The following is a 144,179-nucleotide window of genomic DNA, read 5'->3' on the forward strand; positions in this document are numbered from 1 at the left end:
GTAGGACTCAGAAAATGCTATTGTACTTACAGAATGGTTTCTATGCTAAAGGATATAGATTAAAATCATTACATGGAAAAGGTGCATGAAATGAATAGCAGGTACAAGTTTCCATGTGTCCTCTCCCAATGGAGTCATATACACACATTCCTAGCAATGATGTGACAACATGCATGAGATGTTGCTGATCTGGGAAGCTTAGCTGAACCTTGATGCCCAGGGGGGTCAATCACTTAGGTATGAATTGCCAACATGATGGACTTCAGTTACTCAGACTTTGGTCTCTCAGAACAATAGAAATCACATTATTAGTATTAACTATTTGATCAATTTGGCATCCTGTAGTCTATGGCTTAGTGGTTGTCAACCAGGAGTGGGTCAAAAGTCAGTCCTTAAGACAGGCTTTGCTCAGGATGTGCTTAATTCTTTCAGCAACGATATGGCACAACCTATGAGAAGTGTTGCCAAGTAGGATGCTCAACTGGATCTTGATGTCCATTTTTTTTTTAATTGGAGCTAATCATACAGGCATAAATCACTTGCATAACTGATTTCAGCTACTCAGTGTCCACTTTCCCACTTCACAGATAGGTACTTATCATAAATTAGTTGTCAGATAAACCATCTCATGAAATTAGTATCAGATGGCTCAAGGCCTTATACATACAAAAACATTCTTACCAAGCAGAACAAAGGCTAGTCTGAAAGGTAGGCAAATCTTGGGAATGTGAAGACTAAGTAAGCCTGCTGGGTTAACCCTTTCATATATGCCAGTATTCTCCAGTGTCCTACAGAGGAAACCACAAAGGACCACTGTTGGATACCTGCATCTGTTGTATTGCAGTGTAGAAGAGGAATACCAAGCTTGACTGATTTTTGTCCTAGGGAATTGTTACTCATCCCTCAAGATTGGTCAGTACAAATGCAACCCTGAAAAATAACCCAGAAGAAGAGCAAACGGCTTTGCATTCTTGGCATATTTAGGAAGGACACAGGGATGTTCAAGGCTATGGCAGATTGCCTTTTCCAATAAAGGTAGGCTCTCTTAAGAAGACATAAAGCCCAGATGGCAACACTGAAATGAATTAATTTGATTACATAAAACACTACTAGAACATAAAGGATAATATAAAGATGAAAGTGGGACAAGGAATATAGGAAGCTGGAAAGGTCATTACTCTCACTCTAAAAATTTTAACTGGATAAATTTCAAAATCATAACTTGTCTTGAACCCAGAGAAATGAGGTAGTAAAAAACCAGTCAGAGATCTAATGAAGTACAGATACTTCCAATAAGTGATAAGGTAATAACTGGCTCACTTGTGAAAGAGCACAGAAGGAAGATGAAATTGCCCTACAGTTATAAACTTTTTGATGAATTGCTACAGTTCAGTGTGAGTTAATTTGAGATTATGAAGTCCTGGTAGTTTAAGAATAAGGGAATTTCACATTCACTCTAAAGTAATGGAGATAAACCTATAGCAGACACTCAGGAGAAAGCATACAGAACAGAGATAAGGGAAAATGTACCCATTGGATAGTTTGCCTCTTAGATATTTTCTGTTGAAGAATCTGTCCCTGGCTATTTCTACTAAAACATACTAAAACCAAAAATCAAACATCATGTTAATTAAGAGGAAATTGTTCTGGTACATTCAGTAAAAGAGAATTGAAAACATTAACTCCAAATTGATCATACCACATAAATTCAGCCAAATATGAGCCCAATGTATCACAATGAACTTCTCTCCTGGTCCTGCACTTTATTTGTTCAATATGACTTGATGTTTTGGGTATGTGTGTCAGTCAGCTTTTCATTTCTGTAATCAAAATACTTGAATAAGAACTACTTATGAAGAAAATGTTACTTTGGGCTCATGGTTTCAGAGATTCAGTGCATGGTTGGCTGCCTCCATTGCTGTGGACCCAAGGTGAGACAGAACATCATAGTGGAAGTGGGTGGAGAAGGAAAGCTGCTCAATTCAAGGCAGCTAGGAAGCAGAGGGAGCAAGGTGCTACTGACTGCAAACCCCACAGGCATATTTCCAATAATCTACTTCCTCCAGCTATACCCTACTTGCCCACAATTATCACCTAGTACAGTTGTCCTTTCAAATTCTTAGTTCATCAAATAGATTAACCCACTGAATAGGTTACAGCTCTCATAATCTAATCATGATCTTTCTGGTGACACTGCATATCTCACCCATAACAGTATGCATGACAAGTTGGGATAATTAGAATTAACCTGAACAAACTGAAAACCAAGGAGAGGCTGAATGTTATACAACAGTCTATGGATTGGAAGACACTGTAAATCAGAATGAAACATGAATTGTAAAACAGACAGCAAAAATTTGGGCAATGGTGCTAACAATGATTTCCAAATAACCAATAGCTTATTGATGGGTAGTGTGTAATACAAAAACCCCTAGAATTTGACCTGCAGGGACAAATAGTTTAACCAATAAAATAATAGTTTTATCCAAGAAAACTTCCCTTGATGATGCAGGCCTGAAAGAGGAGCGGGATGCTGTAGGAAATGTACAAATTCCCCTGGGCATTCTACCCTTCTTACTCACTGAAGTTACCTTATGTCACAGGAAGGAAATCAAGGGGCTGTAGCTCAGTGGCAGAGCGCTTGCCTGGCAAGCGTGAGGCCCTGGGTTCGATCTCCAGCACCACATAAAAAAAAAAAAAAAAAAAAAAAAAGGAAGGAAATCAAACACTGTCACCCAGGAGACAGGTGAAGATGCATGGTGCCTTGAGGAAGAGTAAATGAAAAACTAACACAAACAAACTTGGTCTCCCAGGAAGAGGCAGAAACCAGCCTGTGCCAAGAGTATTAGGTAGGTCTCCTATATCTGGGAGAGGAGTAAGAAACTCCTGAGATTCACAGGAGGTTCAGCTGCCACAAGGAAAAGGGGCAGAATCACTGAGAAAGCTATGATCCCAAGATCTAGTCACAATTCTATATGTTTCAAAACCACTGAAAATGTTTTAAGCATCAAGAGCTCAAAAAATTCTTTCCATGAGTTCTTTTTTGAGAAATCTGCTAGAAAATGAACTTCATCCAAACAAAACACCAGGGAAACTTTTCAGAAATTTAGTATTCAACACTCTTAATCGCAAATCTAAGATTAAAACTAAGGTGGTGCCACCGTAGAAGAATAATACATGATAATGTTATGTCATGTTCAATAATTCTAAATGAAAATAATGCAACTAAAATTTGGAGAAGGGAGGTGTTAAAAGGAAAGCAGAGTAAATACATTAACTAATATTTAGGCAACTAATAAAAAAAGAATGTCATTAAATGTGGATAATTCAGATTCTGAATTTAAAAAACAGGGGAATAAGGTCATTAAAAAAGGTATAAGTACAAAAATAACCAGGAGAACAGAAATATGAACCTACCAAATATCAAATTAAAGATGAATTTTCAAAAAGGGAGCACAACACTTAGCCAGGAAGGTGACAACTCCCCTTAGCCTTCACATGCTGCTTGTGAAGCATCTTAAAGTCAGTCAGCTGTAAGTTCAGCATCTTCTCAGCTCTTTGCTGAGTCTGTGTACAGTCCTATGAATCTGCAGTTATAACTGATTCCAAGGAATATGTCAGAAATTGTTAAAGTCCCAATGGGTATTAAGTTAATTTCCCCAGATATCCTTTATGCTTTTTGATTAACTTAGGTTTTAACTCAATTATCCACTGAGATGATGTTACACAATTGCCTCTAACTGTTTCTGAAAAGCTATCTTAAGGAGAAGAGTTATCACTCTGAGAAAGCTCTGACTACATCAAACAGACAGCCTTGTAAGAGGTGGTCGTCCAGGACACAACTAAGCAGATCAAAATAAGGATAATTCTTAGAGAATGTCTTTGGAGAAACTCCAGCTTTGTTTCTTCCCCTCTGTTGTTTGCTGTTTTTTACTGATTTCGGGCTTTTGGTTTTCAAGGCCATAATGGAAGAAAGTAGGGAATAGGAATGTGACAGGTAAGATAGGAGAACAATCATTGTTTTTATAGAGACTCAGACATTTTTCTTTAATAAATACTCCTTGGATTGATGTAAGTCTTGGATTAACTTCTGAGTTCTGATCTAATAGTTTGGACAATTTTCTTAGTGCTTTTAAGGAGAGAAGAATTTTTAGATGGTCTTATTCTGCTATTCTGGATGTTAATACTCCAGGTAACTGTCAGAGTTTTAAGATCAAGTTGGATGTGGCAGTACACACCTGTAATACCAGCTACTTGGGAGGTTGAAGGAGGAAGATTGCAAATTTGAAGCAAGTCTGGGTAATTTAGTGAGATCTTGTCTTGAAGTAAATAAAATGGCTGGGGATGTAGCTCAGTGGTATAATGACTGCCTAGTATGTGCGATGCCCTGGGTTCAATTTCCCAAGACCACAAAACAAAACAAAATATAACATCAATATACCTTCAGATTAAAGAAAGAAAAAAGAACTCTAAAAAAATACTGAACTTTGGCTAGTTGGCTTCTCTTTTATAGAGGAATCTGTTAGCAATTCTGAGATGGACTTTTGTGTATTCTAGGGTTGGACAAATATGTAAATATATTGTAGAAAATGAGAGCCAGCTTCCTCACTGTTAAGAGAAAGAACTTACATGTCAAAAGGACACAGGTGATAGTTGACAAAACTCCCATTAGCCAAATTAAGCAAAATTTGAGTATCAAATAATAAGGAAGGAATTCTATTTCTTATTAACTTTGGAATAAGAGATTGAATTTGCCCTTCTATGTTAAACTAGTAAACTACAAAATATATACAATAATGTTTAGACAATGAACAATAAGCAGCACAAGATAGCAAGTTCTGAGAGAAGGAAAACAAATGAATTCAGTGCCACAAGTATACCAGCTTACTGTTTGAAGAGTTTCCAAACTGCAGAGAAAAAGGAAAGAACCCCCAAAGAGCTTGGTGGCCTCACTAACTGAAAAGGAGAGTTCAGAGTTCAGGTAGTACAATGTAATTAAAATTTATGAAGGCAAAGTATATTGTAGAGGAAGAAGCTGTAAAAAGAGAATGTGCTCCTGATATATCTAGAAGGGTTCCCTCAAGTCTGTGGTAGAAAACTGATTTGTGCAATGTATGTGAAGAATCCACCAAAGTCAAAGGAAAACAAAAACAAACAAACAAACAAACAAAAAACATTAGAAATGAGCAAGAACAATCTCAAGAGCTTACAAAAGGCTAGGAATAGTTTTGTGTATACTAGGCACAACAGAAAGATTTCTTTTTTTTTTTTTGGGTGCTGGGGATCGAACCCAGGGCCTTGTGCTTACAAGGCAAGCACTCTACCGACTGAGCTATCTCCCCAGCCCTGAAAGATTTCTTAATAGACAAATTACCAGGTAGAATTATTAGAAAGGTAATGACCCAAAATAAGTGGGGCCAAATGTATCCCAGATCAGGGCTTCTCAACCTTAGCACTGCTAACATTTTGAGCTGGAAAATTCTATCTTCTATGTACTGTAGAAAGTGTAGCAGCATACCTGGCCTATATCTATTAGATGTAGCACCTTCCCTTGCATCCCCATTCTATGACAACACAATTTCCAGATGTTGCCAAATGTCCCCTAATGGCTGTTCTAGACCTATTCTTAAAGGACAAATATGATTTGAAGTAACTTCACCACATTCCAGAAGAAAGTTCAATAGTATTTTCCACATAACAAAACCTAGCAGCCAACAAATGTAAAACTTTTCCCTCCAACTTTAGTTGGACCCTAATTCTTAGCTCCTTCCAGTGGGGTAAGAAGTTTGGGGCAGATCTGGCAGACCTGATAGTCTGGAGAATAAACTCTCAAACTCACAGTTTGGAAAAGCTGAAGTAGGTAGTAGGCACAGAGACGTTTTTCTTTCACTTTTTTTTTTTTGTCATTCTAAAATTAAAATAAAAATTCAAAAGAAGTGAAATAATTTTTGCACTCAATAAAGTAAAACAAATTTTTTCTTACATGATGTCTTAAATTCCATTGTTCTAGTTACCTAAATTCTTAAGCTCTTAAAATTGGAAGAAATTACTCTTGAGACAACTAATTCCGGCTAACCAGATGACTTTTCCTGTCATTAACAGCATTAACATGCAGGAAACATGGAATTTAGTTAGCACTGTTTAGTTAACAAATAACCTTTCATTTCTTCCAAAATAGCAAAAAGTGAAGCAACTGAAGCAATTTTTAAAATGCTGTTTTCCCTTGAAATAACAGTACTGTAATGTATAAAGAAGTCATTCCTTGGTGAGTCTTCTTTGCTCAGTCATAAGAAATGCTCTTCCTTCTAGAATTTGTTCCTATAAATTACAGTCCATGGTTCTTCAAATAGTATACATTCTTGATTTAAGAAATATTTATATGAAGTAAAATATAAAAATAAGTTTTGATTTTGTTGCTACATTTAAACAATTTGCCCAAGTAACTAAAATATAAAAATCCCAAATCATTCTGAAAAAACTATTTTAGAACAGTAAAGCAGTACATGACCACAATTAGAACTGTAATAAAATTAATATTTATTTATATAATTTATCTCTGTACACCCATAATAAAGTAACTACTTTTGTTTTGTTCCAAAGACTAACTTCTAACAAAGGTATTATATTTTAAATAACTAAGAGTTCCCCAAATTTTTCTATTATTATTTTAAATATACCTTGGCATTTATTTTCATGACAAAAGTTAAACCAGTGAAATATACTTCATGCTACAAGCAAATGAGAAATCCTAAGATTACTGTAATTCCCAAATTCTTTTATGGAAGAAATAATTAAGGAATACTATTATAAATGAATTTGAGTATATACTTGATTTCTGAAAGACATATGTAAACAAACCTTGAACTTTCACTTAGCATTCTATAAACCCTCCAATAAGACTGACTCAGATATAAGGTAAAATAAGTCTAATTAAAAAAAAACCCCCCCCACTAAGGGGGGGGGACAGGAAAATAACTTTTAGATGAAAAATCCACAAATAGCAAAAAGAAGCAGTAATCAATCATCAAATGTAATTTTTTTCCCCTGAAACACAGCAATTTTAGATTGCTGTTCTTTACGCCTCCGGCTTGCTTCCCAAGAAGGATGAAGAGGCAGGTGTAACTGCTGCTTTGTATTTTCAGGTCCTTTTTGTACATTCTTTTTAAATTGATTCTCAATCTGAGGTTTGTTTTCCAGAAAATCTGGGAAAAGAAAGCAAAAATAATAAAACCAAATTATATTTAAATAGCATACAGAAGAAACAGATTTTACCTTTGTCAAACCAATTATTAAAGGAGCAATTTTGTTCTTAAAGATAATATTTAAAAATTAAAAACTGTAGTCTAATTTGAATTGAAAATTTTCATATGAACAATTAATTTTAGAACATATGCTTTCTAACCCTTGTAGACTGATCTTTATTGAGTGCCTCCTCATATATGCTGTGCTGTCTTATTTAAGTAGAAACACAGTCTTGCTAACATGGAAGGCCAAAACAACAACAACAAAAACCCAATAAAATAACAAATTATATTGATAATTATAATATGTTCAGTTTTAATTTCTGTGGGGGCCATAAATTCATTGAAGCCAGTAAGCATTTATAATTTTTCATTCTTCAACTTTGGCACAGCACTGCTCATTTACATTTGGAGGTAAAGCAGACATTGATACATACCTGGGGTTTTGCTCTTTGGAGCTTGTTCTCTATAATCCCTAAAAAAAGAAATGAATCATCATGACTCTTTAAAAGATTTATTTAAAGGATTTATTTAAATCCTCTCATCTTAAAACAACATAATAACATGGATGATAAAACTCCTGCATGGGACTATCATACTCCCTCATCCTACCAACAATCAATAAAACAACCCAGGTTTTAGCTACATCAAAGGTTTGTAAGAGTCCAAAATTAACACAGATACATAAGGGACTTTTCTGCTCCTTATCCTTATAGGTCCTTCAGTTCGTAACTGAAAAATATTCTAGTCTGCTTATCTTGCCTCTGCTTTTGGGGCTATCTAAAGACTTTCGAAAGTCTTATTACAGGGAGAAATAAAACACATATAATAAAAATTAAGATTTACATTTTGTGGGAAGAGATGGTGATATGTTAGTTTCAAACAAGAAATAAATGTACATTTTTGAGGCAGGACTGAGGTGTAAGTAAATATTTTAATTATTTTCAAGGGTCCAAAGATGGTAGTGTGTCTTTTCAATGTTCTTACTTCTTTGTAAAATTTTTACATCACATTTTCCTAATCTATTAAAGAATAATCTCTAACCCACAAATATACAAAAATAGTTTACTGAAGATAATAGCTGTTACTGAAGCTAACCTATCTTTACTCTAAAATGTGAAGATATACTCTATTAGGTTATAAATGAACTTACTGATTTTTAACAGAAAGCTGTGAAAAGCGTGGAATACAGCAGGGATGAAGATGACAACATCACCAAACAAAAAGCAGCCCGGAGCAACTGGTAGGGCAAGCAGCTTTATGTACTCCAAGAGCATTACATAGTACAAAGATTGATATTTACAACAATGGTTCCAGGCCTTCAAGAAAAACCACCAAGATGGGTCATGTGGCACATGCCTCTAATCCTGGTGACTGGGGAGGCTGAAATAGGAGAATTGTAAGTTTGAGTATAGCCTCAGCAACTTAATGAGGCCCTTAGCAACTGAGACCCTGCCTCTAAATAAAAAATAAAAGGGCTAGAGATATGGCTCAGTGGCAAAGTTTCCAGGTTAAATCCCCAATACCAAAAACCAAACAAAACAGCAAAAAACAAACAATCCCCCCCAAAAAAAACCTCTCACCATATTCCTTTCAGAAAGTTCTGCTTAAATAGAGAGAAATGTACAACATTTTCAAATGTTTTCATGAAAGACTAACTCCAAGTTTCAAAATTTTGATAAATGAAGGAAGTTAGGTAGGAATATTATTTGGCTATAACATCTCATTTAAGTTTCATGATGAAGCTGGACAAATGTGGCATTTCCATGAGTGTATCTGTCTGTTACCCCACTACAAAATTTGAGAGGATCAAGTCTGAAAATAGGATGGAATGAACAAACTAAAATTATGCATAGGAGATAGTCTCTTCCCTCATTGTTATTTCATATTAATATTACTTTTTAAAGGAAGAATTAAGAGTCCAGAAGATGGTGAAATAAAGGAAAGATGTGTACCAAGCTGTGCTATGATAGCAGGTGTACAGTTTCTTAGAAGGTGGGTGGAAGTGGGATTTCACTAAAATTTAATATTGGACACCCAAAGCCACTTAGGGACTCAGAAATTCGGGTGCAATAAACAAAGAAAGATGACCCAACAGCCTCCAGGGTGATATCACAAGACAAGTGGGAGGGAGATCATTAGTCTTGGTACCCAGAAACTTGAGATAAAAAATGCCGCCTACTTTTAGCTGATCTAGAGGTAGCACTGTACACTGGTCCTTGAAAAAGGCACTCTGTATTTCAACTGGTCGTGGGGAGCTGAGGCAGAAGCCATCTTGGGTGAGAGTGTGGCTGCGGTGACAACTGGACCAGGGAGATCAGGGCAAAAAAAAAAAAACAAAAAACAAAGACCCACAATATCCTGGCAGGTGCCTAGGGAGGGGCCTAGGCTGGGTCTAATGGAACACGAGAGAAACAGGCTCAGAGTAGACCATACCTAGAAGGACTCTATACAGAAGGGCAAAGGGGAACAAGCCCTTTGTGTCTGGTGGCTCTTGTGGCCAGATGAAGCAGGCTGGTTGAGCAAGCAGCTCAGGGAATAAGTCCAGGAACACTAGGTTTCTGGGCAGCAGTGAGTGAAGCACTGGTCCCGTGCCCCATGAGTGGATTCTTGGGAGACTACTAAGAACCAGACCCACAGAAGAGATTAGCTACTCTTTAGCCCTAGGAGTGGGATGATCTAGTCTTTCTAAAGCAGGCACCACCCAACAGAAACCCTGAGGCCTGATGAGACCTCAGCGCCACCTGCTGGAACTCACTTCAGACAATGCAGAAGCAGTACCCTGGGAGTGCACTGAACTGGTCCAAATGGACAAAACTCCAAGTTTTAATACTTCCTAATCCATCCTAACTAAAACTGGTAAGAAGGGAAACTGAGTCTTGTATCAAACAGCTTCAATCTTAGGCCACTAGCAGCCCAGAGAGCAACACAAAAACAGGAAGGATCTAAAACCCCTACTCCTTGCTCTATCAATTCGTAACTCAAGAAGAATTAGAAAGACTATTGGATATAGGCTGTGACCACCCAAGTTCTGGTCTACTATTTGACCATCTAGGTTAAGAAAGTTCCTTCATTCTTTACTAAGATTTTATATTTAAAAAATAAATAAAAAATTTTAAAATTTATTTTACTATTTTAAAATTCTTTCTGTGTGTAAGTATGTGTGTGTGGAATTCTGGCTGCAAGGATCAGTTAAGGAACATATAAGCCTACACTTGTTTCTTTTTCTCTCATTTTTAATGTAACTATTGTTTCCTAGCATTATATTTTGAGGGTTTGGGTTTACTGGATTGTATATTTTGGTTTGATTTTGTATTATTTCTATTTGTTTATTTCTCTTGTTTCTCTTTCTTCTCCTGCTAACAGCCAAATTCTATTGCTCTCTCTCTCTCTCTTTCCCAATACCTTGCTACTTCCGTTTTCCCCCTCCTTCAGTATAAACATTACTTCCCACATTTCTTCTAAATGTAGTCTTTTCTAACTTCCTGATGCATTTCCTTTTCCCCTCAATAAACATGATTTTACCATCTTTCAGAACTAATTGGTATATATAATTCCTGCCCCCACCATTAATGCTCATATAATCATTACTGCTGTGGATAATATAGTCTATACCCCTGCTATTTGCTGTAAAGTCAGTTTTAGTTCATGGTTGTTCTTACTGTTGACAAATGCTGAACCACCATTACTCCTTACTGATGGCAAATTTAACACTGTATTGTTTGTTATTTGCAATGGTAGTTACTATTGTTTATTTTGCATCACACTGAGGTGCTGGGAACCTATTGGAACATTTAAAGTTCACAAGTTAGAGACTCTGCAGCTGAACTAAACACTCCCTCACATTACTTCAACTCAAGGGAGAAGACAAAAAGCCCCAAACCAACAACAAAAACCCAAGGAGTGATGGCAGCTGCAAATAAATTGTGGGTGTGTCTGCCCATAGAACAACTCCGGGTGTAATCTCCCCAATCTGAGACTGCTTCCTTGCCTTGGCAACATCCTCCCAAAGAGAATTCTGTGATACTTTGGAACTTATTGGTTCAGACAGCCCTAGGTTCAAATGCCAACTCCCTGGAGTTGTAAAGAGATACCAGTGTGCTCAACTAGCCTCGAGGCACCAGATGCCAAGGAGGAAGAATTACTACAGAAGTTACAAGTTTTGAATCAGACCAACTTCCCCACAGCCTCTCACTTCTTACCTTGAAGAACCCTTTCTTACAATAAATTCCTTTGACATGTTTTACTATAAATAAAGCATTTGCGGGCTTTCTCCCTTTGTTAGGATCAGACCCATCAAGTCTTTCCAACAGTCAAGCCCTCACTTGAAAGATATTTCTTGTGTCTTTTGTTTTTATTTCTTGATACTACTTTTCAGCCTTTTATTTCCAGCCGGCCCACACCTCCTACAGTTACTTATTCCCTCCCGGCACAAGACAAGGTGAGAAAGGAACAACCAGAGAAGAATCTCAGGTCCCACCACTTGGCATCTATGCATACATTAAAAACACAGAGAAGTCCCAGAACAAATAAGATAATTACACAGAAGGACATGTGCAAAGGAAGAGGAAAGGAAGTCACCTCAAGCAATGCACCAGTTCAAGACCTCCAAAAACATGGGAAAACAGGGAAACAAATCTCCCCACAAAATCCATAATCCCCCAACAAAGGATCCCACTGATAGGTGGATAAAAGCCTAGAGGAAGATTATAAACAGCTGCTTATTAAAATGTTCAATGAATAAAAGAAGATCTAAGAAAGGAATTAAGAGAAAAGTTACAAGAGATGAAAGACTATTTTAATAAAGAAACAGAAATAGTGAAAAGAAACCAAGCAGAACTTCTAGAAATGAAAGACACGATCCATCGAATAAAGCACTCAATTGAAGGCATCACCAACAGATTAGAAAACTGAACCTCAGTCCTTGAAGACAGAACTTCAAGCATTTAAGAAGACAGAGTGTGAGGTCTTGAGTACACAGGAGGCAATAAAAGGAAGAAAGTTAAAGAACGTGACCAGAAAACACAAGAACTTTGGGATAAAGATCAAACCTGAGAATCACTGGGATAGACGAGAACACAAACTAAAGGCATAAAGAACATTTGCAATGAGATAGTTACAGAAACTCTTCCCTTATCACAAATGAGATAAACGTCCACATGTAGGAGGATTACAGTACCCTAAGTAGACCTAGTCAAATGAATCATGATCAAAATGCCTAATACAGAAAATAAGAATATTAGGAGCCACAGGAGAGAAACACCAGGCCACAGTTAAAGGCAAATCAATAAGGTTCACTTCCGATTTCATTGCTCAGATGTTAAAATCAAGGAGGGCCTGGAATGAGATATTCCAAATCCTAAAAGGAAACAACCACCAGCAAAGTTACTATACCAAACAAACATCAGTTTCAAAATAGAGGGGGAAATAAAAACTTTCCATGACAAGAATAAAAGACTTCATGAGCACCAATCCAGTACTACAAAGAATACTCAAAGACAAGCTGCACAAAGAGGAACTAAAAACAATTCCCAAAGCTTGCTCCCAAACAAAGGAAGTTCAATAAACAAATAATTCAGTAAATGAGAATTGACAGGATAAAATATATCAAAAAACCAAAAAGGGAGGAAACCACAAACACAAATCCGTAACTAATGCTGAATGTTAATGATCTCAACTCCCCAAATAAAAGACATAGGTTAGCAAAATGGATCAAAAAACAAGGTCCAAAAATATGCTGCTTATAAGAGACTGATCTTATAGGCAAAGACATCCACAGACTGAAGGTAATAGGATGGCAAAATATATTCAATGCATATGGACCAAGAAAACAAGCAGAAATAGCTAGTCTCAAAGGTGACAAAGCAGATTTCATGCAAATATTAATTAGAAGAGACAAAGAAGGCTACTATATCCTAGTAAAGGGAATAATCTAACAAGATAATAGTAAACATTTATGTCCCATATATCAACATACCCAATTACGTGACATTAAATCCACAAAGACCCCAATACAATAATACTAGGTGATTTCAACATACCCATCACCAATAGATGGGTTATTAAAACATAAAACCAAGATATCTCCAACCTAAACAACACTATAAATCAAATGGACCTAATGGACACCTACAGAATAAACAGCTGAATTCACCTTTTCAGCTGTATATAAAACTTTTTCCAAAATAGGTCATATCCTAGACCACACAGCAAATCTTAGGAAAAACAAAAACAAAAACATAATCCTATGTATCCTATCAGATCATAATGGAATGAAGCTAGAGATTAACAGCAAGAAAAAATAATGGAAACCACATAGGCACATGGTGATTGAACAATACTCATTTAAATGAACAGATCAAAGAAGAAACAAGAAATCAAGAAATTCTCAGAAATGAATGAGAACACAGATTCAACACACAAAAATCTCTGGGATGGAATGAAAGCAGTTCTAGGAGGAAAACTGGTAGCACTGAGTGCTTACATTAAAAAATTAGATACCAAATAAATAAGCTTATGTTCCATTTCAAAGCCTTAGAAAAGGAAGCACAAAGTAATCCCCAAACCAGGAGACGACAGGAAATAATTAAAACCACAGCCAAAATCAATAAAATAAAGAATGAGTTGATTCTTTGAAAAGATAAATAAGATTGAGAAACTTTAGTCAAACTAACCAAAAGAAAAGAGTGAGAAGAAGCAAATCAATAAGATCAGAGATAAAAAAGGAGAGATCACCTCATGATCAAATGACTTTCATTCCAGGGATGCAAGGTTGGTTCAATATATGCAAATTAATAAACGCAATTCATCACTTAAACATATTTAAGGACAAAAATCACATGATCATTTCAAAGATGCAGAAAAAGGCCTTTGTATGGTCAAAAAGGCCATATTACCCAAAGTAATATACAGATTCAATGTAATCCCCATCAAAACACCAATGACATCTTCATAGGATTAGAAAAAGCAATTTTTAATTTCATTTGGAAGAATAAGAGATCCAGAGTAGCCAAAGCAATAATAAGCAAGAAAAGCAAAGCAGGAAGTATCACCAGTACCTGAGGTGAAATTATATAGTGTAGTAACAAAACGAGTACTGTGTTGGCATTAAAATAGACATGAAGAGCAATGGAACAGAATAGAAGACAGAGAGACAAATCCATATATCTATATCTGCTGTCTTTTAAAGAATGGTGCTGGGAAAAGAGGTTAGCGGTATTAGAGAAATGAAATTAGACACCCCCCAAAAAACCTGAACAAAACTCAAATTGAAATGGATGAAAAACTTAGGAATTAGACCAGAAACTTCAAAACTTCTAGTAGGGTCATCAACACTCCATCATATGGGTGCTGGCGTTAACTTCCTTAAGATCCCCAAAGTACAAGAAATAAAACCAAGAATTAATAAGTGGGATGCCAGCAATCTACAAAAATTCTGTACAGCAAAGGAAATGATTAAAATAGTGTGAAAAGAGAGCCTACGGAATGGGAGAAAATCCTGGCCAGCTACTCCTCCAATAGGGGATTAATTACCAGAATATAAAGAACTCAAAAACCAAATAACTCGACCAATAAATGGGCAAAAGAACTAAACAGAAACTTCTGAAAGGAAGAAAAACAAATGGCAAACAAATGTGAAAAAAATTTTCAACATCTACAGCAATGAGGGAAATACAAACCAAAACTAATAAAATTTCAAGTTATTCTAGTCAGAATGGCAATGATCTTAATAATAAGTGCTGGTAAAATTACAGGTAAAAAGGTACGCTTATACACTGTTGGTGCAGATTAGTACAACCACTCTGGAAAGCAGATGGAGATTCCTCAAAAAACTAGGACTAGAACCACCATAAGACCCAACTATCCCATTTCTTGGTATTTTCCTGAAAGATCTAAAGTCAGCGTACTACAGCAATACAGTCACCTCAATGTTTATAGATGCACAATTCACAATAGCTAAATTAAGGAATCAAACCAAATGCCCATCAACAGATGAATGGATTAAGAAATTGGGATATACGTATACACACACGCGCGCGCACACACACGCACACAATGGAGTTCTACTTAGCCTTCAAAAAGAATGAAATTATGGCATTTACTGATAAATGGATAGAAGGATAGAAATGGAGACTATCATGCCAAGTGAAATAAGCCAAACTCAGAAATTGAATATTGAATGTTTTTCTCATATAAAAGCTAGAGTAAAACAAAGAAAAGGGGGAGGGAAGGATAGGCTAATATAAAGAACCAATAAAATACAAATTGATAGATGAGTGAAAGGAAGTCAAGTAGAGTAGTAGAAGGAGAATGGGAGAGGGGAGGAAGGACAGGAGGGAAAAGTGGGGGATCATGAACCGATATCAATTTCCATGCGTGTATGAGTTTGTCAGGATGATGAACCCAACTACTAAGTATAACTATAAAGTTCTAATTTAAAAATAAAAACTAAGAACTAATAATCATTTCATAATAAAAATATAATCTTACCTTCTAGAGCTTTTAGACCCAGATAAAGAGTAGAAAAACACTGATTCTAACTTCCTGGCTTCTGTACTTTGCTTGTTTTTGTCATTTCTTACATTCAAATGTGTTTCATGTGTATCTTCCTTGGATAACACTTGGAGGGGTTTTTGTTCTTTAGCTGAAGAATGGAAACTACTTTCCTTCCTTCGAGTCCGCCTGGCTTTCCCAATGAAGAAGTCATCACCACTGTCACTATCCTCAGACACAGAAGACTGTTTGTAGAACCTTTCTTCTGTGCTGTCATCAAAATACTCCTTTTCCTCTTCATATAATTCTTCTTCACTATCACTGTTACCACCAACTGAGCTATCAGACCCTTTCATTTTTTTGGTTTGACTTAATGTTTTCATTTTTGTTTCAGCAGGTGTCTGCTCAGGTTCACAAAGAACTACAGAATCCTTTCCCAAAGGCTTTGACAGAGATTCTGTCATGTTCACTGTTTTGGGTCCATGTTCCACCTTGGCTATTTTCTCCTTTGAATTATTTGTTGGTTTCTTTGCCAGTATTTTGGCTTCTTTCACTTTTTTGCTCACTGGTGATAGTTTCTTCATGCTGTAATTTCCTTGCATCATCATTTGAACACAAAGTATCTTTATAATGATTTTCTTCTGAAGTATTCTTTGACGAGTCAACTTTGGTAGCATTTTGTCTCGCATCTTTAAAGGCTTGGACCGCAGCTGCAAGAAAAATAGTGTATGGCTTATTTCAGCATTGAAACATATAAAATATCACTGTTTCAGTACAAGAGTTCTTAAATTATTCGGAAACATTTAAGAGGACAACTTGAATTTATAATGAAATATTTAAAATGGGTTTGAATTAACAAAGAAATCTTTTAATTTCTTAAAAATCTAACTCATATGACAGGCTCAGAGGCATCCATTCTAAGTTGCCAAATAAAAGAAAATCACCCTTTCTTCATGTCTTGGAGTTCTGAAGAACACTAAAATGTCACTGAATACAAATAAAGGAAAATGGCAACTCTAATTTCTGTGGTCATAATGCATTAAATATTATCAATTGTGCTTTCAAAAGTAACATCATTTAACCTGTGACAAAAGCATTTAATTCTCTATTTTATAATGCATATAAATAAATAAGTGAAATGGCTAATCAAAAGTAATACAAGTTTTATCAGTATTCAGAACAGCAATATATTCAACTTGATCATGTATATGTTATATATAGATGCATTTTATATAATATACATATACATATTATGTTAATATATTAAAATTTAAGAAAAAACAGATTCAGTTTTTCTTCAAAATCACTTTTTATATTTGTAAGCACCTTCCCACATTTTTAAATATTTCAAGACACTGATGCTTATGTTATAAAATATTCTCGAAAGTTAACTCATTTAATTCATACCTTTTAGCATGTCTATCTTTTTCTTCAGAAGAGGGTGTACTGCTAATCTGGCAACTGCTCTTTCAGTTGCAGTAGAATCTGGCTGCAAATTGAAAAAAAAATACATATATGGGAATAGAATCACTGGCACCACTGAATGTGAATAAGATCAAATCTTTTAAAATTAGAAAACAATTTACTAATGTTCTCAAAAGGTAAGTTATCTATACTAAAGGTACACATATTGACAAATATTATTTCTTTGGAACAATTAAAATGATCATGTAATCAATCAATAAGTACTCTTTACTTATTATAATTAATATTTTTGAAACATCTGGATTACTTCAGATAAATATCTGAAAATTTAGATACTCCAGATAAATATCTGACAATTGAGTGAATTTTGGAAACAATGTTTTCATGTGTGATATAAAAAAAAAAAAAGTTTCTGCTTTCACAAAGCTTAGACATATCTAATTAAGAAGATCTAATTAAATGAAAGAAGCAAATAATATATTAGTGCTAACTCAGATAATATGGATGATTTAGAACTACTTTAATATTTAAAGTCTCATGGAATACAGACCCAGGAAAAGAGATCTAGGAATTACCTAATACTATATATTCATATTTGAAAGTCATTATCACTGCTGTCTTCTTAGGATCTAACACAGTACCTACCTTAAAGTCAACCTTTATAAAAATCTGATGATGAGTGAATGGAAAAAGATCATATATACATTATTATTTATAAATTTAGAAAATTTATACTGTTGATTAATTGCTTTAAATACCTTATGTGAACCAACAACTTCCTAATTTCTACCTCCGACTCCAACTTGAGCTCAAATTCATATATTTAACTAACTACTTTAGTTGACATATCAAGATAAAACTCTTTGATTTTCTTCTCCAACTTTCTTCTCCTATAGTCTTTGTCATCTTATTTAACGTTCCATTTCTATAGTTTCTCAGCCTAAAACTAAGGATTCTTCCACCATATTTCCTTTTTCCTCACATCTCACAACCCTCAGTAAATCCTGTGACTCTATCTGCAAAATATATCCAGAAGCAGTCACTTCCCAATATTTCTACTCTTACTGACAAAATCATCAATATCTCTCATCTGAACCAAGGCAATAAGCCCATGGTGGGTTGGTCTCCTTTGGATTTTGCTCTCTCATAGACAATGCTTAAGTCATTTCATTGCAAACTCCTCTCCACCTGCAGTGTTTTACTCACAAATATATAAATGGCTGATCATTTCACTGTATTCAGGTTCATGTTCAAATACCATCTCAACTAGCAAAACACTTTCCACCATTATTTACTTCATAGCACTTAACACTGGTGTGAATATTTCATACCTTATTTGCTTATTATGCTGGTGTGAATATTTCATACCTTATTTGGTGATTTAAACAGTGACTATAAGAGCAGGCACTCAATAAACACTTTAAAAAGCCAGTGATTAAATTTCATCATTGTATGAAAGTAGAGCTACTAGCTTCAAGTGTCTTCGTTCTAAAGTCATCCTTCATTGTTTTAGCCAAATATATTGGCTTTTCTCACCCAGTGATATAAATGTATGAATACCTAAATAAACGCAGTATGATGGCAGTTTAAAGTTATGCTCTGTTTGGAGGACTTATCTGAATAATGTTAAATCAAAGAATAACTCATGTAAATCCTACGCAAGGACAACTTGCTGTTTGATTGTCTCCTTGAAGGAGGCTGAATAGTCCCTTCAAACTTCATGTCCACCTGGAAACTCACAATGGAAAAAATATTTGCAAAGAAAATTAAAATAAGATTATAGTATAAGAAAAATGATAGCTGGTCTAAGTCTATGCAAGCAGAATCTTGGGTTGAAGAAAAAAGAAAAACCACTTTAATAGACCCATTATACTTCAAAATTAAAAATAAAAGCTTTGCCATGATAGACCTTTGTTGCCAAACTCAATCAACAGGTTAGAGAAGTAAATGTGCATCCAGAATGTTAGCACTATTTGAGATTTTTACATAATACAAATAACTTGGTAATCAAAGCAGAAGCAGCAAATTTAATCTCAGGATTAATCCCAGAAGATTTAAATGTAAAAACAAGGACAACAAAAACAATGAGTGCTGATAAATGTTATACATTTCCCAGAAAATTACCCTTCAGATTGCAAGGGAAAAGAGGACAGTCCAGGAGAAGCTGTTTATCCTTAACTGATTATTTCAGTGTATTTCCCCTTGTAGCTACTGAAAATTCACTTCAAAGGTAATCTGTAATATTTGAATATCAGTATTTAAAAAACAAGTTAGAAAGTAACTGTTCTCATTACATAAATTAGTCTCATATGTTTTAGATAAGAGATTCCAAGAATCCTAAAGAAATCTTAACTATTGTTCAAAAACTATTGCTACTCTCAAATTCCTGTTTTGACAAAGTGCTAATATCTTTGCTGAACTGGATATTCTTCTTTCCAGAGCTAACCATATCTTTTCATTGTGGTTATAAAAGTTTTAGAACTGAATGTCCAGAGTTAGTTCAGGGCATTATTTTATTAATCACATTATCATTAAATTTATTCAGCAAATGTATTTCTCTGCCCTAGAAGATGTCCCAGATGGTAACTGTGATTTAGTAATATGATTTCAGTAAATTCTATTTTTAAAAGTCTCCATAGTAATATTTGCAATTATACAATTATGTAAATGAATGAAGATTTTCTTATAATTTGTTATAAATGTTTCCCTCTATAACTGTGTTTTTAGGCTGTAACATTGTGCTGTATAGTTCCAACACTGCTACTCATGTTGTAGTTGTCAAAGTGGAACTGCAGAGTCAAATGCAGCAGTGGTGACTTTGGATAACCAAAAACTTTGGGTCTACAACATATGTATGTATAAGAAACTGAGCAATTATGTGGAAGTCTGTATACCACAACCTTATGTTGTACAGTTACATGCAATTTTTGTTGTCAAAGAAAAAGAAGATTTAATGATATCTGCAAAGCACTTATTATTCTATTAATTAATAGCATACTAATTAATAGAATACTTAATAGAATAATAAGTGCTTTGTTGAGGATATGAAACATTCTGATGGTGTATGTATCTTAGCTTATTAGGTAATAATTGAGGAAAATGTGGCTTATTCAGGAAAAGGAAAAGGTGTTAGCATATGACTTCTTGTAATAATTCTATATTTGAGAAGACACAAAATGTCTCTGGTCTATAAATGCATAAGCCACTTTACACTATGAGGTAGTACCCATGTCCTCAATAATAGCTAAAATTTCACTGTTGCATAATGTTGCTAAAGAACAATGGGTTGAAAGTAAATGGCTTCTGAAGTTCTTTTAAGTTGTCAACCTAGAAGGAAAAGGCCAAATTATTTTCAAGTATTAATTGTAATACTATTATAATGCTATAATAAATTAATGATAATTGAAGTTTTCATTGAATTGAAAATTATTTAGTCAGGGTATTCATAAACATCAGAATTCATTTTAGAGGATCTATCTCCTCTGTATATATATGGTCCTTCAAAATTCTGTATATTTAACTGCTTTATTTGTATTTTTTTATGGTCTGTTATTGATTTACAAATCTGAGTTACTTACAATTTGAGGAGTAGGAAAATATTCTAGTGGGAAAAACAGTCAAGTGGAAAAAGTTCTTGACTTAAACATTAGTTATGTTTTATAAATACTAATAATTTTCCATTCTTGAAAGATTAAGAAAATATTGCATATATACTTCTTAAAATGTTTGTTTTATGTCTTAGAAATGTCAATATCATAAATTATATCAATTATTTATATAAAAATTATTCTAAGTAAAAAAGGTAAAATTTAAATTTGGGGGGGCACTGGGGATTGAACTTGTTTCTTTAATTTTATTCTTAAGAATTTATTTTTGGGGTTGGGGATATAGCTCAGTTGGTAGAATGCTTGCCTCGCAAGCACAAGGCCCTGGGTTCAAATCCCCAGTACCGCCAAAAAAAAAAAAAAAAGAATATCCTTCATTTAACTTTTTAAGCTCAATTTGTAACATGAACTAAAGGGGATATAGGTCAAACATTTTATCTATCAATAGCCTAACAATCAGGAACTCAAAATCTCAGATTCTGAATTCAGTCTAATATTCCTAACATTTTGTTTTCTAAAACATTTATGATAACTTTCATTTGTGACTCAACTCCAAATGCTTTTTAACACTATAGCTTGTGTGTCAAGCATACTTCAATCTTTTGGGGAAGAAATGAAATATAAATATATAAAGAATGCTAGTGAAGTGAGTGGATAAAAGTTCCTTCTTTTGGTAGTTTTGTGTCTGCTGCATTGAGATAACGTCTGTATCTTGCTTGCCACCAGGAACTCACAAGAATGAGGAGGGCAACCTATTCTTTCCTCACTCAGTCCCTCCCTCTTTAAATTTTACTGAGCTCTTATTATGTGAAGGCATCATGTTATACATGAAGGCATAAAATCCATCTTTTGAGGCCCATAATGTTGCTCTAATTTAAAAAGCTAAGAAAAATACCCAAATGACTTATCAAAGGTAGAATATGATAAATTTCATTTGAGAGAGAGAAAATGTTATGAATGTATATGAAAGGAACACAAATAACAGTGCTACATGTTAAATTTAAATTTAAAAAGTTTTGAAGCTTAACAGGCTACTAAGCAGCCTCTAAGGACAGTTTTTACACCTGCAAGAAGTCTTCATAATATTGGGAGGATGAAGGAAACCACTGCTTTCCTTATTTAAAATGGGCACAATGTTTGCTATGAAAAATTCTCAGGAAACTGTGGTTTTTACACACCTCCACTGTTTCTTCCATTTCAAATAAATTAAATTAAAAAGTGGAAAACACCTCATTTTTTTAATGGAAAAATTTTATTTTGGCAGATGAGTGTTAATTGTGAACACAAAAAGTATTTGGTGTTCAATTTTGAAAATACACCTCTGAATGTAAATAAGTCTAAAAAAATCTCCTATGTGTAAAATTAATCCTTGGGAATACTGCATACAACAAAGTGCAGATAAACTGGCAGAGGTAGAATGCTAGTGAGAGTATTTTTAATAATAAGGCTGTATTTAAATTCTTAAGTTTTATCTAAAGATACAAATCAACAAATTAAGGGTGAAAAGAGATAAATTAAGTATTTTCCATTGGAGAATAAAGAACTGTATTTTTCTGGTATTATATCTATTAAATGTTCTTATGATAGTTGAAATTTAAAAAATACTGAAAACTGGGCATATACGAATACACTTTTGTATAGAAATTTTAAAAGATAATGGCAAATTTAGTTTGATATACACCTGTAAAATGTTATATGTGCACATTACTATGCATGGCAAGGTAAAAAAGCATAAAGGTAAAACTAATGATTTAAATATTAATAGAAATTTTAATCATTCAAACTATGTCTCAACTGGAGAAAGTAACAGCTTTGGGGTATTGGTATTTTTAGCAATTGTTATTTCTTTTCTGCTTGACAGAGGGAGCACCCTGTTAATGTCCTACTTTCCCCTAAGTCATCAGGTCTGCTTTTAGGGGATGGTGTTGTTTATATTCAATTAAAACTTGTTCTAAATCCTAATTACACCTTCCTTGGGTCCTATTTCCCGGAATGGACTGATTTCTAAATTTAAAGATTTCATGTCAGAGAATGTGTATGTCCCATAGTCAACTAAAAAGGAATAATCACCTAAAAGCAAGTAGAACAACAATTAAAAAAAAAAACTTGAAAATGATGTTGAACTCCATATACTTGTAAAGAATGCTAGATAAGCAGAGGTCAAGATGAGCCTTCCTCTAATAAGAAAAGAGTTAAACAACAAAAAAAAGAGACCATTTTAATAACCGTAGGGAGACAATAATATGATAGGAAAAAAGAATGCATTTAAAATTTATTTTAGATGTGACATGACATAATTTAACTCAACAGCTTTTATAATATGTATCACTATTTTATGAGTATTTTAATATTATAATTTGGTACTGGTGGTGGTGGCAGTGTGAAGAGGAGCTAGAACAGAGCAAGGAGTTGAATTCCAGGAGATTATAGATCAGCAGAAGAGGGCAGGATGAGGTACCACACATCAAAACAGAAAAGGTGAAGAATGAGGAAACAAAAGTTCCAAAGACAAATTTGGCTAAATATATCCATCCTTGGGAAGTTACGAAAATTATCATTTCCATTATTGCAGACAAATTAGACTTTTCTGAAAGAACAGAAAATTAACAAGGAAGGAGTAAGGCAATCCCAAAGGAACCATGGTCAGCTATATCCAACAAAGGGAGGCACTTACATGAGCATGGTCATTTTAACCACTTGTGGTCACCAACACAAAAATTTTCCCAAGAACTAAGCATGTCTCTATCCATCCATCTATCCATTCACTTGAAGAAAGAATGGAATACTTCCTCTGAGTATTTTAAGACCACATCTCTACTGGTTTATTTTATACCTTCCAGTTTCAAAAACGACTTGAGATCATAAATATAAAGAATATACTAATTATGGAAAAGACTAATAATATGAATCATGTCTAAGGAGATAATGTTCCCTTTTAATTAAACATATGGTTGTATTTAAAACTAAGGCAATAAATGAACTGGCCTAAAATACTGATGAATGAGTGGAATTATAAGGAAAGTTTAAACTATTCAAATGCATCTAGATTTTACTTAGTTTTAAGTTAAATATTTAAATCTTGGAATTATTTATTGTATATGGTGTCTATCCAAATAATGTACTATAATTAATTTATAGTGTAAAATTGATAGGAGAATAGAAAGAATGTAGGTTAGAGCAAAAATCAGAGTAAAAAGAGAAGCATAGAGAAAAAAAAATACAAAATCTGTTCTCAAGGTGAACTGTCTATTGCAGTATTGCAGGCATTAGCAAAGTGTGTAGAAATAAAGGGGAAATAGTAAGGAAGAAGCAAGAGTGGCAAAGCCAAACACCAGAAGATATGGATAAAAGCAGTGACTGTGCCATGTAATAGAGGTATAGCCTAATCAGCTCATTTAATTCATTTTTGAGTTCCATTTTCCTCATTTGTAAAAAGAGGGTAAGAATAAACCTTGCACAAGGTGGATGCAGAAATTACATGAGATATTCATTAAAATTATGTAGAAATAAAAAAGCAGATTCTTAGTTCTAATTAATAAGGTTAACAGACTAATTCTAAGAAACATGGAATGTTGTATTAAGTTCAACATATCCTTAAGGACCATGAAAGTGTGATAGAACAGCAAAGTGAAACCAATTAAATTCCTTAAAAATCCTTTTCAGTGGTGATACTGAAACTCAGTGAGGAAAAGTCATCATACACTAATAGTTAATAGGTCTTCTATTTAATGAAAATGTGACATGAAAAAAAGTAAGCATAAAATAAGGAGTTTTTCATAAACAAATGTCATCCACTATAGATATACCTTTTTGCAGATTTTTTCAAAGTCAATATCATCACCAAGAGCAGATTTAGTTACTGTATCAGGTTTTAATTCCTGTAGAATAAAAAAAAAAAATTTCAGTTAGGAGCTTAACTTTAAACTATCATTATTATGATTTAAATTCATTCCCACATCTTGATTTAATAAAGCTGACATTAATTAAAATCTCAAGTTTTAGAAAAGAATGACTCCTACCACAATAAGAAATTATCATGCTACTAAGGAAGTCACAAGAAAACAATTTTAAGAGTTAAATTTTCTAAGAATATGCAAAGCAAATAGAATAGTATTTTCAAGAAACTCAGTACAATCAACTATAACCCAAAATTTTATACCTAGTCATGCAGTTCTTCACCAAGATTATAGAAAGAGTTTTAAACCTGCAAGAATCCAGGGAACATTATACATATGTACCTATCCAGAGGAATTTTCAAAAAAAAGGCGCTTCAGTCAACAAGAGAACTTCAATAAAAGGAGTAATGGTAAGTATGTATTTGTAGAGGTAGGACTAAAATAAATTTAGAAGTATGAAAAAAAGAATAGTAGATAAATTCTACATGTTTTAAGTGAAAAAAACTGCATCTGAAAAGAAGTACAGGAGTCAAAAGAAATTAGAATAAGATCACTGACTAGTGTCTATGTAAAATAAATAGATGAGTGTTAAAGGATAGCATCCAAAATAGACAGAGAAGAAGAAGATGGAAAAGTAAGGGTACTATAAGTGCTATAAATACAACAGTAACGTGGAATAAAAATACATATCTTTCTAACTGTCAGAAAAAGAATTTCGAGAAATTGCAACAAAGACATATTGTGGAGAAATAAACAGTAAATATAGCATAGAATACTCAGTAGTAAGAATATAAAATACGAAAGAGCTGAGAGCAAACATCAAGAATATAACTGAACGTGAATTAGTTTAATGTACCTATTACAAAAAAAAAAGATGTTTAACTTGAATCACAAAGCAAAACCTAACTAACTATTGGATAGGGTATAACAGAGATACACGAAGAACACAGTTATCAAAACAGTTATCAAATTTTTAGAGGAGGAAAAGTTTATTTGGTGCTTACAGTTTCAGAGGTCTCAGTTCATACATGGTTTATTTCATTGCTCTGCACTCAAGATTAAGCAGAACATCATGGCAGAGGGTGTGGGGGGAGGAAGGCAGCTAAGGGCAGAAAGAGTTATTTTGCTTACCACGGACAAAGTATATATCCAAAGGTATTCCCTCAGTGACCTACTTCTTCCAGCGATACCCCTGCTTACCAAGAGTTACTACCCATTTAAACCATTCAAATGAATTAATGAGCTGACTAGGTTAAGGCTTTTATTAACCCAGTCATTTTACCTCTAAAGTTTCTTACTTTGTCTCACACATGAGCTTTTGAGGAACACCTCATATTTAAATCATAAATATATCATGCAATTAGGAACAATTAGGAAACATAAAAATATCATGCAATTAGGAACAACTGAGAAGTTACATCAGACAAAGAATTTAGACAAAGAAAACAAGACAAAGAACACATGGTTTATGACTATATTATCTAACATCAGAAAAACACAGCAACAACTTATATAAAGGAGAAACTAGGCAATGGAGAAATAGAAACACTACTAATAGGAGACTTTGATACATCACTTGCAGTTTAAGAAAGATCAAAATATAAAAAATTATCAAGAACTTGAGTTATGTGTTACAAAATGATGTTTCCATCAATGAACAACTGTACACATAATAGCTATCCCCAAAGATTTTATTACTTAGCAGTGTCATAACTGTCTTTGTGTGTTTGTGTAAGTTACACTCTAAGATGCTCTCATGATGACAAAATTTCCTAATGACACACTTCTTGAAACATATCCTCATAGATAAGTGACACATGACTGTAATTAATAAGGCAGATCTGCATTATAAGGTAGATCTGACTTATGAATTTATTTAGGATATATTTTAATAACACAAATTAAATCTTCTCAAGTACATACGAAATATTCACAAAACTTTCAGTTAAAAAAAAAAACCTGGTTAAAAAATGGACAAATAATCTAAATAGACATTTTTAAAAAGAGATGATAAATGGCCAAAAAGTTTAAGAAAAATGTTAGTAATCATCAGGGATTTGCAAATGAAAACTACAATGAGATATCATAGTCTCCCCAGTTAGGTCTGTTATGACTTAGTTATGAAGTGTCCCCCAAAAGCTCATGTGTGAGACAATCCAAGAAAGTTTAAAGGTGAAATGATTGGGTTATGAGAACCTCAACATAAACAGTACATTAATCCACTGATATGGATTAACTGGGCAGCAAGTGGCTGGAAGAAGTGGATCACTGGGAGAATGCCTTTGGGGTTTATATTTTATTCCTCATGAGCAAAACTCTTGCTGCTTCCTCATTGTTATGTCCTGAGCAACTTTCCTCTCCACATAGTTCACCATGATGTTCTGCTTCACCTCAAGCACACAGCAATGAAATCAGCCATCTATGGACTGAGACCTCTGAAAATAATCATCAAATAACTTTTTTTCCTCTATAATTGTTCTGGTCAGATATTTTGGTCATAGTAATGAAAAAGTTGACTTATAGAATAAGGTCTATTATGAAGGAAAAACAAAATAAATGGTGGTGAAGATGTGGAGAAAGGGAAACTTATACAACCTTGGTGGGGATGTAAATTAGTACAGCTAATATGTAAAATGGTTTGGAGATTCCTCAAAAAACTACAAACAGAACTAACTATGATCCAGTAATCCAGTAATCGCACTACTTGTGTATAACCAAGGGAAATGCAATCAATACACTGAAGAGATGCCTGTACACCCATGTTTATTTCAACACTACGCACAATGGTCAAGACATGGAATCAACTAAGGTGTTCATCTATATTAGAACAAATAGAAAATATGGCATTTTCTTTATGGGCTAATATGTGGCAATAAAAATGAAATCTTATCATTTGTAGCAACAGAGATTTTTGTGAACAGTACAAAAAATCAAATGCTAAATATACTCACTCACTCCTGTAAGTCAAAATAGTTGAACTCATAGAGGTAGACAGTAGAATAGTGGTTACTAGAGACTGAGAAGGGCAGTAGTGGAAGGGCGAATACAGTGAGGTTGGATAACAGGTACCAAAATACATTTAAAGACAGGAGAAATTAATTCTAGTGTTTTATAGCACACCAGGCAGACTAAGCTCTGTAACAATTTATTCTATATTTCAAAATAATGAGAATAGCTCAAAGGGGCCCAACACAAAGAAATGATAAATCTTTAAGAAGGTAATGCTAACTATCCTGATTTTATCATTAACATTATATGCATGTATCACATTCATAATGTAATCCACAAATGTCCAATAAAACAAAATAATTATAAATTTGTTGGACTAATTATTAGTAATACACAATGGCACCAGACGTGTAAAGGGTCTGAGACCATGCCATATCTTCAATCTAATATGTTATCCTGGTAGTATCATGGATGCTGGTAGAAGACACAAGATTCCTGGGTTAGAAATGAAAAGGCAGTTTAGTATTCATAGCAACAGTAGGACCCAAAGTATCAGTGTATTTTAAAATCTCATTCTTTTTCCTTTTCACAAAAACCTAAGCCCGCAGACATATGGTAGACTTTAAATGCAACAAATTAAATTCATGCAATCAAAACTAAAGGAGCACTTTAGGAATATATAATTATTAGGAACAGATCAGAGACTGCCTTTCAGAAAAAGGTTCCTTTTGGTGTATTACCACAAAAGGATACATAGCACCTTATATGTTCGTATTCTCTTCAAAACATCAGAAAAAACTTCACCCAGTCTTTCTGAATCAACCCAAGTCTGCTGTGGAGTCTACTTGGGAAGTTCATGCAAAATTGCTAGGACTTATAAATTGTATTTTTTACCGAAATCTAGATGTATGTACATTTTGAAAATATCTAATATATTTATTAATGTTGTTATTAGTGCATTAGAGTTATACATAATAGTGGGATTGATGTTGACATACTCATAAATGGTTTGCTCTATTTCACTCCCCAATACCACCCTTCTTCCTCCCCTCCCCCATTCCTTTTCTTTTCTATATTGGTCTTGCTTCTATTAATTATTAAACATTGGTATGTACAATTATCTAAAGTGGAATTTATTGCAATATATTTAAATATGCACATAGCACAACTTGGTCTATTTCATTCCTCAGTTCCTCCCTTTCCAAAACCTCCTCTCCACTCCTTCCATACCCTGCTCTATTCCACTATTCTCCCTTTTATTTTCATGAGATATCTTCTTTAAATTCTTTATTTCTCTCTAGCTTCCTCAACTCAGAAAACATTTGACCTTTGATTCTTTCTCATTTCATTTAGCAAGATGTATTACAATTCTATCCATTAACCAGAAAATGATATAATTTCATTCCTCAGTATGACTAAAACTCCATATTTTCTTTAACTAATAGTCTGATGTTGGGCACCTTGACTGGTTCTACATCTTGACTATTGTGAATTGTGCTGCTACACTGATGTGCCTGTATCACTACTGTGTGCTGATTTTAGTTCTTTTGGATAAACACCAAGGAGTGGGATAGCTGAGTCATATGCTGACTCCATTCCTAGTCTTTTTTTTTCGGTACCAGGGATTGATTGAACCTAGGGTTGTCTAACCACAGAGTCACATCCCCAGCCATTTTTATTTTTTTACTTTAAGACAGGGTCTTTCTAAGTTGCTTAGAGCCTCACTAAATTGCTGAAGCTGGCCTTGAACTTGTGATCATCCTGCCTCAGCCTCCTGAGCTGCTGGGATTAAAAATATGCACCACAGGGCCAGGCTCCATTCCTAGTCTTCTGAGGAATTCCCACAAAGCTTTACAAAGTGGCTGTACTAATCGACAGTCCCATAAACAATGCAAAGGTATAACTTTTCCCCACCTCCTCACCAGTACTTATTAAAATATTTGTATTGTTCATGACTATCATTCTAACTGGAGTGAGATAAAATTTCAGTGTAGTTTTTTTAAAATATTTTTTGGTGTTAAGTTTTTTGAGTTCTGGATATTAATATGTCAGAAGAGTAGCTCATAAGAATTTTCTCCCATTTTGTAGGTTCCCCCTTCACAGTCTTATTTCCTTTGCTCTGAAGAAACTTGCTAATTTAAGGTCCTTCCACATATTGATACTTTGATTTCTTGAGTGTTAGGGGTCTTATTAAGAAGGATACTGCCTGAGCTAATATGTTGGAGTGTTGACCCTATTTCAGTTAAAGTGTGTTGGTCTAAATCCTAAATCTCTGTTCCACTCTGAGTTGACTTTAGGGCAGGGTGAGGCAGGAATCTATTTTCATTCTTCTATATATGGATATCCACTTTTCCCAGCACCGTTTGTTAGAAAGACTATTTTTTCATGAATGTAAGCCTTTGGCACCTTTGTAGAGTATCAGATGACTGTATATATGTGGATTTGTCTGTTTCTTTTATTTCATTGGTCTTCATGTCTGTTTTGGTGCCAATACCATGCTGTTTTTGTTACCATAGCTCTGTAGTATAATTGGAGACCAGGTATTGTTATGCCACCAGAATCACTATTTTTCTGCTCAATATTGCTTTGGCTATCCTGGGTCTTTTATTCTTCTGTATGAAGTTTAGAACTGCTTCTTCTAGTTTCATGAAGAATGCCTTTGGTATTTTGATGGGGATTACACTGAATATGTGGACTGCTTTTGATAATATGGCCACTTTGACAATATTAATTCTGCCTATTCAAGAACATGGTAGGTCTTCCCATCTTCTAAGGTCTTCTTCAATTTCTTTCTTCAGTGTTCTATAATTTTTATTGTAGTTATTTTGCCTCCTTGGCTAGATTTACTCCTAAGTATTTTGTTTTCTTATGAAATTAATGGAGATTAACATGAATGGAATAGATTTTGATTTCCTTCTCAACAGATTCATTATTGGAGCATCAGAAAGCTATTTACTGTTGTATGTAAACCTTTTGACTTGCTACTTGGCTAAATTTATGAACTCAAGAAGTTTGCTGATGAAGTATGTGTGTGTGTATATTCTAAGATCATGTCATAATCAAAGAGAAACAGTTTGAGAGCTTCTCTTCCTATTTGCATCCCTTTAATTTCTCTCTCTTTTTTTTTTAACCTGTCTAGAGTTTCAAGAGTTATACTGAATGTGAGTGGTCTTCCTTGTATCATTTCTAATTTTAGAGGAAATGCTTTCAGTTTTTCTTCATTCAGTATGCTGCTGGCTTTGGCAGGGTTGCTGTGTGTTGGCTTTTGATATTGAGGGAAGTTTCTTCTATCCCTACTTTCTTCAGTGTTTTTTACATGAATGGGCATAGGATTTTGTACAAGACTTTTGTGTGTCTATTGAGATGACTTTTGTCCTTAAATCTATTGATGCTGTGAAACATATTTATTGATGAACCATCCTGGCATCCCTGGGATAAAATCAGTTTGATCATGGCATGCAACCTTGATGTGTTTTTTAATGTAGGTTGCTAACATTTTGTTAAGGAAGCTTTGTGTCTATGTTTGTTGGGTATATTGGTCTGCAGTTATCTTTCCTTGGTGTATCTTTATCTGGTTATGGTATCAGGGTGATAATGGAATAAATTCAGGAATGTTCCCTCTTATTTCATGGAATAATTACAGGGGGGTTGACATTAGTTCTTTATAAAGGTCTGGTAGTACTCACATGAGAACCCATCTAGTTTTGGGCTTTTCTTTGTTGAAAGGCTTTTTACCACTGCTTCAATAAAACTGCTTGATATTGGTCTGTTCAGGTTTTCCATATCCTTTAGGTTCAATCTGGGTAAGTCATCTGTCTACAAATTTGTCAGTATCTTCTAGATTTTCCAATTTGCAGAATGTAAGTTTTCAAGAGTCCCTAGTGATCATCTGGATTTCATAAATATCTGTGGTGATTATCTCCCTCTAATTTTATTGATTTGAGTCTTCTTTCTTTTGATTAATTTGGTTAAAGATTTATCATTCTTTTCAAAGAATCAATGATCATTTGTATTGTTTTTAATTCTCTAGTTCATTAATTTTAGTTCTGATCTTAATTATTATATCCTGTTTTCCACTGTTTTGGAGTTAGTTTGTTCTTATTTCTCTAGGGCTTTGAGATGTAACATTAGATTAGTTATTTAGGATCTTTTATTTATTTTTGTTAAGCATTCAATGTTATGAACTTTCTTCTCAGAACTGTATTCATAGTGTCTTGTAGATTTTGATGTTGTATCTGTTATCATTTGTTTCTAGTAATTTTTTAAATTTCTGATTCCTTCCATGAATAATTCCTCATTTGAAAATATATTATTCAATCTCTGTTTTCTATCTTATTGATTTCTAATTTTATTCCATTATGATCTGAGAAAAAGCAAGGAATTTTAATGTTTCTTTGTATTTGCTAAGATTTGCTTTTGTTCTAAGTAATGGCCTGTTTTGGAGAAGGTTTCATATGTAGCTCAAATATGAATTTGATGACTGATGGATAAAACAGTTTATAGATTTCTATTAGGTCCATAGTATTTTTTTTAGGTCTGGAAAGTCTTTACTAGGTTTATGTCTGGATGACCCATCTGTTTGTGAGACAGGTGTGCTGAAATCACCTGGTTTTATTGTGTTGGGGTCTAACTCTTTACACTGAGCAGGGTTTGTTTTATATAAGTAGGTATACTTAAAATTCCTGTATCTTTTTGTTGGGTAGCTCCCTTCACCAGTATTAAATGACCTTGTGTCTTCTAATTAATTTTGGCTTGAAGTCCACTTTGTCAGACATGAGAGTACCTACTCCTTATTTTTGTTCTCCATGTGTATGGTAATATTTTTTTCCATCCTTTTACCTTCAGTCTGTCAACATCTTTGCTTGTAAATTAAGTATCTTATGAACAACATATGGCTGGATGTTGTTTTTCATTCCACTTTGTGAATCTATGTTTTTTAATTGAATAGTTGAGACCATTTACATACAGTGTTATTGTAGAGAAGATTTTTATCTCCAGACATTTTGATTTATTTCTTTATTTATGACTTGATTCTCCTTTGTTTGCCATACTTTTAGTGAGATTCATGCATTCACTGGTTCTAATATTTGTTTTTCATGTCTTGTACATGTAATATTAAGTATTTTCTGTAGTGCTGGATTAGTAGTCATGAATTCTGTATTTAGATTTTCATTTGATTTCCAAGGTTTGGAAAATTTTCTGGTATTTTACTGAAAAGACTATGCATTTCTTTTATTTGTACCTTGCTAACTTCCTCTAAGTTGATGATTCATAGATCTGTCCTCTTCATGTTATCCCATATTTCTTGAATATTTTGGTATTTTGGTAAAGGTCTCTTATCCTTTTTTAAAAATTGTTGACTTTGTTTACAAGATTATATATCTTGTCTACAAGCATGAAATTCTGTCTTTTATGTGGTCTAATATATTGGTGATGCTTTCAATTGAGTTGGTTTTTAGTTTGTTTTTTGTTGTTGTTTTCAATTCATTGAGTCTTTCATTTCCTGTATTTCTCTTTGGTTCTTTTTCAGAATCTCTATCACTTTCTCATTCTTTCACTTCCTGTGCTTTTCTCCAGTTCATTCCTATGATGATCTTTTAGTTCATTGATCATTTCAAATCTCAACTTTATTAAAGTCTTCATCCTGAATTTCCTCCACTGAGGTGTCAACAGGGTCAGTTGTTGAAGTGGTCTGAGCTATCTGGGGTGGTTTGTTCTCTTATTTTCCGTAGTGTTTGTGTTTATATCCATCTGCTGGGATGATCATCTCTCCTTTTGTACAAGGGACTTTTTAGTGAGCTTTTTTCTCTTTAAGTACCTCAGGCTAGGCAAATAGCTAAGTGTCAAAACTCCCACTCAACATGTACCTGCTGCTATACACAGCATCTAGCACCTACTTTGAGAGATGATATTAATTCCTATGAACTATATTTACATTATAACAAGGCCTAATATTAATAAACCTTTAAAAAGCTTAGAGATAATGTTCTCCACAATTTCTTTAATCCAAGTATAAAATGGAAGTAACTCTATTATATAGACTAAGAAATTATGTATTAAAGGTAATAAAATTACTACTTCACTATATATAGGTTGAGGAAAAGAGAAGGAAAAGACCAAAAAGGGGTAGGGGGAGGCAGGGGACAGAGGGAGAAAAGAAAAAAAAAACAATGCAAACTGAAATAATAAAAATAAGACAAAATGGGGCCTTTAGTTGAGAGAGGAGTAAGGAATGCAAATGGAAAAGAGAAACAAAAGGAGCAAGTATAAGCCTAGACTAGGAAAAGAAAGAATGATTTCAATTAATGTTTTAAAACATTAGAATATTCAGTCAGGTTGAGGATTACAATATCAAATAAGGAAATACACTGGTTCCATATGAAAGATAATATCTGTTAAGATCAAAACTGACATTAAGGTTATTTATGAGATTCCATGATGACCTATCTGAAGTGGAGTAATTTACTGGGTCTTCCTAGTCTGGATTTCATCAGGATTTGGAATCTTTAGAAGATGCCGACTGCTCCTCAGCTTTACACCAGCATTCCTCTGATACATGTTAAGGCACCCCATTCATTCTTTGGTATGTCCAGGCACCTACCAGATTTCTGGTGGTTCAGAGAAGACCATGCCTAATTCCTATAAATTAGGAGTCAGGTTTCACCTTGTTAGGGTTGCAGTCCTGTGTGCCTTTCTGAAGAAAAGCTCCATGAACCCAGAGTTGTCAAATTCAGTGTGAGCTCCCTGTGTATATTTCAGAGTGTGAGGGGTGTGGTAGTCAAAGGCAGAAATGTGTGGCCAAAGTGACAGTGGATGGTCAGTGGAAGATTAAGAGCTCCTTGCACCAATTTGGAGTGCACAGGTTGGTGGGTTTGTATCTGGGCACGTGGACTGGTGGCTGGTGTCTGTCATGGTCACTAAGGTTCCTGAGCAAGACACTGAAGTTGTTAGCCAGCCCAAATGCCCAAACCTGCATGCTCAGTGGCCACAATATCTGCTGATCATTTTCTGTTGGATGTGGGGGCACAGAGTTTATGTCTGTTGCTGGCTGCTGTGAAATACAGATTACCAGATTCCTTCTTCTGGGCCTAGTTGGCAGCAGCCCATGCCTAAATGGTTGGCAGCTATCTGCAACTGTGAGGACTATTTGTGCAGGCCCTCTGTGGGTGGTCTGGTCACTATTGCGGCACTGAAGCCTCATTCTGGCTATTTCAGATACTGGCATGTAAAATTGCAGGTTGTCAGTTGGCCTATTTTCCTCTCCTCAGGCGGCCAGCAGCTCTCCCTTGAAGTAACCTGCTCTCATATCAGCTCCATCCCACTCCTGTTGTCCATGGTATGGCAAGGGGGCTTCTTGAACTTCAGCTAGCAGATCCCTCTATAAAGACTACTGGGATAACCCATTTCACAGGCATTGCATATGGCTTTATTACTAATCTATAGATGGGGAGAAGCTGTACAGATTTAACTTCTTATAGGAAGGCTAGCAAAATGTGATCTCAAGTGGCTTCCCTGCCTGGCACAATTTCCTGCCAATAATTTGGGCTACACTGTGCGATCTTCTTCACTGTCTTTGCTGCTGCTGTCCTGTTCTTACTGAGTTTGCTTTTCTTTCTAGCTGTTGTTAAGGAAGTAAGCTTGTGGGCGCTGCCTCTCCCTCTTCTCCCTTTGTTACCCCTCAACTGCACCCTAACTCCAGACTGATCAGGGTTTTGGGGTCAAGAAATTCTTTTCCTTATTTTCTGTTCCAATAACTAAATCCCTAGCTCCTCAAAGTCTCAAGCTGTCCAATACAGGGTTTTAGGACATTCACTCTGTAACCCTCCTCTCTAGTGAGCTGTTCTTTCACTGTGTTGACTCCAGGATGTGGAAGAGTCAAGAGTTGCTGCTGAGATCACTCTGCCATCTTCCTAAAATAGTTTTAAAGTGAGAAGTTTTAAACAACTATCTTCATTATTTTAGGATTGAAGATATGCTTTAAATAGGTTATAATTTGGATGGAAAGTTTAACTAATTCACATTAGAAGAATATAAATTGTTCTGCAAATTATTAATGAAGGTCAGTCATTATAGGAAAATTTACCAGGATCTACCAGATTAGTAATATAAACTCTAGGGGATAAAATGGGAATTGATTTTCTAAGATCTGAAATAATTTTCAATTTTAAAAGAATGCCTGGGATGATGGACAATTTCCTTTGAATTAAGGTTGTAGCACCTTACCTGACAATTTATCAACTTTTTTCATTATAAATGAAGAGTTTCCTACAAAAGTATTGGAAAGCAGGTAAGATCTCAAGTTTTGTGGATAAAACTTAAAAAGTCCTAATTATTAAAAAAAAAAGTCTCTGAAAGACATGGTAGTTAGAGGCTTCTACTATCAGTCTAATTTATTTCTATTAGTTAGCTTTTAAATTAGGATTACCTAAAAGTTAAAATAAAAAATTATATTCTTTTAAGTTAATATGCTTAGTTACTACTCCTCTCACAAAACTATAACAGGCTTTAGCTATCACATAATTCCACACACTGTGTGGGAGACTTTACTCAGCAGTCCTGGGTTGCTCAAATTTTGCACATACATAAGAAAGGACTAGCCTTTGGCTAGCTTGTGGGTCTTGACCTCTGATTCAATGGGCCACAAGAGCCTATCGGATTGGCGTTTAATTAGTGATGCATTTTAGGGTGAATATGTTTCTGTTTTGGGAGGCTGGAGTCTGACTAGCTGAGATCAGTGTATGGGCAATTAATTCATGCTTATGGGATTGGCTCCCACTAAAAATCCTGGGCATGATGGCAACATATTACACACGTGACATTATCGCTGGGAGTATGTTCATAGAGTCCACTGGGAGAAACCTCTGGTTTTTCATGGACTTTGCTCATGTGCTTTCCCCTTTTGCTGATTTAAATTTGTATCCTTTGCAAAGTAATAAAACTGTACAAGAGTCTTAAGAGTTCTCTGAATACTACTACAGAATTACTGAACCTCAGAGTCATCTTGTGAACTCTCAAACCACACATTTTATAGAAAAGAATGACCCCAAAAAGTTGAAGACTCATTCAAGGTATTACAGCAAGGATAGGACAAGAATTCTGTTTCTGCCATATCCTGTTGTCAGTGATCATCAGAAATTGCTTTAACTTCTTCCTAATTAATCTAATGTGATTCAAGTTTCCATCACTAAAGATTGTCATCCACTAATATCAAGATCCATCAGAAGAATTTCAGTTCCCTATTCTATGTGCTAAAAAGATGCCATGGTTTTGCTAATGTACAAAACAATCAATATAATTAAAATTAGGTAGTTCAAATTTTGGTTATTTGGTTATAACCATGTCTTTCTTCTGTCCACAGACATTTGTTTGAACAATCTAAAATACTGACTCATAAATATATAACCAGTGTAGTGTTTTTTCTGGTTCAGTGGGAAGTATATGTTTCCAATTAAAACTATTTTTTTTTTTAGGCTGTGGGGGATATTGGACATTACAAAAAGTATAGAGGAGATAGTAATCATGTTGACATTTTTAATTTCAAGAGATCTTCAGGGTCTGGCTTTTAACTTAAAACACAAAAGATTTTTGTGTTTAACAGCTGAATGGGATGTTTAGATTATGAGAGGTTAATTTCCAACACACAAAAAAATGCTACGAAAAGTATATATTGTACGATATTGGTATATTTGGAAACAAGTTAAATAATGTATTTTTCTGAAACAAAGAACCTGAAATAACTTTTGAGATAGATATTGACATCCCAATCTTTATGCTTTTCAAAAGACAGGCATCTCATTAAGGTTACTCTTCATTGACAACAAAAACCTTAATTTACTTAATACTGTTCTCCTCTTTGTTAAATATAGCTCTATTAGATGAAACTTAAAATTTATACTATACTATCATACTGCCAAGGGATTTTTCCATGTAAGTATCTGTTTTCTTCTTACCCCCATTTCTATATGCTTTCATGTAGCAAATGGCATCTCCACCTGTAATGGTTTGGATATAAGGTGTCCCCTTATATCCAAAGAGAAAGTAGGTCAATGGGATCATGTCCAGGAAGGGTTCATCGTTCCTGTGGCCCCTTCCCCTGGCCTTCTTTGCTTCCTGGCAGCCTTGAGTAGAACAGTGCTCCTCCTCCACATACTTTTGTTCTAAAGTTCTACCTCACCTTGGGCCCAGTGCAATGGAGTTGATTGACCATAGAACGAACCCCTGAAACTGTAAGCTAATATAAATTTTTCCTTCTCAAAGCTGTTTTTATTAGGTGTTTTGGTCAATGATGAAAAGAAGAGTAACACACCACCCTCTGCAGCTCAGGTTAGACAACTCAATAATCTGATACTATAAGCCTCTTTGTTATGATTCTGTAATACTCCCATCTTCTTTCTGTTTTCTCTTCTGTTTTGCTGAATTTGTTTCTTCCTTCAAATTAAATTTATCCTACTTCTACCTCAGGACTTCATTATGAATTGCATGGATTATAATAGTTTAACTGGGTTTTCTTTCTCCAGAACCAGTAACTTGAAATAAGTCCAAGATCTTCAGACTGACATTCAAAATATTTCATTACTGGCCTAATGTATCTTTGTTTTTTAAATGTTATATTTCTTCTAGGAGACTTGTACTCCATCCATTCAGTTTTACAAAGAATCACCTGAATACATTTTCTATTCTCATATCTCAACATCTTGAGTAAACTCTCCTTTATAATTGTCTTCAGAATGACTTCTATTAACTGACCTTTCCACAGTCCCTTTCTCTTCAATCTTGATTTCCAGTTTTGGTTTTTATGTACCACTAAAATGAAGCAGGGCTTCTAAGAAAAATGGCTTTTTACAGATATGAAGCAGGAAAAGCATAAGCCTGCACAATTAATTTCTTACACCAGAAAAGGAGAGTCCAATAGGGTCCAAAATGAGGTTGCAAAAAAGTTATATAAGTTGGTTTAATGGTATCAAAAGCAATAACAACAAGGAGTCATAACCCTGTTGACCACATACATGGCTATTAAACAGGATTTATCAAAGAATGAAATGAGACATTAATAATAAATATGCCGAGACAAGTCATGAATACCCTGCCAGTCCCAGGGAATTTGGTTACTACACCTGACAATACCTGCTATCTCCAAATGCTCTTTATTTGCTCTTAAACCCACCCTACTGGCTTGAGCCTCAATTACCCCTCTAGTCTCATTCTCTTAATTGACCAATGACCCCCACACATTACTAAATCTAAGGAACAGGTCTCAATATTCCTCTTACTTGACACAACAGTAGCATGTGAATCTTTGCCTTCCTAGTCTATTGTCAACTTCTCAAAGTGATTTTCTACTTTTTCCTTGATATACTTTCTTTATTTGACTTTCAGGACCCATACACTCTGGCAGACAAAACCTAACACTTTTTTCTTGAGCCAAAACAAAGTGTTCTAGTTATGAGTTTGACTCTGAGATGACTAAAAGTGTACGAACATTTCTGGCAAAGTACAAGATTAAAAAAATATCAGGTAAAATTTGTGTTTTTTTAAGACTATAACACTAAAATAATAATTTCAGCTTCTGGTGTAAAGTCACCATGCAATCTGGACAATGAGGATGGATAATATGATATAGTGGATCTCCAAAATATCTCTGTTCTGGATCTATGTCATTGAACAGTTTTGGCATAACTTTTCATAATTGCATTAAGGACAACGGCCATCTTAATATTTTACCTATGCCATTTAAATGTAGTAAAAGACTATGGAAATTCAAATTCTGAAAAAATGTATTCAGAGTGCTAATGCTAGGAATACCGACATTCCATATTTTGTTTAATCACCACAGAAAGAAATCAAACAAGAGTTGGCACACACCTGTAATCCCGGTGGCTCAGGAGGCTGAGGCAAGAGGATCACAAGTTCAAAGTCAGCCTCAGCAACTTAGGGAGGCCCTAAACAACTTAGCAAGACACTGTCTCAAAATAAAAAATAAAAAAGGGCAGTGGTTAAGCACCACTGGGTTCAATTCTTAGTCTCTAAAACAAAACAAAACACACACACACACACACACACACACACACACAAACACACACAAGCGTGCACAAGTTAATAATAAACTTTAGTTCTATGTACAAAGTAATTAGGGTAATTTCTGTTTAGTGTGCTAATTTCTGTTTAGTTCTCAATGGTGAGAACAATTAAAAGAAGTCCAATTTATGAGTTTTCTTAAATTGTATGAACTTCCCATTATGATTATATACCCCTAAGTATGAATTTTATGCCTACATCCCCCATATTCCTCAACCAGAACTACTATTTAGAGATTGGTGAAAACTACGACAATCATTCATCCTAGTTTTGCAAGAATATGTGTGAGGGGGTGCTAAATGTTGCCTTTTTATCAGATAAAACTACAGAAATTTAAAAACAAGAAGGTACAAAGTATGTTGACTGTCATAGGTGGACAGAAATTGAGGATGAGACAAAAAGACAGAATGAAAGAAGTCAACTGATGAAAGAACTATTAACATTCATGAGGAACTAGACAGAGGATGGCAAACAAAAGGAAGTTAATTTAGGTTCTTGAACAGGAGAGTGATATAATGAAACGAAGTAAGTTTACTACTAGGAAATTTTACTGATGTCAGGTTTTTGCTGGCAGCCAGTTAAAGAATTACTAAATGTCTACAAACAGTACTGTCTCACTTTACTTCCAAGTTGAATCTCATGTCAGAAGTTGAATCTTTATACTGTAAAATCTTTATACTTTAACATTCATGGAATATTTTAAGTATAATTTATTTTCATCAATTTATGAAAATTATTATTTTGGTGAGCAAACCTAAAGGAATACTGGTATAAATTCAATAGTACAAAGATGTGCATGTCATTTAAAAATGTCTATTAATCAAGTATACACATAGCAAATAATTCTGTCAAATCAAGCTCCAAAACTTTTTTGCTATATAGTTCTATCTCTTAACAGCAGAAGATTTTAGAAAACATGGGAAAATAACTTGATTAATCCAAATGTTTAAACACATTCGCATTTTCTTATGTCAAATAAAAAAAAAATCTAAACCATTCTTGGCAAAAAAAATGCTCATTTCTATGGTGATTTTCAAAGAGAGAGAGAAAATGAGATCCAGGCCACTACATTAGTCTGAAGACTCTACAAAGAACACCTGTGTATTCTAAAGATTAAGTCATGACATACAGAGTCCCTCCAACCCCTGACTTTTGTTCTGGAAATACCATTCTAACAAAATGGCTGGTACTGGGGAGAATACATCATTATTTTTGAAGTGGAATCTAAACACTGGTTTTAAAGGGGTATAATTCTGTGGCAAACTTATAAAGAGTAAATAAAATACCTAAAACCCCTTTATTTTCATGTGTCTTCTCAGGATAACATGTTAAGAATAAAAACAATAGGGATCAAAAGAAAATATGTATTATTTAGTAGCATGTATTATATCAACTACAGAGGGTAAAATCATAGCATGATATACTCTTATTATAGCAGACATATTTCTCCTAAAAGTTTTTAACTACATATTTGCAAGTTTAGTTTTCCTTGTCCAACCCCAAAGAGTTAAATAAAAAAAGAGAAAACAACCCAATACCTCAAATTTAATAAATAATTACATAAGCTTATAGCACACTTTCCCTTCCTTACTGGATCATCTAGAAAACTCATCAAAGGGCTAAAGGGAAATTACTTTAGGTTACTGAGGTAGTATTTTTTTATAATTTTGAATTCAAGGCTAAGATGCACAAGTATACTAAAAGGGACATAAAAAGTTGTTAAAAGGAAGTGGTCTTTAAGTGAAAGAACAAGAGACAATCTTACAAAATCCACAGGAACTTAGTCTACTTGTTATTAATATTTTTAATTCCTTCAAAGTGGTTTTTTAGAATCTTTAAGTTTCTTTTTCTTTTTTTTAAGAGACACCGATAGATTTATTTTGGAAAGCAGATACACGTTTGAGAGAAAATGTGGACTATCTCAAGGGAGACAGAGATGTCTTGGGGAGTAAGGTAAGAAGTACACATTCAAGGGAGGATCCTAAGTTTCTAGAAACCCTTTCAAGAGCAAGAATAATTAATAAGATATATGACACTTTCTTAATTATATGACCTTAGGTTAACAGTTCAAGAAATCTATATTAATTAATACAGCATACAGCACCATGTTACATTCAAGATTTTTAAAATGAAGTGTCAATTTTGGAAATCTAATTTGTGCTATTAATTCTCCACACCAACAGGAACTGATTATTTTGATATTTAACTTTCAGATATTATTTCTAAATGTTAAATGCACACATAAGATCCTTTGTTAACCAGGTACTTTAGGAAGGTGTACCCTTATTATGTTATTTATGTGTGGTACTCTATCATAATCTTATCAAATTATAAATAACTTAATTTTATCAAGAGGCAATGATGATACATTATTATTTCATTACTACTTTCTCTTTTGAAATAAGTGATCCTTAAAAATACAATGTAAAAGCACATTAATATTTCTATAATAGTTAATTGTTACTGATAATGTTGTGTATTTAAGGGCTTAAAGTAAGGGAAGTTCATTAGTAGAAATATTGAGAACAGGGATTTTTGGAACTACATATATTAGGATTGAATCCTGGTTTTGCCATGCTTTAGTAGTGTACTTCACACAAAGCAATTAACACTTCAATACCCAGTTTCCAAACCATGAACATGAAGAGAGTGCCTACAGAATGGGAGAAAATCTTTGTCACCTGTACCTCAGATAAGAGTATTAATCTCCAGGACATACAAAGAACTCAGAAATCTTAACACCAGAAAAAAAAAAACCCAAAAAAGCAATAAAACAAATAACCCAGTCAATCAATGGGCAAAGGAATTGAACAGGCACTTCACAAAAGAAATAAAATCGGTCAACAAATATATAAAAAAATATTCAACACTTCTAGCAATTACAGAAATTCAAATTAAAACTACATTGAGATTTCATCTCACTTTAGTCAGAATGGCAATTATCAAGAATACAAGCAACAATAAATGTTGGCCACGATGTGGGGAAAAAAGGTACACTCATACATTGCTGGTAGGACCACAAATTGGTGCAACCACTCTGGAAAGCAGTATGTATACTCTTCAGAAAACATAGAATGGAACCACCATTTGACCCAATTATCTTACTCCTCAGCATATACCCAAAGGACTTAAAATCAGCATACTATAGTGATACAACCACATCAATGTTCATAGCAGCTCAATTCACAATGGCTAAGCTATGGAACCAACCTAGGTGCCCTTCACCAAATGAATGGATAAAGAAAATGTGGTACATATACACAATGGTGTATTACCCAGCCATAAAGAAGAATGAAATTATGGCATTTGCTTGTTAATGGATGGAACTGGAGACTATCATGCAAGTGAAGGTGAGCCAATCCCCCATCCCCCAAAATGAAAGGTTGAATGTTCTCTCTGATTTGTGGATGCTGATTCACAATAGGTGGTGGGGGCAAGGGAATAGTAGAGGTTCACCAATTTGGACAGTGGGGAGTGGGGGGAAGAGAGGGATTATGGGAATGGCAAAAACAGTAGAATGAATCAGACATAACTTTCCTATGTTCACATATGAATACATGACCACTGTAGTCCACATCATGTACAACCACAGGAATGGAAAATTATACTCCATGTATGTATAATATGTCAGAATACACTCCACTGTCATATATATCTTAAAAAAAATCCCCAGTTTCCATCTCAATACATTAAGGCTAATAAGAACCTTGAAAACCTACCATGAAAATTAATAGATAATAGGTGTGGGATATACCAAAGAGCTGGCATAGAGAAGAGGTTCAATAATTAATAATTAGAGCTCTAATTATGTCATTTATGGGTGGTGCTCTATATAAGACTGAGTTTCCTAGTACAATAAATAATAGCAAAGTCTGAGATGGAAAGTCCATTGCATAGAACAGTATCCTATCCTTGCTATCAAATTGGAATTCAATCAAAGATGAAGGAAGTTCTCCTGACTAGGTCAATCAGGAACATTAATATCTGTGGTTAAGCTGTCAACTTTTCCATAAAAGTTTCCTTGATTACTATTAGAAACAATCTCTTGGTCTTTTAAAAATTTCAAAGCGCTTATTACAACTTAAGCTAGTCTAAAATTATGCAAACCAGTTCCCTTCTGTGACACTGTGAGATTTTGCACAGTAGGTATAATGAATCACAGTATACACAGTTATACAAAAAGAAAGGTTTAAAAAATGTCTGCTCAACATATGAAAAACATTTAAGTCAGTAAGGTGGCTCTATAGGCTATGGCTTCTTCTACTTATCTCACCTCCAATCTGTTTTCCATTACAATAAAAATTAACCAGTCCTTCCACTCTGTTTTCAGCTTTGTTTTTCGAGGTAACACTAAATGATTACTTAAAATTCTTTCATGTGTCCACATTCTCTAAATGGCTTTTAAAAATGTAGCTCCATCTAGTATTTTGGTTACTGCTTCAGCCTTTTATTTCTTTCATTCCCTATTCCAGCTGTGCCGTTAACTTACTGAAGAAATACATGCTCAGTACTTGCTTCAGGCTACAATTTGTACAATAAGCATTGACATAAAAGACAACATACTATCCTGAAAGAAAGGGAGATATGTTTTAAAAACTTACAGTTAAGTGTGCTATATACTATAACAGAAATACAGGGTACCAAATGATTCTTCCATATCAGGCCATGTACTTACAGATCTGTATACTTTGTTTATGGAGTGTTTTATTTAATCAGAAAGCACATTCCTAAGAACTGCATGTTTATTCAAGTTCTGACTTGGTGCCCTCCAACTCTGTGAAGTCTTCCCAAACATGTGTAAGAAATCAAATTAAATCAACTGATCCCTTCTCTAGATTCCAACACAATATATATCACAGAAAGACTTGTATGCTTGTTTCTAATACACCAGTATATTCTTTGAAAGAAGAAACAGAAATCTGTTCATCAATACAGTAGGTTTTAAATTAAAATGTACTGAACCTGAGTATGTAATATGAAATTTATAATAAGTGCTCTGCAAATTCCTAATCTTTCATTTGTACTTTTCTATTTGCAAATTCTATTACTAAAAAGAAGACACATGATCATTAATAAACTGTGATGCTATCTTAGATTGTGATGAGCAGAACAACTATTTTTAAATACAACCCACACTTCCAAGTTCTATTTTAATATACTGAGTATCAACAGAAATCAGGAATTTAAAAAGTGAGGATTTCACTCCCCACTCCACCCACATATAAAATGGATACAATATGCAAAGAGTTTTAGAGGAAAAGGGAAGAATAAAAGAGATAAATACAATTTTATTGGAAATTGCTATGAAGCATTAATCATGGAAGCAATCATCTTCGTTCTAGTTATTTTTATTTTATAATTAGTGCCACACAGAGAAATAGAAAAAAATCCTTCATATTCAAGAAAAAGTGGAACATTGAGTTTCTCTTAACACAAATGTTAATTTTTTTGAGAAGGTAAAATGCTGATATTATTTCTCACATACAGAAGAAACAAAAATACATGGTTTCCATTACAATAAAAATGTAATAATGTAAGATGTGTTCAAGTTAATGAGTGTAAATGTTTGAAAATAATCTGTCTACAATTAACCCAGAGTTGAGGTGATAACCAGCTGGCAAACAACAACAAAACCCAGAACATTTTGTAAGACTTGATCTTATTCCTGCTTTTCTTTTCTCTAGAGTCCTGTCTCCCATTGTTTCCAACAAAATATGTTGTAATATTTACCTCTTTTTTCAAGCACCACATTATTTCATACTGGAATTATGATAGTACTATTGGTTGTCCAAAATTTTTGAATTAATAGTTGAGAACTGACTTGGATACTTTCACAGTTATTAGGAAATATCCTGCCAAGGTTGAAAGTTCAAATTTCCAGAATTACAAAATTTAGAAAATCAAATCAAAACAACAGAAAAATTTAAAACATTAAAAAATAAAACTTATGTGACACTCATTTCTTATTTCCTACACTTAAACCATGCTTACATATTCAGAAGTTTTTGAATTAGGCTTATATAGATGAAGCAATTCAAGATTCAGTTCTTTATTCAAAAATTAGGTGTGTTATGACTCAGTAAATGGTAACAGCATTCTCATCAGTTCTGCCAACAAATGCCTACAACTTGTCCTTTGTTTTCAAATACGAGTACGGAGGTTCCAGAACAGGATGGATAGGATTTATCTCTGCCACATCTGCTTTTATTAATAGACAAGTATTTTAAGGCTGTCACAGATTTATCTTTACGTAAACTTGACCTACAATGAAAATTCTGACTCTTACATATTAAAAATGCAACACAAGGGTTTAAGGAATATGACCTAATCAAAACACTGACTCAAAGCTGTAGAAAACACATGCTAGACAGCAAACCGGAATTTCAACGTGATGATCTGTTTTTGAATGTTGTTGCATGAGTGTGAGAACAGTATATACTGATCTTTTAAAATACCACTAAGATTTCCTGTTTATCCTTTCAAAGGTCACAAGTGGAGTACAGAGGGCTATTAAACCCGGGCATCTTGCTCTATGAGGGCTATTAAACCAGGGCATCCTGCTCTACTTTAAGAAGCAAGGAAAGGTCTGTCTTGTAAAAAATCAAATTAGAAATTACATGGCCTTAGGGCACTGGCTTAGGTGACTGTATAATGAAGAGACTTTTTAGTCTTCTGTTTCTGACACTTAACATTGAAAATATAAAAACAAAACCTTTTTTACATATCATTAGTTACAGTTCAATAGTATTCTACTTAAGTCTAGAGATGCAAAATAACATCACCATTATAAACATACCAACACAGGTAAAAAATTTTGCATTAAAAGTACCCAGCCAGCTAGACATGTAGCATCCACCAAGTATCAGACATATTACCAAATACTGGGACAATGAACTGAGTTAAAATAATCTGTTATCTTAGTAGGTTCTAAGTTGTAGGAATGGCACGAAAGCAGACTGCATACCAGAAATAAAATGAGCTATGTAGAGTAGGTGGTGAATAGATCTTCTGGGAAAAGAGTGGTAGTGCTAGGGAAAGTTTTCTAGAGCTAAATATGTGAAGAACTAGGTATTGAAGAAAGTAAGTCTTATTTCGGGTGAGAAAGATGTATTATGTTAATAAAATGTGATAACAGACAAGGAGGCATGAAATAGATTGCTATGTTTGAGATTGTATATAGCTGGTACAAAAAGTACAGGGTAGGCAGAAGGCAGAGAAGCGGTAGAGAGGTAGCCTGAGCAGAGATCACAAAGGGTCTTGTATGCAAGGTGGGGGAGAACCCCAATAAGATCTGCATTTTAAGTAGGATCACTGGGTTTAGTACAGAACATGATTTGAAGGAGTGAGATCAGGGGCGGAAGTTCTAATAAACCTGAATTAAGAAGTATTTTGTAGAATATATTTGTAAAAGTGGACAAAATAGACAGGTAGATCAACGGTACAGACAGAGGACACGGACACAAACCCAAATAAATACAGTTTTCTCATACTAGACAAAGGGGCCAAAAATATGCAATGGAGGAAAGATAGCCTCTTCAACAAATGGTGCTGGGAAAACTGGAAATCCACATGCAACAAAATGAAACCCCTATCTCTCACCCTGCCCAAAAATCAACTCAAAATGGATCAAGGACCTCGGAATCAGACCAGAGACCCTGCATCTTATAGAAGAAAAAGTAGGTCCATATCTTCAACTTGTTGGCTTAGGATCAGACTTCCTTAACAGGACTCCCACAGTACAAGAAATAAAAGCAAGAATCAATAACTGGGACAGATTCAAACTAAATAGCTTTCTCTCAGCAAAGGAAACTATCAGCAATGCGAAGAGAGCCTACAGAGTGGGAGAAAATCTTTGCCACTCATACTTCAGATAGAGCACTAATTTCCAGAATATATAAAGAACTCAAAAAACTCTACACCAAGAATGCAAATAACCCCATCAACAAATGGGCTAAGGATACGAACAGACGCTTCACAGAAGAAGATCTACAAGCAATCAACAAACATGAAAAAATGTTCAACATCTCTAGTAATAACAGAAATGCAAATCAAAACCACCCTAAGATTCCATCTCACCCCAATTAGAATGGCGATTATCAAGAATACAAGCAACAACAGGTGTTGGAGAGGATGTGGGGAAAAGGAACACTCATACATTGCTGGTAGGGCTGCAAATTAGTGCAGCCACTCTGGAAAGCAGTGTGGAGATTCCTCAGAAAGCTTGGAATGGACCCACCATTTGACCCAGCTATTCCACTCCTTGGCCTATACCCAAAGGATTTAAAATCAGCATACTACAGAGATACAGCCACATCAATGTTCATAGCTGCTCAATTCACAATAGCCAGATTGTGGAACCAATCTAGATGTCCTTCAATTGATGAATGGATAAAGAAACTGTGGTATATATATACAATGGAATATTAGTCAGCCATAAAGAATGATAAAATTATGGCATTTCAGGCAAATGGATGAAATTGGAGAATATCGTGCTAAGTGAGATAAGCCAATCTCAAAAATCCAAAAGGCGAATGATCCCACTGATAAGCGAATGATGACACATAATGTGGGGTGAGAGGGGGCAAGAATGGAGGAAGGAGGGACTGTATAGAGGGAAAAGAGGGGTGGGAGGGGTGGGGGGAAGGAAAAAATAATGGAATCAATCAAACATCATTACCCTATGTAAATGGATGATTACGCAAATGGTAGGCTGTAACTCCATGTACAAACAGAAACAACATGTATCCCATTTGTTTACAATAAAAATAAATTTTAAAAAAGTGGAAATGTTTAATCAATAATTTTAACATATGTTGACAAATTTCTGTCTGAAAAAGGTGCATCCCTTTTAAAGCCCAGCAACAGTGAATAAGACTGCCTGTCCATGAACCAATATTTGTTCCAATAATAAGTATTCTGATTCACGTGAACACAACGTCATTAAACTTCATGGTATTCATTGTTATAAATTATCCATAATCTAAGTTATCTACTTGGCAAGTGTCCCTCAAAAAGATTACCAGTAACTGTATCAAGACAATAGCAAAGGAAGAAATAGGAAGTTAGAGAAAATGTGATAAGGAGAAATAAATAAAATAAAAAAATTAAATAATCATGCAGACTGGAGACATTCTTACTGGAACTTGTACTGACTGACCTCATGGAGAAGTATGTTATTTGTCACCCTATCAGTGGAAACACTATCCTGAGTTGAAAGTATTTATTGGGATCTTTAAAGTGACCAACAGGTATCAAGAAATTATTTATTACTAGGTTTCTATAATGAATTAGAGGAAAATGATCTAAGTAAAAAGGGCAGAATTATGAAAGAGACTTAGGGGTTATACTAGTAATTATTTCAGATCCTGTGGCCAGAAAAGGCCATGATGTGGGTATGCTTGAAGAGTATGGGAAGTAAATGAAAAGTAGAGAAACACTACATCGCTTCTATACTTGGACCACTGTGTGTAGTTTTCAGGTTGCAGACCTGAAGGAAGAAAATATGACTCAGGAAACAATTTCAGACTTTAAAGGTTTAGTTAAATTGTTTTACAGATAAGAAACAGGATTTAGGGGCTAAAGGGAAGAAAAGAATGCCTGACCTACTTAGGACATATGAGCAAGAACAAAAGCACTTTGGTTATATAAGTACAGTTTTATAAAACAACCAAAACCATTAGAGAAGCTTCAACTTAACAAAGTTACAATCACCACAATCTAATAATAAGTTTATGCTTTGAATAAAATAATAGTGTTAATTTTGAAAACACACCTAATCATCACTCCCTTCCTAAATGTTTCTTCACTGGTTTTCTAAATACCATACTCTTAGATTCTTTCTCCTTTGCTGGCTACACTTTCTCAGTTTATTTTTACTTAAACAACTTCATTTCCCAAAATATAAAATTTTAAATTTATGTCAAACCAAGAGACCAACTGATAATATGGTTAACTCCCACCCTCATAATCCTGAAAACAACCATAAAACCTGGACTTACTAAAACAAAGTTCTGCGTGAAGGCACTAGAAAATAAATGAAAGTAGATAGACTGATGAGGAATCCAAACTTAGTATGAAGAGGGTACCAAGCTATATATAATAATCTCAATCACTCTTTGCTTCACTTGTACCTTTTAATTGTTTACATTCTTGAAACTCTTAGTAATGTTGACTTCCAAGTAAGATTTCTAACAAGTCTGATTTGATAACAGGATCCTTTATAATGGCTAATAAATAAAAGAAAACTGTCAAAATAATTATAGTTTAAGATTAATGATTCTGGGCTGGGGCTGTAGTTCAGTGGTAGAATGCTCACCTTGTATGTGTAAGGGACTGGGTTCAATCCTCAGCACATTAAAAAAAATAAGGAATAAATAAAGATATTGTGTCTATCTACAACTAAATATTTTAAAAAGAGATTACTGGTTCTTTTAATATGATCACTTCAGTAGCAAAAGTGAACTAAAGGGTAATTTGATACATAAAATTAACAAAAAATACATGGAAAGTAATAATGTCTTTTACCCCATGAAGAATTTCTTTTTAAGCACAGTGTAGGAAAAAACATCAAAAACAAGAGTATGTGAAATTATAGAAGGAAAAAAAAACAGCTTGCAAATTTTAAAAAATGCATAATTTGAAATATCAAAAAATTCTAAATAATATATGAATATATATGATAATAAACCCCCAATCCAAGGAGTCTATAGCCAGAAAACTTCTGGATATGTCCCTTGAAATAGGATTCTGTCTACTTCTCAGTATTGTAGTTGGGTTCAAATAATATGAGACAGTTATATTATTTATCATATTATTTTATTGATTTTACATAAAACTTTCTTATTTGTGATCCACTGATGGCAACCCCTCAAAAACAGGCTAAGAAGCATAAGGCAGGTTTATCTGAAAAGCTGATGGAAGTGTAAAGGGTGGTTTTAATAATCAAGTTGAGCACATAAAAAATAAGACAAGAATAAAACAAAAGGAAAAATAGCTTAAAAATAGAGAAGTTAGGTAGCAAGCAGAACCAGTCTCACAGGAGAATGAACAAATTCTCAATGCAGGAGAATTCTCAACACAGGGAAAAGTAACAGATTCAGAGAGAGGTTAAAAAGAAAAGGAACACAGATAAAGGTAACTGTGTAATCTTAGTTGTTAGGAATTAAAGGATATGAAACATGATGCATATCTTTGAGCCTTTTTTAAAGAAGGTATCATGTCATTAAATTATCTCATCCAAACTTCAGGAGAGTGGGTCCAGATATTTTTCAGGAAGTTCCCATCTTACTGAAGCAGTAAGGTGGCTAACTCCCATTTGACTTTGGGAGAGTTGCTTAATTTTTCTAAGCTTCAGATTCTTATTCTGTTCTGTAAGACTGGGATAATAATATCTACCTCATGAAACAGACCATGTAAAACACAGTGCAGTGTTAGATACATAGTAAAACCTCAGCAAATACTACTACTTATTACCCTTATTGTTAAGTGATTTCTTATACTGTTTGAAATACCACTTTATATTTTAATTTCATCATCTACTTTTTCAACTCAATAACTTAGGGATTTTTAAGTGTTGATAAGCTAACTTTAGCTCCCAAACAAAAAGAAACTGTTTCAGATGTCAGTTTTTATGCTTCTAACAAAGTTAAAAGTATGCATACTTGGAATTCATACATGACAGTCTATAAAATTAGAACCTATGATTTTATAGCATCATAAAGATCAGGTCATTTTTTCTCAGCTAGAAAAAACAAACTCCCATTTCTAAAAATATCTTGGGTTTTCTTCATGAGGATGTCATCTTGTAACAAAATACCCTGTTATCATAGAAAGCAAGTATAGGACAGTATGTCATGAATAAGACTATAAAAATCTAGTGGTGTATGAGCCAAGGAAAAAATTTCTCTGGAAAACTGACTAAGTAGAGGTTTTCCTCCAAATTTAATTGAGACTGAGAATTTAATGTTTTGTGACTATTTCTCTGATACTCACATATGTATGAATAATTTTCCTTAGAAAATTAAGAAGTGACTTTCAATTAAGAAAAATGCTAAATGTATTTGTTTCTTTTAGAAAAGAACAGTTTTGAAAATGAACCATACAGAATGAAATTCAGTAAGAAAAGCAAACCTATAGTCTTTCTGGTGTTCTTTTTATTCTGCTTTTTATATTTAAGTTTAATCCAGTGTTTAAAGAGCATTACAAAATAAGCTGAAGTCAGATTAGCAAACTCAGACCACCCAAATCCCTGCCATAAACTCAAGAAGTATACATACTATACATTTTATGTCTTTAAGAAATATACTGGCTATGAATTTTAGCTTACTACAAGACCACCAAGTCCACAGTGGTCTTATACCCAGGGAAAAACAGAAAAACAACCTATGATAGTGACATCGCAATCTTCTAAACAAATGAACTTTTATCACTGGGTCTGATTTCCCTTTGCTGATGAGACAGAAAACAAGCTTTATGTAAAGATCAAATAGGAAAACTTTCCGTTCTAATGAGCTAAATCAAATTACTGAGAGTTAAAAAAGGGAAGTATTCTAATGATTAATGAGAAATCTTTTGTTCTCAAACTCTTCACAACCTACATATAAACTTGTATTTATGGCTTTCTTTCCATCACAAAATAAAAACATCAATTATATAGTAGCTCAAAAACTGTAATTTAGGAGTACAAAAATGAAAGATATTACAGGGAAAATTTTAGGTAGGCAGTATAATTTAGTAGCACGTTGGTTAAAAGAAATGGAAGTGAGAACTAGTTCATCACGTCCTACCTTAGCACTATCCTCAAAGTAAAAATCTCCAGACTTTTTTGTTTTAAGAGAATTAAGAAAAAAAAGTGTACAAAGAAAGAAAAATGATTTGCAAGGTCCCCCCTGCCCCGAATGACTATATAAAAGGGGATTATTACTTTGAGAAAGAAAATACATATCAAATGAATTACATGAATTTCCTATGGGGAGGAAGGAATAAATAATAGAAATAAATATATTCATATTGAAGAGTACTTTCCAAAACTTTTTATTCAGATTAACTGGATAACTTCATCCTATGCAACACTTCGCCACCCTCTTAAAAGGAAGAAAGGGTGAGAAGCTTTGATAATCTACCTCAATTAAAATACTGTTAGAGAATGCTCTTGCTTTTATCTACCTCAAACTTGGAAGTTATACCAAATTATAACAGTCAAACATACATGCAAAATTACCCTGCAATTAAGATAATTGGTAGTACCAAATGTTGTTTTTAAGTTCTGCAATAAAACAGTCTCCCAGACATTTAATGGTATGTCATTTGGGAAATGAAAGTTTCTATAAAGTAAGAGCATGGAGAAGACCTAAAAATTAAGCTAGTGAAGAGTCCAGTTGAAAAAAAAAATGAATCATGTTGAACTAACAGTAATTTTATTTTAAGTTACTACAGAACTGAATAAAATGCTGACAGAACCACATAAAAATTTATTGAGTTGGCAAAAGGCAAAGTATGATGTCAGCCACCAACATCACCATCCACATTCCCAAAGAGCATGAACATTTTAATTCTAGAACTTAATTTAGACTACATGCCTTAAGTGATAGTAAAAATAAAGCCCTCACTCATGAGGCATAATTAAGCATACATTAGTTTGATAGTTTTGACTTAAATTAGTCTAGCACTTTAACAAATTCAGTTAAAAAACCATGGAAAATACAAGATTAAAAATATTATAATTTTCAAAATGTGTTACATGCTTCACAAACAGACCCATACAAATAAGCCCTGAGGAATATTCAAATAAATTAATACTATACATATAGAAAGTGTGAGTTGATAGGAGACACAGAAACACATACCCACACTCACACTCACAGTACTGACCTTCATGGCATGGATTTCTTCAAGTAATCGTTGTGCCCGTCTTTGGTTTTTTAATAGCGCATCTTCAGTACCCCTGCAAAAAATATAACACAAAACGAGGGAAAACATTAATTTTTGAGATATATCATCATGAAAAGTATTTTCATTTCTTTAAGAAAAGCCTATTAAATCTCTAAATGACAAACACTCCACCTTCTATTCTACTACCTCTTCTTTCTCCCAACATACATCCCAATATCATAAACAAATCCAAGTATCTGAACCTGGCAAAAGAAGCATTGCCCTGGTGTTATATTAATGATCCATAGTTTGCCCATAAAATACTTTTTCAATAACACTAGTGATATTGAAAATACAAAATATTCTTTTTTCAAAAAATTACATGGTACACAATAAGATAATAAACACTTCCACAAGGAACTGAAGATTTCAAATTACTTAACATTCAAGAAAAGTGATATAAAATCTTCATAACCACTTTAAGATATTTCTAGACTTTCAACTTTTTTCAACTTCTTAACATGATTTTAATAACATAAAACACATAAATAACCCTAAAAGAATTTTATTCTGAAAAGACTAAAAGAAGAATTTTTAACAAACATCAGAAGAATTCAATCTATGCCTTAAACAAACATGGTCCTAACCTCAGGAGGACATGCTGACACAGCACATTCTATCTAACTCATATCATCTCTACATATAAAACAGTAATAAATGAGTAAGATATTTAATTATTTCTCTAGGTTTCAGCCTCAAATTTTATAAATATCAAATAAAACAAATTTTGACATTTATGAGGCACAGGATCATCACTTCAAATGACTAACTTTTTTGACTTCAGTCTGCCAACACTTCTGACAAGTTTTCGAATCACCAAAACTCGGATTCTCTTCACTTCTTTTCTCATCTTCACAACCTTTGAGAAAGAAAGTCAAAATTAAAAAGGCAGAGTATTCTCAGAAATTACTATTTTAATGTTACACTTATATCTTCTTGGACTTGGAACATAACAGACCATGAGTTCTCTGCGATCAGAGACCGTCATATTAATCCTCTTTGTATTCTTGTGGTTTAAAGTAAAACTAGAGAAAATCACTATGTGAAATAAGCTAGACTCAGAAAGGGAAGGGTTGCATTTTTCTCTTATAAAGAAGAATAGAAATAAAAGTGGATCCCACAAAAAAGAGAAGATTAACAGAGTAGAGGAAAGGTATCAAGAGGGAAAGAGGAGGGGTACATGAGGGAAATACTGGGGAATGAAATCAATTAAATAATGAAATGTCCATGTATGAAAATATCACAATGAATCCAGCTTATATACACATATTTTTAATTCTTAAAAATTAAAATCATGATGATAAAAATAAGAAAATAGAAGGGAAATTAGTAAGTAGACTAAGAAGATGAGGGGGAGAGAATATGAGAAGGAAAGGGAAAGTACTGGGGAATAAGATTGATTCAATTATGTGCATGTACAAATATGGCATAATGAATCCTACTACTGTGTATAATTACAATGCACCAATAAAAATAAATTTTAAATATGCAATACATAAAAAACATAATGGTAGGAAACTGATTTAATAATTTTGAATTAACAAAAGTAAATATGTAAAAGCAATTTTATTATTTAGAAGGTACCTCTTGTTCTTTTTCTTTAGTAATAAATTATTTCAAGCATAATTCTAAAAGAAACCCGTAAACACAAAGACACATTTTGTGTAGGCACATGCATACACACAAAGATACATACTTTTAAGTCACCTCATTAGACAATGATAAGAGAATGATAGTTCAAGAACATAAAATATTCTAGTCATGAAGAACGTTTTATAATAGTACAGTGGCATGTTATTACGTTTAAGAGTCACATCTAGCTGGGGGTGGTGGCATACACCTATATCCCAGCAGCTTGGGAAGCTGAGGCAAGAGGACTGGGAGTTCAAAGGCAACTCAACATCTTAAGGAGGTCCTAGCAACTTAGCAAGACCCTGTCTAAAAATAAAAAAAACAAAAAGGGATGGGGATGTGGCTCAGAGGTTAAGTGCCCTTGGGTTCAATTCCTGATACCAAAACCAAAAAGAGTCACACATTTTATAATTTCTCCTGGGATGTTCTTCTCTTTTTTAAATTTTAGAACTACATAAAATTCAGTTCCAGTACAGTCTTTGTTATGACACCTTCAATGACTTCTTCAGTTAAGAGATAACCTCTCCATCTCTGGGGTCCTTACATACTACGTAAATTGTTACTGAAACTACTGTCAATAACTGCTCAGACAGATGTCTTTTTTTCTATAGACTGTGAGTTCCCAATATCAGAAACCTTGCAATACAATATTTAAATAGCATTTTCTACTCCTTGCAAGAGTGCCTAAGATATACAATTCCTCATATTCTTCTTACAAAAGTTTAACAATATCAACATCATCTTGTTTCTTCAATGCACTTGAATTTGGCTATGACACCTCTTACTTCCAATTAATAACATCCCCACCTTTGGCCCAACCCTTTTCTTTTATGATACTGGCAACCAACTTAGAACTTTTTTCCATTCTGGTTTGCCATTATTCTGGTTGATATACCTTTCTTCTTGAATAATCTATCAGTACTATATCCTCATCTTTTGACTTTTCTTTTTATAATGACCTAATCTATTCCATTTCATCCACCCACTTCTATGGCCACTTCTAAAATCACTAACTCAAATATTTCACAAAGTGATCACAACTTTTGCTATTACTTTGCTTGTTCAACTCCACCTACCACAACCATCTTTGAATTCATTAGGACCACTAGTCCACAGATCCTTAAACTTTCTTTTCAATGACTAATCCTTTTTAGATTTTCCTCATTTTATCCAGTTTAGGTACATGATCTACATTTGACAGTATTTCAAACTTCTGTTCCTCTGGCAAATAAAACTTACTCTTGAATGAAAATAACATTCTGAGTTCTTCATGACCTCACCCTAATAGGAGATACTTGCAACATTCTGTCTACTATACATTTATCATAACTAACCTCAAATTGACCTTTACATTTCCTATCAATCTCATCACATTTTTTTTTCCTGGTCAGTTCACTCTACAACTATTTTAAACTTTTTTTTTTTTTTTTTTAATTTTCAACCCCTCTCCTAAAACCTCTGGTCTCTTTGCTTTACTCTTCTTTAAAATTCACGGAGAAAATAAACATCATTTGGAAACCATCAACTTTCTATTACCATGAATAAGCATTAACTTATATCACCATCCTCCTTTATTAGTCAACTACGAAATAAGGTAAGACCTACACACACTTAAGGTTAATCTTTTAACTGCTTTTGGAGTCTATCCTCTTCTGCCTTCCTAGAACTTTTAACAGGGATTACTGATCTATTCTAGCACTGCCATTCTGCTGCTCTTCAGATTTGTTTTCCACAGTTTTTTAAAAACCCAAATGCATCATTTTCAAAAAAAAGAAATGCTGAAGGACTGCCCCTTTAATAAGACAAAACATTCACAATGCCAAGTTCACCAGGAGCACCCTGCTCTAATTGCCTGTAGAGTCGAGCTTTTAGGAAATGTCCAAATTCATCATCTCCATTTATGATTGCCACACAATTTCAGTTTGATATGTGTTCACATCAGTCCACTTAGGACACCAGTGACTTCCAAAAGTCCTAAAATCCAAGGGGGATTTTTTAGACTATGTCTCACTTGAAATCTCAGAAGCATTTGATATTGTTGGCCACTTCCTCCTCCTTTGGAATATTCTCTTGGTTTCTATGACAGAAATCTCTTCTGGTTTTCCTCCTTCCTCTCTAGCCACACCATCTTGGTGTTCTTTGAAGACTCACCCAGTTCTACCCAGCTATGAAATGTTAATGACTTCAAGGGACAGTTCTAGGCCAATTCTTTTTTTCATGACATACCATTTAATTTTAATGTATTAATCTTATGTATGAATACTGGTTTAATTTGCCACCTAAACAAAGATGATTCCAAAATTTTTACCTTCAGTTATAAACTCTCTTTTTAGCTCCAGACCTAAAGGTGCAACTGGCTGCCTTGACACTTCTTTTTGAGTAGTCCCCAAATCACTTGAAATGCACAATGAAACCCATGGTCTTTATCCTTAACTGGATCCTTTCATGGTGTTTCATATTTCAGAGAAATGACTTTTAATGATTAACCTAGAGTTCATTACAGGTATCCTTCCCAAATTCCTCACAATGAATCTACAACTAAGTCCTATTTATTTATCTCCTAATTATCTTCCAAATTGTACACCCCCTCCATATTTGGTCTCTTAGCAATCTTAGCTGAGTTACTGTTAATAGGATTATGTAAGCTGATTCTTGTCCTTCTCCAATCACTTAAACACAATGTAGTCAGAATAAAATTTATAACATAGATATGAAATCATACCTGAAACTCTCTTCAATGGTTTTCAATTGATCTTAGCATGGGTATTCTTTTAGTTCCTTGTCCTCACCATGCTCATATTACTACAAAGCCTCCACATCTACCCTTTAGAGGAGGAAAGATCTCTTTCCAGATTGGATTAACATCTGTTTATCATGATCTGTCTTAACATGCCATTTTTGAGGACATTTTTCTGGCTTCCCTGAGGGTGTCAAAAACATCCCATTATAGAACTTAGGAGTATCCAGACCTCTAGAACTTATCATAACTTTTAATATTTTATTTTTAATCTTATTATGTGTAGTGTGTCTTCCCCACTATAGGTTTCACATTCCATGAAAGTCAAGTATCTGGTTTAGTTGAACAATGCATCTTAATACCTCAAACAGTACATGACATGCAATGTATGTTCAATAAATATTTGTTAAATAAACAGCCAGAAATGTAGCAATACTCATTTGTCATTTATTGTTTCAAATACATAATAAAAGAACACAGCATTAATCAGGGTTGCTTTCCCACTAAACATATTAACATCTTTCATATTTCTTTCAAAGTTAGATCTATTTAGGCAAAAAAAAAAAATCGCACTTTACATAAATGAAGAGTCTTTTAGACAAGGTTTAAGTGAATCAAGGAAATGCTCCATGCATAAGTAGAACTATAAGAGGTTTATGATATTCTTTTTAAAAAATAAGTCATTTATAAAATAAATAAGTGACAATTATGTATTAAAACACTGTAGAAAATGTTTCTAATGGCTAAATTTTGGAGGAGGTTAAGATGATAATATGTCATTTACTAACTACTGTTAACCAAACTTAATAAACTGCAGTAGCAGAGTTGGTCCTTGGTTATATTCCAGTCATGGGAAAGCTAGTCTCCAATTTTAAAATTCCAATTTAAGAAGTACTATGTTTGCTATTTCTAGATAAGGAAATTCTAAATGCAATGAGAATGCTTCATATACTTAGTTTCATGCCAATACCCCCCAAAAATGCTTTCCAAGCTTCACTTTCTCAGTATTTGTGTACAAGCAGTAACAAATTTGCAAAGTTTAATATATGAAAAATAATATATTTACTTTACGTGAAAAATGGAATAAAATTTTTATTTTTCCCAGAAGTGCCCACTCCAAATGCAGTTTTACTTTTGCAAAACTGATACTAGCAGTCTTTGAGTTAGGCTTTTAAAGCTTGCCAATTTATTTATCACCCAGGAACTACGAAGTTGGTTGACAGAACCCAGAAGTCAACAGACCTAAAACACCCAACATTGCCGAAAGGCCAATACACTGCTTAAGGGAAGCACACTTGGCAAATTCTCTAACCAAAAGTAAGCAAACCCATCATTGTTAGAATTGTGAAAAAAATTATGTTGTTTGGAAGGGACAGAGGAATAAAATGAGCAAGAAAATAGAGGCATAGTGATGGAAATGAAATATGCTGCAAAGAAAAAACAAAATGAAAGAAAAGTGAAAAGGATGTGTTTAGAGACAATGAAGGAAAAATCTGCAGGTTATCAGCAAGAGTGATAAATTGCACTGAGGGATGTCAAACACCAAGAGCATGAATTTTAGATCATCTATACGATAGGAAGAAAATGACTTAAAACTTACATCAAAGAATGTACATGTGCTGAAGGTGAGATATCACCTGGAACTTAGGCATACAGATGCCCTCAGAGCTAATATGGTAAAACCTAAAAATAGGGCAGCATGGATAACTAAACAGTATAAAAATATGACGATAAATAAAGTGAAACTTAATAAACCTGTTGGGAAATGACCACATGGGCAGAATAAAAAGTCAATTCAAAGTCGAGCATGTGGCACTTGCCTGTGATCCCAGTGATTTGGGAGGCTAAAGCAGGAGAATTAGAATTCTAAGTTTGAAGCCTACCTCAGCAATTTAGGGAGATTCTGTCTCATAAAAAAGTAAAAAATAAATAAATAAATAAAAGGACTGAGGATGTAACTCAGAAGCCCTGCATTCAATCTCCAGTACTAAAAGTAAAACTAAAAATAAAAAGCCAACTGAAACACAAGAAACCAGGAAGAGTCAAAAGATGGCAATGCCCAACTCAAGGAAATTCCAAAGAAAGAATTCTCTAACTCTGAGACTTAAAAAATCCAATCTGTCATGTAGTAACTCAATTAGAAGAACAGTTGTATCTTGGCTCAACACTGAATTATGCATCAAAACCCACTTCTGTAGTTCTACACTTCAACCAGCTGATGATGTTCTGTAGACAGGAAAATCATGTTTTAAAATGTATAACTATCTGCATTAGATGTACTTTTTAAATAAATTATGATTCTCATTTATAGAGTTTCATAAGTTCATGTTCAATGTGAATTTGTTTTTGAGAGAATGAGTTATAATTTTGGGGTAACAATGATACTGAGTTTCTAATATACAAAGTTGACAGCAGACTGGTCCATAGGCAAAATTAAGTCTTTTGCACTGACTCTCGGCTTGTTATTTGCTAGCCAATCAACTAGTAAGCTTCTTTTGGTGATATACTGACTATATCATGTATTTGGTTAACCTGTAACAAAAACTCAAGTTTATTAGGAAAATCTAAGTATAGCTATACATATTAAAATACGTTAAAACTTCTGGTTACCCATTTCTCATGTATTAGACTGGCAAATTTTTTTTAAAAATGACAAGGCATACTGTTATGAGGCTGTGAGAAAACAGGCACTGTCATGCACTGCTGGTAGAAATGCAAACTGTTTTTCCTTCTAAAGGAAACTCTTGCAATATTTAGCAAAAATCCTACTTCTAGGAATCTATCTAGAAAACATACATCCACCAACAGAAAAAGGTTAGCACAATTTTTCATTGCAGCATTTTAAAAAATGTTGCCTAAAAGACAAAATATTATATAAAAGCATCCAACAACATAGTATTTTAAATAAATGCTAGAAATTTGCATGTATTATCATGTATAAACCATAAAAATGTTTGTTTTGTGAAAAAAGTAATATATAATGATGTATATGATACCACATTTATGTAATACAATATCACATAAAGTTTAAAAGTATACCATACTGTACACTAGGTACAGATACCTGTTATAAAATTATGAAATGTATAAATCAGAAAAACACATCAAGAGAGTAATATTATTTCTCAAGTAGAATAGAAAGTGAGTGGAATTAAACATTAAAATGGCTGAATACTGATAACTACACTAAATACAGCAAATGGATTACCAGGGTGTTTGTTATAATATTTTTCACATTTAAAGTATTTCATGATTAGTACAATTTATTGTAGTTTCATGAAGAGGAGTTTAATTTGGCCATTTGGATTGATAACTTATTGTTGAATTATAGTTTTTATTTCTGATGAGCAACAATATAAAAAAAGAAATCTAGACTCCTTAGTAATTCTAACGACCATTATTGAGCATGTACTGCCACCTAGCCAAATTTACCAGAATCATTTAACAACCAAGCACAAACTGGTTCTCTTCTTATGGACAGACCCTAATCTACTATTTCTGAATAAATTATTAAAAAATACTATGCATCGGATTAGAACATATGAGTTTTGTAACTTTATAAAAACATACAAACAGGGTTCTTGACATTCTTATCTTTCACAAAACATGAAAGAAAAAGAAAAATCATTTTGTTTTTTGGCATTTTAGTTCCTACCTTTATATTCCCCCACCCACATTAAAGGGATGTATGTTCCAAGACCTGCAGAGGATGTGTGAAACTGTGGACAGTATCAATTTTTCTTCTATATGTAGCAATCTATGATAAATGTGTATTCATTTTGATTTATAAATCAGACCCAGAATAGATTAACAAAATAACTATAATAAAGTAGAACAATTATAACATGTAAAAATGCTGGACTTTATGGTTATTACTAAGTAAAATAAGGGTTATTTGAACATAAGTACTGTGATACTGTAAGTCAATATAATAACCAAGAGGGCCCCATGAGTTAGAAGCATGTACAATGTGGAAACACTCAACAAAGGGATAATCTAACTTTCTAGGTAGTTCAGCACAAATTTTCATCACTCTACTCATAACAGTGTGCAACTTAATATTTAGGAATTGTTTATTTCAGGAACTTTACATTTAATATTTTCAGGTTTGCAGTTATCTCAGGCAACTGAAATCACAAAAAAAAAACCATGGATAGAGGTGGAATTAATATACTGTAAGAAATGGGTAGGAATTTTCTAATGAGTATATTGATAATTTTCTATCAAAGAATAAAATAATGACAATTTTCTATAAAGACTCATGGTCCTATGGAATTAAAGTACTACGCCAGATCATTTAATCTCCTAATTATGAGGTTGGCCAAAGAAACAGATGAATAGAAGTAATTCCATTCTAGCTTGCTTGTGCTAAGGCATATTTTAATTGTAGATTAGGCCTATATTAGATGTTTGGGAAGTTGCTCTAACAAAACAGTTAAATATTCTCCCTTTGAAATCCACAAAAAGTACTGAGGACAACAAAACATTCAATAAATAAGCATATGATACAGTAAAAAGTAATGCTACTTTTTTAAAAAAGTAAAAGTAAATTTTTATCCTTGGAAAATTTTTGTAAGAATAGAATTATTAAGAATAGAAGACACTGGAAATTAAAATATAATTAGTGCCTTTGCAAGGAGGCTTTACACAAAAGACAGCTTGGGAAATTTAATGTATTATAAAGTTAGTTTGCCAAATAACTTTTTAAAAGAAAAAAATAAATTAAAAATTATGAAACAAGGATTCCTAGAAAAAAATGACAACTATAATTACCAGTATCTCAAAGACAAGAGATTTATAAACCTTCCAACACATGAAGAAACCTATGGACTCTTTTTCCCATACAGACAACAAATTTGGACATATTTAAGGTAGTTATAGAACCTTGGAAATACAACATCAAATTTTCATGAGATATTAAGATATCAAGATATGAGATATTCAACGAAATAGGTAGTAGGGATATTATGATGACTATGAATTTAAAGTCAGGTAGAAGGGATATAAAATCTTACACGCACACACACACACAAAGTATTTCAAACACTGAAAAGAAATGGTGCTACAAATTATAAAAGGGATAAATGAAAGCCAAGAACAATTTCCCTGCAAAAGCAATAAATGAAATAGAATTAACGAGAGGAAAAACAGTTTCAGGTAAAAATAACAGCATTTGCAAAGAACCTGTAGAGAGCTATAATAGGTAGCACAGAAAAGTCTGTGCAGGTGAAGTACAGATATTCAAAGGGATAGGTATGTAAGAGAAAGTGAAGAGATTGCCCTCGTTTGGATTGGTCTTTATCAAAAGCAACCCAGTGAGTTTTAAGCAAATGAGTGATGTGATGATGTAGTTTGAAGACAGCACTCAAGCTGTAGTACTGAGATCAGATGAAATTTGAGAAAAGTCAATTTAGCTGTGGAGACATAATCTGAATAAAGGACAATAGTGGTGATGGAAGAAAATGAAAAGATTAGAATTAGTAAACGAGCTTTTTCAAATATAATTTTTGTTTGTTTGATGGGATACTGTTATAGAAGGAATTGCTTCGCCCCAGTGATGGATATCTCCCAACCAAATGGGGTATTCTGTTAGATCTTAAAAGGGAAGACTACTCCTGTCTCCAGGTCATAAACTAACAGTACTGGAACCTACTGTCACATCTTTTGCGGCCACCAGCCTCTATTCCCCATGGGCAAAAGGAGTTGGATAGCAGGGCAGAGGTCAGGTTCTCTTTGCACATTTTTCTACAGCCCTGACAGTTTTTCTGGGATATTTTCCCCCCATCTTTGGGCTAGTGTTCTTGATCAAACAATGAGATGATTTGCAGTCACAGATCTGCCTGGGGCCGGGCTGAAAAACAGAATTGACAGTGTCAGCACTGTGTTTAAAAGAGTTATATCTTTCTTAACTCTTTCTTCTGGTGTCCTGCTATCCTGCACACCTTTTGTCATCGTCAACTTAGTTTCTGATTGTTCAGACCCCCTTATCATGCAACTGCATACATGCTTGTACATACAGAATCTCTTCCATATACTTTACCCCAGACAGATCAGCTTCAGATCAGCAAGATTATATAATAATTCAGAAAAACCATTCAAAAGCCAGATTGTGTTACAGTAAAACATCTTTCCCTTAGACAGGCTTATACCCGTAGGTGGTCCATTCAGACAAGATCTCTCTTCTCATGAGTCTACTGGTAAGATCAAACCGGCAAGTCCCTTGTCTTAAAGGGCCAGTAGCAGATACAAAAAAAGAAACAGAAAACCAGCAAGGATCCCTGAAATCATAGCTGACAGATAAAATTTCTTCCATTTATTTTACCTCTGATAGACCAACTTCAACTGCAAGATTGTACAATAATTAAGAAATTATTCGAAAGCTAGATCATTATAGTAAAACATTATCTTAGACAGTCTTATGCCTATAGGTGGCCCTTTCTTCAACTTACTTTACCTCTGAGACACCAACTCCAAATGCAAGATTGCACAAAAAAGAAACAGAGACATTCAACCAAAGAGGCTTCCCCAAACCATGGACAACAGACTGGAACCTTTAAATTGACAGACGACAGTCAACCAGAAGAAATTCCCAAATCCAAGGCCAACAAACAGATGAGAATCTAGAAGAGACCGGAAAGGAATAAATATCCCTAGATTCTCAAGTCCTACTTAACCATGACTCCTACACAAGTAGTGCCACAGATGTCCCCACAAAGAGAAAACAGAGGTGTGGAATTAAGGGTCTCCCCATGCACACTGAGGGATTTACCAGGTAGCCAAGGATGTCACGACTTTACTGAATTCAGTTTCCTTTTTCCCAAAATGAACCAGGATGGAGCAACCTGTACAATTCAGGGAGAGAAGGTGGGAGTTCCCTAAAACTGCTTTTTTCTTCAAGAACTGCTGGGATGGTCCCTCAGTCCCTCCCTTTACTCACAGGAAGAGCTCCTCTGGTTCAACCCAAGGCAAACTCACCTGTCTCCTAACTCTCCACAGTTGACTCTCAACAAGTCTGCCAGGCAACTTGGGTCCTCGGCATGGAAGTGGGTTCCTTGGGAAGCCAGGCCTGCCCAAGAAAGCTAGAGGGGGGACTGCTCTTGGGTCCCACCTGGAGTGCCAAATTTGTTACTGAAAGATCAGTCCTTGTCTCCCATGATAATCCAGTAACGAAGACACAGTTTTGAGAAAAGGAAAAAGGTTTATTGCTTTGCTAGTGAAGGAGAATCACAGGGAACTCCTGTACTAGAGGCTGTGATTCAAATATAATTTTTTTTGGAGAAGTTTGCCCATTTTTCTATGACAGTTACTCTTAATTTCCATGAGTTGTTTTAGAAAAATAGCATTAATCTTTTATCTGCCATATTTGCTTTTTTTTTTTTTTTTCTAACTAGTTGACCTTGTTGTTTCCTTTGGTATGTTTTCCAATTTTTATGTAATAAATCTAGAGACATGTGCTGCATAACCGAAATTTAATGGGCTATACATATGATGGTAGTGCCATAAAATTATATTACCTACTGATAATGACAGCATAGCTAGCTGTCTTAGTTTGTGACTCTACGTTCACAAAAGGACAAAATCACCTAATGGCATTTTGTAGAACTGTTCCTATCATTAAGCAATGCTTGGTTGCATTTGCTTTTTCTTTTTTAGTTTTTCCTCATTAATTTTAAATAACATTACATCTCTACTTTTTTTCTGTCCTGATTAACCCCTTCATATTGGAACACATTAAATTTTAGTGTGGGACATGTAAACTTCCTGATTTGATAAATTCATTCAGTCATAAAACATACATGTTGTAGAGAATAGATAAACAAAGACAGAAACAGATGCTTCCAGAATAGAAAACGCTGACTGCACAAGGATTACACAAATCAATCTAGACTAAGGTGAGTTAGTGAAGGCTTCCTAATGATCAAATTTTAACTATTTTCAAGAGGCCTGGCAGTTAGCCAAATGGAAAAAGAAAGAGCCTTATAGAACTGATTTCCTATCATTACAACTGTCAGTTAAAACTGAACATGAAGGTAACTTCTATTTCCTGTGAATTCCCAAGGGCATCTTAATGATTTAAGATCTTCACATCTCAAAGGTAACCTAACAGAAAACAGCTCACCAAACCTAATAAAAAACAGCACAAATCACAAGTTTCAGTTTCCCTCTTCAATATGTTCTGTACTCTGCCTACTGAAATCCAGATTCAATCTGGCAATAAAGCAAAAATATAGTTTAGTTTTATCTTCTACTTTATCCCACAAGTTCCTCAGTGAAGCCTTCTCTATCCGAGTAGGGTTTCTTGGTACCATCCCTTCCCAGCTTGTACTGGTCCCTGTGCCTGGAATTCCTTCCCCCTTCACTACCTGCAATTCCTGTATAAGATCCTCAAACACCAAGTACAGATATCACTATATGACTTATTTGGAAACTTATCTGCACTATTAGTTTTTTTGGGGGGGACACTAATTATAAACTGTATCATAGGTGAGTGTTTCTTAAGCATTTCTGCCTGGTATAGGTTAACAGAAAATATAAAGTACATTTTACACAACTCTAATCTGAGCAATGAATTGCTCGTAACAGACACATATCCGCAGAATAAGGGGATAAATACTACTTCTGCTGTATTTAGCTGTGAGGTCCTCATTTGATCCTTTTTTTTTTTTTATTGTAAACAAATGGGATACATGTTGTTTGTACATGGCGTAAAGGCATACCATTTGTGTAATCATAAATTTACATAGGGTAATGTTGTTTGATTCATTCTGTTATTTTTTCCCTTCCCCCCCACCGCCTCTCCCACCCCTCTTTTCCCTCTATACAGTCCTTCCTTCCTCCATTCTTGCCCCCCTCCCTAACCCTAACTCTAACCCTAACACTAACCCCTCCTACCCCCCATTATGTGTCATCATCCACTTATTGGCGACATCATTCGTCCTTTGGTTTTTTGAGATTGGCTTATCTCACTTAGCATGATATTCTCCAGTTTCATCCATTTGCCTGCTGATCCTTGCTTTCTGAGCTTGCTCTAAGTGGCAGACTTGGTAACCAGATTAAAGAACGAACAAGAGAAGGTTAATGGAAATAGCCAAGTATAAATAACTCCTCCTTAAGGTTTGGCTGTAAATGGAATGGGACCGTAAACTGAGGAAGAAATGAGGCACTAAGCGTACATGGTCTCATTAAATATCAGCGATATCTTACGAGAAGCTACAATTCTTAATCTTTCCCCTTCATTTTCGACCGTCAATAAAAAGCAGGCAATGGGTCCTGAGAATTTATTACGGATCAGGCATTGTGCTGACACTTCTAGAAATCCCGAAGGGGAGTTACCGTTGGCCATTCTCCGAGTTCATGGAAACCCGCATGGGTCCATCAAAAGGCCGCATCCTTCACCTCCCACCAAGTCCCGACTACTCGCACGCCGAACATTCGCAGAATGGCTGGTTGTGAAAGAACCAGTACTGGCCCCACTGTTCTCAGACCTCGGCGCTCACCTCGTTGTTGAGGTTCAGAGATCCCGGCTGCGCCATGGTAAGTCCCGGGGTAGAGATCCACGGCTATCTGCACGTGAACCCCGACTGCCACACCGCGGGGCTTTACCACGCCCTCAACCTCAGCCTCTTCCGCCCTAAACCGTTCCGCGTCTCCGCGAGCTGACGCCTAGAGAAAGCGACGCGACGCAGGGCGGGGGAGGAGCGGAACTGAGGGAGAGCAACTTCCGGCTCGGAGGCTGATGAGGCGGAATTGCGTGTTCCTATGGAAACGGAGCTGTCTGTGAATTCTGCTAGGCCGTGTTCGCGGGGAGTGTTGATGTTTTCATGACCTGGTTTGATTATGTCCCCTTGTGGACGGAGCCTGGCGTTGGAAGGGCCTTGGTTTTTGTTTCCTGACGTATGTGGGGTGTGTGTGTGTGTGTGTGTGTGTGTGTGTGAAAGCGTTAGTGAAAGGGTCAAGTACTTGTGTTTCCGATGTTTTGCTCCGAAATTTTTATCCAGGGTATGTGAAGATTCCTGCGCGTTTAACAAACACGTATTATGAGAACTGAACAGCTTTTCTTTCCCATAAATCTGAGTCGTGGATATGTTATGAACAGCCTAGGAAGGTTTACATAAAAGCAAGTTGAAGTGAAGTGAACTTTTGAAGCAAAATCAGAATGCCAATTTGCTACAGCCTGTGAGAATGTCCGTTTTGAAGTATTGGTCTTCAGACAAAAGAGACATAATTCAGATTTAAGTCTGAATTAGATACTATATTAGTTATTGACAGGTAAAATGAATTAAGTCACTTTACTTGACTTAGCGTAACAGTGATCCCTTGCCCTTTTGAATATAGCGTTGAGGCTTATTTTTTAAAAAGGGACAAGTTTTCCTTTTTCTGTTCTCCCCCTCCCCCTCCCTAACCTGGGTCAGGGAACAGAATTACCCTGAGCTATCTGTGCTCTGTAGGAAGGAGATGCCTACTGAGGTTCTGTAGATGACTATTTCCCAAATTAACAAGTGCATGTTAACACATCTTTAGGGCCTCCTGGGACCCATTTTCACGGCACACCTGGAATGTAGCCTTTGAAGAGCTCCTTTAAAATCATCCTGTTCCTCCTGATGGGCAGAATCACAACCTTTGGGACAGGAGTCCCCTGTGTTTCTCCTTTGCTAGCAAAGCAATAAACCTTCTTTTTCCTTTTTCTCAAACACCGTGTCCTCATTATTGAATTGGCATTGGGGGCAAGGACTGAGCTTTCAGCAACATTAGCTTCAAAATCTTCACAGAAACCCAATGAAATAAGAACTGGTGTTCTTATTTTACAGATAGGGAAACACCATAGAGGAGCCAAGTGTGTTGCTCAGAATCCTCTATTGGAACTGTTTACTGCTACAAGACTTAAGTTATGACTACATAGTGTGTAGGGTCCGGTGCAAAATGAAAATACAGGACCCTAGTTCAGAAGCACAATCATTCACAATAGCTAGATTTGTCATGCTGTTTATTTATTATTTAATATGACTCTCGAGTGCAGGACTTGTGAAGTATCAGTGCAGCCCCTCAAAGATGCCTGGGATCCCTGCTCCAAGACCTGGACACTTGTGCTCAAGCAAGGTGGCAACTGTGGCTGTGTGGGGACTTGGGAGCAGGAAGGTTGGGACAGGACAGCACATAACACAAGACTGAGAGTCCTTGGCACATGTTCCTTTTTCCCACTGGATTTCACTTCCTACACTGAAATTCAAAGATGCAATAATTAATTTTGAAATGATGACCAAAACACATTTAACCATGGCCTACTTAACAATCATTGTCCATGTGACAGAGTACTGTCCAGAGTTAATTCTCCTAATTCCTCTTGAATTAGGAGAACAGTGAGTAAGAGAGGAATCAAGTTTGGTTCCAACAAGTGGATTTTATTTATGCAATGCAATGGATTTTATTCAACATTTCCAATAATAGCAAGTCACAAATACATTGAAGATTCACTCCCTTGCTCACTTAGAGTCCAATCCCCATGGACTTACTCAATGCAACATCTCTTAACCAAGAAGTCAGTCAGCAAGACTGAGGGAATTCTTCTCAGCTGTAGCCTCTCTCAGCTCCTCGGATGTCTTTTGATGTCTTTGGGTGTTCAATAAGCCGGAGGCTGGTTGGTAGTCGTCACCACGGGAGAGGTGGTCAGTCATCTGGCCTCAGTGACAACGGTCAATCAGCAATCAGTGAGGGAGTGGACAGCAACTGGGGCAGTCAAGAGAGCGATGTGGAGTCCTCTGGTCACAGTGCTGCTGACAGTTTGCTCCAAAAGTCCAGGGGTTTAAGCAGTGATTTTCAACCCAGTCATGTTCTGGTCTTTATTGATAAAGACCAGAACACGACTATACTAGGAATCACCACTCAAATCATAGATAAAGGTTAATGTTAGCATTGTTCAGGAGTGTCATCCTGTCACACAGCAAGTTTGTCACCAGGCACCTTTATTTTAGTTTTACAAGTCCAGGCAATTACCAAATACAACTTATTATTACTACATAATACACAGCTATATCAACTCCTATTATTTCCTTGTCTCATTGCAATAGCTCAGACTTGTATTTGGATTTTTTATTCTTATTGTTTTATGTGGGTTTGGGCACAAATGATTAACTGCTGAATTCCTGTTGCATGAAGGTAGTTTTACTTTATCATATTATGATATCATATATGATATTATATTTACTATATCATATTATGATTGTCTATTTTCTTCATTCAAGTTGAATTCCTGGTGCGTAGGAGCATGTTCAGCTTCATGTGGGTAGTAGAAACTCTGCTTTTAAATACATAGGAAAAATGTAAAGTAATGAAGAGAAATGTAGAGCTTTAAGAAAACTGTCTTCTATTTGGGGATGAAGATGTATTATGATCCTGTAATGCTTCAGAAGGTATATTTTAATATAAAATTCATCTGTAGATCTTAAAGTCTTTGCATCTGTTTCTCATGACCATCTCAATACCTCACTTCTCTAGTCGTCATAGCTTCCTGGGGCTTGGTATTTCTTTTTTGTCCACTGCTTAGCTCATGATCTCTCATTTGCCTATGATGCTCCCCACAATCTACTTTCTCAGACACCACTTTTGAGACCAGGCTAAATTCCTTCGGTCCCTTTAAGAATTCTTTCCATGGGCCCCAACAAAAGTTAATTTTTCTCAAAATCAATTCTTAAAGTATTTATAATTATCTACTTTAATTTGAAATTCCTTGTGAACCATCATTTTTTTAATATTAGAAGTAAGTGCTCAGCAGACTTAGAGCCTCAGTTTTTACAGAGACTTTTCTTTTACCATTTTCACAATATCAATGTGAAATTATTTGTTCCATATATACCACCTCAAAATCAATACATCTTGCTTTGATGGAACCATATAAAAATTAATTGATTTGTTTACAAAGGTGATTTTATTAACCTGCTCCCATAAAGCTATGCACATAATAATAATAATTACTTAATGAGACTACGAAGTTTTCTTGAAAGCAACACATCAAACCTCACCCTTTTATTCCTGAAAGGATGACCAGGGTCAATTAAATTATATCAGGCACATGCAATGACAAAATTCCTATCATTGAAAGAATCTAGTTTGAGACCTTTTATTATTTAGTACAAACACATTCACCAGAGACTTAAATTTTCCCATTTCAGGTTCTTCAAGAGCTTCTCAAATTCCTCTGTATTAGTCTGTTTGGGCTGGTATAACAAAATACCACCAATTTACCCAAAAGATTTATTTTCTTAAAGTTCTGGAGTCTAGAAGTCAAGATTAGCCACTCTAATAGGTATATAATGGTATGATATTGTGGTTTTAATTTACATTTTCCTGATGACTAATGGTTAATTTCTGGCAAAGAATCTCTTCTTGACTTACAGATGGCTGCACTCTTATGATGATTATATCTGCACATGATTCTTCCTTTTGTTCACATGTGGAGAGAGAAATCTCTAGTATGTCTTCCTCTTCTTATAAAGGCACCAATCCTGTTGGATTAGGCTCCCATAATTATCTGCTCATTTAAAATAATTACATCCTTAGAGACTATCTCCAAATCATATCACATTGGGAGATAGGACTTCAACATATGAATTGAAGTGGAGGCACAATTCGATCCAGTATATTTACTTTTTCTGAGAATCCTTCCAGATTTCCTCAAGAAAGCAATCTTTTTCTCATTTTAATGTTGTATTGCTGACATTTCTATCATTTTTGCTTTCCATGAACAGTGGTCATTCATTTCTGGATCACAAGTAAACATGGATGTTTATAAATCAGAATAGAATTGAAAAATAGACTCATTTTTGGACAAGTGATTTTTGTCATAATTGTGAAGACAAATCAATGGGGAGACTTGTTTTTTCAACAAATTGTGACTGAACAATTGAGTATCTATGTGAAAAACAAACAAAAATCACTTTGACTCATATATCACACCACATATAAAAACAACACAAAATGAATCATACTTGTAGGTTTAAAACCTAAAGTCCTAGAAGATAATGTAGGACAAAACTTTTGGCTTTGGGTTAGGCAAAGATTTCTTTAATATCAAACCAAAAGCAGAATACATATAAAAATATATTGACAAACATCATTGAATCAGTAATAAAACTTCTACCTCTCAATAGACATTATTAGGAGAGTAAAAAGAGAAACCATACATGGAGAGAAAATTTTACAAATTGCATATTTTATAAAAGATTTTTATCTAGAATATATTAAGAAACTCCAGAGTCCATAAGTAAATAATCCAATAAAAATTTAGCAAAAGATATGAGTATATACTACACTTAAAAAGATATTTGGAGAGCTGAGTGTGGTGGCACTTGCCTGTATTCTTAGCAACTTGGAAGGCTGAGACAGGAGGATAACAAGTTTGAGATCAGTCTCAACAACTTAGTGAAGCCCTAAACAACTCAGTGAAGAAAAAGTAAATAATAAAGGGCTGGAGATTTGGCTCAGGGGTTAAGAGCCCCTGGATTTAATCTCCAGTACCAATAAATAAATAAATAAAATAAATAACAAAATATATGTGGATAGTAAATAAGCACAAGAAAATATGTTCAAAACGATTAGTCATCAGGGAAATGCAAATTAAAACCACAGTGTCTTGCCATTATATATGTATTAGAGTGTAAAATTAAGTCAAGTGCTAGCTAGGATATGAAGTACCTAGAACCCTCTTCTGTCACTAGTGGTAATGTAAAATGGTACAACCATCTTAAAAGTAGCCTGGCAGTTTTTTTAAGAATGTATACATCCACCAGCCATACGATATAGCATTTCTTTTCCTCAATGGATAGAGAAATAGAATTATGTATCCTTTCAAAGAATTGTGTATTAATGCTCTGAGCAACTTTATTTGGAGTAATCAAAATATAAAAACAATCTAAAATTCCATTCAACAGGGGTATACTGTGGCACATATGCATGCGTACACACACATAAAGTATATAACACCACTTGACAATAAAAAAGTGTGGAGGTTTCTCAGTTATGTCCCGCATGGATGAGAAAAGGGTTAACTGCTAGAGAATGATGTTGGCTATAAATCAATCAATTACCCATAAACTTATTTAATCAATAAACACAAAAGAGTCAAATCTGTCTTTAAATGAGAGGAGACCTGATGGGTTGGGCCATACCAGATCTGGCTTCTAACAACAGGGAGAAGCCCAACTCTCTTTTATTCATAGTCACACAGGTAAAGGGGCCCAGAATGGGAGGGGCTTCTTCTGTGATGAACAGGATGGGGTGGAGATAGGGGAGTCATTTTCTCAGGGAAACTGTGATAGAACCAAACAGGGAACCACTCCCACAGTGCCACATACTCCCTGCAATCTGGGACAGACTGCTGTGTCTGCCAGTTCCAAGAAGTCTGGTCTCTGTGTCCTGTAGCTCAACCTTATCTGATTCTGCTAGATAAGGATGGCTTCCCACAAAAAAGAATGATGCATACTACAATATGATTTAATTTTAAAATAGTTATGCCAAGTGAAAGAATCCAGACAAAAAAATACATACTCTTTTATTTATGTAAAACTCAATTAAAAAATTCTAGGAAATGCAAACTACTGTGTAGTGGGGAAAACAATCAATGATTGCTTGAGGAAGTATTAGAGAAGGGATGAACACCTGGAAGGAAGAAATGACAAAGGATCCTGAAGAAATGTTTGGAGTGGATTAATATGTCCATCATCTTGTTTTTGCTAAAAAGTATATACATATGTGTATGTGTGAAAACATTAGTTTTGTGCAGCAACCTCATTAAAACTTAAAATATTCTTACTATTAAATTAGCAACATACTTTTAAAAAAAGCTATAGTTATACTGCTACAAATCAATGATGCATATATAAAACTGTTATCTAAGTGTTTATAATAAAAAATTAGAGGAGACCTATCCATCTGTACAGAATGATCAGTTTAAGGACCTATTGAAGAGAATAATTGACTATTTACTAGAATGGAGGCCTTAAGAGGGTATATTAGTTAATGAATAAGTCAGGTGGAACTATACTAGAGTATGCTGTTTGTGTTTGGATGAAGGATATGTGTACACACAGCTACCACACTTACTTGCTTGTGTAGCATATTTGTTGTTTAGAGGGGAAATCAGTGACTGTGCCATAGGTGTTAAGTGCTTCTACCATGTTTTATTGTCTACTTTTTAGTTTTATGCCATGTAGTACTACTAATTTTTTCATCAAAATTTAAAGCATATTATTGTGATTTTTGTTGCAACTGTGAATGAAACATGTTCTATTTTAGCTGACTATTACCAGTACAAACTATGATTTTTTGGCATATTTGTTAATTTTTTTCTAGTATTTTTCTTTGAAAGGAAGGGATTCTTTTTTAAATGTGCAGAAAGAAGTATTATCCAAAAGGTAACCTCTCTTTTTTAGTATTTATGACATTTTATTCTTTTGTATTATTATTTTTGCTAGAACTTCCAAAACAATGTTAATAACAGTGTTTGCATGTTTGTTGCTGATTTTGTTGTAAATAAATTCAAAATTATACCATTTGAAATGATATTTGGTATTTGTTATAAGGAAGAGTTTAGTCAAATTCAGGAAGTTTTATTTTCCTAGAGGTTTTCTTTGAGTAGAAATGATTACTAAATTTTCAAATTAAAAATATTTGAAATGGAGTAGCACCTGGGTAGGGAACTGTATGCCTGGGTAACAGGGATTTTATTTTATTATATATCCTTATTTATCTTTTGTAATTTGAACAATGAGAATGTCCTACTGACTCAACAAAAAAGTATATAACATCTCTGAAAAAATAAATACATAGATAAAATTCTCTCTCTGTATTTTCCCATTTTTAATTGCTAATTATAGTTGCACATAGTGGTGTGTTTCATTGATGTACATTATTTAAAATTTTTATTCTGTTTAGTTATACATGATAGTAGAATGCATTTTGACATACTATGCATACATGAAGTATACTTCCCATTTTTGTACATGATATGGAGTTACTTTGGTCATGTATTCATATATGAACATAGAAATGTTATGTATGATTCATTCTATTGTCTTTCCCATTCTCTATTTCCCCCAATCCCCTACTGTCCAATCCAGTGAACCTCCATTCCCCCACGCCCAACCTGTTGTGAGTCAGCATCCACATATCATATAGAACATTTGGCCTTTGGTATTTTGAAATTGACTTATTTCACTTAGCATGATAGTCTTCAGTTCTATCCGTGTACTGGCAAATGTCATAATTTCATTATTCTTTATGGCAGAGTAATATTCCTTTGTGCATATATATCACATTTTCTTTATCCATTTATCCATTGAGGGCATAAAGATTCCATAGCTTAGGTAATATGAATTGAGCTACTGTAAATATTGATGTGATCATTTTACAATAGTATGCTGATTTTAAATCCTTTGGGTATATGTGGAGAAGTTAAATAACTGGGTCAAATGGTGGATCCATTCTAAGTTTTCTGAAGAATCTCTATACTGCTTGCCAGAGTGGTTGCACCAATTTGAAGTACCACCAACTATGTATGAGTATACCTTTTTCCCTGCATCCTGGCCAACATTTATTGTTATTTGTATTCTTGATAATTGCCATTCTGACTGGAGTGAGATGAAATCTCAGTGAAGTTTGAATGTGCATTTCTTTATTTGCTAGTGATATTGAAAATTTTTTTCATATATTTGTTTATCAGTTGTATTTCTTCTGTGAAATGTGTGTTCAGTTCCTTTGCCCATTCATTGATTGGGTTATTTGTTTTTTTGGTGTTAAGTTTTTTGAGTTATTTATATATCCTAGAGATTAATGCTATATCTGAGGTGCAGGTGGCAAAGATTTTCTCCCATTCTGTATGCTATCTATGTTCTTGATTGTTTCTTTTGCTGTGAAGAAGCTTTCTATTTGATACCATTCCATTTATTGATTCTTGATTTTACTTCTTGCACTTCAGGAGTCTTGTTGAGGAAATAGGTTCCTAAGCTGGCATAATGGAGATTTGGGTCTGTTTTTTCTTCTGTGCAGAGTCTCTGGTCTAATGCCTAGGTCCTTGGTCCACTTTGAATTGAGTTTTGTGCAGGGTGAGAAACAGGGGTCTAATTTCATTTTGCTACATGTGGATTTCCAGTTTTCCCAGCATCATTTGTTGAAGAGGCTATCTTCCCTCCAATACATGTTTACATTGTATATTCTTATATGCACACACAAAACAATATAATTTGGCCACTATAATTCCCCAGTATTTCCTCTTTCTTCCTTCTCTCTCCCCTTTGTCCCCTCTGTACTCTACTTATTTCCATTAGATTTCCATGCAATTCTTCCCCCACCTTTCTTTTCCTTTTTCCTCCCCAGCTTCCAAATATGAGAGAAAACATAGAACCCTTGACTGAATTTGTTTTATTTCACTTAACATAATGTTCTCAAGTTCCATCCATGTTCCTGCAGATGACATAATTTCATTCTTCTTTGGGACTGAATAAAATTCCATTGTGTATATGTACCACATTTCTTTATCCTTTCATCTAATGACACCTAAGGTGGTTCCATAGTTTGGCTATTGTGAATTGTGCTATTATAACATGGGTATGCATGTATTGCTATAGTGTCCTGACTTTAATTCTTTAGGATAATTACCAAAGAATACTATAGCTGGTTCACATGGTGATTCTATGCCTAGTCTTTTGAGGAGCCTCCATACTGATTTCCATAGTGGTTGTACTAATTTATAGAATTTATAGCCCCACCAATGTAAAAGTGTTTCTTTTTTGCACATTCTTTCTAGCAAAATGCTCTCTATATGCTTATCAGAATAGAAATCAGTTTTAAATGGTGTTGATACAATATTTGCTATTTGGATGATATGAGAGACTTGATTTAATAGTGCATAATTTAAGCAATTATAATTTTCTTGTCAGAAATTCTCACTTGAAGGATAACATTTGCTTGATAACAGTATCCATTTCTCATGACACCAAGTTCCTTCTTTATCTCCAACATTATAATGTAGGAGAACTAGTACAGGGTGGCAAGTGAACTGTAAGTGAATGAAGCTGCTAGAATTCCATCTTAGAATTGCCTTGATTTTTAGTATCTTGTGTGTAGTTAGATATAATTATATGCATTTCAGCATATTCTGGCATTGCTATAAAAATACTAATGAATAAACTGAAACAAAAATATAATAAAATCCCTGAAAATTCTTTAGATGCCAAAGGAGCAAGTGAATGAATAAGCTTCATTTCAGTGAAAATAGCAGGGTTGAACAGGTGAAACAAAACTAAATAGAAGTCATGAAAAGTTTTATAAGAAATTGCATTGTTTGTGAAAATGCTATGTCTAGCACAGATAGTTTGTCAAAACCACATACTGATAGAAGTAGTTAAAATATTTTTTGATTATAAATTTCACAGTGTTCCACTAAACAATTTTTATGTCCACCCATTTTAGACTTCTGTATATAAATAGTAGTGGAAAAAATTGACTCATGAACTAGATAGAATAATGAATTAATATCCATAATAATTTTGTGTCAAACAAAAGGAACTCAAGGCTAGAGTTTTACATTTTAATTTTACTTCATTTATAATAGATATTTTTATAAGATACCTCCCCTAATAATGTGAAAAAACCTGGTCTTTCCCTTTGAAATAAATAGAACATTATTTTTCAATTTTTAGAATATGAACTTCTAATTTCCCGATTATCATATTTAACATGGGGCAACCTCCTTATTACTCTTTTCAAATGTAGGAGTTAATACAAATGTTTTGGTTAAATACACTTAGTGGAAAATGATCTATTCATAGATCCCCTAATCAGAGAAGTTCTATTACCTCAAGATATTAGAACATAATACCAAGTATAAAAATGTAATTATGAAATGATTCTTAATTTTAAAAAAGAAAAAAATTTCCTATGATCATGTATATTTTCTGTATTTACTAGGGTTTTGGTCCATTTTTCTTTTGCTTTGTATTGATATTTTCTTAATGATATAGTTAGTGCCAAAGAAACAAGTTTACCTCTGTAAGTAGAATGAAGGAACTGTGTGAGTCACTAGGTTCATGCGTGTAAAGGTATTGGAATCACCTCAAGCTTTGTTTGACTAAACTCTGTTGCCATGCTAAAAGCTAGGTTTCCATAATTTTGGATCCCATGAATTACTGGGCTGTGTACAATAGTAATCGGGTTCATAATTAGAGTGTTAGAGCTCTTAAAAGTATTACTAAGTGAAAAATACTGAATGATCAAAACTACACTTTCCTAGCTACTTTTACATTTCAGCTGGAATTGAGTACTACTTTTTTTCAAGTGAAAAAGTAGTATACTTATGATATTAATCTCTCTTGATTTCCATGCTTCTCTCCTGCTCTTTTTCATTATTTTAATGTAATGTTTGGGCTAACAGGAATGATCAGATTTTAGTTCAATATTTAAAACTGCTAAAATTTATTTAATACCTCAATAATATAATCTAGAGTTTTACTAGACAAGTTTACACTGATATTCCTTCTGATGTCATAAAGGCAATTTGCATTATCTCCCCTATTCTAAGTCTTCTCAATTTCTATTACTCCTGTAATGATTGACTTCAAGATTATCCACAAACCTGATAAAATCATGACTTTTCCCTTTCATCTAAGCTTTCACATTAATTACTGAAGACTTAGTCATATTTCCTAAACATATCTCATATCTCTTCAGGCCACTCCATACCTCCTGCTGTGTTTCTGACTGAGCCATTCAACCTTGTTTTCTTGCCCTTGTGATGATCTTGTTGGCTGGCCTTTCTGCTTATAAAATGATACCAGCAAATCCAAGACAAATGCTATTTCAAGAGTAATCTTTGTATCAAGAGCATGTGATCATATTACATTCTTTAAAGAATTCTTCAATAGGCTGGGGATATAGCTCAGTTGGTAGAGTGCTTGCCTAGCTGCCCAAGGTCCTGGATTCAATCCCCAGCACCACCAAAAATAAATTTTTTTCAATGGTTTCCCACTGCTTACAAGACAATTTTAAACCTCTTCATTGTAACACCTTGCCTCTCTATGTAGCATCATCTATTCCCACCCTTGTGTTTTGTATTATTTGAATTTTTTAAACTGATACACATAAACATAAAAGTTATACTTATTAATGGGATACCATGTAAGGTGACATACATGTATGCATTGCATAATGTTTAAATAAGTTTAAACATATTTATCTCCTTAAGCACTGATCATTTATGTATCATGAGAACCTTCAAAATCCTTGCTTCTAGTTTCTGAAATGTATAGTACATCATTGTTATCTATAGTTGCCTTAATGTGGAATAGTACACCAGAGCTGCTTGTTCCTGTTACTTAATATCCATCAATCATCCCTTCCTCATCCTTCCCCCATCCTTGCATTTTCTTTACTGGAAATGCTCAACTGCTTATAATCCTTAGAATTCCTTAATGTCCCAAACCTACTACTTGGAAAGCCCTTTCCCTGTCTGACAAATATTTACTCTTTGACCTGCTTCTGTCAAGATACAACTCCTCTTTCCTTTCATCATTCAGACCTTCATCACCCCATATGATCTATGAGACCCCTGAATTTCCATCAGAAATTTTATTTCTCTTTATTTTATTTCTCACAGGAAGTCCAGAACTCTTACACACATAAAGCATGTATATAACCTTATCTAACTCCATTTTGCACCTTTATGCCCAGTTTAATTCACTAAACTCTTCAAGTACACTCTCTGGAATTTGTGATTTGTACTTGATTTATACCTTCAATTTTTTTAATAAAAACATTCCCATTATCTTTGTGCTCTAACCAAATGTGAATGTACCCTTATGCACCATTTTTCATGTTGCTTTCTCAGAAAGTTATTATTTTTTCTTCCATGGCCCTTGTGTCCCTGAGACTGGAATTGAAATAAATGCCCATTTTGTTTCTCTGTTCCGTCAACAATCTTCCTCTCTACTTCCAAAAGTCTCCAACATTGAAGATTCTGACACCAGATTCTGTCACATCTTATTCTTGATTCTTATAATTGCACCATGGTCAGACTGTCAACCTGGAATATAAATGCCACTTATTGTTTCTATTTCTATGCAATAAGTATAACATTTGATGATTTTAATATTCATGTGGATTTAAGTAAAGGAACCTTACAGTTCCCTGGCCTGTTTTCTCAAATCCTTAACTTTCCTTCATATACTTGATTTTTCACTCTCCATCAGCTAACTAATCTTCATATTTTTTCTTGTCCATCATTTCATTTTACACTGTTTTCCAACATACAGAAAAATTTTAAAATATTAGCGTTAAGCATATGTATACCTACCCTATGGATTCTAAAAATATTTTGTTATATCTGCTTTACTACATTATCTATCTGCTAACAAACCACCTATATTTCTATCCACTGTCTATTTGTCTCTTTCAATCCATTTTATATTGGGTACATTTCACAGTACATTCGGGCATCAATAAGCTTTTCCCTTTATATCTCTGAATGAATATAATGAAGTACATGTTAATACTTGTTTATAATATAGTAATTTTCTCTGAGATATAAAACACTTGTATAATATACTTCATATTATAGCTTAATACGATTTTATTTATATGCATAATGTCTGTATAATTATATGATTAGCATAGATGCATTCTCTCTGAGGGATAAATACACACACATATATACACATATATATGTATATAACTATTTGCATGCCTACTTTACTACTGGAGTATGATCCCTATGAAGATGTGTACAATGCTCCATTTGTATTTGTATACCCAGTAGCTAGCCCAGGAGCTAGTAAGGGGTAAATAAATACTAATTGAATGAATGGGGGAATCTTTTCATAGTAGCAATAATCTAATTAATTCAGATTATAGAATTGTTCCCTCTGGATCACTCAAATCCAAAATTAAGTTACTTCCAAAAATCAGGCAGGGGATAGGGCCAGGATATCAGCCTACTTAGATTGAATTTATAGGAAGCAGTCTTTTCCTGAGCTCTTTTCTTATATTTCACTATATTCTAAAGAAGTGAAAAAATTTGAAATTTCCTACATCAGCAAAAGGCATAATGCTTAATTGCTTCTTTAGGAAAGCTAAGCCTATTTTGGTAGTCATATTTATTTTCTATTATGGAAAAATATATAATACTGTTATAATGTTGTATATTATTATTACTTTTTCATGCTGAGAATAATCTTGGTTATACTCTTTTAATAAAAAATTACTTTCAGATGGTGTTTTACCTTTGAGCTTAGATAAACAACTATATTGTATATTGTAAAAATATACCAACAAGGAATAAAATGTACATATTGAATCCTATTAGGTTACATGGATCAGATGTTTAATAAACTGTTGTGACCCAACATAGGTTTTAGACATCTGTGTTCATTTTCCCATGGCTGCCTACAGTATAAGTGGTACTTGGGTGGTTAACATGGGTGTCATCATGTTAACAAGAAAATGAGAACTGTGTAATATACCATTCTTCCAGTGATGTAATTGAATGTCTTATGCCTTCTGCTGAGATAATCAGTGTACTTTCTGAAGAGATGCAAAATAGAAAAATGTGTGAGATGTTTTGATGGAATGACACCATTCTACAGAAGAAGTATGTGTCACAAATAGGAAACATAATAGAATAACATCTTTTAAACAGAAATGTGATCATTAAGCCATCTGTTTCATAATTAGCTTGTGAAGTACATCTGGTATTGCTATATTGCCTCTCCAAATTGTTTATACATGCATTTTAGAAACATAAAATGAATATAATTAGTCTGTGGATTGAGAGACTAAATGTCCAGATGGTTTCCTTTAATACTTTTACTTTCCTTTAATACATTTTCATCATTATATTTCTTAAACTTTCTCAGTAAGCTTAAAACTGTTACCATTATAAAGCATGTTAATCAAATGAGGGTTTGAAGGACCCAGGTAAATGGTGTTCTTCAATTTGGTTTTGTAAGTTTACTATAATTGCATTGCTACTGAATCACTCCTCTCTGTTAAAGTGAAAGAAAATGGAACATGGCTAGAATGCTTACTTGAGTCTTGAAGGATACAATGTGACTGTTCTTTGAGGGAAAAGGGCAAAACTTAAACTGGTGAATTGAACTGGTCATTGGTTTCAGGTAGATAAAAATTTAGTCTGTCTTTAGAAGACATTCTTAATTTTTATTGTCATGGACATCTTTCAGCATTTTACTTCTTTTACAGTCATACTGTTTTTTGCTGTTCTAAGGAGAGACAGTGTTTCCATTGGACTCTTCTAACAATACTTAATACCGATATTTATATAGTATTTATTGTTTTATTGGTTGTTGTTGACAATATGGGCAGATGTCCAGGACTCTTGGTAAAGGTATAATACCCTAGTATTCTAATTTTTCTAGAGAGATTTAGTGATAGATACATATTAAAATATGCAATGTTGTACCTTTTGTTTCAGCACTTTTATTTCAAGAACAACTTTGTTTCTAGGTACACATTTTAAGTGTACATACACATATATAGTCACATATGTTGAGATAATCTCTTATACCTGATTTGCTTACAAATTGTGAAAAACTGTAAATAATTGTTGCCTAATAAAGGACACGTTAAAAAATTGTTTCTCTTATGATCATTTTTTTGTTAAAAGGGTCCCAAACTTCAAAATGCTTATAATTGTCTAAATAAAAAATTTGCATTCATAGCAGGGAATTTTAATAGTCAGACAGGATGGATTAGATTACTATTATACTATTATAGCCTCAAATACTAGATTTTAATAGAATTGTACGAACTTTCTATTCCCCAAATATAGAATACATAAAAGAACACAAAAGTATTTCTCAAAATTGTTTAGAACTTGGAGTAAATCTTAACAAATATCAAAAATTATTTATCTGGAGGAAAACACATTTCCTGATCACAATGTGATCATATGTCAATAGTCAAAAAAATTTTACAACTAGAAAAATGTCTTTTGTGTTCAAAAGAAAATAAAACTGGTAAATATAAAGTTTTCATAATTTGAATAATTGTGCTTTCATCATTTTTCAAAACTTCTAGTTGTGGTTAAAGCAGAATACTTACAATGTTTATGACAAATACATTATAAAACAAGAAGTATTGAAAACAAATGAAATAAACTTGGACTCAGTAGACCAAAAATGACAGCAAGCAAAATACACTTCTATCCAAATTAGGAGGAATTTATAACTGAAATTTATTTTAAAATAGCAGAAATTTAAAAATGCAAATAAAGAGCAGAGATGATTTCATCAGAAATTCTAATATTATTTCCCTGAAAATAATTAAAAGAGTCTTTGATAATTATTGAGAAGAAAGCAGAAAACACAAATAATTTCTTCAGGTAGTATTTGTATGTACGTTAAAGATTATTATATAAATTTAGCCAGTATAGATACAAAAATGATCCAAATTTATGGAAATATATTATTACATCTAGAGGAAATGGCAAATTTCTATGATCATAGAAGTGTCCAGAATTATGAAAGAAGTAAAATGTATAGATTAATGAACTGTTAATATATATTGGAGGCTGTGCAGAGCTGCCCGTCTACCAACGCAGCTGCCCATTATCACTGAGCCATGTGCTGCTGTTGCCTCATCTCACAATGGGGCCACCTCCATCTTGGGACACTGCAGCCACCACCATAGCCACCTTGACATGGTACACTCCACCTTGGGACACCAGACAGGGCCTGGAGGCAGCTGCCCACTGCAGCACTGGCCACCGTCACCACCCACCCTTGCTGCCCCTTTTCTGAAAGTGGTTGCCTCCATCTTGGGACACCTCCACCACTGTCTTGGGCTACCTCCACTACTGCCATTGCTATCTAGTGTTGTGGCAGCCTACATCTTGGGACACCGACCAGGGCCTGGAAGCCCAACATAAAGGTACCTACAGGTTTGCCACCACAACTGCCACCATCTAGGGACAAGACCACTTCCATCAAGGGACACTAGCCAGGGCCTAGAATATCATCATCAAGATGCATGCAGGCTTGGTTACACCTGAGGTCTTCCTGCTAGGTGTGCTAACAGTCACCATCTTGCCTCAGAGGCAGGAGAGAGGCTTGCACAGGGTTAGTAGATTGAAAGAGGGTGTGAGGGCATCTTGCTCTTGGCTTGGTCAGTCAATCAGTCTGGGCTTCCAGGGCCAACTCCGGCCAATGCTTGTTAGGACCCAACAGCAGCTCAGTCTCTGACTCCCTCCCCAACCAGGTATCCATTGATCCCCTGATCCCACCAGATTGGCAATCAACAGGGCTTTCCAGCTCCCCAATCCTTTCTCCCAACCCCTCCCTAGCCACCAACTTGACCCAGCGCTTGTAGCTACATGACTGACCAGCAGCTCTCAACACCTGATCCTAATCCACTGAATACAGAACAGGTCTCCATGACAAGTGCACAGGTACTAGCACTCAGTCCTCAGGACCTCTGGAGAGAAAGGTGCCTGACTAGGAAGTCAAAAGGGTGGGGGCAAGAGAGAGACAGTTTAGATACTAAATTAGATACCAGGAATTATGGGATCTGCAAATGACATAAGGGGCTAAGAGCATGCTCCTACATCACACAAGTGGACCTCAAGGGGAATCCTGGGTGCAGTCTTCCAACAGGGACTGGCAATTGCTATGCCCTCCCTCCAGGAGTTCCACCTACAGACCAACTCTCCCACCTTAGTAACCCCCTCGTCTTCCTGAGGGTGGAGATATCAGCAAACTCCAGACAACCCCATCTATTGGATGAGAAGGGAAGCAAGATTTTTTTTTTCTTTTCTTTTCCCACTCTCACAGTCCCACCATTTTTGAAAACAAGTACATTTCATGCATCAGGCTATCGAGGACTAGGATGTCTGAATAGTATATTACAGTTTTATTGTATAGTCTTTTATTTTTACATTTTTTCATTTCTTTTCAATTTTTTCTCTTCTTATTTTTTTCTTATTCTCTCTCTCTTTTCCTCTTATTTATCTGTTTCCCTGGATTCTCTTTCTGTCTTTTCTCCTGCTAACATCTATTGATTCCTCTTTCACTTTTTCTTTTATCTAATACTTCTCTCTTCCTTTGCCCTACCTCATAAACATTACATCCTATATCACCCCTGTTCTCTCTTTGTCTATCATTAAAAAATGTAGACTTTTGCAAACCTACTGTTTATATTGTAGAAAATAAACATTTCTGTTTATTGTGACAAAAATATGAACATCTTAACGAGAGCTATTTGATTTAAGGTTGCATATTGCTTGTATTGGGTGATGTTAAAATTGATGTCCCCCTTTAAAGTGATGCAAGGACGCTATAACTCTATAGAGTAGAAACTACAATAACTTGGATCTGCACTGCTAGATAGGAAGACACAAAAACAACATTAAAAAAAAGGGAAGAAAGCACCCCAAACAAACCAAGTTACTACAATCATAGAATCCATTGAAAACATAGTAGAAATGTCAGATAAGGAGTTCAGAATTTACATAGCTAAACTGATCTGCAAAGTAAAGGATGATGTAAGAGAGCAAATACAGGTAGCAAAATATCACTTCATTAATGAGAGAGATTCTGAAAAAAAAAAAACAGAAATCCTTTAAATTAAGGAAACAAGAAACCAAATTAAAAAATCAATAGAAAGCACCACCAACAGACTAGATCACTTGGAAGACAGAACCTCAGGCAACAATTACAAAATATATAATCTTGCAAAAAAAGTTGACCACATAGCTAAGATGGTAAGAAATCATGAACAGAACTTCCAAGAATTATGGAATAACATGAAAAGATCAAATTTAAGATTTATCAGAATAGAGGAAGGCATGGAGATACAAACTAAAGGAACACACAATCTTTACAATGAAATAATATAAGAAAATTTCCCAAACCTAAAGAATGAAATGGAAAATCAAATACAAGAGGCTTACAGGAACCTAAATGTACAAAACTACAATGGACTCAAGCAAGGCACATTATAATGAAAATGCCTAACATACAGAATTTTAAAGTCTGCAAGAGAAAATTATCAGATTACATTAGGTAGAAAATAATTAGGATCTCAGAAGATTTCTCAACACAGACCCTCAAAGCTAGGAGGTACTGGAACAACATATATCAAGTTCTGAAACAAAATGAATGTCAACCAAGAATCTTCTATCCAGCAAAATTAAACTTCAGATTTGATGATGAAATAAAAACCTTCCATGATTAACAAAAGTTAAGAGAATTTGCAACTAGAAATCCTGCACTACAGAACACTCTCAACAAAATATTCCATGGGGAGAAAATGAAAAAAATACAATGAAAATCAGCAAAGGGAAGAATGACACTAAAAGAAAAACACATCAAAGGAGAAATCAAGTCAAGTTCAAAATCAAAGATAAATCAAAATGACTGGGAATACAAATGATATGTCAATAATAGCCCTGAGTGTTAGTGGCCTAAAATCATCAATCAGAAGACATAGACTGGAAGATTGGATTAAAAACAAGACCCAGTAATATGCTGACTTCAAGAAACCCATCTCATAGGAAAAGACATCCACAGACTGAAGGTGAAAGAATAGGAAAAAGCATATCGCTCAAATGGACTGTGTAACAAGAAGTAGTTTCCATCCTATCAGATAAAGTGGACTTCAAGCAAAAGTTAGTCAGAAGGGGTACAGAAGGGCAATTCATACCGTTTAAGGGACTCATACATCGACAAGACATAACAATCATAAATATTTATGCCCCTCAAACTGGAGCATCTATGTAGATCCAAATAAACTCTTCTCAATTTAAAGTATCAGACCACAACACAATAATGTGGGATGACTTTAACACACCTCTCTCACCACTGGATAGATCTTCCAAACAAAAACTAAGCAAAGAAACTGCAGAACTCAATAATCCAATCCATAATTTGAACTTAACATATTAGAATATTTCATTTACCAATAAGCAAATACACTATCTTCTCAGCAGCACACGGATCCTTCTGTAAATAGACCATATGTTATGCCACAAAGCAACTCTTAGCAAATATGAGAAAATAGAGTTACAACCCTGCATTCTATCACATCATAATGAAATGAAATTAGAAATAAATGATAAAATAAGAAATAGAAGCTACTCCAACATGTGGAAACTAAATAATACACTATTGAATGATGAATGAACAGCAAAAGAAAGGAGGGAGGAAATTAAAAAATAATCATAGAGGTAAATGAGAACACTAGTACAAAATATCAAAATCCCTGGAACACTATGAGGGCAGTGCTAAGAGGAAAGTCACTGCATTGAACTCATTCATTAAAAGAATAGAAAGTCAACAAATAATGCTGGGGCTGTAGCTCAATGGTAGAGAGCTTGCCTAGCATGTGTAAGGCACTGGGTTCGATCCTCAGCACCACATAAAAATAAATGAATAAAATAAAGGGATTGTGCCCATCTACAACTAAAAAATATTTTTAAAAAATCAACAAATAAATGACCTAACATTACATCTCAAAGTTCTAAAAAAAAATAACAAATTAACACCTAAAGTAGTAGAAGAAAGGACATAATTAAAATCAGAGCTGAAATCAATGGAATTGAAACAAAAGAAACAATTTAAAAAATTGACAAAACAAAAAGTTGGCTCTTTGAAAAATAAATAAAATTGATAACTCCTTAGCCACACTAATGAAAAGAAAGAGAAAACTCAAATTACTAAAATTCAAGATGAAAAAGGAAATATCATGACAGATGCTACTGAAATAGGCAAGATAATTAGAAACTATTTTGAAAATTTAAACTCCAATAAAATAGAAAATCTCAAAGACATTGACAAATTTCTAGAACATATGATCTACCCAAACTGAATCAGGAGGACATACAAATTTAAACAGATCAATTTCAAATGATGAAATAGAGGATGCCATCAAAAGCCTACCTACCAAGAAAAGCCCAGAAGCAGACAGATTCTTAGCCGGGTTATATAAGACTTTTAAAGAAGAACCAACACCAATACTTATCAAAATATTCCATGAAATAGAAGAGGAGGGAACCCTTACAAACTCATTCTATGGGGCTAGTATCACCCTGATAACAAATCAGAGAAGACACATCAAAGAAAGAAAACTTCAGACCAATATTCCTAAAAAACATAGATACTAAAATTCTCAACAAAATTCTGACAAATCACATACAAAAATATTATAAAGATAGTGCACCACAATCAATTAGGGTTCATCCCAGAGATGCAAGTTTGCTTTAACATACAGAAATCAATGAACATAATTCATCACATCAATAGACTTAAAAATCATATGATCATCTCAATATATGTAGAAAAAGCATTTGACAAAACACAGCACCCTTCTGTGTTCAAAACACTAGAAAAACTAGGGATGGTAGGAACATACCTAAACATTGTAAAAGTTATCTATGGTAAGCCCAAGGCCAACACCATTCTAACTGGAGAAAAATTGAAAGCATTCCCTCTAAAAACCAGAACAACACAGGGATGCCCTCCTTCACCACTTATAATCAACATAGTCCTGGAAACTCTAGCCAGAGTCATTATACAGACAAAAGAAATTAAAGGGACAGGAATAGGAAAAGAAGAACTCAAACTATCACTATTTGCTGATGACATGATTCTATATTTAAAAGATCCAAAAAATTCCACCAGAAAACTTCTTGAACTAATAAATGAATTCAGCAAAGTAGCAGGATATAAAATTAACACCCATAAATCAATTCTGTTCCTATACATCAGTGATGACTACTCTGAAAGAGAAAGTAGGAAAATGACCCCATTTGCAGTAGCCTCAAAAAACCAAAATACTTGGAAATCAATCTACCAAAAGAAGTGAAAACTACAGAACACTAGAGAAAGAAATTGAAGAAGATCTTAGAAGATGAAAAGATCTCCCATGCTCTTATATAGGCAGAATCAATATTGTCCAAATGGCCATACTACCAAAAGTGCTATACAGATTTAATGCAATTCCTATTAAAATCCCAATGATATTCTTCATAGAAATAGAAAAGGCAGTCGCAAAATTCATTTGGAAAAATATCCAAATATCCAGAATATCCAAAGCAATCCTTAGCGAGAAAAATGAAGCAGGGGGCAACACAATACCAGACCTTAAATTGTATAACAGGGCTATAGAAACAAAAATGGCATGGTATTGGCTCCAAAACAGACAGACCAATGGTACAGAATAGAAGACACAGAGATAGACCAACATAAATACAGTTATCTCTTACTAGACCAAAGGCTCCAAAAACATTCATTGGAGAAAAGATAGCCTCTTCAGCAAATTGTGCTGGGAAAATTGGAAATCAATATGTAGTTAAATGAAATAAAACCCCTAATTCTCACTTTGTCCTATTCTTAAAGGCACATTCTCTATTTGTCCCTCCCAATTCCTTTTCCATATTCAGAAGAATAGTGAAGTGAGCAAGTGTTGGACTAGCAGTTCAGCTATGTCTTCTACCTAAGCTCTGATCACACCCTTGCATCTGTATTACCCTGCTCAATCAAAGCAATGTGTCTGCTGGCAAAGGAAACACAGAATGAGTATTCTCAGGCAGTATTCTCAGTGTAGGGCCACCACATGTGGTTCAGGAGCAACCTCTTGAAACTTATGGAATTCTGGAGAATAAAATAACAACACCATTGACAAATGGCATTTTCTGAACTCTGTGTCATTTGAAAGCAGATATGTTTAGTAGACATGCTATTTGGGGCATTGTTACCACCCATGAAAATTTCTCATAAATTTACAGTCATTTTCCCATTTGAACCTCTAAAGCAAAAGTAAACAACAATTATTAAAATTGGGTGTGTGGTAGATGTCACTGGGATTGGATATCTTGTATGTGATATTTTTAGGAAAGAATTCAGAATATTGGAACCTTAATCATACCAAAAATCTATTATGCAAAATCTGTTGGGCATTATTAATATTCACTAAATTTCCACATGTGTATGGTGCAAATAAAAGATATCAAGTATAAATTTCAAGAACTACTTATGTAGTACATTTATAAATATATACACAGATATATACATATACATATATAAATATGTATGTTCAGGGCCATCAGTCATGATTCAGATATTCATTTCTGCCCTGGAGCTGTCCTCTAGAAGCAGAAGTTATGCTAGGCTTTCAGTCTCCTCCCTTTTCTCTTGAGGTACTATGACCAGTTGGGAGTTCTCTTATAGACTCTAGAGGGGTTTACCTCTGTCAAAATCTTATGAGAAGACATTGTTTGTATTCTTGCCTCTTTTGGAGGGCCTTCTGTCCTCCTTACATATGCTATAAGACCGCCTGTTTCATTTGAACATGAATGTACTAAATTTTGATGACTCCTTTTTCATATGCCTTGAGGATGTAATGTGCTCCTTGGATAAATGCATTAGAAATTGGGTATGTGGAAATGGGGAGGAAGACTCTGGTTCCTCCAAGTTCTGTACTAGAGGCATCAAAGAACATCCATGATATCAAATATATTGGTGTAATTCATTAATTTCTAGGAAAGAAACTTTCAAATGTAAGGAGATGAGATGGCCATGAGAATGCCCCTGTGTGAGGGAATGTGGAATAGAAAAGCATGTACCTGTGATACCTCATCATTCTCTGTGTGGTATGTACTGAGCTATGTGCTTGGTACACCTATGTGGAAAATGAGATGGTGGTAGGTTTTGTGGAATTATAGGTATGATCTGGTATGTATCTGGCTAATATTTCTGATGCTGGTAAAATGAAATGGTGATGAGTGTTTTTTGTGTGTGAATGTGCATATGCATGTACTAGGAGAAAAATCTGTATGTGAAAGTACTGTCTTTTCAGGACATACGAATTTTCTAGAGTTTGTTATGACATTATCTGTGTGAGTGGATGTGAAACATTAATAGGATTAATCTGTAATTCTGTGAATCTGAGAAGGGCTGTATGTAAGAATGGGGAGAAAGGGACTATATATGTAATAAAAATAGAGAATGGGAAAAATGCTTGGGGAAAGGAGATGATTATATGAGAGAATGTTTAAAAGGAAGAAATAAAGGGTCATACTCGATATGAGCTTGAGTCTGTGCTGAAGGGGAAGTTGTGATCAACTTCATATCTCAGTAGTAGTCACTGTCCTAGTGTTCATATGAAGGTATGTACAGAAGAACTTTGCCCTGTTCTTTAAAGCACATTCCCTATTTGTCCCTCCCCCAAGATTGTAGTGTTAGTCCCTCTACCCTGAATCCCCTTCCTGTAATCAAAAGAATAGAAAAGTGAGTAAGGGTTATACTAGCAGCTCAGCTCTACCTCCTGCCTGAGCTCAGATCCTACCAGTGTATCTTCCTTACCATTCTCATCAATAGGAATGAGTTTGCTGGCAGTGGAGACACAGAAAAAGTATTTTGAGACTGATGAATCCTCCTCTGCTGCCTGAGTGCAGGCTGGGGTCCTCCTACATGGTACAGGAGCAACCTCTTTCAATTTCTGGAATTCTGGAGAATGAAATAATGTCAAACTTTGAAATGTGGCATAATCTGGATTCTGTTTCATTCAAAAAGAGATATGTTGAGTGGATGTAATATTTTGGGCATTGTTATCACCCAGGAAACTTCCTAAAAAAATCAATAAAGGTGTCTTTCCCATTCAAAATTCCCAAAAAAGTAAACAACAGTTATTAAAATTGTGTGTGTGGTAAATGTCACTGAGATTGGATATCTTGATTATGATATATTTGGAAAGGTATATCAAATATTGGGAAGTGAACCACACCTAAAATATAATACACAATCACTAAAAGTTGAGTATAATTTTTATTAGTTCAATATCCTCTTGAAATATATATATATAATGTATATATATGTATATATATGAATAGGTGTATGCATTTTGCATGTTTTAGCAGAAAATCAATAACATTTTGAATACATATTGATTTCTAGTGAATTAAGACAACTTCTCTCCCTAGGCCTTTTAACAAGGGTCCCTCAGAAAACACACAAGCCCAACTGCACCTCACATTTTCCTTCATCTGCCGGGATCCCAAAACTGTTTCCAAGATTGTGAACCTCCACCCAACATAAGTCAATGCAAAGAAAAGAATATGGAGAGTTTAGAACTGCAGAAAATAAAGATGCCAAACGAGTTCTTATGGATCCAATTATAGATTATCCTGGGAATAAAATTCAGCCTTCAGGTCTTTTTAAGCACTGATCTAGGACTACTGCTTCGGACTCTTCTTCCATCCTTCTCTGCCTTACCAGATGCTCCAGCAGTATCTAAATTCCCATGGTATCTCTACATGAGGTTTCTTGCCTTTGTGCTTTTGCTCCATCTGTTCTTCTTATCTTGAAAACTCACAAAACACCCTGGGATTAATTACTATTATATTTGGTGCAGTGTGTGATTACTCATTCAACGTAAAAGCGTTTCAGGTCAGGAATTTATCTCTGCATACCTGATCAGCATGGTATTAGGTTCCCAGTGTCCTTTTTCAAACAATAAAAGGTCATATGTGGATAACCATAACATTTTAAGAGCTAACAGGATTGCCAATAATTTAGTATCTATGAGCTTTATTTGAAAATACATCCAAAAAATTAGCTTGATAATGAAATCCAGCAAACTAATAAATGATTTCAAAATTTTCTTAATTTAGTATGGTAAAAGGACTAGGGATGAGTTCTGAATCCATTTATATACAAAATTTAGACAAGTAGAGAAACTTTGGAGAAGTGAATGGAAATTTTCAAATCTTTTACAAAGTTGAAAGAGCAACAAAAAACAAGGGATAGGGATAGAAGAAAATGGTAAAATGTGCTAATATCTTCATATTCAATGTCAGAATATAATTTGTACCACTTAGTTTGAAACTAAACTCTATATTCATCTCAATATTTTAAGTATTATTGAATCTTAATATTTGATTAGAGGTGATATTTTAAATATTAATAATGTTTATGAAGAGTTTAAGTTCAACTGATAGATTCATTCCAGTTTCATATTTTTCTGAGAAACTCAAGATTTATTGAATTTAATGTGTGACTTAATTATAGTATGATTCAATTTCTGGAGAAAAACTTCTATTTATCCATCCATTGTCCATTCTTCATAGATACATATCTTAACAGCTTTATTGATAAACAATTGATATGAATAAGGTTACATATTTTATAAATAGGGCTTGATGAATCTGATTTAACCTAATTTTCCTTCTATTTATATATAGGTATAGATGTGATATTCCCTTGGAATGACATCCGACTGATATTGAGAATGGTTACATTTAAGTAGTAGTAAACTATGCAGTAATTTTTAAATTTATAATTTTTAGTAACATTTGAGTTTCTATTTTAAAATGTGTCAGTCACACAAAAACAATAGGTCATACTAAGATCAAAAGAAAATACTATAAATCAGGGGAATATATTTTGAAACTTTTGTACGGTTTAGCATTTCTTTTGTTAAGTACCTCCTTTTGAAAGTAACTGTTTAAAAATAGGTGCCCCAAGGTTCCAATTTTCTCAGGAATTAGCATTGTCCCAATGAACACATTTATCTTGCTTTTTATAATGGTCTAGGTTATAATTTATATAAATATCAGCAAGAAATGATCAATAAAAGTACAGAAATATTGAATAATTTTGGTGACTCTTATGGTTTAGACATCTAAAAATGTCTCCCAAAATCCTTGTATGTAAGATAATGTAGCAGTGTTCAGTGGTAAAAACACTAGGTTAAAAGAGCTATAACCTCATCAGTGGATGAATCCATTTGAAGTATTAATAATTTCAATGGATTATTGGGTGGCCTTTTAGGCAAGTCTTCATAACTGGAGAAAGTAGGTCACTGGAGGCATAGCCCTGGAGTATAATTCGTCTGGCTCCTCTTTCTCTGGTTTCTTGGCTGCCAAAAGTATAGCAACTCTCCACCCCATGTCATTCTCAGATGATGTTCTGGCTGATATCAGCCCAGAACACTTTTATCAGCTGACCATAAACTAAGACTCTAAAATCGTGACCTAAAATAAACTTTTCCTTCTATAAGTTGTTCTTCTCAGGCATTTTATTTTATTTAGTTATTTATTTATGCTGAAGATTAAATCCAATGGTGCTTTATCACTGAGGTTTATATTTTGAGACAGATCTTACTAAATTGCTGAGGACCACCTAAGTTGCTGAGGATGACCTCAAGCTTGTGATTCTCTCCTGCCTCTCCTTCCTGAGTCACTGGGATTATAGGCCTGCATCACCATTCCTATCAATCAGGATTATATATAAAATATTTGGGGAAGATAGATCATGGATACAGGGAACATCTCTGGATTGTTTTTGTGCAGCTTTTTAAAGTCTATTGTTTCTACAAAAATAACATTTGTTTTGAAAGCTGAACAAATCTCAAACAAGATTAACTAAATGGTAAAAGTTATATAGTCATATCATTGTCAACCTGCTGAAAATCAAAGGAAAAGTCTTAAAAATCTGTGAAAAAATACATTGGGAAATCATTTATGTCATATATTGTATGAGTGCTTTATTACCCTCACAAATGTTATCATTTACAGCATTATAGTCTCCTTTTTCAAAACAAGGGAGCTGACTCGGGACAGAAAAGTGCTAAATGGCTATAAGGGATTTAAGCCCACAGTTGGGGGTACTGAAATCCAATCATTTTGTTTTTAACTCCAAACATTCTTAATGCACTTCCCTAATCAATTCAGGACACGTATCCACTGAACTTAGGTATTTCTTCTACTGTTTCACTATAAAGTCTGATGATTATAATGTGTTAGGACTTTCTGGGATTTCAGTCTATTTATATGGAATAAATTTACTTTGTTAAAGCTAATTTAAATCAATTAAGGTATATTAGGTGACAACAGTAAATTGACTCAGGCTAATTGAAACAAAAGAAAATTTTATTAAATTTTTAGTGGAGACGTTTAGTGACTTAACAGTTATACCATCAGGTATTTCAAAAAAGAGGAATTGAAGCAAGACCAGCTTCAGAGGCTCATGGATTATATTTAAAATTACAGACAAAGATAACTTATTAACAACCACAATCAGTTCCATCTCTTTCATTTTAATTTTCTAAGCTATCAATACAGATTGTCCAACATTCTTGTATGCTTACCATTAGGTCAATCCTAAAAGCCAGATAGTGAAGTATGGGTCTCATTTGTCTGATCTAAGTTACTTACCCACAGATATGGTGGTGTGGGGGTAGGTCCAAAATGTCAGTATTGAAGCTCTCTTGCCAAGATTTCTTGCAGGCTGTTTTTAGCGTGTAGTGAAGGTCATAAACATTCTGATTCAGTGTTTATATTGAAGGTCATAAACGTTTGCTTGTGAGCATGTACTCACTGATGTAACCTGTTGGCAATGTGCCTTCTTTGACTGGTCTGCATAAAAAAGTTCTATGGAAAAGACTCAGGGTGCTAAATGGAACTGGTTGGGGGCTGAAGATGTAGCTAGGGCTGGATAAAGGCTGCTGTCACCTCTGTCCCAACTGTACCTTGCATCTTCTTCCAACTGCTGGAATCCTGAAAATGTTTTCCTGGGTGTGAGCTTCAGTTCAACAGGTGGGAAGGCAGAAATTCTTATCAGAAAAAGTACTAGACTGATGAAAATAAAAGTAACTATTCCTCACTTCTTGGACCCTTTATAAGAGGTTCATTTCTTTCCTCATTCTTGGTGTTACTTAAGTATTACTTGTTTAAATTTTCATTGTTATTGTTATTTTTCTTCATCGAAATTCTTGACTCTTTTGGACTTACTTTTCTTTTTTTTTTCTTTGAAGTCTAAGATAGTTTGCTGTAAGAAGTCTTTCTCCAAATGGGTCCCTAGGGCACTATTAAAAGCTTCAAGCAGCAGTCTCCTCTCTTATTTATTCTTTCCATGAGTCACTCACTTATCTGCATTATGAGCCTGAACTTGTGAAGGTAATTCATTTTGACAAAACTTGTCCAAGAACTATCTGAGACAAAGGCAGAGCTACAATCTGAAACTAAGAAGGGATTGGCCTTAAGGTAGTTTGTAATCTCACAGAGTGTGTAAACTGGACCAGTATATAAGAAACTGTATTACTAAGGCATAACCAAGGAAAAGGATAAATATGATAGGAAGACGGAGAGGAAAAAATCCATCTCCATTAGTACCTGGGTCAGCAGAAGGTTACAGCCTATAAAAGCTTATACTCAAAAGTTTAGAAAGGACTTAGATAAGAGAAGTTAAGATGTGATAGGGGTAACCTCCAAATAAATCAAGTAAGAAAAAGCGGGATTTTGTCTGATAATCATTAAAGAGACTAATTTTGTCAGAATATATAGTGTCAGTAGAATAGTAGGAGGGGACACAGGAAAGTAGCCTAAGATGGTCCCTTGTGGAAAATCCTTTAGGAACTATAGATGATGCTAAAATATAGATCTAGATCCTAGTATTTTTGGGTGTGACTTATTTCCCTTAGCATGATATTCTCTAACTTTCCTTTTACCAGCAAATGCCATAATTTTGCAACTAACTAAAACAAAAAATTTAAAAAAATTTTTTTAAAAGATCCTCGTTGAGTTTTAAGCTGTCTCTTCTCATATTGAGCAAAGTGCCAACTCTTTGGTCATCCATAGGCATTTTAACTTATTACCTATTAAAGAGAAGTTTTTCTTTTACTATTAAAAGACCTCTACAATGAGAACTACAGAACACTAAAGAAAGAAATTCAAGAAAACCTTAGAAGATGGAAAGATCTCCCATGTTCCTGGATAGGCAGAATTAATATCGTCAAAATGGCTATACTACCTAAAGTTCTATACAGATTCAATGCAATTCCAATTAAAATCCCAATGATGTACCTCGCAGAAATAGAGCAAGCAATTATGAAATTCATCTGGAAGAATAAAAAACCTAGAATAGCTAAAGCAATCCTCAGTAGCAAGAGCGAAGCAGGGGGTATTGCAATACCAGACCTTCAACTCTACTACAAAGCAATAGTAACAAAAACGGCATGGTATTGGTACCAAAATAGACAGGTAGATCAATGGTACAGAATAGAGGACATGGACACAAACCCAAATAAATACAATTTTCTCATACTAGACAAAGGTTCCAACAATATGCAATGGAGAAAAGATAGCCTCTTCAACAAATGGTGCTGGGAAAACTGGAAAACTATATGCAATAGAATGAAACTAAACCCCTATCTCTCACCCTACACAAAACTCAACTCAAAATGGATCAAGGACCTCGGAATCAGACCAGAGACCCTGCATCTTATAGAAGAAAAAGTAGGTCCAAATCTTCAACTTGTTGGCTCAGGATCAGATTTCCTTAACAGGACCCCCATAGCACAAGAAATAAAAGCAAGAATAAACAACTGGGATAGATTCAAACTAAAAAGCTTTCTCTCAGCAAAGGAAACTATCAGAAATGTGAAGAGAGAGCCTACAGAGTGGGAGAATATCTTTGCCAACCATACCTCAGATAGAGCGCTAATTTCCAGAATCTATAAAGAACTCAAAAAACTCTACACGAAGAATACAAATAATCCAATCAACAAATGGGCTAAGGAAATGAACAGACACTTCACAGAAGAAGATGTACAAGTAATCACCAGATATATGAAAAAATGTTCAACATCCCTAGTAATAAGGGAAATGCAAATCAAAACCACCCTAAGAGTTCATCTCACCCCAATTAGAATGGCGATTATCAAGAATACAAGCAACAATAGGTGTTGGCGAGGATGTGGTGAAAAAGGAACACTCATACATTGCTGGTGGGGTTGCAAATTAGTGCAACCACTCTGGAAAGCAGTGTGGAGATTCCTCAGAAAGCTTGGAATGGAAACACCATTTGACCCAGCTATCCCACTCCTTGGCCTATACCCAAAGGACTTAAAATCAGCATACTACAGAGATACAGCCACATCAATGTTCATTGCTGCTCAATTCACCATAGCCAGATTGTGGAACCAACCTAGATGCCCTTCAGTTGATGAATGGATAAAGAAACTGTGGCATATTATACAATGGAATATTACTCCGCAATGAAGAATGATAAAATTATGGCATTTGTAGGCAAATGGTCGAAATTGGAGAATATCATGCTAAGTGAGATAAGCCAATCTCAAAAAACTAAAGGACAAATGATCTCGCTGATAAGCGGATGAGGACATATAATGGGGGGTGGGAGGGGCTAGCATTAGGTTTAGGGTTAGGTTTAGAGTTAGGCTAAGGAGAGCAGTAAGAATGAAGGAAAGAAGGACTGTGTAGAGGGAAAAGAGGGGTGGGAGGGGTGGGAGGGGTGGGAGGGGTGGGGGGGAGGGGAAAAATATAATAAACATCATTACCCTATGTAAACGTAAAAAAAATAAGTAAATAATAAAAAAAAAAAAAAAAAAAAAAAAAAAAAATCAAATTCTCCTCAGACCAATTTCACATTCAGAGATTAAAAAGGTTAATATGTACCTAATGTTGAATAGATTTTATTGTACTGAACTGAGAAACTTTATTCTCTCGTTTAACATGTTTCTGAATATCTCAGTTTTATAACAACAAGTATGTTGGAGATAATAAGCTAGATAAGATACTGTAAAAAAGGCACAAACAAACAAAGCTTCCAGAGTGTCTCTTTCCCTCTGCCAGAACTCATTGGTCAAAATAATCCTATCGTACCAGTTTCCAGTGAGGATGACAAACTGTTCTAATAATGCCATTTAAAATAACAATTTCATTCCTGACATATGTGAGGCTAATTTCCTTTTAAAGACTTTCCATGTTTTGTTTTTTTTTCCATTTGCTGTTTTAGAATTTTTTTGTTTTAGTTAGTTATACATGACAGTAGAATGCACTTTGATACATTATATACAATGGAGCATAATTTCTCATTTTTCTGGCTATAGATGATGTAGAACCCACTGGTCATATAGTTATATATGTTCATGGGGTAACAATGTCTGATTCATTCTACTATCCTTCCCACCCCCATACCTACTCCGCTCCCTTAACTCACCTCTACCTAATCTAAAGTAACCCTATTCTTTCCTACCCACCCTGTTGTGAATTAGCATCTGCATATCAGAGGAAACTTTCAGTTTTGTTGTTTTTTTTTTTTTTTGGATTGGTTTATTTCACTTGGAATGTTATTCTCCAGCTCCATCCATTTAACAGCAAATGCCATCATCTCATTCTTCTTCAAGGCTGAGTAATATTCCATCAAATATATAAATTATACACACACACACACAACCTTTTTTTAGTCCATTCATCTGTTTAAGGGTATCTAGGTTGGTTCCATAGTGTAACTATTATGAATTGAACTGCTATAAAAATTGATGTGGTTGTATCACTGTAATATGCTGATTTTAAGTCCCTTGGCTACAAACTAAGAAGTGAGATAGCTGGGTCAAATGGTAGCTCCATTCCAAGTTTTCTGAGGAATCTGCATAATGATTTCCATAGTGTTAGCACCAATTTGCAATCCCACCAGCAATGTATAAGTGTATCTTTCCCCCCACATCCTCACCAACATCTATTGTTTGTATTCTTGATAATTGCCTTTCTGACTGGGGTGAAATGAAATTTTAGAGTAGTTTTAATTTGAATTTCTCTAATTGATAAAGATATTGAACATTTTTTCATATATTTGTTGATTAGTTGTATTTCTTCTTCTGTGAAGTGTCTGTTCAATTCCTTAGCCCATGTATTGATTGAGTTATTTGTTTTTTTGGTATTTTTTGAGTTCTTTATATATTCTGGAGATTTGCACTCTATCTGAGGTGCATGTGGTAAAGATTTTCTCCCAATCTGTAGGCTCTCTCTTCACATTACTTATTGTTTCCTTTGCTAAAAACCATCTTTTTAGTTTGAATCTGTCCTATTTATTGATTCTTGATTTCACTTCTTGTGCTTTAGAAGTCTTGTTAAGGAAGTCAGAGCCTAAACTGACATGGTAAAGAGTTGGGCTTACTTTTTTTTTCTATTAGACACAGAATCTCTGGTCTAGCGCTTAAGTATTTGATCTATTCTGAGTTGTGTTTCCTGCAGAGTGAGAGATAGGGGTTTAAATTCATTTCGTTACATGTGGATTTCCAATTTTCCCAGCACAATTTATTGAAAAGTCTTTCTTTTCTCCAGTGAATGTTTTTGGCTCCTTTGTCTAGTATGAGATAATTGTATTTATGTGCGTTTGTCTCTGTGTCTTCTATTTCGTACCATTGGTCTATGAGTCTTTTTGGTTCCAATCGCATGCTGTTTTTGTCACGATAGCTCTGTAGTATAGTTTAAGTTCTGGTATTGTGATGCTTCCTGCTTCACTCTTCTTGGTAAGGTTTGCTATTCAGGGTTTTTTATTTTTATAATGGATTTAATGATTTCTTTTTCTAGTTCTACGAAGAATGTTGTTGGGATTTTAATTGGAATTGCATTAAATCTGCAAAACACTTTTGGTAATATGGCCATTTTGACATACACAATTTAAATAGACCACTTACAAATGATGAAATAGAAAATGCCATCAAAAGCCTACCAATCAAGAAAAGCCCAGGACCAGTTGGATTCTCAGTCAAGGTCTACAAGACCTTCAACGAAGAAATAACACCAATACTCCTCAAAATTATAATATGAAATAGAAAAGAGGGAATTCTATCAAACACATTCTATGAGGCTAATATAACCCTGGAACCAAAACTGGACAAAGACACATCAAAGAAAGAAAACTTCAGACCAATATCCCTGATAAATATAGACACAAAAATTCTCAATAAAATTCTATCAAATTGCATACAAAAACATATTAAAAAGATAGTGCACCACAATCAAGTGGGGTTTATCCCAGGGATACAGGACTGGTTCAACATATGGAAATCAATAAACAAAAATTCATCACATCAATAGACTTAAAGACAAGATGCAGAAAAAGCATTTAAAAGAATACAGCACCCTTTCATATTCAAAACACTAGAAAAACTAGGGGTAATAGGAACATACCTCAACATTGTAAAAGCTATATGTGCTAAACCTAAAGCCAACATCATTTTAAATGGAGAAAAAATGAAAGTATTTCCTCTAAGAAATGAAACAAGACTAGAATACCCTATATCACCACTTCTATTCAACATTGTCCTTGAAACTCTGGCCAGAGTATGCATAACTTAAATTAAAGGGATATAAATAGGAAAAGAACTCAAACTATTACTATTTGGTGATGACTTGATTCTATATTTAGAAGAGCCAAAACATTCCACCAGAAAACTTCTAGAACTCATAAATGAATTCAGCAAAGTAGCAGGTTATAAAATCTACACCCATAAATCAAGCATGTTCTTATATATCAGTGATGAATGTACTAAAAGGGAAATTAGGAAAACTACCCCATTCAAAATAGCTTCAAAAAAACTTGGAAATCAATCTAACAAAAGAGGTGAAAGATCTCTGCAATGAAAATTATAGAACACTAGAGAAAAACATTGAAGAAGACCTTGGAAGATGAAAAGATCTCCCATGCTCCTGGATTGGCAGAATTAATATTGCCAAATGTGTTTTTAAAATTTATTTTACATGACCTTTCTTTTGCAAATTAGAATTTTCAACATCATAAAAGTAATCTATAAAATAAAAAAATTATAAACCAGAATTTCTGAGAGAATTATTTCTTTCATATTAAAATTTACACCAGTAATAGATATTAAAAAACAGAACTTAATTTCCAAAACAGTAAAAAAAATCTCAACTAATTAATAAACATTAAAAATAGAGACATGATATTGTAGAAGAATATAAAAATTCTGTTATCTTAACAGCACATATGTGCTTTATAAAATATTAGATTGAGTATTTTCCTTCAAATGATAATGAAAAGTATTTTTCATTCCATATCACAGATTAAACCTCAGTATATGCAAACTTGGATTAGCTCTTCTAGTGCTATACAACAATTTCTCTGAACTTTAAAGTGTTCCCTACTTAACATTTGCAGTTATCTCCATCTGCCATAAAGATCTAAAATCTAAATAATTTGTTAAAATCATGTTTGCAATTGCATAAAGAATAAAATTTGAACTATTTGAGTTATGCCATATGGTAATTTATAGTAATACAAACAAAAACCGAGCTATAGTTTCATTCATATTCCACAGTTCATTTTATTTCAAAACTTCTGTCCTATCAGTCCATGCCAAGATACTAGGTCTCACTTGCCCTACTAGTCCAATGTCCTGGAATATATTCCTGACCATCATTATATCTTCCTTTCAATCTATTTTCCTCAAAAAGTCTGAGTAAAATAAAGTTGACAATTCCTAACATGGTCTCAAATGGCCTAGATAATGTGGGTGACCTTCTCTAGTTCTCTAGAGAGTCCAGGCCTCTCTAAAACCAAATACCAATATTCTAAAGAATAGAGTTAAAACCCTGCCTCATCTCATACACCAAAACATAACTGAAATTTAGTCTTAAGTATGAGTTAAAATTTATAAGCTTCTTAGATAAAAATATGAAGATTAACTTTCTTAACCATGTGTTAGCATGTAGTTTCTTAGATAAGACACCAAAAAATGTAAGCAAAAAAGAAATAAATTGAATATCAATTTTTAAATTAAAATTTAAAATATTATTTAATATTATTTATTTTTAGTTTGTAATGATACACTTAGAATGAAAATATAACCCACAGAATGGGAAAATATTTTAAAATCATGTATCTGATGAAAGACCAGACTTTAGAATATACAAAGGTCTCTTACAACTTGCTATTAAAAATACAAATAAACCAAATGAAATTGGCAAAATAGTTAAACAAACATTTTCCTGAAAAGGTACTGATGTGGTCAATCAGCATATGAAAAAATGCCTCACATCATTAGCCACTAGTGAAATGAAAACCAAAACCATGATGAAATATCATTGTATTTCCACAATCTTGGTTATATTAAAAAAATGGCAACATGTCTTGGCAAGAATATGGAGATCTTGGAATCTTCATATGTAACTTCAGTGAAGCTACTTTGGAAAACAATGAGCAGTTTCTTAAAAATTCATTTATAGAGAAATCACATGAATCAATAATTCCCTGCAAGGGAGGGTGTAGAACACATTCATCCATACAAAACTTCCATATAGGACCTATTCAAACTAGCAAAAAGTGAAGTCAATGCAAACATTTATCAGCTGAAAAAAGGTATATGATGTGTAGCATATCCTCAAAATGGAATGTTAATGGTCAATAAAAAATGAAGCATTGATACAACTGGATGATTCTTGAAAACATTAAAGTGATGACATTTATATGTAATCTCCAGAAGAGAAATCTGTAGAGACAGATATTAGATTAGAGGTTTATGGTGGAGAGATTTCAGGGAAGGCAATGAATATAGAGTTTCATTTAGAGGAGGTGGAAAATGTTATAAACTTAGATTGTGGTGATGGTTGCGCAATCCTGTGATTGTACTACAAAATTTGAATTATATACTTTAGGTTAATTGTCTAATATTCAAAATTGAATGAGCACATTAGTACTTAAGTAATGATAACTATTGAAATTATTTTAAAATACACATTTTAATTACACTGAAACTTTTTTGTATACTCAATGAATATAAAATGTAAACTCTTTCAATTTCTATATTAGTTAGATATGTGCATCCCTTTCTAAATCATGTTTTAACATTCTGTATAACCTGCATGCATCGTTTCTTAAACTGTTTTTTCCCAAACTTAACAGCAGGATTGAGCTTTTCATCATAGATGTCTGAATTTAAGTCCAATATGAAATCATTAGGGGATTGTACAGATTTTAGTAAAGAAAGAAAGAATCAGATTCAGAAAAGAGAGAAAAGGTTAATAACAAATTCCAGGTGAAAAATACCTTAATAAATACCTCATGTGGCATTCCAGTCATCCCATAAATTCCTTCCTCACCTGTCACTTGTGTGTTTCCACCTCTACAACTTTTCTTCCCCAGTCAGCGCTTGCTTCTACCTGCCCCCTTATTGGGCTGAATTTCTTGGTGTTGCACCAAGAAAGAGCTTTACTCCTCTCAAGTGCCAGCTGGCCCACAGCAAGGGATGTGCAGCTTCCTAGAAATTTCACTAGAGCTCTACCTTATGAAAACTATTGGCCGCACATGAGAAATTTTTAATCTTGTATATTTTTACAAATACATAAATGAATATTATTAAGACATTTTGAAGCATTGAGCTTATTAATATGAAAAATTAACATGCATATAGTACAGAAACTTCACAGTTTGAATTTTCAAGCATTTACTGACACAATGTGTCAGTTATCATCTTAGATGCTGAGTGTATCTCATGGAAGCCATGATCTTTACATCTACAAAATGCAGCTCTTTTACACAGTCTCAACTGACATTTTTCCAAACTATTTAAGGAAACTGAAGCAAAATGAGGAAATTAAGGTTCAAGAAGATCGTGACAAGTCATACACTTACGTATCCAGATTTGCACTCACAGTGTCTAATAATAAAACTTCCTTCTTAATTGACAGTTAACTACCCTGACTGTAAAACTCCTTGCATTATTTTATTTAGTTTTCATAGATTCCCATTCACAGATTCCAAATCATTTAATCAGTACACTTCTGATAGGTATCACTAATTCCTTTATCTCTCAGGGTTCTTGCATAGAACAGAACCTGCTATAACTAATTCCAGAAAGGAATTACAGGGCACTCCACATGTGAATGGGTTTTTGGTATCATAGTGAGAATGGCCACACTCATTTTGATGCTTTAAAGAAGTTTCTTTATTCATATATTGTGACTTGGGAAAGAAGAAAACAGCAATATATATATTATTAGCTGGTTCAGGATATACATTACTCCCTGAAGGACAGTTCTAAAACTTTTCAAAGTGTGTCACCCCACAGGTACTGTAACTGTCTTTGATATTTCTTTCCACTGGTTTATAATTCAGGGAGTTTCTAAGTGATGAAGTAGTTGATAAAGACAGTGAATGTTGGAGACACAAACCCCATGACTTTATTTCTTTAGCAAGAATATGAATTTATTGATCAGGAGAAATATTAGGCTGGCATGGTGTTAAATAAAATATTTCATCAGATATGAATACAGTTACTACTGCTCTTTGAAGTGTGATGGGAAAGAAAATCAAAATTACATGCAGAATAGGTGTTTATTTCAGTAGGAACAAATTCCCCTCTATTAAAAAGTACTCCAGCTGTCATGAGGATGTTTTTTGGTCAATTATATAGCCATATGGAAGGCTAGATATTGCTGCCAGTGAGTCAGGCAAAAATAGGTGGAGAAAAGTCAGCTTCAACGATGGTCAACTTGTATCTATGTATTATCTCCATTCCTTCTACCACAGTCACTCTGTTAATGAAATCATTAAGCAAATTCTGAGGTGACTGAGGGGAAAATACAGATTGATATCCTTATACTAATTTCTTCTGTCACCTTAATTATTGAGTACATAGTCAGAGCTGGATGAGCACTCACATAAGAAAATGTTATTCCTAGACTCTGAATTCAATCCAAGGGGAAATTTTTCCAAATTTTTACCAATTCTCTCTTATGTCTTCCAAGTTTCTGACCATCTTGTCAAACCATTATTTGGTTGATTCTATTATATTACTTAAGAATTATACTTTAGAGTATATTTATTTCCAAAAAGAAATATATGTAAACCTACAAGGTCAAGTCTAGGTGGAGTTATAAGATACCAGTTGTCCATTCAGAACAAGTACAGTTATATTGTGTAAAACCTTTTGCAGCCTAGGCTGGTGGGACTTGGGTGCCATCATCATCATACAGAGACACTTCAAACATTGTTCAATATAGTTGCCCAAATGGTCAGATGGCAAGGCTGTCTACAATGGAAAGTAAAGGCGTCTTGTTCCCTAGAGAGAAATACTGCAACTTTGAAGTTTCAGAGAGATAGAAACTCAGCTTACCAACAAAAGATCTTATAATGGAAAACAATGAAGGATGTACATCACAAGTAAGAAAAAATATTCATTAAGGAAGGTCTGAGATGCAAGAAACAAGAATGAACAAGAAGTAAACACCTGGGAAAATATGGGAGAGTAATATCATTATTTACTTTAAGAAATTAAAAATAATTGTAATAGTCAGGAGCAGTGGCACATGCCTGTGATCCCAGTGACTAGGGAGGTTGAGACAGGAGGATTACAAGTTTGAGATCAGCCTTAGCAATGTAGTGAGGCCCTAAGCAACTTAGACCCTGTCTCAAAATAAAAAATAAAAAGGACTGTGAATTGGCTCAGTGGTAAAGCACCTGTAGGTTCAATCCCTAGAAGGAAGGAAGGAAGGGAGGGAGAGAATATACCTTATAATATAGACTCGGTGGCTTACATAACAGAGATTCATTTTCTCACAATTTTGGAGACCTGAACATTGAAGATTAAGGTGGTTAATAATTTGTTTTATAGTTCATAGCTTCTGGCTTACATACAGCTGTCTTCTCACTGGTCCTTGCATGACCATTTCTCAGAGCAGGTACATGGAGAGAGAGAGGGGGAAAGAAGTGTGGTGGTGATGGGGGGAGCAAGCACAAGAGAGAAAATCTCTCTTCTTACAAAGACAATAATCGCCTGAGTACCCAACCCACTAAAATGTTTCTATCTTCTCACCTCTCAAATGCCCCATCTCAAAATCACATAACTTCGCAAATTAGAGCTTAAACATATGAATTTAGATGGGAGGAGTAGAAATATTCAATCTCTAGCAATCCCCTATTACACCTTTGAGGACTGGGTGAAGCATACACCTTATCTCATGGGCTTTTGGTAAGAAAGGGGTAGAAAGTTCAAGTAGCATGTCAAGTAAATAGAGTAGTAGCATCATAAGGACTACAATGCTTATATCAAGATCCACCAGCTCATATTGGTTGGGTGTCTCAGGACTACACTTTAGCATTACATAGAATGCTCTTTACTACTCACCAGACTTCAGAACTGGGCTAGGTATTCTATCCCAGCTCCTGGATGAAGAACCTAAACTGGGTATTTTATCTGGCTATATACAGTGGGTAACTATTGGTCACCTAATACCTTATAGGTCATGACTTTATATCTAAAACCTAAAATATTCCTTAAGCAGAGAAAAGGTGGCAGACTCTTCCAATTCTCTGTCTTCTCTCACTTTATTCTGGTTCACTCTTACTCATTTACTTGAGAAAAAAGGGCCCTGGAACTTAATAATAACAGGAACCTGCAAGTATCTGCTAAAATGATCTGGGTGTATGAATGACTGAGGAGACTTTCCATTGTCTTGATGTGTGCAGGGTGTATTAAGTTGTGCTAAATGATCAGATTTCTGTGGCTGTAACTGAGTCACTTCCCAGGGAAGGGGGCTGTTAAGTTGTGCAGAGTGGCATTTGGTCCAGTTGTAGGAACACCACCTAAGCCACAGCTGTTGGGAACAGTGACGGAGGGTGAGAGAACAGTTATTGAGATCGGGGGTCTCTGATGCCCTCATGATTGTGGTATGCGTGGATCCCGGGAACGTTTCTGTGGGAGGGCACAGGAGGCCTAGCTGCTGTAGCAATGCCTTGCATGAGGAGGCTCTGTGCAAGAGCCCTATCAGTTCTAACCTTGATCTCGGGCACACAGCTCCCAGGAAGAAAGGAATTCTTATGCTAGACAACCACAATGTTTCACCAGCTCCACTTCCCCCGCCTTATAGCAACTTTTAACAATGGACTTTCTTGAGAGCTACACAAAACTCCTAACATTGCACTGTGCAACTGTAGATTGCAACTACAGAAAAACTAGATGTCCTAGTTTCTGTAACGTTCCTGAATACAAAGAATAATGCTTGCATCGTCTTTAACCTGATAATGAGACATATATAAATAAAGATTGCTGTCATAATTCTTCAGACCTGCATCTCCATCAGAGAGCAGACTCCACCTGATCCCAGCCTTATCTTCAAGATCTGTGCTTGTCAATCTTTATTTTCCAATCCCCTTTCACCCCTTGTTGGACCCCGAAGTTTGCCTGCTGGTTGCGACAGTGGTGGCCTGTATGGATCCAGACACAGGGGAACTTTCTTCAACCATTAGAAGAGGGGACACTCCCAGAGGCGCACCACATAAGTCAAAAAAAATCCTCAAAGGTAAGGAGGTCAGAGGAGTGAGTCAGAGTCAGCTGTAAAATATGGGATATAGAGGATCCAAAGAAAGGGATCATTATGTGTCTGTCCTTAGAGACCTGCTTAGGAAGAGTGGTAGTTCTTTTAGAAGAGCACAGTTCTTAGAATTTATAAACTTTCTTACTAAAACTTGTCCCTGGTTTCCTACAGAAGGAGTGATAAATGTAAAGGCACAGGCAACTGACACCCTGCTTAAAGTTAGGCGCACAGCTAGAGGAACAAAAGATAATAAAAAGAGACTCTCCAGAGAAAATATAAACTATAACACCATGCTTTAAGAGAATAGTCTTACAAAAGAAAAAACTGATTACAGTAGTTTTCGTTACCTCTTAGTTTGTGCTGGATCTCTATCTCTCCTATGCTTATATTTAAAAATGTAAATTACAGAGCCTGCAAGATTACAAGGTTTATAAAAAACCAGTTAAGACATAAGAAAAAATGTGCCCCTTTTTAAATTCAAGTTGCTTGGCTGTCTATCTTATCTGTTTTTAACTGATGTTCTGAACCAGTTCTTCCCTAATGCTATAGCAGAGAAAGAGAAAAGTGAAAGATTCTGAATGTACAAACTTACTTTTGCTAAAATTTCTTATTTTTTTCTTTCACGAGGACTTCACAGACTTCCACATTGTTTAGCTATCTGAAATGACTCTTATCTGAACTAAAAGTACGCTCTGACTTGATGAAGATATTAGTATTGCAGACATGTAATTTTTTTGGAAAACTGTTTTTTTTTTTTTTTGAAATTCGACATAAATTAATGTACTTTTTCTGATGAGTATTATTTTATCTAACTATTCAAGTTTTTTACACTTTTTGTTTACAAGCCAATTTCTCCAAATTTAGCTTTTAAATACATTCAAAAATTCTTTTTAATAAATCCTATGGAGGACATAGACATGATATGTTGGGGATATGTCTAATAACCATCAAGGACAAATAGCTGGCTACATGAAACTTTTGATTTCAGTGTCCATCATGGCTGTTGGATTTCATTCCTGACATTTCCAGTTGGACAGGCCTGTCCTATATTTAAGTCATAATATTAAAAGTCTGATGGGCTCTATTTTAATTTCAAATAGATTAAATCTAATAGAGGCTTTAATATACATCAATAACATTGCCTCCTACCTGTGAAGCCCCACTTACAAAAGTTACAAAATCTTTGCTTCTTGTCTGTTCTGTCTATATGTGCACATCTGTGTATTGTGTTATTGTGTCTATATATTATGTGCATGATATCACAATTGACATTCAGACAAGCGAGCGCTCAACAATTAAAATTTAAACAAAGAGATGGAGCCAATTAACTTAATTCAGATCAAATAATCAGATAAAAATAAAGATGTCTTTAAAATTCTAACTCACAATTTTTTTTCTAGGTGGTCAAACAATAAAGTGTTGATTTCTCTAAAAACTCTATAATGTAATACAGTATTCATTACTTGTAGTATTTTTCCTCAACAAGTAAAAGATGGTTAATATTGTTAACTACATTTTTGACATTGCTTTTTTTTGTTGTTTTATTTTTATTTTTTTTTTCCTTTTTTTAAAATTTATTTTTAGTGAACACAAATGGGATACATATTGTTTCTCTGTACATGAAGTAAAGGCATACCATTTGTGTAGTCATACATTTACATAGTGTAACGGTGTTTGATTCATTCTGTTATTTTTTCCTTCCCCCAACCCATTCCACTCCTCTTTTCCCTCTATACAGTCTCTCCTTCCTCCATTATTGCCTCCCTCCCACCCCGCACCATGTGTCATCACCCGCTTATCAGCAAGATCATTCGTCCTTTGTTTTTTTGAGATTGGCTTATCTCACTTAGCATGATATTCTCCAATTTCATCCATTTGCCTGCAAATAAGATAATTTTATTATTATTTATGGCTGAGTAATATTCCATTTCATATATATACCACTGTTTCTTTATCCATTAATCAATTGAAGGGTATCTAGGTTGGTTCCACAATTTGGATATTGTGAATTGAGCAGCTATGAACATTGATGTGGCTGCATCTCTGTAGTATGCTGATTTTAAGTCCTTTGGGTATAGGCCAAGGAGTGGGATAGCTGGGTCAAATGGTGGTTCCAATCCAAGTTTTCTAAGGAATCTCCACACTGCTTTCCAGAGTGGCTGCACTAATTTGCAGCCCCACCAGCAATGTATGAGTGTACCTTTTCCCCACATCCTCGCCAACACCTATTGTTGCTTGTATTCTTGATAATTGCCATTCTAATTGGGGTGAGATGGAATCTTAGGGAAGTTTTGATTTGCATTTCTCTTATTACTAGAGATGTTGAGCATTTTTTCATATATCTGTTGATTGCTTAAAGATCTTCTTCTGTGAAGTGTCTATGCATTTCCGTAGACCATTTGTTGATTGGGTTAATTGTTTTCTTGGTGTAGAGTTTTTTGAGTTCTTTATAGATTCTGGAAATTACTGCTCTATCTGAAGTATGAGTGGCAAAGATTTTCTCCCACTCCATAGGCTCTCTCTTCACATTGCTGATAGTTACCTTTGCTGAGAGAAAGCTTTTTAATTTGAATCTATCCCAGTTATTGATTCTTACCTTTATTTCTTGTGCTATGGGAGTCCTGTTAAAAAACTCTGGTCCTAAGCCAACATGTTAAAGATTTGGACCTACTTTTTCTTCTATAAGATGAAGGGTCTCTGGTCTGATTCCAAGGTCCTTGATCCATTTTGAGTTGATTTTTGTGTGGGTGAGACACAGGGGTTTAGTTTAATTCTGTTGCATATGTATTTCCAGTTTTCCCAGCACCATTTGTTGAAGAGGCTGTCTTTTCTTCATTGCTTATCTTTGGCCCCTTTGTCCAGTATGAGAAAATTGTATTTATTTGGGTTTGTGTCCATGTCCTCTATTCTGTACCATTGGTCTACCTGTTTATTTTGGTACCAATACCATGCTGTTTTGTTACTAATTGCTTTGTAGTATAGTTGAAGTTCTGGTATTGCAATACCCCTGCTTCGCTCTTCCTGCTAAGGATTGCTTTATCTATTCTAGGTTTCTTATTCTTCCAGATGAATTTCATAATTGCTTGCTCTATTTCTGTAAGGTACGTCTTTGGGATTTTAGTTGGAATTGCATTGAATATGTATAGCACTTTTGGTAGTATGACCATTTTGACAATATTAATTCTGCCTATCCAAGAGATAGGATAGGCAGATGGGAGATCTTTCCATCTTCTAAGGTTTTCTTTAATTTCTTTCTTTAGTGTTCTGTAGTTCTCATTGTAGAGGTCTTTCACCTCTTTTGTTAGATTGATTCCCAAGTTTTTTTTTTTTTTTTTTTGAGGCTATGGTGAATGGGGTAGTTTTCCTAACTTCTTATTCTGAAGATTCATCACTTATTTATAAAATTGCATTGGTTTTATGAGCATTGATCTTATATCCTGTTACTTTACTGAATTCACTTATGAGTTCTAAAAGTTTTCTGGTGGAATTTCCCGGTTCCTCTAAATATATAACCATGTCACCAGCAAATAGGGATAGTTTGAGTTCTTCTTTTCCTATTTGTATCCCTTTAATTTCTTTTGTATGTCTAATTGCTCTGGTTAGAGTTTCAAGGACAATGTTGAATAGAAGTGGTGAAAGAGGGCATCCCTGCCTTGTTCCAGTTTTTAGGGGGAATGCTTTCAGTGTTTCACCATTTAGAATGATATTGGCCATGGGCTTAGAGTAGATGACCTTTACAATGTTAAGGAATGTTCCCACTATCCCTGTTTCTTCTAGTGTTTTGAGCATGAAAGGATGCTGTATTTTATCGAATGCTTTTTCTGCATCTATTGAAATAATCATGTGATTCTTAACTTTAAGTCTGTTGATATGGTGAATGACATTTATTGATTTCCGAATATTGAACCAACCTTGCATCCCTGGGATAAAACCCACTTGATCCTGGTGCACTATCTTTTTAATATATTTTTATATGTGATTTGCTAAAATTTTGTTGAGAATTTTTGTGTTGATTTTCATTAAGGATATTGGTCTGAAATTTTCTTTCCTTGATGTGTCTCTGTCTGGTTTAGGTATCAGGGTGATATTGGTTTCATAGAATGAGTTTGGGAGGGTTCCCTCCTCTTCTCTCTCTTGGAATACTATGAGAAGTATTGGAATGAGATCTTCTTTAAAGGTTTTTGTAGAACTCAGTTGAGAACCCATCTGGTCCTGGACTTTTCTTTGTTGGTAGGCTTTTGATGACTTCTTCTCTTTCATTACTTGAAATTGGTTTATTTAAATTGTGTATGTCCTCCTGGTTCATTTTAGGTAATTCATATGTCTCTAGAAATGTATTGATATCTTTGATATTTTCTATTTTTTTGGAATATAGATTTTCAAAATAGCTTCTAATTATGTTTTGCATTTCAATAGGGTCTGTTGTGATATTTCCTTGTTCATTCCAAATTTTAGTAATTCAAATTTTCTCTCTCCTTCTCTTTGTTAGTGTGGCTAAGGGTTTATGAATTTTGTTTATTTTTTCAAAGAACCAACTATTTATTTTGTCAATTTTTTCATTGTTTCTTTTGTTTCAATTTCATTGATTTCAGTTTTGATTTTAACTATTTCCTGTCTTCTACTACTTTTGGTGTTGCTCTGTTCTTCTTTTTCTAGGGCTTTGAACTGTAGTGTTAGGTCGTTTATTTGTTGATTTTTTCTTCTTTTGTTGAATGCGCTCCATGAAATAAATTTTGCTCTAAGTACTGCTTTCATAGTGTCCCAAAGATTTTGATATGATGTATCTTTGTTCTTGTTCATGTCTAAGAATTTTTAAATTTCCCTCCTGATGTCTTCTGTTATCCATTCATCATACAATAGCATTTTATTTAATCTCCAGGTGTTGGAGAAGTTTCTGTTTTTAACTCTGTCATTCATTTCTAATTTCAATCCATTATGGTCTGATAGAATACAAGGTAGTATCTCTATCTTCTTGTATTTGCTAACAGTAGCTTTGTGGCATAAAATATGGTCTATTTTAGAGAAGGATCCATGTGCTGCTGAGAAGAAAGTGTATTCGCTCTTTGTTGAATGGTATATTTTATAAATGTCTGTTAAGTCTAAATTATTGATTGTGTTATTGAGATCTGTGGTTTCTTTGTTCAGTTTTTGTTTGGAAGGTCTATCCAGTGGTAATAGAGGTGTGTTGTGTTTATTTGATTTCTAGTATTATTGTGTTGTGGTCTATTTGATTTCTGGTATTGAGAAGGATTTGTTTGACGTACATGGATGAGCCAATATTTGGGGCATAGATATTTATGATTGTTATGTCTTGCTTATTTATGCTTCCCTTAAACAGTGTAAAATGTCCTTCTTTATCCCTTCTGGCTAACTGTGGCTTGAAGTCCACATTATCTGATATGAGGATGAATACTCCAGCTTTTTTGCTGAGTCCATGTGCATGATATGTTTTTTTCCCATCCTTTCTCCTTTAGTCTGTGTATATCTCTTTCTATGATGTGAGTCTCTTGCAGGCAGCATATTGTTGGGTCTTTCTTTTTAATCCAATCTTCCAGTCATGTTTTTTGATTGATGTGTTCAGGCCATTAACATTCAGGGTTATTATTGAGATATGATTTGTATTATCGGTCAATTGATTCATTTTTTTTTCTCCTTTATTTGGCTATTCCTTTAGGATTGTTCCTCCCTTTGCTGATTTACATCATTGTTTTTCATCTCTTCCTCATGGAATATTTTGCTGAGAATGTTCTGTAGTGCCAGCTTTCTTTTTGTAAATTCTTTTGGCTTTTGTTTTTCATGGAAGGATTTTATTTTGTTTTCAAATCTGAAGGTAAGTTTTGCTGGGTATAAGATTCTTGATTGGTATCTGTTTTCTCTCAGGGCTTGAAAAATGTTGTTCCAGGCCCTTCTCGCTTTTAGGGTCTAGATTGAAAAATCTGCTGATATCCGTCTTGGTTTCCCCCTGACTGTAATTTGATTTTTTTCTCTCATAGCCTTTAAAATTCTATCTTTATTTTGTATGTTAGGTATTTTCATTGTAATGTGCCTTGGTGTGGGTCTGTTGTAATTTTGTACATTTGGAGTCCTATAAGCCTCTTGTACTTGATTTTCCATTTCATTCTTCAGATTTGGGAAACTTTCTGATATTATTTCATTGAATAGAGTGTTCATTCCTTTGGTTTGTTTCTCTAAGCCTTCCTCAATTCCAATAATTCTTAAATTTGACCTTTTCATGATATCCCATAATTCTCGTAGATTCTGTTCATGATTTCTTACTATCTTCTGTGTTTGGTCAACTTTGTTTTCAAGATTAAATATTTTGTTTTCAATGTTTGAGGTTCTGTCTTCCAGGTGTTCTATCCTATTGGTTATGCTTTCTATGGAGTTTTTAATTTGGTTTATTGTTTCCTTCATTTCAAGGATTTCTGTTTTTTTTTTTTTTTTTTCAGTATCTCTGTTTATTGAAATGATCTTTTGCTTCCTGCCTTTGCTCTTATAACTGTTGATTGGTATGATCATTCAAACCTGCATTTGCTCTTTCATCTCCTTGTTTGCTTCCCTGATCATTTTAATTACATTTGAACTCCCTTTCTGACATTTGTTCTGCCATGCTGTCATTGGATTTTATTGATGTAACATCTAGTTTTGTTTGGGACATTTTCTTCCCTTGTTTTCTCATATTGGTCAGGTATCAGTGGAACACTGAGATATTGCAGATTTCCTCTATTGACTACAGTGTCTCTGTAGATTTCCAATGTGTCACCTCCTAGCCTTCAGTAGTTTGAAGTATTAGAGGAACTTGATAATGCGGTACTCCACAAGAAAGCTGCCGTCTAGGTGTGGTGGCCTTCAGGTGGGGTATAGTCCCTGCTGGTGGGTGGAGGGGTCTTCATTTGTTGACTGATGGTCAGTCAAAGGGGAACTAGAAGGCAGGCGAGGAAAAGCTTGTTTGGGCCTGTGTCTCTTGTTCTACCGCCCTTGTGGGAAAGCCTTGCCTGGGAGGGAAGACTCACCTGGTGGAGATGTCTCACTGGTCAGCTCCCCTCCTAGAAGTTTCCTCGATCCAGAACTACTGCCTGGGTTGGTCAGCCCTCCTCTGCAATGTTCACAGTGGCCTGGACGTACCTCCTGGGCCCGGGAGCCTCCCCCTGTGCTGAAGTGTCTCACTGAGTGGCCTCTCCTCCAAGCAGCCACCTAGGGTCCCCGGGCAGTTGCTCTGAGTTCAAGCATCTCGCTGGGGGGCTTCTCCTCTGAGAAGCCACCTCAGGTCCCAGGGCTTTCACTCCAAGCCCGAGCATCTTGCTGAGTGACCCTCCTCTACAAGGCATACCGCCCCATCCAGGGCACCTCCCCAATGGGAGAGACTCACCCGGTGGCTCTGAGTTGATACCGAGTCTCTCAAAATCTCCTCTTCTTGAATCCTGAGTTCTGGAGCAACGTGAAATGCAGTCACCCTCTAGTCTGCCATTTTGAAAACCTCCTACTATTGTTATTTTATGGTTAAAATAAGTTAATTAGGTTTAACATAAATGGGATTAATCTTCAAAAATGTGTTTTCTTAAATGGATAAATTTTAAAAGGGGTTTCGGATTACTTTGCTTCTGGGTCTTCACTAAAAAAAGTTAGTAAGAGTTAAAGTTCTAACAGGTTGAATTCTATATACAAAAGATTCAAAAAGTTGCAGCTGTATTTAATTAAAGTACTATAAACAATATAAAGTGTTTCAAGAGGAGTAATTGAAAAAAAATTCAAAAATTTCATAAGGATTGTTTCAAAATGTAAATTTAAAATGGGATCAATTGCTAGGAAAGGATAAAAGGTTTATAAAGGAAAAGTGATATAAATAAGACTTGTGAAGAAAAATAGACATAAGGTTTGTAAAGGAAAAGAGATAAAAGGTCTAAACATGTGACAAACAGGTCAGAGTATGTGACAAAAAGTTTGTATAAGTGACAAAATATTTTTGTCTGTTATACAAGGTTTATAAAGGTGGTCCCTTCTCCAGACACAAATGAAATATTAATGTTCTGATGTGAACCAAAGTTTTATCCTCTATGTGTTAAAGTAAAAAAGATTTCTTAAAATATTAATTCGCTCTCATCAAGAAAATTTCTTATGTCTATAAAGTTTTAAAAAAATCCAACTCTGGTTAAACAATAACTATTATATTAAAGTATTTAATTACATTCCAGATTGTAAATTTTTCTCCAAAAGCTAAACTTGGTTAGTATAAAAACATCAGTGTAATTGTGGTGCTGTTAACTAGTTTCTTTGTATTCTAAAAGTATTCATATAAAGTCTTTTATATATAAGGCTTAAAAAATTTTTACAAAGTTGGTGTTCTCTGTAACAGTGGTCTATTATAAAAATAACAAATTTAGTTAATACATTATTTATGTTATTTAATATTTTGTAATTAAATAAAATAATCTGTCACAAGTTAAAAAAATTTGTGTTACTCTCTACACTGAGAGTTAAATACATTTCTAAAAGGAAATAAGGAGAGCCTGGTTTATTTAAAGTTTGATAACATGAGATGTAAACACATTTTGCCATTTTTGCACAAAAGAGGATTAAAAGTTCTCTTAACTTGTTTAATATTTCAGATGTAATGTTAAATTATGTTAAGTAATTCATATGAACTCAAAAATTATATATAACTTTATAAAATAATATTTAAGAAAGAGATTAAAGATTAATTTAACAAATAAAACACCTTATCTAAGATTTGTCAAGAACTACTTCATGTGAGTTATGACTCACCTTATTCCATGTTAAGATAATCACTCAAGTTTAAAGTTCAGTTCAAAAGGAGATTTTTGTTATAAAAAATTACTGTAATCTTAATATAAATAGGAAATAATACAGATAGTTAAATAAAAGTTTTGGATTACAAAAAATCATGTTTTTTGACTCATAGATATTGTACAATCTACATTTTTTTTTTTTTGGTGGTGGTGCTGGAATTGAACTCAGAGCCTTGTGTATGCAAGGCAAGCACTCTACCAGCTGAGCTATATCCCCAGCCCAATCTGTAACTCTTACAGAGTTACATCATCATATCCAGGATATTCAAGAAAGCAAAATTGATTCTGTAGATCCTGCATGACTTGCTAAATAAATACTTAATGATCTAAAAGTCTTTAATCCTTGGAATATGCTAAAACATACAGTATGGAACATTTTTGGAATTTTATGTTTGCTTCTAATTCTCTTTTGAGTTATAACAATACAATGCCAAATCTTCTGAGCAGAAATACAATGGCTTCAAGTCCTAACCCTCACTTACATTTAATATATAAGAAAGGAAGAGATGCTGGGAGCGGTGACAGAGGATGGGAGAGCAGTTTCTGAGATCGGGGATCTCTGATACCCTCATGGCTGTGGCATGTCCAGCTTCTGGGAATGTTTCTGTGCAATGGCACAGGATGCCTAACTGCTGTAGCAATGCTACAGAGGAGGCTCTGTGCAAGAGCCCTATCAATTCTAACCTTGATCTCGGGCACACAGCTCCCAGGAAGAAAGGAATTCTTATGCTAGACAACCACAATATTTCACCAGCTCCACTTCTCCCACCTTACAGCAACTTTTAACAATGGACTTTCTTGAGAGCTACACAAAACTCCTAACATTGCACTGTGCAACCATGGGTTGCTACTGTGGAAAAGCTACATAGATGTCCTAGTTTCTGAATACAAAGAAAAATGCTTGCATCGTCTTTAACCTGATAATGAGACATACATAAATAAAGATTGCTGTCGTAATTCTTCAGATCTGCATCTCCATCAGAGGGCAGACTCCACCTGATCCCAGCCTTATCTTCAAGATCTGTGCTTGTCAATCTTTATTTTCCAATCCCCCTTCATCCCTCGTTGGACCCCAGAGTTTGCCCGCTGGTTGCGACACACAACTGTGTGAGTCTTTCAGCATTAAATGTTCTAGGTTCTCTCATCACCTGTTCTAAAAGTTCAAAGTTGAAAGGTATGATGAAATTGGGATGTCCATTTCAGACATGGGCTTCAGGTTTTCAAGAAGAATGGTGATTCCTGAAAATTGCAGAAGAGAATAAGCAAGCACTGCTTGTGTATGTGATGGACAACTCAGCAGAATGCCAAGATGCTCAATATCTTGATAGCAGGTACCTGACCCTGAGATTAAAAAGGGTTAGAGATTTTTGGCTCTAGGCAAGAGTGAATTGAATGTCAAACTTAAGACCCAAGTGAAGCCAACTTGGGGAAGCAAAAACAATTTAAGATGTCTATGTATAGTGTAAGATAAAATTAAGGTATATAATCCCATCTAAATGGTATGTGGCGAATATGTAGTGTTCTTATTTCTCAGGGGCACATATCTTCTTTTGGGGAATAATTGTTCACATGGGTAGGCAATTTCATCTATGTAGGGTGAATCACTATTCTTTCACACCAAACAGGACCACTGCCAATTCATATTGTTGTGCCCAAAGGCTCGAGACCCCGCAAAGACCACCAGAGATCATGATCAATGCAAGCACAAAGAGTCATTTATTAGCAAGTTCGAACCTGGTCCTCTGCGTCCTCGAAACTGGTGATGCTCAGAGGCCCCGAGCCCTCGTTAGCAGGGTTTTTATAATGAAAGGCAAGCAGTTTTACAGTGTTCTTTTAATTGGTTAACATTTGAACAGCTAAACATTAGTCCTCCTCTGGTTGGGTCCTGCCAATCTATTTGATTCTCATTGGGTCCCACCAGAACTGAACGGTCCTAGTGGAAGAAGGGAGGAGGGAAGGGGTGATGACTCATCATGCAGGAGATGAGTCGGGGCTAAGCCCCGCTCCCGTCCTTGACAGATAAGGTCTCCAGGCCACCGCACATTCCTCGGACAAATATCTCTTAACAACCTTGGTAAGCACAGGGGCCCAGCAGTCCTGTTTGTCCTGTATTGCCTGCATCTGGGTGATTGAGACAGTTAGCAGCACAGATATAACCCTGCTCTCAACATTCCCCCCTTTCCAAGAACATTTAGAGAGCCAATCTTGGGTCTCTATTGTTTTAATTCTTGCTGCTTAATGGGCTGATATTGGGCCTTTAGCACCATTAGCTGTACTGTATTTATTCTATCTTTAACAAAAGCAATTAACTTATTGATTATACAAGGTCCTATAGTTAAAGCTAGTAACAACAATATTAGGGGTCCCACTACAGCGGACACCAGAGTAGTTAACCAAGGGGAAAAATTGAACCAGGATTCAAACCAGCTCTGACTAGCTTCCCATTCTTTCTTTCTGTTTGTTAGTCCTTCTCTGACTTTTGCCATGGATTCCCTCACTACTCCAGAATGATTAGCATAAAACCAACATTCTTCTCCCAGAGCTGCACATAGACCTCCTTGCTTAGAGTTTTTAAAGGCAGGTAAATTTGGTAATTAATGAGCTTAGGAGATCCTTAACATTTTATTCTCCCAGGGGCAGTCTCCAACTTCCAGAAGCAGATGGCCTTCATGGCCTTCACTTCCTTAATTTGACCGGATCCCATATTTCTATACTAACTGCCTGTCCCCAATTCTGACTTCATTTACCCCTCTAATACTAGGAACTCCTTCACTGCTGTAGGGAAAATGGGCGATGACCAATCTGGCTTCTTCGAGCTGGAAGTGGGCAGCGTGGGGCAAGCAGTTTGGAGTTCCCTTTTTAGAAATCGGGTCAACTGAGGGGTCCAAGGTAGAAGTCTGGTTGGGGAAGAGAGGCTGTAAAGGCATCTGGGGTTGGTTGCTTCTATGAGAGAAGAACAAAAAGACATGAGTAATGAAATGAGATTGATACAATATAAATGTTGCGGAATCTGGAACATGCCAATGAATATCATAAAGATGACAGAAGTCAATAATTCCTCACCAGGGGGTGGAAGAACTCAGAAGTTGTTCCCATAACAAGGCTTAGCAAAGGCTGGAGGGGACAAGGTCCTTATTTGGGGACTTTAACATTGTCCAGGTTATCAGGAATGTAAACACAATATTTAACTCTTAATGTCATTGAGGTCCCCAGAAAATATAGTTAAGCTACTTAATGTCATCTGATTTTTATACAATATCCCTTTATTGGTATAGCCTGTGTTAAGTAGAGATCTCTATTTTTCTGTTACGTAGGGCTAGATAATCATACTAGCAAACATAGATAAAGCCTACCTGTGACTGTAGGCCTTAAACTGACTAAAATCTTCTGACTCTGGCAGTTTCCCTTGAGAGTTATCAGGCACATTTGCCTAAGAATCTTTCTTTTGTAGCTTCCACTCTTAATTTTAGTGGGTTAACACAAGTGTACATCTTAAGTTACTTTTAACTATTATTTCTTTTAAATGCCCAAGAATGGCTATATTTTGGTTTTAACTGTTTTGCTGGGTGTCCAAGACGAAGCTGGTCAAATTGACCTGGTTCCTGTCTTGTTAAAGAGTCAGCTGAGTTTCCACAGTGGTCACTCATAGAGAACTTAAGAGCAGCTTCTTAGCTCCATTAGTGCCATTGGTTAGGCAGGGTCTTCTCGATGAGGTGGCTTTCCTTGAAAGCATTAGGGGTGTCTCCCTTTTTCCATGACCCTCCTCTGCAGCAGATGCACTGAGCAATTCTCATCCTCTTTTCTCAACAATCTCCTTGATCAGGAGGTTGTGTGACCCAGAGTTGCAGCGCTCCTTAGAGAAGTCCTCTTATTCCCTGGGTTCAGGCTGACTTTGAGGGCAAGATACTGTTTTTTTTCTTGGCCTCTGTATTTAATTCCAATTTCTAAGTTTGATCTTAATCATCCAGCAAGCCAGTCTCACCAGTCATAAAGAAAGAGTACTGGGCTTTAATTTTAATGTCCATAACTTTACAGTCATTTACCCTTTTATTAAAGTACTACCACATACTATCTGTTTTGAAGGTGATGGCCTATTATCACAAGTTACCTAGGTTGTATGTTCTGGAAGCAGCTCCTTCTGCAAAACAGTAACAGGCAACAGTTTTACAAAATGAAATTAGCAAGAGTAAAAACATATTTAGCTTGTAAAATAGTTATCTTGAATTTTGGCTGAGTTCTACATTATATACCCTATTTGAGATCACAGTAATCTTTACAACAAACATCAAACTTTTGAACACAACTTTAAATGAGTTAAAGTCTGGCTTACTTTGGAGTCATTCTAACATGTAGCAGGGTGAGGCCTTATCTCAGGTAAGGCAGGGCTCTTCACAAGTCTTAAGTTAAATGTTCTAATCCTAAAACTAATTTTTGCCCCTTTTGCCATGACCAGCATGACCAAATTTTCAAGTTCAGTGAGGGTCAAAGGAGTATTAGAAAATAAAGGTTATAAACACAGATTTTGAAGATTAAACTGAGATCAGATGGAGCTCTGTTCTCTGATGGAAATGCAGATCTAAAGAGTTATGTTAGCAACATTTATACATGTCTTATTATTAGGTTAAAGACTATGTAAGCATTATTCTTTGTTTTCAGGAGAGTTACAGAGACTAGAACATCTACATAACTTTTTCCCACAACTGCAAAGTGCAATGTTAGGAACTCCGTGTAGCTCTCAAAGAAGTCCACTGTCCAAAGTTACTGTAAGGTGGGCAGGAACTAGAGAAGGGAACTGATGAAACACTGGTTATCTAGCAAAACAATTTCTTTCTGCCCAAGAGCTGTGTGCCTGAGATCAATGTAAGAGCTGATAGGACTCCTGTACAGAGCCTCCCCAGGAAGGCTACTGCCACAGCAGTTAGGCATCTTGTGCTCCTACACAGGAACACTCCCAGGCACCAGGCATGCTACAGTCATGAAGTCAGGGACCCCAATCTCAGTCATTGTTGTCGCATTTTTGCTATTGTGCATTATACTCTTTCTTAAATGTCATTTTAAGAAGTTTACATATATTGATTTCTGAGTCCATATGAACATTAGTTAACACAGTCTAACATTATATCCAAAACAGGAATCAATCAAAGAAAGGCTGAGAGAGCTTTTAACTTTTCTTTTGTGTAGCAAAATGCTTTCACCTTCTACAATATGAACCTTTAAACAAATCAGGCTGTCACTAACTCTTAGATATACATTTACATTTAAATTTTTATCTCAGTGAAATAAGTAACCAATTTTACATATAACTTACTGGTAATATGTCCCAAAATAGAACATTGAATGATAGAAATAAATCCCCAATAAAATGTACTCTTTAAGTTTAATATTACCAGTACAGACAAGTGTTGAGGGCTGTCTTGGACAAGATGGGCCCTGGCAATGAGCCAAAGGCACTGGGTACCAAAATAAGGAAGTACCCATAAAGGTTGCTTGCCTACTAGTTCCTTGGAGACTTATGACGTTGTTGACGCCAGGCTCTAGGATTGGCTATCTAATATCATGCCGCAGTGGACAGCTGGATTCATATAGTGCTATGCTGACATTCCTCTGCATGCTCTCCTGTGTGAGAGAAAGCTTTGCTATAATTGGCTGATAAGCTAGGAGCCTGGGGGAGGAGAGAGGGAGAGGGAAGAAGAAGGGAGATAGTGGCAGAACAAAGGAGGCAGAAAAACAGGGAGGACGCAATAAATCTGGTCAACTAAAGATTGGTGGTGTCTCCTTTCTCCGCGCTGGTTCCGCTGGACGGAACAAGTGGTGGCCCGTACGGGAGAGCTTCTTCCTCCTTCTGCGTCCTCCCACGTAAGTAACTTAAGGTAAGCTATAGGAAAACTAAGTAACTTTAGGTAAGCTATAGGAAAACTGTAGCATAACCCCGGTAAAGGGAGGCCACATAACCCCAGTAAAGGGAGTCAGTATAACCCCAGTGAAGGGAGTCTGCATAGCCCTGGTAAAGGGAGGTCTCGTAACTCCAGGATGGGGTCACAAATGTCTAGAAATCAAATGATAGGAATCATACAAGATGTACTTAAGGCTATGGAACTGCCATAAAACGATCTACTATAACAGCATATGTAACTACACTGGCCAAGGTTAGTCCTTGGTTTTTGGAAGAGGGAGTCCTAAATATTCCACAATGGGAACATGATAAAGAGGATCTTATTAAAGCAGAAAAGCAATCCCCATTGCCTAGAGGTACTTTTCCCATGTGGCAGCTCATTAAGGAATGTCTAACATCTAAAAAAGGTAAAATAATAACTTTAGTTAAAAAAGGAAATATGTGTCTGGAAGAGATAAAGAAGCAACTAAGTGTAACTTCTCCTGAAGAGGAAGAAGAGGAGGAAGGGCTTACTGGGGAGGAATTAGAAAGAGCATCAAGGACACGGTTGCCCCCATCAGTTATATCGGGAAGAATACCAATCCCTTCCTGGAGGCAGCCGCTCCCCTCAAGCAGCCTGCCCCCTATATCCTCCAAAGTATCCTTGGGAGGAGTTAATCTCATGCTATAAATCAGATGGGTTTTTCACCAGTGGGGAGAAGAAACCCCCCTTAAGGAAACCTCAGCAGTCTCCACAATTCTTCCCTGTACTAGAGGACCAAAATAGACAAAGATTCCACCAACCTCTGGATTTCAAAACAGTAAAAAATTTTAAGGAGGCAGTGAGCTACATATGGTCCACAGGCCCCATTTACAATTAGTATGTTGGAATCAGTAGAGGGACTGAATCTAGTGCCGGAAGATTGGAAAAGGCTATGTAAAGCTGTGCTATCAGGGGGGCAGTACCTAGTGTGGAAAACTGCATGGCAGGAAGCCTCATTAGAAAGGGCACGACATAATGCTGCCGCAGGCTTTCCCCAAAGAAATGTAGAAATGCTAACAGGAGAAGGAAACTATGAAGGTATTCAACAGCAGATTATTTACGATCCTGGGGTGTACGCACAAATTGCTGCTGCTGCCACTAAAGCCTGGAAGTTAATTCAAGGGTCAGGAGATTTACAGGGGCAGTTGTCTAAGGTGATTCAGGGGAGTAACGAACCATTTGCAGATTTTGTTGATAGACTAATCCAAACGGCTGCTAGAGTATTTGGGGATTCAGAACAAGCTATGCCCTTAATAAAACAATTAACTTATGAGCAAGCAAATAGATGGTGTAAAGAAGCTATAAGACCATGGAAAGATAAAGACTTTAAGTACATATATAAAGGTCTGCAGGGATATCAATGATGCAGTCAGTTACAGGACAAGTAATAGCTGCTGCTCTTCATGGGCCAAATCAGGGGCAATCAAGAACTAAAGAAATAATATACTTTAAGTGTGGGCAAGAAGGGCACTTCAGAAGAGACTGCCCTGAAGGGCCCACAGGATTAAAGCCCAGGGGAACACCTAAGACTAGAGAACAGCAAGGGACAAATCAACCTGCCCCAGGTCTATGTCCCCGGTGCCTGGAAAGGAAGGCACTGGGCGAGATTTTGTACATCAAGATTTGACATAGAGAGAAATCCTCTTCCTACCCAGTCAAAAAACAGCCAGGGGGGCCCAACCTCGGGCCCTCAAATATCGGGGCCTTTCAGAATCCCATAGTACAGATCCCCACTCACAATCCTTTCCGACTATCTCCTCATTGTCCCGAGGAACATCAGGGAGCAGGGAGATTGGACCTCTGTGCCTCCGCCCGACTTCAGTTCTAACCCCAGAGATGGGAGTACAAGTGGTCCCCACAGGGCATACATGGACCACTCCCTGAGGGCACAGTAGGATTATTGTTGGGGCGGAGTTCCACAACTCTGTCAGGATTACAAGTATTTCCAGGAGTCATTGATTCTGATATACTGGGGAAATAAAGATTATGTTATCCTCCCCTCAAGGGGTATCTATTGTTTCTCCAGGAGACAAAATAGCCCAAATATTGATATTGCCTGGCCATCATGGGACTTTTCCCAGTTCACAAAGGACTGGAGGAGACAACGGGTTTGGATCCGCAGGATCGGGTGTCTTTTGGGCACAATCAACAAAAAATAGACCCATACTTAAATTGAAAGTTAATGGTACTCCCATAGAGGGTCTAATAGACACGGGTGCTGACATCTCTATTATAAGACAGAAGGACTGGAACAAATCATGGCCTGTTACAGCATCCAGTACTACCTTACAGGGGACTTGGATTTGCCCAAACCCCATTACAAAGTTCAGCTGTATTATCTTGGGAGGACCCTGATGGAGAAAAGGGGGACATTCCAACCTTATGTATTAGCTCACCTGCCTGTCACTCTTTGGGGAAGAGACATTTTAACACAGATGGATGTTGTCATTTCTTCCTCAGTTGAACAAAATATTTCCTGTCTAAACCCAACCATTTTACCAGTCATGGTGGGACAAGGTTATATCCCTGGAAAAGGACTAGGCAAGAATCTACAAGGTATGACCTGCCCCATTCAAGCTGAAGGACCAACAGGGACTAAGGGGCTGGGTTTTCTGGAGGGGCCACTGAACCATTAAAGATAACATGGAAATCCAATAATCCTATCTGGGTCCCCCAGTGGCCCCTTTCTAAAGAAAAAATAGAGGCGCCCCAGGAAATAGTTAATCAACAATTGAAGGAAAATCATATCATTCCTTCCACTTCCCCTTGGTATACACCCATTTTGTCATAAAAAAAAAAAGTCTGAGAAATGGCAACTCTTGCAAGATCTGAGAGTCATAAATTCCAGTATGCGGATTATGGGCCCGGTGTAACTGGGTCTCCCCTCGTTAGCTGCTGTTCCAAAACATTATCATATCATCTCTATAGATATAAAAGATTGTTTCTTTTCCATTCCTGTGCATCCCGAGGATGGCCCTCGATTTGCCTTTTCCATTCCCTCTTTGAATAATGAAGGGCCTAATACTAGATACCAATGGGTGGTCCTTCCCCAGGGAATGGCAAATAGTCCCACTATGTGTCAAATATATGTTGGCCAGGCTATATCACAGATTAGATAAAATTATAAAGGACTTTATTGTCTCCATTATATGGATGATATTCTTTTGGCTCATAAGGAACAGGAGACCTTATTAGGGGTATTTGATGATATTATCAAAACCCTAAAAAATGGGGATTACATGTGGCCCCAGAAAAGGTGCAAACCCGCAGCCCTATTACCTTTCTAGGACATCAAATATTAGATACCTATGTTAGGCCACACAAAATTAAATTAGCCACAGGAAAGCTTAAGACTCTAAATGATTTCCAAAAATTATTAGGTGATATAAATTGGGTAAGACCAAATTTGGGAATCACCACTGGTCAACTTAAGCCTCTGTTTGATATTCTCCAAGGATATTCAGACCCTACATCCCCCAGAATTTTAACTCCTGAAGATAGAAAAGCCTTAAGGTTAGTAAAACAAGCTTTAGAAAATGCTCATAGTGATAGAGTTGATCTATCCTTGCCTTTTAGCCTCTATAGTGTTAGATTCTGAATATACTCCTACAGGTCTGGTATGGCAAACTGGACTCCCTGATATGGATCCATTTGCCAGTATCCCCCAAATATGTTGTTTCCCCATATCCTGTGATGGTAGCAAATCTAGTTACATTAGGACTTAAGACAGCCCTTCGAGTTTTTGGAGTTCATCCTCAGACAGTTATTGTCCCGTTCTCAGGCAAAACAGATTGAAATACTAGTTAACAGTAATGAAGATTGGGCAATTTATTGTTCCACCATGGCCACATTTGATAATCACTTGCCAAGTTCACCTATTGTCAGCTTCTTCAAAAAACATCCTGTTATTTTCCCTCAGGTTGTTAAGGCTCAACCTATCCCAGCAGCAAATACAATCTTTACAGATGGCTCCTCCTCTGGCACAGCTACAGTAGTTTCTGACATAGTACAGACTATTATTACTTCTCATAAGTCTGCTCAAAAAACTGAACTAGAAGCAATTATATCTACCTTACAACAATGCTTTTATCAAGCATAAACTCTTCTGTGGGCTCGCAAAGAACCTTTATATATAGGCCATATCAGAGCACATTCAGGCTTACCTGGGCCTTCAGCTCAAGGAAATTCTACTACAGACTCAACTACTTGACATCCTCATGTGTTTAACATTGTACAAAAATCAATTAATTTCCATAAAGATTTTCATGTCAATGCTACTATTCTCAAAATAAAATATAACATTACAAAAGAACAAGCCAGAAATATAGTAAAACAGTGTCCTGCCTGTGTGCCTCATTTATCTGTTCCTCATTTTAGAGTCAATCCTAGAGGACTCCTTCCAAATCATCTATGGCAGATGGATGTCACCCATATCCCTGAATTTGATACTTTAAAATTTGTACATGTAACTGTAGATACCTACTCAGGATATATATTTGCTACCGCCCATACAGGGGAAAAGACAAAAGATGTAATCAGTCATTGCCCTCAAGCCTTTGCTACTATGGGAAGGCCAAAATCATTTAAAACAGATAATGGGACTGTGTATACTTCTTCTTTATTTCAACAGTTTTGCTCAAAGTTTAATATCTATCATTCTACAGGATTGTCCTACAATCCACAAGGACAAGCTATCGTGGAAAGAGCTAATCAAACATTTGAAAGTCCGCTTAACTAAAAAAAAAGGGGGAATAGGGGCATTAGCCCCTCCCAAGAACAGACTTAACCTTGCTTTATTCACCCTCAATTTTTTAACTTTGGATGCTATGGGCTGTACTGCAGTTGGTAGACATTTTAGTGGAAAGTCTGGTGGCCATCCACAAGCAAAGTGGAAAGACATCTTGACTGGGTCCTGGAAAGGACCTGACCCAGTATTAATTTGGGGAAGAGGATCTGTTTGTGTTTTTCCTCAGGACCAACAACAACCTATCTGGGTCCTGGAGCACTTGGTAAGAACTATCCATAAGAAAGAAAATGGCACCAAAACACAAAATGATGGTGATGGTGGTAAGCCTGCTGTTGTTAGCTCTTCCTAAAACTTTTGGGAATATATCACTCATGGCACACAAATTTTCCTCAATTATTTCCTAGTACAGAACTTCTAGGTATTCCTTACCTACCAGCTGGTTCCACTGTAAACCCACTTATTACTAGTCTAAACTTCAAGTTAAGAGGTAGTCTTTGCTTCCTCTGGTTAGCCACCTCAGAAACTGCCATAATACAGGGAGGCAATCTCTCTCTCATTCATTAAAGGTATAGTCTAAAGCAAACCTATATAAAGGGAAGTATACACCTGTTTATAGTTATACAGGGTGCGAGGCCAATTACTCTTCCTTTTGTCAGGTTTTCCCCCCTACTCCCGTATGGGTCACGTCTCTGTTTGTGTTCATTCTGTCTAAGAGTTCTAAGTTTGATATTAGCATTACTAATAACAATGATAATGATACTGAGGTCCTTAACTGTGTTATGTGTTAAGAGTGTTATGTGTTATGTGTTAAGAGTGTTATGTGTCTAGTTGTTGGGATGCTTCACTATTTCCTCTGGCTGTGATTGCCAGGATTCCAAAATTCATTCCAGTCCCAGTGACCTTAATTCATAGTGAGTGGAATTTCCTACCCATGAAAGCAAAAAGAGATTTTGGTATCTCAACCATTATAGCCATCACTGTTGCTGCGGCAGGTTGCTGCAAGCTGCTGCCACTGCTGCTGGACTTGCCCTAGGAACTGCTATTCCTACTGCTCACTGCTCAACAATCTGTCACAAGCCACTGCCGAAGCATTGACAGCCAGGAAAACATCAATGTGCATCTCGCCACATGGAATCCTGATTCTAAACCAAAGAGTGAACTTACTACAAGAACAAGTGGACATGTTGACTGTTACCACACAGATGGACTGTCTAGTGCATGCCCAAGCACTATGCTATTACCCGATACCCTATTCTAATATTACTGCTGCTGCCAATCTGTCCAAACGGCTTGCTAGCATGCTTAATGGGACATGGACTAAAGAGTTTACTAATTTGACTACCCTATTGAGAAATTCTATATTTGTGGTAAATAGTACTAGGTCAAGGTCCCGGGTATGCCAGAAGCCATTAGTTACTTTCAGTCAGCGTTACAATTTGGTAACAATGGATGGGAAGTTTTGCTATGATGGGATTATTGTTCTTGCTGTTATTATTGCTGCTCAGATATCTGTTGTCTCTAAGGAGTCATCAAAGACGGCAAGCCTTAGTGGTGCGGCAAGCCCTTATGGCCATGGACCAAGGCTCTGATCCTCAGATTTGGCTCTCCCAATTACAGGACTGGTAGTCAATGACGGGTAAGCACAGGGTGGACTTTATACCAACCTAAGACAGGGATCAAAGCATGCCAACAGCTCTTTGACTCCCAATGATGGGTAAGGATAAAGTCTGACTCTGGCACCTAAGACAGGCACAGTCGCTGTCCTTTTCTTTTTATAACAAAAAGGGGGAGCCTGTTGAGGGCCGTCTTGGACAAGATGGCACCTGGCAATGAGCCAAAAGGCACTGGGTACCAAAATAAGGAAGTACCCATAAAGGTTGCTTGCCTACTAGTTCCTTGGAGACTTATGACGTGTTGATGCCAGGCTCAGGATTAGCTATCTATATCATGCCGCGCGTGGACAGCTTGTGATTCATATAGTGCTATGCTGACATTCCTCTGCATGCTCTCCTGCATGAGAGAAAGCTTTGCTATAATTGGCTGATAAGCTAGGAGCCTGGGGGAGGAGAGAGGGAGAGGGAAGAAGAAGGGAGATAGTGGCAGAACAAAGGAGGCAGAAAAACAGGGAGGACGCAATAAATCTGGTCAACTAAAGATTGGTGGTGTCTCCTTTCTCCGTACCGGTTCCGCTGGACGGAACAGACAAGTTTATTCTGGAGAATAGCAGCTTGACAAATTTCCTGCTTTAAAAACTTGTATACCTGGAAAATATGAATACATTTAATATACAAGGAGTGACCATTTCACAATTACCTTGACACTTTAATCTTACTAAATTCAGTTTTTAAAGAAAAATTTAGACTCTGTAACATAGTACAATACTCTTAACAGTTGTTTAACCATAATTGTATAAACCCTAATTTTTAAGACTAATTGTTTTAAAGAATAAAACTTAATAGACACAAAGTTAAGAGTAAATTAGTGTTTCTAAGAAATCCTTGTTATTTTACCATGTCATTTTACCATATAGATTAAATTTTGGCTTATATCAGAACATTAGCATTTCACCTTAGGAAAAACCTTAAATAGCTTTAGCTGTCTCACATACATACAACCAACTTAGTTACACACAGACTTGTTGAAACTTGCCCTTTACTTACACACAGACTTTCTTAGCACTTAACTTAGACCCTCATGTATTCCATCACACAGGCACTTTCTTACTCAGAAACATTTTCTTTTCCTTTTTATTAAATACATTTCCAAACCCAGAACCTTTTATTTTCTCTTTCCTATCTGTTGACCCCTTTTTGTCCACATTCTGAAACAACTCTTATGAAATTTTTGAATTTAGACAAATTACTCCGATTTAACAAGATAAAATACTTTGTGGTTTATAGTACTCTAACTGAAACACAGTTAGACTCCAAATCCAAATCTAAGAGCTCCTTGGAGCTTTGCAGAACTGGAGGGGAGCAGGGGGAAGTGGTAAGGGAGCAGATGGCACGGCACGCTCACCCTCCGAGTTGAGGTTTTATCTGTTAGAACATAACTCTTAATAACCTTGTTTTTAGTAATGACACAAAGCAATTTTAAACCCTTTTTAATTTACCAACCTATGAAAACACCAATAATGTTTAAGTATGTTACCCCATGTAATTTAAGGAGTTAAAAGTACTTGATGTTATTTAACAATGAGCATTTTAACTTTGCAAATTAATCAGATGTCACCAACAAACACATTTGAGTAATCCCATACATGTTAACTCTAATTCACTTATTCTGTAAAAACCAAGATATCAGACAAGTGTCCTAAACAGTATTTGCTGTCTCTTTCCTGTTGAAGAAAAGTCCTAGAAACAATTGATGTTAGACATTGTTTAACATCAACATTCCATTAGTTTGACCACCTAGAGACTTGCGATCTATTTCTAAAGACATTTACTTTTATTAGTTTACCCAATTTAAATCGAACCCTTTTAAATCATGTGAATAAAAGTATTTGGATCCATTTTTAAATTTTAATTTTAAGAGCGCTCAGTTTTGATACAGACAAAATATGACATTAGCACGACATACAAATAATACAAAATCAAAGGCCTTGTAACTTTATAGGTGAATCTCCATTGCAATGTAACAGATGTTCAAAAACTCTAGTTGAATAAAAATAGAACTGATCAAAAAGAAAAAAAATCATTAACCTAGGTATGCAGGATCAAAATTATGAGCTCAAAAATACAGCATTAGAGAAAACCAAACCAAAACAAGAATCCTAGAGAATGAGTTAGTTCTGTGTAGCAGCCCAGGAGTTTAAAACGGACATCTTTTTTTTTCTTTTCTTCAGGTCACCTCCCTTTCCCGCTGAGACTGCTACAGTTTACATTCCAATGCAGGCTTTAGCAAGGCCAGGCAGCGGGGAGGGAGGGATCACCTAGGACTTTTTAAACCCTTTTTCTTCCTGGTTGAGAAATCAGGTTAGGTTTGAATGCAGAAAATCACAAAACATTATTTCTTACTACTTTTGAGGAATGGAGCTGCTGAGCTCTCTGCCTAGGGGGATTGGAGTAAACAAATCTCTCAGGAACAAGGAGAAGGACTGTAAAGTACCCTGCAATGAGTATCCCTAAGCCTAAGATAGGATTAACACAATGAAGAATTTAATAGAAGGCAAGAGTAAAGACCATATAGTACAATACACAAACAGACAGACTCGTAGTGCGCTAAATCAAAAATTGGCTAGCTGGTACTTTGTCAACAAAAACAAACAATTTCCGATTGTGTCAAAGAGTTATTCAGATGCAACACAATGCCCAGATGGGACAAAGAGTTACCCAGATGCAACAGAGTTGCCCAGATGCAGCACAGACGCTGCCCAGATGTGACAGAGTCACCCGACGGGTCGAGGGGACGTCTCCCGAGACCCTGCTGGGGTTCTATAGCGCGTCCGCCAGGACTATGCCAGCCCAGAACCAGAACCTGCAGGCAATCCAGACCAGAAAACACATGGCAATGCCTTACTCACCGGCCGAAGGTGTCACTTATGACTCTATGATCAGGTGTCTGGGTGGGCTTGGGGCATCCCGGATGAGCCCCCATATGTTGTGCCCAAAGGCTCGAGACCCCGCAAAGACCACCAGAGACCACAATCAATGCAAGCAACAAAGAGTCATTTATTAACAAGTTCGAACCTGGTCCTCTGCGTCCTCGAAAACTGGTGACGCTCAGAGGCCCCGAGCCCTCGTTAGCAGGGTTTTTATAATGAAATGCAAGCAGTTTTACAGTGTTCTTTTAATTGGCTAACATGTGAACAGCTAAACATTAGTCCTCCTCTGGTTGGGTCCTGGCAATCTATTTGATTCTCATTGGGTCCTGCCAGAACTGAATGGTCCTAGTGGAAGAAGGGAAGAGGGAAGGGTGAACTATGCAGGAGATGAGTCGGGGCTAAGCCCCGCTCTCGTCCTTGACAGATAAGGTCTCCAGGCAACTGCACATTCCTCGGACAAATATCTCTTAACAACCTTGGTAAGCACAGGGGCCCAGCAGTCCTGTTTGTCCTGTATTGCCTGCATCTGGGTGATTGAGACAGTTAGCAGCACAGATATCACCCTGCTCTCAACAATATGTTTACTTTCTCTGAGATGTATTGAATATGGTATTGATTCCTAAAGCTGTGTTACTTCCATCTCTCAGAAAAATATCATAAATATACAGATTTTGGTAGAATAACTCATTTTACTGCCACCTGCTGGAAAACCATGTTATATCAATGTATGACTTTTCAATGGTAACAGTGGCCAACTGTAACAGCAACTTTCCACCCTGCAAATCCAGCCCAGTCACAGTGATTATTTGAGATGTGTATCTAAGACCCATTCTGGACTTATCAAAATCTTCTGGCAGCCTTCTGTGATGACCTCTTTTTTCTAGTTGTGAAGTTGTGAAGATATAAGCTTGGACTTACCAGCAGCCAGAGTTCAACTGTGCGGAAATGATTCAAACCACAAAAATGGGATGGGACACATAGAGAAAACAGTACTCTAATGATCTTAGAATTTCTGGCTCCAATCCTACCTGAAAACATTTCTATCCTTACTTTTTTTGTTGAGTGAAGCAAAAGTTCAATTTCTGTCACATGGATTAAAAAACCTCCTAACTAACGTACACTGAAGGTTGTTTTAGTCCATTTGACTATAACGAAATGCCATAGGTTTAACACATAGTCCTTGCCACATAGCATAAATTCTGCCCAAGGTAACCATTTAAAAATATTTATTCAGTTCAATTAATTTCAAAGCCCAGAGATAAAATATGTTATGCATTCACTTATTTCATTGTCAAGAATTTATTGAGAAGCTACTTTGCAATACTTACAACTTTATTTACTCAGGATATTATCGTATTTGTATTTCAATTTCCAGATCACATTTATTGAAATTTTGCCAGTATGAGCCTATAGTGTATAGCTACCATGCCCAAAGTAGTTAATACATTAAAATGAAACATTCTCTACTCAAATGGAAATAACTCAACAAAATGTGTGTGTCAACAAGAGGCTCTAACTCTTAATTTGTTGTTCTCTAGATATGAAACCTTAGCTATGCAGTTTACCCTCCCAAGGCATTAGTTTTCTTTTAATCTATAACATAAACAGATTTAGCTAAATGATAATAAGAATTACTCTAGTTAAAGAAAAATGTGTTTTAATCTCTGAAACTAATGATTTTCAAAGTGTGGTTTTCTACCAGCAGTCTGGAAATCTATTAAAATGAAAATTTCAGACCTAACCCCAGACCCACTGATCCAGACACTTTGGGAACAGGGTTCAGCAATCTCTTTTGAGGAAGCTCTGATGGATGCTAGAGTTTGAAAACCACTGCCTGAACATACACATTTAATAGTCAATGTACATATGCAAATTATCCAATTTTTCTCAGATGCATCACAACAGTGTGTTCTCTCCCAGACTTTCACATTCTTCTCCAACTCACCCCACACCCACCACCAAGCAAAAACTATTTTGGTCAAAACAAAGCTTTTTAATTTTTTTTATTCTTCATGTTTTCAGATACCTGTAATGACTTTATTGGATCTTACAAAAAAAAAAAAACTCATGTAAAAATAAAAGACTATCTATTTAAGATAATTTTGTATCATGCAGATAATTCTTTTCTTCAGAAATGATGAGGAATATTTTGGTAGTATATCAGTAAGAATCACAGTCAAAAAAAAAAAAAAAAAAAAAAAGGGAAGAGCGTACCTTTTTCCCCACATCCTCATCAACATTTATTGTTGCTTGTATTCTTGATAATTGCCATTCTGATGGAGTGAGATGAAATCTTAGTTTTGATTTGCATTTCTCTAATTGCAAGAGATGTTGAACATATTTTCATATATTTGTTGATCAGTTGTATTTCTTCTTCTGTGAAGCATCTGTACAGTTCCATTTATTGACTGGGTTACTTGATTATTTGGTGTTTTTTATATATCCTGGAGATTAGTACTCTATCTGAGTTGCATGTGGTAAAGATTTTCTCTTATTCTTTAGGCTCTACCTTCACATTATTATTTTTTTCCTTTGCTGAGAAGAAGCTTTTTGGTTTGAAACCATCCCATTTATTTATTCTTGATTTTATTTCTTGTGCTTTAGGAGTCCTCTTAAGGAAGTCAGATCCTAAGTCAACATGGTGAAGATTTGGATCTATATTTTCTTCTATTAGGCACAGGGTCTCACAATAAGGGTAGTGGGTACTAGGGAAGAAAAGAGTTACTTTGGATTAGGTAGAGGGGAGTGAAGGGAGTGGAGGGGGTATGGGGGTAGGAAGGAAAATAGAATGAATCGGACATTATTCCCTATGTGCATATATGACTCATGACCAGTATGATCCTACATCATGTACAACCAGAAGAATAAGAAGTTATACTCCACTTAAGTATGATGTGTCAAAGTGTCATGTATAACTACTACATGACTACTGTCATGTATAACTAATTATAGCAAATTAAAAAATGGAAGAAAATATTTTGGGGGTATTTTGTACTCATTATGATTTAACATTTTGACAGTGTGACAGGATCAATTTTTATGGATTTAAACACACACACACACACACACACACACACACACACAACACTCTAGAATACCTATGGGTTTGCAATTGAAGAAACAAGCAGTAGATGATCTCCTATAATTGTCCATTTTTCATGCTCTGAAGCTTGGAAAGTGATGAATAAGAGACAGAAAGAATAAAATTGGGAGTGTTTAATCACTTCATTAAATAAGTAATTTCTTCCATTTAGATGTGGTTAGGGTGTGTCTTCATTTGGAGCTAGCATTTGTTCCTAAATACGTTTATGAAGAAATTCATTAGAAATTTTAGTAGGGGTCACTTTCACTATGTAGTCCCTATAATTTGACTTAGGATGAGCTAAAGAAATGAAAGATTTTTCTACAAGGGTAATACAAAAATAAGGAGAAAATGATTTGATTTATAGTCATGTACCTTTTTCATCCTAAACCTATATTCCTTGATGTTTTTAACTCTTTTTATAATAATTTATTTAGGAATACTATCTTTTAAGCAGTCTTTATTGACTGGAAAAATAGCAGTAGACATAGATACCACTGCCAGGATACTACCAGCATCCTGAGTTTAGGCCTGGAAGTAAATATTTACTTTTCCCCTTTCAGTGGACTTGATATTATATATAGATACAGACATAGATGACAGACATTATTCAAGAGTAAATTGTGATGGGGGTGTGGGTGTTGTTTTCCAATGTAATAGTGATGATTTGATTTTGAGCCAGAACAGTTTGGTTCATTATTAGCAATGAATATCATGGAAGAACAGATTTTCTTATTTTATTTTTAGTGAAGGAAATTTAGAGTAGCATACAAAATTCTTATATTTTGAGAGGATTATTTTGTTTCTGTGAAAGAAATCATCATTTTCTTGCTTTTCTCCAGTATGCTTCCCTAAAATCATTATACTTAAGAGTTTTCCAGTTTTCCTTACTCACTTGCTTACTATTGATAGTCAAAAATTCAAGTGAAGAAGACCAGTGCCGGGAGGGGTTGGGGGGGAAGGGAAAAAATAACAGAATGGATCAAACAATATTACCCTATGTAAATTCATGATTACACAAATGGTATGCCTTTATTCCATGTACAAACAACATGTATCCCATTTGTTTACAATAAAAAAAAGACCAGTGCCTTCTCCTTTACCTCACATTTGTTCCTGCCATTTCTGATCAATAATATTTCTTCAGATATAAAAGAAGAAGATCCCTAGTGATCAGGAATTCCCAGTGGGAGTATTTATAAATCTGATGTAATTAGTATCACTATTACAACTTTATAAAAAAACTTGAGGAGATAGAGGAAATTAAAGAAAACTTATATTCCTACCTTAGAGAACTCAGGCATAGTGTTTTTTTAACTTACCCAAAAAATTCTTTCCTCCTCTCCAATTAGCTTACTTCAAACTGGCTCTCTTTTTTTTTCTTATTTTAATTCTCTTCTAGCAATATCTACTTTCCATATTTATTCTTATTCCTCAAATTTTTCAAAGCATTTTCCAGTGTTGTGCTGTATTCTATTTTCTTCAGTTTTCTTTCTTCCTCCATATTCCAAATACAACTTCCAAAGACTTTGTCAGGATGACTTGTTCATATTGAAGGGTTGTAATTGAAGTGAGGTTTCAATATCAGATATTACTGTGTTAGTGCTGGGCATTTAACTCTAAGATCTATTGCTATTCCTAATTTTTGTTTGCTTTTCATTTTCTTATAATTCAAGGATGTAAGTTTAGTAGTTTTCAATCCATAATTGTCAAACTATCTTTCAGAGAGTGTTCACAAAGTTTTACTCCCAGCAACAGTATATGTGAGGACACTGCTTCCTAAATTCAGAGTGAACTAATAATCCATTTACTTTAAGGCTTGTTGTGTAGTTTATTGTCTTCATGGTAACTCATTTTTGTGGGATGCACTTAAATACCAGCATTAAGGTAAAATTAGTAATGAGCAAACAAGAATATTCAGTTTGTATTTTGCAAGTAAGTAGATGGGGCAGTAAATTGCATTTAACCTGTTTTATCTTCAACAAAAACGTCAAGAACATTGCATAGTTTTTTTTTCCAAACTCCTTTTAATATAAATATTATATGCTTAAAATAATTTCCATATTGTGTTATATATTTGAAAGATTATATATAAAGGCATGAACTCTAAATATTATTATTCACACATATTAAAATTTCCTAGAAATCCTAACACATGGTTTTTTAAAATTTGTTCTAATTAGTTAAACATGATAGTAGAATGCCTTTTGACATATCATACATAAATGGATTATAACCTCTCATTCTTCTGGTTGTACATGCTATGGAATTAAACCAGTCATATAATCATATATGCACATAGGGTAATAATGTCCAATTCATTCTATTATTCCTCCTACTCCCATACCTCCTTCCATCCTTTCACTCTCTTCTGCCTAATCCAAAGTACCTTTATTCTTCCCTAGCATCCTTCCCCCTTATTGTGAATTAGCATCTGCATATCGGAGAAAACATTTGGCCTTACGTTTTTTGGGATTGGCTTATTTTGCTTAACATAATATTCTCCAGCTCCATCCATTTACCTGCAAATTCAGTCTTCTTTAAGGCTGAGTAATATTCTATTGTGTATACATTTCTTATTTTCTTTATCCATGCATCTGTTGAAGGGCATCTAGGTTGGTTACATAGTTTGGCTATTGTGAATTGAGCTGCTATAAACATTGATGTGGCTGCATCACTGTAGTATGCTGATTTAAGTCCTTGGGGTATAAATGAAGGAGTGGGATAGCTAAGTCAAATGGTGGTTTCATTCCAAGTTTTCTGGGGAATCTCCATACTGCTTTCCATAGTGGGTGCACCAGTTTGCATTTCCACCAGCAATGCATGAGTGTATCTTTTTCACCACATTCTCACCAACATTTATTGATGTTTATATTCTTGATAGTTGCCATTCTGACTGGCTATAATCTCTTAAAAACTAAAGGAACAACTATCATGGGTGCTTGCTGATGCCTAACATTGAATATATTGGTGTTTTCGTAGAATGCAAATAATTTGGGAATTAGTATCTTTTATAGTTATCAAATTGCCTTGATGGTCTGTCAGGATGATTTGGGTTTGACAGTGGTTTTGCTTTCTACTATGATTGATGAATTAGAAAAACTTGTTTAACTTCTTACCAGATACAAAATTTATAAATAGGCTAAGGATAACCTATACGTTTTGTAATTAGTTTCTTATATTGTGCTATCAATTGTGAGACACATATAAGTGCTTCCCCCACATATAAGTGGTACACAAAATGCCTTTTTCTACATTCCTGTTTGTTTCTGTTCCAATGTAAAATGAACAAAAATGTTTTCTTTATATTGAAAGTCAGGTCATTAGGAAGAACTTCTCTAAATTTAGGTTTCCCATAGGATCTGGAAATCTAAAGTTAGCAGTACTTCAGCTCTGAACAAGAGCCAGAAAGTAATATTATCTGAAATGAAAACTAAAGACATATCTAACTAATGTCCAAATCAAAATACACTCAAAATGTGACATGTCAACTCAGGACAAATTTTGCCTTCTATAGCATAAGCTGAACACCTTAAAGGATGCAAACATGACTAAGTTGCTCTTGAAGGACCTGCTCTTGAAGAATATCACCTCTCCTAGAGTGAACTTCACCTTTGGTAGGGTGCTGTAGAGTTAAAACCACATTGACTGTGTAAATGGTCATACTATGTTACACATGCACTACACATATAGAATTCTAATTGATTTCTCTCTGAGTTAATGAATTAAAACTTAGCTTAATGAGATATATAGTAACTCCTGTAATACATCATTTTTTAGGGATATGAATGCAAGCCTTTAAAGCTTACACATATGTTGCTTTGTTATTCCACATTAAAAAATCCTATTAATATATTATGTAATTTTCATACATGTTACTAACACCAGAACTTTCTTTTTCTGTGTTCTTTCCTTTCTCACTCTATTTCTCCTGCCTTTGAGGAAGAGGAGAAGGACAACTTTATTTGGGCCTCATGGTTTCAGAGGTCTCAGTCCACAGAAGGCCAACCTCATTGCTCTGTGCCAGAATGAGGCAGAACATCATGGAGAAGGGGGTGTGGCAGAGAAAGGCAGTCTAGGATGTGGCAACTAGGAAGTAGAGAGAATGCTCCCCTTACAACAGACAAAATAAGAACCCCAAAGGCACACCCCAAGTGACCTGCCTCCTCTCGTCACATCCTACCTGCCTACAGTTATCACCCATTAGTCCCTGTTAGTGGATTAATGCACTTAATAGATTAATGCTCTCATAACACAATCGTTTCACCTCTGAACATTCTTACATTGTCTCACACATGAGCTTTTGGGCGACACCTAATATCTAAACCATAACATTCCATCCCTGACCTCAAAAAGATCATGCCAATATCACAAAGTAAAATACATTTACCTTATTTCCAAGAATCCCATGATCTCAACGGTTCCAGGATTGCCAAAAGTCCAAACTTGAAGTCTCCACCAAGACTCAAGGCAAATTCTTAGCATGAGAATATAACTATACATAAATCTAGTACATAAAAGCACAGAGTAAGCATTTCTATTCAACAAGGTAGAAACAGGGAAATAGAAAGAAGAGATGGGACCAAATAAAGACAAAATCCAGCTGGGCAAACAAGTCCTATAGCTCCAGGTCCAGCATCTGGGGCACATGGCAATTTGATGTTCTTTCTGAAGGACTTGTGTAGCTCTCTACAACTTACTCTTATGAAGTAAATCTCTCCCTGTGAGAATTTCTGCTCCCAAAGAATGAGAATGAATTAGAAAAATTGGCAATTATTGTTCTTTTTAAATTTGTTAAACCATTGATTTATACACATTGCAATAATCAATCTTTTATATGTGTAATATTTCTATATTTTAATTTGAATATCTGAAAAATTATGACAGAATGAAAAAAATTAAGTGGGTCATTTTAATTTCTATAATAATGATAACTCTATAGCTCAATTGTAATAAATTGAAGAATAAATATGATTTTAAAGCCCAAATATCAAAGATATTTTATGACTTTTGAATTATACATAGAATATGTGATTATCTCTTTATTGCCTAGATCAATTTTTTTTTTGATAAATGTATGGAATCGATTTTTTTTTTAAGAATAGAAGGAATTTTGAGGCTATGATGCTCAGTAAGTTAGAATTGTATGGAAGGTTAAGATCTCAGATTCTGAAGCCAGGTTGATTCACTTCACATTGCTGTTGTACAATATTTGGCACATTATTTATAGGTTCTTCACTTTCATTTCCTCCTTTACATGGCAATAATGATAATGTGCCTACAAATAGACTCATAATTGGAAATTAAATGAATTATATATAAAGCACTTAGAGCAGTTCACATGAACACAGTAAGCCCTCCATATGTACGTGTCATTACTCTTATTTTAATTTGTCTGAGCTCTTTTATTCATTTATTCAACAAATAGCTGTTTAGGACCTACTATACGTCAGGCATTATTCTAGTTGCTGGGGTTTAGTGCTGAACAAAACAGACAAAATTCATGAAATTTACACAGTCAGTGGAAAGGGCTTGCAGAAGACAGACCAATTTAATAAGTGCTAAATCATACCACATATTAGAAGATGACAAGTCCTATGAAAATAAAAGATGATAATGGAATAAAACAGAGATAGAAAGGAGGTTCAATTTTAAATATGGTGGTCCAGAATAATCCTTGCTGAGAGAGTAACTTGACAGCATTGGAGGAAAAGCTTGGTGGTGAAGGAGTGTGCCATTTGGAAATATAGGACAGCACTTCAAGTCCTAGGAGAGGGAATAGTAGTTGGAGGGCCCATAGTAGGGAAGGAAGCATTCCATGTGTTTGCAGAAAACAAGAAGACCAACGTGCAGGAAGGATGAGCAGGGGAGAGAGTAGTAGTGATAGTCAGATGGGCATGGAGGACATTTCTAAAGATTTTGACTCAAAGTGTAAACTTTGTAGGGTCTTGAGCATAGTTGAATCTGATCTACTTCCATTCCTTCCTTTTTAATTTTTAATCTCTAGATCAGTGTTTCTCAATCTCAGCACTATTGATTTTATGTGGCTAACTCTTTATTGTGGAGGCCTTTCCTGTGTGTTGTAGGATGGTTAGAGCCTTCCCAGGTCTCTATACTAGATGGCAGTATGAGGACCCAAAATATTCCTAGACACTACCACAGACCCCTAGAGGCAGGGAAGTCACCTGTTGAGAACTATCCTGGCTCTTCTTTCATATTCAGTGTTACTTAATATTGCTTTCTCGATCATCCTTTTTCATTCCTATGCTCATCTATCAAACATCATGACTTTATTGTATTTTTCATATCTTATCTGTTATCTTTAAAAAATGCCATTCATTATCTGTCTTTCTTTACATTACTTATTTCCTTCACTCAACCTACTTTTAAAATACCCCTTCCCATTTCCATTCATCACTTCGTCTATCATTTTCCACTTTTCACAGTGAAATAAAAATTAAACTGAAAAATTTCAAAGTACATAAGTGTATTTTAGGAATTGGGAAAAGAAGGGAAACTCAGAGGACAATGGGCACAGTCAATGCTCAGTTGCTGCTTTCCAGAGCTATTCATGAATAAGGTCAGTGGCAGCCTTGACTGGAAAGGAGGACTTTCCTCTCATCTGTCAATTAGTTTCGTGTGTTTCCTGCATCTCCATTGCTATAGAGATAGCAATCTCCTTTTTCACCAGTGCTTGGACAAAACCCAGTGCTGGCCGCATCCTTTTCTCACAGTACCCACCCTGGGTCTCTCAAGTTGAGCTTCAGTTCAGTTACAGTTCAGGATCACCTAGGTCCCCTGGCAAGCAGGCAAGAACTGCCACAGGAGTATATTCCAGGGTTTTGGTCATTGTTATAATTCAGTTTGATTGATTAAACTTTTTAATTAAAAGTATGATTTTTTTCCCCTAACAACTACAAGGGAAAGGCAAGCCAGTTAGCCATTTTTGAAGGTTACCTTAGAGTGTCAGTATGAGGTTGGATATCTTTGGGATAGCAGTTATTTTCTGATGAACAATCAGTATAAACTGTTTCGCTTTTACAGACGCTTTCAAAGCTATCACTTGTTGGGTTTGACAACTGGACAGCAAAGCAGAGCATTGATAACAGTGGCAGATTCTACTGGTTGCCTAATCATTATTTGTCCCCTCCTTCTCACTTTGGATCCAACCTTGGTTTGAGGTGCTCATTCTCCTACTAAATAACTGTACTGTTCAGTGCCTTTACTAAATGTGGCACAATTAGGCCAGTGCTCTCTCAGTGTAAGTCACTGGAAGAGCTTGAGGAAAGGTTTTAAAGGAAGCAGACGTGGCTGCACATGTCTTTTCCCCTTTACCTTCCTTTTCTGTCTTTTCCTCTATCTGGAGGAGAGATATAAGGCCCAGAGATACAGCTTCCATCTTGAGACCAGGATGATGAAAATCATTCACTGAGACAGGTGGTCTCTGGAGGAGTTATTCCAGACTTCTAGTTGTCACATCACCCCTGTGATGCTTAAAATTTGATCATGTTATGTGTACTATCAGCAGTGTCGTTTGGGTTTTATGTGCAATTGAACACAAATTGCATCTGTAATAATATAAGACAGTGGGCAGACCTAATGCCTATTCCCCTCCTCACAGACGTCTGGTGTAACATGGTATAATAAGTGTAGGGAACATCCTCAAGTTGATCTGACAGCAGTCACTGACACCATGGTCTAAGTAAGCCAAACAGTCTGAACAGAGAAACTGAGGTAATGATAAAGACTCACCATGGAATGAAGGTTTTTGTAGCTGTTGAGGCTGAGTTTGAACTGAGGGAACGCCTCGTTCTGACATGCATCACAGAAAGCTGTGATGTGAGCTCGCCCGTGCTGCTGCTTTGCCTCATGCTGTGTGCAGGAGCTTGCCATTCCCCTAGTCCTTTGTCTCAGACCTGTTGCTGGGCAGAATTGCTTAGGCATGCTTGGTTTGTTTACACTACCTGGACCCTTGACATATAGTTCACCTATAGGCTGACTCTGTTATACTTTATCAAGCATGTTAACCTGATTGGGTAATGTGTCTATATATGTCCTGTGCAGCCCTAAATAAAATTAGATCCGTGCATTCAGAGCTGGATCTCCGATGCCTGGGTAAGCATGCTGGGTAAGAGTAGGCATCATCGTCCTCACCCTCAGCAAACGCGTCTAGAACATCTACAAATAAGTGCATTTGGTGCTTCATTCAGACATGCAACAACCTGTGAAGCCTCAGATGCTTTAGAAATTACAATAGGAAGGAAAGGCTTCAGAGTAATGGTGTCAGCCTCTCTCTGTATCATCAGGTTATTTGTAGGCTTCAGGCTTTTCCAAAATACTCTGAATAAACTTATAAAATCTGTCTTTACTTAATAGATCTTTATTTGGATACTCCCTCCACAAAGACTTTATATTTTCGGTTTGGATGTTTACCCCATATACAGGGATCATTTTAGGTTTTAAAGCATAGTTTCATTATAGTCCAATTTATCAACCACTGAATATGTAAATATGTAGATGCTTCCATGAAATAAGCTAAATTGTAATACCATGCATGAGAAGTACTAGGGTTATTGTTGAATTGAAATATTTATTGCTGTATTCTTTTTCTGTATGACCACTAACTTGAGTGGGGACTGCGTGTAATAATTTGGTTATTGAACTAAATTTGTAAAGTTGAAAATACATATTGATGGGATTACTTTCCTTAAAATAAACCATTGATTTAGATGAAATATCCCTGTCTTATGTTATTTGTGCATCTAAATAGTGAATTTCTAATTAGCTAGCAAAATGCAGTAGCACAGTAAATCCTTGTGTAGTACATTCACTCATGTTTTGTTTCTTGTACTCAGCTTGTAAACACTTGAGCAGACACAGTTATAAGCACCATGGGCCCTCAATGGTGACATCATACGTCTATAGGCCGGATATTCCTCTTCATTTCTGTTGTCTTTGTCCATCTGTGGGAC

General features: G+C 35.3%; 1 protein-coding gene across 1 annotated transcript; it reads right to left on the reverse strand.

The window, feature by feature from the left end:
- Nucleotides 1-6,502: 6,502 nt before the first annotated feature.
- Nucleotides 6,503-67,622, reverse strand: Srfbp1 (serum response factor binding protein 1). The gene is given in 9 exon segments (XM_047555987.1): nucleotides 6,503-7,202; nucleotides 7,679-7,716; nucleotides 15,732-16,291; nucleotides 16,293-16,444; nucleotides 17,142-17,223; nucleotides 24,571-24,642; nucleotides 53,554-53,626; nucleotides 54,384-54,472; nucleotides 67,480-67,622. Coding segments are annotated over 9 exon segments (1,287 nt in total). The 5' UTR covers nucleotides 67,516-67,622; the 3' UTR covers nucleotides 6,503-7,017.
- Nucleotides 67,623-144,179: the final 76,557 nt, after the last annotated feature.

This window comes from Sciurus carolinensis, chromosome 6, assembly GCF_902686445.1.
Source record: "Sciurus carolinensis chromosome 6, mSciCar1.2, whole genome shotgun sequence".
Lineage (NCBI taxonomy): Eukaryota > Metazoa > Chordata > Mammalia > Rodentia > Sciuridae > Sciurus > Sciurus carolinensis.